Genomic DNA, 139953 nt, shown 5'->3' on the forward strand with positions numbered 1-139953 from the left:
TAAGCAGTAGTTTAGAGGTGAAAAATCATTGTTTAATTATTTGCTCTTCTCCCGTTTTGCTGTTATTCTCCTCTCCTCTCCTCTCCTCTCCTCTCCTCTCCTCTCCTCTCATCTGTTCTCTCGCTGGGAGGTGACAAAGTAAAGGAGTGAGTCCATCTGTCTGTCTGTTCTCTTCGCTGCGCCGCTGTTCGCACAGGAAGGGCAATGACAGAGGGCAGGTGTGTGTGTGTGTGTTTGTGTGTGTGTGTGCACAGATTCTGTATATGTGTGTGTCTGTGCTGGTATGACTCACGTCGCAGGGCCATAAATCTGTTTACGTAGTCCCGTCGCGGGGGCCTAAATTTCCCCCGCAAGACCCCGTAACGTAAATCTTTAAATTTTAAGGAGAGCTTGAGTTCACATTTAGGGTAAAGGCTTGGATTACTCAAGCAGTGATTATGGTTAGTCTCCGGGAAATTGATGTAAGTCAGTGTAATGTCTGAGCTGAGGGAAACACAATGTGTGAGTTATTGCAGGGACTGGACAGTTTTTACGCAACCGTGGACTCCAGGCTTCGTTTCAAATTCGATGAAACTTAGTGGTTCTCTATTGATTGAGAGGAAACCTGCCTATTTCTTTAATGGTCAGGGAGATTTTTTTTGTTTATAACTGTGTTTCATTCAGGAACAAGTCAGTGCTATTGAAAATGATGAAACTGAAATGCAGTCAGACATATACAGGGAAATCCTGCATATGTTGTGTGTTCAGCAAGTAGGTGTGACTCTGTTCTCCAACCTGTATTTACTTACTTTAATGCCGTCTACAGTGACGGCCTTTTTAAAGACGGGAAGGGAAGCGCATAACTTTTCAGCTGTATCATTCACGCGGTGTAAATAAAGGCGTGTGTACTCATCCAAACCTGGAACTAGTTTGAATTGTTTTAAAACCTGAGCACCACCACGAAGAGAAAGCAATTACACTCAGAATACAACGAAGACTGTAACCGCATCTTTAGAAATGTATTCCGTTAATGACATCAATCCCGACCTTTGCTGTTCCAGAGTCTGCTCTCAGAGGCGATGACAAAAATAGGGCGGCTGACAATTTAAATGTCATGATTTTCAAGGACTGGCCCTTGCCATGTTTTGTTTTTGTCTCTCAGCCTCCACCCATATATGTGTTTCTGTGATTGCCGTCTACCCGTAGCTGTCTCTGAGACAATCTAGCTGTTCGCGTGCCACACTGAGCCAGAGAGACAGATGGTTAATGGATAATATCGGCCGTGGTTTGATGCCAGGTGTGCTGACCTCCTCCTCACCCCGTTGGCACAACAGCCAGTTTTTATTTGTGTGTTTCTGAGCGTCTGTGCACAACATACACCCTATGTGTGGTGTGAGCCCCACGCCCCGTGCGTACTCTTTATTCGGCATAATCCGTTTTTATCTTATTGATTAAGCCCTCAGAACAAACTGCTCAGCCGGCGTGTGTATTTGTTTCCAATTTTTCCAAATATGTTCATCAACGTGAGTTCAAATTAGTTTTCCAGTGTTGGGCTACTAAACGCAAACACTTCCACAGTTTTTTTTTTTGAGCGCACAAACTCGACCATAATCGAGAACGTGGCGACTATAATAATGTCCTTGGCATAGTTAGAGCGCTCTCATGCTTGAGATGATTTATTTTGCCGGGCTTGTTTTGCTGTTTGTTCGAGATCAAATGATGGCCTCACATTCTGCCTCTGTTCCTTTTCCTATCTCTCTGTTTTATCTTTGTTTTTCTCTTGCTTTACATCCTGTCTCCTCCTCTTCCATTTCTTTATCTCCTTCTTCTTCTTTCACCCTCACCGTTTTCTACTGTGTACTGACTTTGCCCTGCCATTCTTTCTTCCTTATCCCAGCTACTCTTATACTCCTAGATCATGTGTCAGCTGATTACATGCCTTTGTGCGTCAGCTTTATCCACATCAGTTTGCCAACCTTCACCACTTCTTGCTTTCCTCTCCCCTCCCGCCAGTTGGTGGTGCGTTCGCACTCGGTAGTTACACCATACTCTTCCTAAAGCTGTACTCCTACAAGGATGTCAACTTGTGGTGCAGGCAGCTGAGCAGTGTGAAGGCCAAGAAGCTGGCCAGGTCGCTGTCATGTAAGTCACACGCATCCACACAGCACTTTAGATTAGATTAGAAGTTACATTCATATGTATAAAAAGGGTGTGAGATACAGTTGTTGAAATTGTATTCAGTGTCTGTGCAAGCAGAAAGTCATTTAATGCCAACCCATGCTGGTTGTGCTATCATAGTGACATCTACTGGCAAGCATTTGACACTGCAGCTCTTAGATAAGATGACAGAGCATACAGGGATTGTTAAAAACACAGTATGGTAAAATGATCATGTAACAATATCTGCATCTACCCTTATTTTATTTTTTCTATATTTGTATGCATCTTGGCTCATACTGCGATCGTTACGTGTCTTTGTATATGAACTGTGAACAGGTCCTTCAGCGCAGGATTTTAATGGAGTCGCCCAAAAGGTGTGTTATCCCGGCAACCTCACCATCAGAGGTACTTACATTCCACTGTTTGCTGAGCAGATCGTGCTTCTTGTCACGTACCACTCGTTTTCGTCTCGTATTCTTGACTAACTTCCGCGCTGACCTCTCCCCCCCCATCTCCGCAGATATGTATTACTTTGTCTTCGCTCCGACTCTGTGCTACGAGCTCAACTTCCCCCGCTCTCCTAAAATTCGAATGAGTTTCCTGCTGAGGAGGCTGTGTGAGATGGTGAGGAAACATCTCCTTACTGCAAACATCTGCTTTAGATGTACTGTGTGTGAACGGAAATGCTCTCACAGTTTTGCTAAAACCGCAGATATAAAACAAAAAGTACACTCACACAGCTGTAAATACTCATTATCTGCTTGGAATTCATTGTATTATGGTCTAGTCTTCTCCAGTTTTAAAAGCAACATACACAGATACTGTCAAACTGTTTTTTTTTTCCAGAAAGTCCAATAAAAAGTTCAAACCTTCTTCCTGTTATCTAATTCTCATCCCATTCTCTTTCTCTGTTGATCTGTAATAATGACAGTTTATTTATCTGACGTCACATCACTCACCGTGAATTGGTGTCTTTCTCCCCAGCTGTTCTTCATCCAGCTGTTAGTTGGTCTCACCCAACAGGTAAACAAAATCTGTATTAGTATCAAACAAAGAAACAGCATGTAAAACCTGAGCATTATATAGCATGTCTGAATGTGGCGTAACGTGTGTTTCTCCTTCTCTCCGTCTCTTCAGTGGATGATTCCCATCATTCAAAGCTCCATGAAACCGCTCAAAGTAAGGAAGACATGATGACAGTGAAGCTCACACTTCGAGTGCTGCTGTTTATTAGTTAATTCATGGGTCTGTCTCTTCTCCTCTCCACCAGGACATGGATCTATCCAGGATGACTGAGAGGCTCCTTCGATTAGCTGTGAGTAAAAACAAAACAGCTGACAACACGCAACTGTATCATCAACCTTTCCGCTTTCTGGGAATTGGTAAACATTACCCTATGCCATGAAACAGCATTTAAATCAATACCAATTACAAGTCATAGGGGTTTAAGCAAAGGCACTGAGTTTCTTATAACCAGTTCACAGAGCTGAGGATAGTGCTGGTGATCACACTGATTCAGAAGTTGAGGGAACTAAAAGGTTGAGCTGAGAGGGTGAGGTGTAGTATGAGCTGGCCGTCTGATGGATGGACAGCTGGTCAAGAGCAGGGTTAGCACATGAGGGAATTGAACACAGTTGGAGAGCAGAGGGGTCACTAAAACTACTACACTAGATCAGACGACTGTTTTGAGAATGTGGAAATCCGTGGAGTTTTCAGCAATTTTGCAATAGCACACAGCGATGAGCCAAAACCTTACGATGACGACAATCTCGCAGCAACGTCCAGGTCAGTAAAGTGAACAGTCAACTCGTCGTATGTGGAAATGGGCCAGCATCGTATCGGTGAGGGGTCGTCGGTGTGTATTTTATTTCTGTCCATGTGTCTCTCCAGGTTCCCAATCACTTGCTGTGGCTGATGTTTTTCTACTGGTTCTTCCACTCATCTCTGAACTTCACAGCTGAGCTGCTGCGTTTCGGGGACAGACAGTTCTACAAGGACTGGTGGTGAGTTAAAATGAAAATGTTTATGTCGGCACATTTGAAGGATAATTTCAGTCGTCCTGTTGGTGGTGACTTATTAAAGGGGTCAGTACGCTTTGTAGATGTATCAGTAAACCAACTCATTGTATTCTGGGATAATTATAATTTCCTCTTTTCCTGACTAGATTTGAAGAAGTTTTCATGGTCATTAATATCAATTAAACTGCATTAATTTCATTATTTAGCCTCCGTAAAGATTTAAGTCTCAATTCTCTGACTCTTCTTTCAGGAATTCTGAGACGGTGACATATTTCTGGCAGAACTGGAACATCCCGGTACACAAGTGGTGTCTACGGTGAATTACTCGCACACTCAAATATTAGAAGGAAGCCGTATAATTTATAGGACTGCACGCGGGTGGGTTTGACGCAGGGAAGCAGACTTACCGAGATGTGTCTGGGAAATGGATTCATTTGAATAAGTGTTAGTAGTAAACTCGGTGTCTGCGGGGAGTTCCACAGCAGCAGGAGCAAATACAGTGAGTCGTATTGAACAAGACAAAGTAAATGCGATGCTGTTTAAATAGTTGTGAGTCTGTTTGCAGGCAGAGAAGGAGAATTACATTACATAATAAAGACGATTCAACATACAGCAAACGTTTTTCTCAGGCTGTTTCTACAATCTGTATGGGTTTTGTCCTCTCATGCTATATGCTGTTCCATATATTTTATTCAGATTGATTGTTAACGTTTAAGCAGGGTTAGAAGCTATACTCAATTAAATAAAATATTTGTGACAATTTTTTCACCCAGTTCAACATTTATCCTTGTGTCCGCCTTGCAGCCACTTCTACAAACCGCTGCTCAGGAGGGGGTTCAGTAAAATGGTCAGCCAGTCAGCCGTCTTCTTCCTGTCAGCCTTCTTCCATGAGGTAAGAGCAGAGACCAGAACGGCGCTCCCCGCCCACGCTGACACTCCAGATAGAATAACTCGGTAAAATTGGTGCAGCTGGTCAGATGGCGTGTCACAGGGAACACGGCTGATGTAATGTTTTTTTTTCCCCGTCAGTATTTGGTGAGTGTTCCTCTCAGGATGTTCAGACTGTGGGCATTCATGGGCATGATGGCACAGGTAAGAGCCGACGCAGAATCATCACTGATAATGAGCTTAGGACACAAACCCTGCACTCTGCTGATATTTGAAATAGACTTATGCATTTGTATTGAAACTTGGGTGCTTTGTATGGTAGGAACAGAATGAATCCCTTCTTTATGTTAAAGAAGGTTTAAAAAAAGTGCGTGCAGACCAGGGGCGTGTTTTAACCATAGGCTGTATAAATATGTTTATTCTTTATACTGTCTATGGTTTTAACTGGCACAGAGAAAAAAATCAGAGCCATTTTCAAGTAAGCAAATTGAACTCAACAGCACTCAGATGACTGAAAAAAGTATAGTTACTTACTATAGATGGAGGTCGGCATGCTCCTTGTTTGAAGAAGCAGAGAGAAGTACTGGCACAGAAGGCAAAATGTGTTTTAGACACGTGACAGGAGAAGTAAATAACATTGACCATCTTGTGACAATTCAATGTTCTGCTGGGAAACTTTGGACCTGACATTCATGTGGATGTTACTTAGACATGTAGCACCCACCTAGACCAGACCAGGCACCCCCACCCCATAGCAAAGATACTCCTTGATGGCAGCAGCCATCCCTAGCAGGATGCAGCCTGACACAGGCACACACACAAAAGAAAACTGTTTAGGAACAACTAAAAAAAACATGAAAAACAGCACAAGGTGTTGACCTGACCTCCAAGCTCACTAGATCCCAAACTGATCTAGTATCTGTGGGATGCTCTGGAAGCACTGAAATTCATTAAAGTCTCACTCCCTATGTTTATTTAACTACATTTTTTTTATTATCCACTCCTCAGCTTCCATTAGCCTGGTTCGTTGGCCACTTCCTGCGTGGTAACTACGGCAACGCTGCCGTGTGGATGTCGATCATCATCGGTCAGCCAATCGCCGTCCTGATGTACGTCCACGACTACTACGTCCTGCACCACACACAGGAGGCCGCCTAACGCTCCCACGTACACGCATTTTTCTTACTTCGTCTCAACTTTTTCGCACAAATACATAAGTACGACCACTGTGCAGGTATCAGATATTATTGTCCTCTACACGAGAGGATGAGCTGCTTATAGCATGTTTACATTAGAGACCTTAACTAGGAAGGCTAAGAGGAAACAAACAGAAACAGTATGAAAACACTATTGTAACATATGGAGGAGGGTTTTATGTTAAGGCAGTTGGTACTCAGGTGATTTTTATTCCAGTGTCTTGTTAAAACATCCCATAGTTGGTTTGGGCTGACGTTATTGCATTAGCTACAGCAAGAACAACAGCATTCAGGATATTGTTAACTTTCTTGTCACAGTTTGACTTGTTTTTTCTGTGTTCATGGGCATTTAATGTGGAGATTTATTCTCTGCTTTGTTTCTTTTTCTATTTTTTATTTTTTTGTGAGCCAAAGAGGCCTTAACCTGTCTGGTCACTGTGAGGTGGAGGGTTGTCAAATGAGTGAATGTATGCTGGGAGGATTTAATGAATAAAAATGTTATTTTTTTTACTATGATTACTGTATCAGCTACGAAGAATATAATATAATTACTGTATGTCTACGTTTAGTTTTGTTTTTTCTTTTACCTGAAGTGCCGTGACTGTAATGCAGCACATGTCCAATTCTTCCAACACTTTCTGTGCATTGATCTCTTTTTTTAGATAACAAAAAAAGATCTTGTGTGAAGTTGCAGAGTTTGTGTTTTTTGCCACGTTAACTGGACTAGAGCCAAGGAATAAAATCCTAAACACAATGCATCTGAAAATAAATCGATATTGAATTTAAGTCATGTTATCAAGTATATGTGTGTGTTTTATTATTGACTAGTGTGTGTCTGACTTCTTTTCCACAGGAGGGAACACTGCCTTTCTGACTCTAATTTGATCAGAGTAAATCAAGATTAAACGCAAAAGATCAAACATAATGCACTTTAAACAAATGAGAAGCCACAGAGGCCCCTCCCCTCCTCTTTCACCCTTTATCAGATTAACTACCAAGACAGGAAATTAACAGTTACGAAAGACTTGTATTTTTATCTTTCACTGTACACTATGCAGTGACTCAGATCTTACTTCACTAAGAACTGTTAGTCATTTCCAGATTTGAGTAACAACACTCCTTTCACTGTTCTGTGTGCTGCAGTGTGTGTAGTCATGTTACAGATATTACCACCACCAGTGGCTTCTGTCATCAAATCCAAGACCTCCACAGAGTCTTACCCTCTTGACTCAGTTTTCTGTTCCTTTATTAACACTGGAGTGACCTTTGTGCCCCAGTCAAAACAACATAGAAACCCCCATCCTGTAACACTAGTTTAACCCTTTTTTTTTATTACCTCACTTCAACCCACTTTTAATAAATTATGAATCATATACAACATCCTGTGCTCTGCTGTTCCCAGGAAAAAACTTTCTCCTCTTCTTTATTCTGGAAATGTATAGTTTCTCATACGTCTGTCCTGGGGTCACATCAACACTGTCAATTTAGAGACAGTTTGGACATGAACCTTATCTAAAGGCAGGGACTGTAACCGTGTAATGTAAATGACATTTACCATGTGTCCGCGCCGTCTTCATACAAACTCACCGCTAAATACTCCAGCATCCAGACATTTACCACACATCCCGCCAGTTAACGTCAGCATGAGCCACTGATGTTCATCATGATTAGACATCTTACCAGGCTAAATATTAAACTCAAAACAAACTTTTAACACTTCGCTACTGCGCGTCGTATCCAAGGGCGCGGAACCGGGTCACATTCTTCGCGTTTGCTCGTAGATTTGTCATGCAGAGGTGTGAGGACGGGGCCGTGAACCTGTATTCTGTCAGGCTGACAGAGAATTAAACAGCAGGTCTGAGGAAAGTCGCAGAGTTACTGGAGGCATGTGTGTGCGTGCTCTGTGAATGTGACACTCGGTTAAACAGTTGTGACTGGGGATTAGTGCGTAGATGTGACGGGAGGTGGAAAATCAGCTCACGGTAGCAACAGACTTTAATTTATCCAAAGATTTATTTCTTTTTGAATCCCAAAAAAGGACTTGAGCTGTTGTTCCCGCAACATGTTTAAAGGTAGACTTAGTCAACATGTTGGCAAATTAAGAAGACAGTGGACACAAAAGTGTGACCTACTGACCTTTATTCTCATATTAGGTTTCTCTGGGGTCATTAAAGGGCGTTAATTTAGGAATACATCGAATAAATTGTACAAGCAATCGGTTCCTCACATCTTCTCTTATAATTCCCATCACGCTGAAGCAGTCAGCCACCGATGCCAAAAAATGAGCTTTAGCTGCATAATCCTGACAGACCATGTGAGGACAGGAAGACTGGAGCAAGAAGTCATCTCTCATCTATCAACAGTATTCTCACCGACATAAACAAAGGCTTTCTCTGAGCCACGGCATCTCCATACACACACACATGCTGCAGCCTCACAAACACGTGTCATGTAATTTTCTATCTGTCTCACACTTACTCATACAGACAAATATACTCACACTATCTTTGTCTTTCTATCTTTGCCTAAGTTTCTCTACTCCCCCTCCTCCTCCTCCTCCCTCATCCCTGGTCCTCTTTCCTCTCTGCTCCCATCCTGCACCTTCTCTCCATGCTCATCTTCAGTAACAGGTTGATCCATGAGCCTCCTCCTGACATCCGTTATTCCGGATCTTTCCGAGGAACGTTGACACGCTGTGAGTGATGATGATCCTCTAGACAGGAAGCCAGGAGACGCAAACCTGTCTCATTCTGCAAGATGGATGGAGGACTGGACCAGGAACTGTAGTTATAAAGAGACCCTCACATTTGAATACAACTTTTAGTCAGGCGTGTGTGTATCTAAATTCAAATATTTAGATTTTTCATTTGCAAGATCACACTTTTTCACACAATCTTTCTACATAGTGTATAGTTCCTTGAAAACGATATACGTGATATAATAGAGTCATTTATTCCAACATTTGACAAGACCCACATAATATGAACATTGCCTGCGGATATATATAAATTCAGTTTTGGAAAAGGTCACAGTAGGGTGGTAATATTGTATCCTATTTGATCACAAACCTTTTAATAAAATAAATGTCAATTTTGTGAACATGTAAGTATGTTTCCCATTGCTTTACATTGTCAGATGTAAAATAGGGACAAACAAGACGTCAGACCTTTGTAGATGAGCACTCTGGAGTCTGGAGGAGCAAAGTCTTACTGTCTTGCAGAAACAAAAATCAGAGCCGCTAAGAGGGTAAAATCTAATTTAATATTTTTGTCAGTTAGCGATTTTTCACTATTAAAGTGTTTTTTTTTTTTTGTTCGGAGGAGACTGAAACTGACTTAAGTTTCCACTGATTTTTTAAAACATCTGCCTAAGGTCAAACATTAATGAGACAAATTATTTGACAGAATACGAATGAAAAAGCGACCGACTAAAAAGAGGTTGTGTCTATATTTTAGGAGGGAACATGAACATGCTTCATCATTTGTGTTTTACAGTACCCCTTTTAGCCTTTATACATAATGGTTTGGAATAAGACTAAGGTGAAACTTCATACTATATCACATTGTTAATGTATGAAATGTTGCCTGTGTATTTGTGCATGCATGCTCTGACACTGGCGTGTGTGTGTGTGTGTGTGTGCGCGCGCGTAGCGTACATGGGCACACATGTGCATGTGCAGAATGTAAACACATGCAAAGACTTCCTGTCTGAGCAGAGAGAAGATTTAGAGTGTGAGGGAGGGAAGCAGACAGGCAGAGTCATTGAATGGAGTCAAAGATTAAAATGATGCTAAAAGGATGAGAAAGAAAAGGAAGGGGAGAAGGACACACTGAAACGACCTGGGAATGCCTGAAAAATCTGGAGAGAAAACTCTACGCTGAGAGAAGACAGGCGGGACAACGTCACAGAAATTCTCTGGATATCTCTTGAAGCACAGAAGATTTGATTACTACAGACTACTGCCGTGACTGGAGATCCTGAGAGGAGAAACATGACTGACCCTCTGAAAAGTTGAAGGAAAGTCTGCTTAAAAAGCTGAACTACACAAAACAAAGACGTGACTGAGTGACACAAGGCTGCAAAGGTCACTGAAAACTGAAGCTTCCTCTACACCGATGAAGGATTTTTGGATGAGGACACTCCAACATGAGGACGCTTCAACAGATTTGATGAGTCCAGATTTATTTGTTTGACAAGTCTTCTTTGTCTCTACAGGTAAGACTTCATCAGTAAACTTAATATAATAAATTGTTACATCACAGTGCAACTTATCACATATTATTGAGGCATGCACCTTTTTACATGAAATAAACTTAATAAGGATGCAAAAATGATCAACTGATTTTTTTTCTAAAGTTACTGTCCTACAAAGTGAAGTGTTTATAAAGTTCCACACTCAATCAGTGTACATGGAAAGCCCCCCGCAAGCTTTTATTGCAAGTACAAATCTCTAAATTAGCGTTACAGCGGCAACAAAATGCTCTGCTCGCCTCGAGGGGTCCGCTGTAAAGCTATAATTTGATGCAGGACAGCGTGAGATCTGTATACCGCTCTCCCACCCTGTCTCTCTTCCTTTCTATGTATTTCTATCTCTCAGACAGCCAGTGTACGCGCTCACGCACACACACACACACACACTCACACACACACAAGTCTCCCACGCCGCTGGAATTTATTTGGACAGTGTTATTTGTGATCTGCCTCTGGGCCCTCTGTTCTCCTCTCAGTATCACTTTGCAGTCATTACATCACCGCTGGCTTTGATGTTGGAAGAATAAGAGCAACAGTAGGATGCAAGCAGGATGCATTAGGCTGGTATCATATTATTTGGGTTCACCCAATTTGGATGCACAGCTATATACAAAATAGGTTTCTAGCATTTTATGGACAGGAATGATTCAGACTGCTTTACTTTTTTTGCACACTGTGGTGTATCTATATTTGATTTTAAGTGATTTTATTGCCACATACGTTCACACATATGAGGAATTTGTTGTGGTGGTGAGTACAATAAACATACACATACACATATACGCATAAGTGCGAAATCAATATATAAAGGATAAGCTGTACTATACATATTGTGCATTATTGTAACACATTAGGCTTAAACAGTCTGTGTGTGTGTGTTTTCCCCATGAATCTACAGCCCATAACCAATAATGAAAGGATTTGCTGAGTTTGTTAAACATTCCCTTAAATCAGTACTTTAAAGAAGACCTTTTGGAAGCCTTTCGACTATTCACTTTCAGTTATTCTAAGGAAACCAAGTCGACATTCGGTTGTTTTTTGGTGTCGGGCCTAGGGACTGTGGCCCTAGTTTTAGTCTGGCCCCTGCCACTGGCTTTAGCTTGGGGAACCTGTGAATGGGAAGAAAAACGTAAGCGATGAAAGTAAACAAAAGTTTGGAGGGAAGACAGAAGGCTTTTCTCATTTTATGTCGTTATCTTCTCTGAACATTCAAATTCTCAGATATTCACACAACAACACGACCACCTGGAATGAATAAAATGTAGAACTGATCAGCATGATTCGGGAGAGGCCAGCTCTGTACGACGGTTTCCAGTTCTTACTTGTGTTACATCTTTAAGAATGAACCGTCACTCTTGGTGCACATATTTCTTTTCTGTGGAAAACATTAAACAGTAGCGTATACACTTGGATTCACTCGTCGCGTACTGACTACTTCTTCACGCTCAACTAGCGTAGGCCAAGTACAATGAACCAAACAAATACCTTGAAGTACAGGCATCAACTACAGGATAAACATGTTACTCTTCATACGTTATTCAATCCTCTTGCTCCTGAATTCAGCAACATCAGATATGAAATCGCTTTCCTTTAAAGTCATAATCAAACTACTCCTTTAACCCATAGACCGACGGATAATGCATAAACTCCATGTATATAACAATCATGAAAACAACTACTCAGTATATTCACATCACTCCAGTATGACAATCGTATGAACACGTCTACTTATTCTTTTTAATCAACGTTCTAAACCAACCTTAAAATTACATAATACATCATGGGATACTTAAATGTAAGTGGTTGAGCGAATAGCAACGGTATTAGCATGCTAGCAGAGTTAACGTGGCCATATCACCACATATACTTATTAGTCGAGCTAGCTACACTCAGCTACTTCATGTTGCTAAACCATCGCAACTTCCACAGTACATTTCGACCCTTATGTCTCAACGAAATACATCCCTGGAAATTTATCTCACTCATGCTAATTTTATAAAGGCAGTTAGCCTACTATCTTTTACCAAACGTATTTCTATCGTAGCCTGCCATCTTATTTACTTAGCATGGGGCAACCTTTAAAATAATTTTCTTTCATTCCGGATGTGATGTGTTCAAGTGTAACTTTTGGGCTCAGACCCAGGCGATGTAATGTGATGTCACAGTCAGTCTTTGTTGCACACTTGAAGTTTATCCCAGCCATCAGTCCCAGAGCCCCTCCAGTGTCATCCAGGCTCTTTGCTCAGGTTCACTGTTTTGCTGTTGCTCCGTCTTTGGCTGCATTTATCTTTCCTTAACCGTCTCACACCTGAAAGCACCTTCATAACATGATGCTGCCACCGCCGTGCCCCACAGTAGTGACAGGATTAGCAGTGTCTAACAGTGTCTAGTTTTAGCCAGTTATTGTGCTTGGAGTTCTGTCCAAAGAGTTGTCCCAGAGTGGATTACATAATGGTCTAATTAGATAGATAGATAGATAGATAGATAGATACTTTATTAATCCCAAGGGAAATTCAAGCATCCAGTAGCAGTTACAAACATTGAACATAAAATAGCAGTTACAAACATTGAACATAAAATACAAAAGCTATATAAAAAATAGAAAGTGACTAGAAATAAAATGTTTATACAACTATAAACTATGTTAAAAATATAAAATGACCTGTTAGAAATATAAATATAAAGTGACCAGTAGAAGTAGAAGGTTTTTTTTTTTTTTTTTTTTTTATAAATATGAGAGCTGCAAATGGGAAAAAATGAATGAAAATCACAGTCACCAGATGTAGCAGAGGTAGACAGACATGGTAAATGAGAGTGTCCGGTAAGTAGGTGCAAAAGGTTTGTCCATTGTCTATTGTGTCTCCTGCCATCACTGAGAGCTGTTGTACAGCCTGATGGCCAGGGGGACGAAAGAGTTCTTCAGTCTGTTGGTGGAGCAGGACTGAGACAGCAGCCTGCCACTGAACACACTCCTCTGCCTGATGAAGGTGATCGAGTTGATCGAGTGCTACTGATATGCTCGTCCCTCTTGCAGGTTTTCCATTGATGCAGAAACCTTCCGTTGTGTTCTTGGTCACCTCCATGATTAAATCGCTTTTTGCGCAGTTGCTGAGTATGACTGGACAGCTGAATCTATGAAGAGTCCCGCTGGTTCCAAACTTCTCAAACTTCACGAGTACTGAGGCCATTGTGTTCCTGAGAACACACCAACCTTTAAAAATGGGGTTTATACCTTTTTCCTGACATAATGCCTTGCCACAGTTATATCATAGAGGTCTGCTGAAAGTTACTTGGACTTTATGGCTCATCTTTCAAAACTGTGTCCAATCAATTCAGTTTTCCACATCTGGATTCTAAAGAGGCTCTAGACACGTGTCAAGGATTTATTATTAAAATTCATCCTGAGGGGGTCATGAACATCTGTACAATACATCTAATACTTGTCAAGACATGATTTCACAGAAAACCTGAAAAACATCAAATGCATGATGGCACTCTGTGGATTAGCAGACAATAGTGTCAATTCAGCAGGCGGATAATGAATGAATCCATCTTATACCCGTGCAGAAGAGATATTCCTTTCTGGACCGAACAAGAGGCACCTACAGACCATCACCGCCTATCCTAGAACCAGAGGTCCACGCTGTCCACACTGAAAATCACTGAAATGTATTACAGTCAAAAGCCAGAATGTCGCTGCCGTTTGTTTCTTAACACGAAGTAAGTAGATTAACACACAATTTCCCCCGAGCGACGCTCATCAGACTCGTTAGCGGTGTTAATGATGATGAACTAGCTCCAATAAGCTGAAAAGTATCAGGGGATGTTACTGTGAAAACACCCATTTATTTTCTTCAGTGGTCTTAATGTTCTGTGGCTGGACTGGTCTTGTTCATGTAGATGAATCACATTATTCATGCCTCATCCTCAGCTGAGCACCGCATTCTCATTAGCCCGCACAGACAACATTTTTCGGCTGGATGATTATTTTGCTGAGAGATTAGTTGTGAGCAACAAGCGCGCACACAACACAATACGGCGGGTTTCTGAAAGTTTTCCAGTCTGGGACTCACACGAGCAATTAAACTGCATTTGTCATGGAAGGATGAGGTAGCAGGTTGGCCTCCAACCAATTATGGGGTCGCGCTCACTGAGGGGCTACAAGGAGCAGAAAATGTGGTGTTTAGGCTCATGCGACTTGGAAGTTTTTTGTGTTAGCTGAGGTTCAACCAACGAGTTTGATTCAGTCACTAAGCTTTTTGATCTCCTTCACAGTCTCCCAGTGTAAATCCTCAAATCAGCTCAGTCAGACCAATGAATTTATTCAAATCAATCAATGTGCCTATGCTCTGGTGTCTGTACACTCCATTATTATCCATTGCTGTGTTATAGAGTATATTATGCTATCACTCACTGCCCTCTGCTGTCTAATATTCACACCAGGTAGATTATTTACATATTTCCCTCCACACGGTTGAATGCGTAGGGTTACGTCGCAAGTTTACATTGACAAGTGTCAAATTTGATGAAGTCTCTGAACAGCAAGCTTTTGTTTGTGCACTCCAAGACGTTATCGTCAAACTGTGAGACACAAGTGTGACAAATGAAAAATACTCTGCGGATGACATTGTCTGTTCCTTGTTGCTTCAAGGTGATCAGCACTGTCATTTATCTGCACTTGTAAGTGGTGCACATGCTGCGGTGTTTGTCTCACTTCCATCTATTATCAGATATTTTGGGATGATCGCAAAAGGTTTCATCTTGTGGAATGCCTTGAAAAATATGCAGATGCTGCAGGGTAATAAGTCAATATGATGTGCTAAATGGCTGGTACAGTACATACGGTATGTTATTGAGGTTGTAAAGGTCTCAACGTCTGACCCAGTGAATGGAAGTATCCAAGTGATGCAACGCGGAAACTGAGACCCACAATATCCTATCCACACAAACAGATTGTATCCAGTTTTCCCAATTCCACTCTGTTTATTCCAATTATAAGAAGAATTCACCATCTTTCTTAGATAAATAAACATGCACAGTCCACAGCTCTGGAATAATGGGTGATTTATGCAGACACACATCACTCTCTCAATAGAGACTAGAGCTGTTTATATGAGGAAAAACCTCTTTTTTGTTTTTCCCATCGTGATTTCGTGAGAAGCTCACACAATGGCCGAATAAAGTAGATGTGTCATGTCATTGCTGACTGTGCCGGTACGACTAAAAATCTTCATTTTCAATTTTTAATAACAGCTAGAACCAGATATACCCACCGCCCCCTAGAGATTATTGCTGTAGCAATAAATAAATACAGTAACGTTATAAACAACTTGACTAAATAAATCAGTTTAAGGGGCTTAGGCAGTGCGACTGTGCCAACAACAACAATCGCTCTGAGGTCAGAGCAGAGGAGTGAAATATGTGGCAGATGCTGAATGCATTCATTCATTCATTCATCTTCTATACCCGCTTATTCCTGTTAAGGGTCGCGGGGGTCTGCTGGAGCCTATCCCAGCTGTCATTGGGCGAGAGGCAGGGGAACACCCTGGACAGGTCGCGAGTGCATCGCAGGGCTAACACAGAGAGACAGACAACCATGCTGAATGCAAATGTTGTTAAAACCTTATTACCCAGATAAGTCAAAACTGTAACCATGTAGCCTGGATATCCAGCCTGACATCCCCTGCCCACAACATTGTTGAAAGTTGGTCTGGTTGGTCCATAATGAAATCCAAACTCGCGTGGCTACTCCAGCCTAGTAACCATGAGTTTGTTGTATAGTATGACTTGGGTAAAAATGGTGAACAATGACTGCACGCATTGAAGCAACCATTTGTTGAACTCTTACAACATTTTAAATAAAGACGTTGTGTTATTGTGTCTGACAGATTCAACACTGACTCGCCATCCTCCCGATCCTAATCACCGCCATTAAGGAGGGTCATCACCATCACTTCACCATCATGATGAACCTCAACAGTACTGATTCCTGGCTTTTCATCAACACTTCATTTCCCATTCTGCCTGTAATAGCCAGTCCAACTAACAAAAGTGGCATGGAAGCATATCTCCAAAGACTGGCGCATTTAGACGAGGGACTCTACAATGACTTCTACGGCCTCTGGATTGCACTGATGGTCATAAACTCTCTCATTTTCCTGGTAGGCCATTTTTACAGAGCCCTTTGACTCTTAAGCATTTCAACAAAGCTTATGTTACTTCCTTTTCCTCTAAATCCTATCCTTCTGTTTTTTTTTCAGGTGGGCATGGTGCTCAACATGGTTGCACTTTATGTTTTCTGTTTCCGCACCAAACAAAAGACCACCTCAGTGATCTACACCATCAACCTGGCAGTGACTGACCTCTTGGTGAATCTCTCTCTGCCAACTCGCATTCTGCTCTACTACAGTGGAGGAGGTTGTCTCACCTGCTCCTACCTGCACATCTTCAGCTACTTTGTCAACATGTACTGCAGTATCTTGTTCCTAACCTGCATATGCGTGGACCGTTACCTCGCCATAGTGCAGGTGAGTTTTGTCTGTAGTTTGGTAACACAACTGGTAAAACTGTCACACAATTATCTTGGTTTCAAAAACAGAAACGGTCTTGTTTTGTTGCAGGTTGAAGCCTCCCGTCGTTGGAGGAACTCCAGCGTGGCCAAGTGCGTGTGCATCTCTGTCTGGCTGTTTGCCATCGTGGTCACCTACTCCTTTCTCTCCTCTGCTTTCCAGCACACAGGCTGCTGCCTGTCAAAGCTCCTTTTTCTTACCATCACAGAATTCTTTCTGCCCCTCGTCATCATTGTGGTCTTCACGTTGCGCATTATGTGGGCCCTGGCCGACCGTCGCCTGATGCAGCAGAGCAGGTATGACCAATGTTACACTGATTAACATCCTATTTCTAGTTGTTTGCTTGTATCATCTTTGGAAATCATTTGTGTTTTACATAGTCAAGCTTTTGGACAGAGAAAAAAAATGACTTACCTCTGCTGAATTAAAAACTTTGGAAGCCCACAGCTGCCCCCATGTCACAGTTGTTTTAACTGTGTTTCCTCAGGGACAGAAGAAAGAGGGCTGTTCACCTGTTGACCACTGTGCTCATCATCTTCACCGTCTGCTTCACACCCTTCCACATCAGACAGGTGAGCGAGCGACAAGGACAACACATAGTTCTACGAATGCAGTCCTCATGTTTTGTTGCCCTCCAATGCTCAGTTGGTTCCAAGGTAACTCAAGTGGTCAAAAGAAAGTTAAAGAAATGCTCCGGGCTTTATCCCACCCAATGACAGCTGCGATAATCTCCAGCGACCCAAAAAAAGATAATCCTTTAATTTATCCCACAGTGGATAGGTGGATGTACTGTTTAGCAGAGGTCTTCAACAGGGGATCCTAGAGGGGGTTGTGACATCTTTGACTGATTTATACAATTTTTCATATGAAAAATTGACCTCTGGTAGACAGTATGAGAAGTCCTGTTAGTCCAGTACTTCATCACATCACTGCAGTCTGTCTGGATCACCCAGAGGAAAGCTTTTCACAGACAAATAGACGTGTCAACTAATGTATGTGCACAGAATATTATTACAAATATTCACATTTTGGTTCCTCCATCGTATAAGATGTCACCGACTATTTTTTAAACTATGTTTTTTTCCCCCCTTCACAAAACAATCCAATCTTTCAATGAAACTAAAAACCACACTTTAATTAAGTCTCTCATAACTCATGTCCACGTTCAGGTGATAATCTGTCACGAGCATTGCTTCGTTTTAGCAGGCTTGGGAACTTTTGGATCAGATAAGATGAGTAGATGATAAAGCAAGACATGATGCTGATTTCCCATATTTATTAATATGAACATTTTGTTCAGTGTAATGATGAAGGTTAAACTGTGTGATTACATGGAAGCTTTTTTTTTTTTGTCTTGTAGGTGGTTGTATATTTCTACCCTGATATGCCTCATCATGTGATAGTCTACCACTTAACCGTCACTCTCAGCAGTTTGAATAGCTGCATGGATCCCGTCGTCTACTGCTTTGTTACAAATAATTTCCAGGTAAGTCACCTTTCTTTGCACACTTATGCAGCCTCCCTCATCCCATGCACCCTGATATCCTTCCTAACTGCCACCTATCCATCCTTCCCTCTAGCCATAATTTGTCCATCCCTCACTCATTCATTTTCTGAATAATTTACTGCCCCTTCTGCCCCCAGGCCACTATGAGACATCTTTTCCGACGTGCAGAGCCAGAGCATACCAGCGGTGACATCGTCAGTATGCAGCACAGCTCCAAGGCCTCAGGAGGGAACGCCAACACTAATAATGTGATCATGATGACCAGGATTCCCGCTGCATTGCAGAGAAACAATCTGGGGAATAACAACACACAGTAAAAACCCTTCTTTGCAAGGACGGCATAGAAGTAACGTTACAGGGACGTCACAGTCACAGAGATATTTCTGGACCCTGTAACATGATGACCAGTGACAGAAGCATCTTTGTGTAATGTCACAGTGCTAATAACTTCCATTAATTTTTAGTATTGAACAACAGTTCACAGAATGGCTCTGGATCCTAAACACTTACACTAAGTACTTGAATAAACTATAACTTTGACAAGAGACATGTTTTGTTTGCAGCTATACTTCATCATCACGCCAAGAAACATTCTCATTATTTTGGACCGGTGACTTTTCATCTGTGTATACAACAGACTAAACCTTTTGGGTCTTTTTGCTAGCAGCAGGAATCGCACAAGAAAATGTTTATTTGAAAATTGTCTTTTCACATGATGAAACCTAAAATGTGTGATCCACAACTCAAACATATATGTTTCATTTTAACGTGTATTTGCTCAACTAAATGTTCTTCAGTAAGTCAGGCAGAGCAGTCTCAGCACAATGTAAAAGCTCCTTCCATACTGTATGAATAAATAAATTCTTGTGCTGAGTGTGATCACCGTTGCCGTGGCGAAAGAAGCAGTGACTGCTATGAGCTAGGTATTGCAGAAGATCTGTCAAAGAGGTACAAAACTAAAGCGCTGCAAATGTCAAAGACGAGGATGGGTCTTCTCTAGTCTAGATACCTGCTCGGATCCACTGCATCTTTTTTGTAGAAGATATACTGTCACTTGGATTGGCTTCTTACAGTAAAATGTAACCAGGTACAACAATATGCACCTGCAACAGTTTCCAACATGGAAGGAGATTGGTGTGCTTTTGGCTGCAGATATAAGCTAAAATGGGAGAGAATGGTCACTTTTGTGCAGCAGGGGGCAACATTTCCTGTCATTTCAAGATAGGAAAAGTTATATCACTCATATGAAGCTGCTTGAATGACTGGAAGCAGGAGGCAGGGCAGCCTCCACTAGGGGGCAGTGTCCCTCCACTTCATTAACTGTGCCTAAAGCGTGACACTGATTTCTCTGTCATCCTCATCAAGGGATGACTGAGGTGTGCGTAAATTCTTCACCTCCACTCACAGACTGCTGCTCTCCTAAAATTAATTTTCTCCTGAAGTTTTTGTAAAACTTAAACGCACCACTGGTGCCACTTTTCTATTTAACATAGACATTGTGATTGTGTACCTGTTGCCATAATTATTTGGTGTGCTATACTGATATGATGTGTGATTTTTGCTCTATAACAACCAGAAAATAATGTCCTGTCATAAGTTACACTGGCGTAGTAGTGTGTCGGGCAACTGTCCAGATCTGTCCAGACTCACAGCTCTGGAAATCACCGCGTTAATTACGACAGGATCTTGAGGAGATGGCTCCTGGAGGCCTCTGATATGTTATAACACTGACACACATTTCCTCCTCTGAACATTCTGTCTTGAATATGTCCCAGAAAGGTTCTGTGTGTCTCCACACACCAAAGTCTGGACCGGCAGCTGTTACCTTGGTTACTCATTTAGTAGTGGGTAACGTGCAAATAACACATTGACAGTTTCATTATAAAGCTGATTTACATACTCATATCCGTGTTCACTGCCACTCAGCAAAGAAAAACAGTTTGTTTTTGTTTTTCATTTCTGTAACAACATTGAGGTCTTCAGGTGAAACATTGAGAAGTAAGACATGAAAAAGAGTTGAGAATATTTTGGATATAAATGTGATTTCTGGCAAATATCTGATATTTGAAGAACTAAAAAAACTAAGAGGCAGAAACTTCAGTTGGATTGGATCAAATGATCTGGTGGATAAAGTCTGTGGTTGGTGAATTGAATTCTTCCTGATATGCTCCTCCTGTGTAATATATAAAGTACATAAAACTGTAGATGTTGTGTCTTCATGCAGGCACAAATCCTTCATCTGAAGGTTTGCAGCTCAGTCATTAATAGTTATTTTGGCTCTTCTGTTTTGTTCAACAAGGAGTCATCTGGCAGAGTCTGGCTGTGGAGAACAGCGACGAGAGTGTCTGTCTGCTTTTTCTCATGCAATATTTTATTTTTTATATGTATTAATCAATTATAGTGGAAATATTCATCCATGACACCAATAAACCCTTTTAACTGCAGCCATTTGACTTGTTGGGTAAACACAGGCTTGATCGATGACATTAATCATGGCCCTGTTGCATTTAGTTACGTCAGGTCCATGTGACTGTGTATGCTGCCTCCCCCTGGAGCAGTTGTGACACACCAAATAGAACGAGATCATGACTCATGTTGTCGCTGACACCTGGCTGAGATGGGTTTACTCAACAGATCATATGAAAATGTTGTCGGTGCAATGGTCCTCCTCTTGATATTAGAGATAAAACACCCGTGTTGTGCTTTCATACAAAATATACACCTGTCCATCCAAAAGCTGGATCTCCAGCATCCCCAGCAGTAGTAGTTTTTTGAGTTCCCCTGTGTTCAACATGGAGACATCTGGCAGTGTTTCTTCGTGGAGTCTACGGCTGCTTTTAAAATGAGTTTTTTTTCCCCCGAGAATATTCATGAGTGCTTTGATTTGTGTCTGTTGTTCGTCTGCGCCACCTGTTGTATTGTGTAAATCACACAGATCCAGAGCAGGATTGTAATTACATCAAGCTCTTGATGCAATCTGGCTGTAATGAACACATGACATCCTCGTCAAACATCTGGCAGCATGAACAGTTGAATAAATAAGAACAAGAATAAGAAGTTTTATTGTTGTTGTCTGGTGAAAAACAACGAAATACAGTTTGGCAGCTCTTTGGTTTGGGAGCAATAAAAATAGAAACTATAGCAGCATAAAACGTACTACAGAAACATATAGATGCACTTATAGACTCTTTAATGTCATACTGTCCTTTAGAGTAACTACACATGGCCCATGAGGTGGACATAAAATGAAGTCAGAGCCCTCTCGTCTTTTTGTAGGTTTAATTCAGCATCTACGCATCAGAATGAGCAATAAGTGTCTTATCTTATCTGCCAATTAGTTTAGTCCCAAGCAACAGTAATGAACTATGAATTAATATTTAATAATCAGTATACATATTAAACATCAACCTATATCACTATTTATATCTATCTATCTATATGTATATAGATAGATAGATAGATAGATACATGAATGAACTGATGAGTCGATATTTATTGTAATTCCTGTCGTAGGTGAGTAGTTAGCTGACGTCACGAGCGTTATCTTCTGACCACGCCCCGCTTTGTTACTGTGGAAACCAATGAAATTGATGAGCGTGGTAAAGCAGATGGTACCTCAGTTAGCTGGCGAAGTTTAGCTGTGTTGCTAACTCAAATCAAGACTTTTCTGTCGACACCGCGGCCAACTGTTGCACGGCGCGGAAGTGGCTGTGCTTTACCACAGCGGTGTAACACCTCAGGTATGTCCCGTCTTTCTGCCGTTAATACAATATAAGCTGCGCCCCCCTCCGTCTTAACTCGCTAACGTTAGCTGCCTTAATGTATTAGCCAACCTAGCTCGCTAAGGTAACGTTAGCCTCACAAGTAAAAAAAAAGTCTGTAAAAGTAAGATACGCATTAAATGTGCGCCGAGTCAGGTGTTTTTAATCTGTACGGAGGAAAAGTCTCATATATGTCTCCGTCCTCACACGCTTATTGACCGATAATATCTCGTTATTGTAGTGTAGACAAGTAAGGTAGCTCAGGTAAGTCCGCTCGCAGAACAAAACATGTCCTAACTCGCTCCACAGCCTCCTGGACACACGCGTTTTACATTCCTAAGAAACGAAAAATCTTCTCTACTTAAAGGACCTTCATATTTTAGTTTAGTTTACTGTGCCACGGCGGTTACACATCCACTGTAGAGGTAGTTACAGAGAGGGGATGTGCCTTCCTTGACTGTTGAAGCTTACGCAAGAGCTGCTGTGTTGTAATAAAGGTTTCTTAGTGTGGCTTTTGTTCACGCCTCTCATGTCAGTTTTGTGGCTGAAGGTTGTGGTTATGTGTGAAGTCAAAGCAGTCGCAAGTAGTTTAAACAATGACAGAATAACCTTTTTCCTTTGTGCCTTTCTTCTGTCATTTGATGTCGATCCCCCCTCTATGAATAGTTTGTTCTGTGTGATAGAGCTGGTTATGTATTATGTTTAAACTTGTCGGTGGACTTCACAGGAGTTTTTGTCAAGCCAAAAGAGTTTTTGTTTCCTATCATGAGAGCCAAGTGCAGTGGAGATATTTTTTTACACGTGGGAACTTTCTAGTATTTGACCTTTTCCACCATCCTTACTAAAAAAAGGATAATTATAAATAGACTTAAATCAGTATGTTATCTGTAGAGAATGAAAACAGACTGAAGAGTTGTGATAGGTTGCTATTTTTAAAAAAAATATGTATACTTTTGTTCAGCTCACTGTCTAACTGATGTGTGTTTTTCTGCAGGTTGCCACATGACAGCAACTGTGTGTCTTAGCCAAAGAATTTCCAGATGTTTTATCCCGAATCGACCTGAAGTGCACTTCAGGCGTACAACCGCAAACCTCCTTTGACTCAGGATCTAATCTTGTGCAATCCTAACTGCACGGACACGACCTCCAACACACAGACGCACTTCTATTCACACATCATTTGCTGGTGCACACGCTTAAAATTATCCTCACCTCTTCTGCTCATCCCCCTGCAGCTCCACAAAAGTTACCAGCTCTTTTTGAATTTGGAACGTGTACGCCGGCGGCTGTGAGGAGCACCGCCCCCCTATCCTGCTGATCTCCAGAACTGTCATATATTAGCGCGATGGCTCCACCACTTCACTTTTCTGGACATTCTTGTTTTATTATAATGCATTCTTCTCAGTTACTGCGAGTTATTCTTGCCATGAACACTGGAATTGCTGTTTAGTCTTCCCGGGAAACTTGGGCTCTTTTCACACAGTGAGCGATCAAGATGAAAAGCATGGACCTGTCCTATTAGCTTATTATAATATAGTTGTCATTGAATTTATTTGTAAACAGCGGCAATAAGTCATAATCGCTGATATATATATACTGCTGAAGTCAAACCAGTCTGAAATGGAAGGGGAAGGACACGAGGGTGATACTTCTAGTCTAGGGATCAGAAAACCCAAGGAGGAAGTAGACAGAGAGAAGGATATGGAGGAGGAGGAGGAGGAGGTCAAAGGAGTGCGGATTCCACTGTATCGCTGGGTAATGCATGGAGCAGTGATGTTTGGACGGGAATTTTGTTACGCCATGGAAACGGCCCTGGTGACGCCAGTGCTCTTGCAGATAGGTAAGGAGATGCAACACAGTCACACGTACACAGAGGCAGACTAATTCTTGCTCGCCGCGTGCTTAAAGACATGAAAAGAAAATGCTGACTGTCACTATGAATAGGTTTGTAACTGTTGCATGTGATACAGACATTATCGGGAGAGCAACTTGTGCATAAAAAAAAATGAGCACACAAACCAGTGTAAATATGCACTGCCCTGCTACTTAGAGGTGGAGTTATTAGACCTCTCCCATGTAAGGTGCCCAATGGTTTGGCAATAGTTCCCAAAGATGTTTTCACACTGATGTCGACACAAACTGTAACCTGTAACCCATTCTGTTTCCTCTGTCAGGTAGTGACATATTTGTGGCATTGTTCCGCTGCTTAGTGTCAAGAAACTGGAAGTGTGCTGCTCAAATTGAGCCACGCTAGTGTTGTTATAGTAATAGTTATTGACAGGGGATTCCCACAAGTCTGCAACTGCATCAGCAGTCGGGTTGACATTGGCAACATTGTGGAATTGGATTGTCATTGCGTTAGCCAGGCTGAATCCATGGTTTTTCCTGGTTGCACCTCTATGTCATGATGTAGTAGGGCTTTGACTTTTGCCCAAAAATCATATTCGAAGTTCGTTTGTTTATTAATATTAAAATTCGAATATATTCGAATATTTATTAATTATATTTTGACCATTAAATGTCTTCAGTAAGACTGATACTGGTATCAAACTTAAGTTCTATATGTTCTGTCCACCAGAGGGCAGTGTATCAGTCAATGTTAATAGACTACGTGCACGAAAGGCTGAGTATTTATGCGTGTTAAAATTTTTATTATTAAGCAAACAAGATATGCAGTGTCGGAATGAAGATGTAACGAGCAGAATATAACAGAAGATGCTGTTACGACAGTTAACGCTCCATCGGAAATACACAAGCTTACAGGAACCTAGCATGCTAACGTTACCTACAGGAGCCCAGATGACCAACAATAGCCTCGCTAATGAGCTCGCGATTTTACTTCACCAGGCGTGGAAAAAAAAACTCGGAATCTGAGTCGAAAACAACGTTTACAAGCAAACACATTTACAAAAAATAATTCCCATACAGGTCCGAATATTAAGAGATCCCTAAACTTCGTTCAATTTTTTAAATATTCGAATAATGAAGTTCGAAGTCAAAGCCCTATGATGTAGCCCCCAGCAGTAGCCAACTGGGGACTATGCAGTTACATGTCAAGCTTGCCACCATAGCAGAAATGAAACAAAGGCAGGTTCCCCAGGCCAGGTATGACAGGAATGCCTAACCTGGCACATTTTTGTCACACTGTGTTCCTCCCTGTTAACAATATCCTAAGAAAGATTGTTTGGGAAACTGAACACCATTCAGTTTGTTTTTGAAGGACTATGTGAGCATGAGAGTTTACTTTGTTACCATATCAATAGTTTCAGCTCTTTAAATTTGTGGTTTAATTTAAGGATTGCGGTTTATGTCCTTTTTTAAAAAAATTTTTTTAATTTACCCAGAGTCCACGGCCAGGCCTACATAGGGTTGGGTGGTATGAGCAAAATCTTACATCACGGTATGAGTAATTTCATATCACGGTAACGGTATATATCGCGGTATGGTTTTTTCCCCCCTGTAAAATGGCTTAAAATAACCATACTGTCGCATTTGATCATTTTCCTCTTTTATTTTTATTTGCTCACAGCAGAATAACATTATTTTAAAGAAAATATAATAATATAATACCGCTTCGCATGTTTTAACTTTAAGTGGTGGAAGAGGTTACTGGTGTTTCCACCTCCAGCAGCGACAGTCGCGTGACACTCTTTGCAGAGTGTCACTTTTTTGTTCGTTGTCGGATTTTCTAAATCCGAAAAAGTTCCACACAACAGACGTAGCGCGACTTTTCTGAACGAGGGTGGGTCGGGCTGCCTCCGTTTCCTCGTGACGTTCGCTCTCCGCCTCCGCCATAGATGATTGTTACCACTGATTTATTCAGAGACATTTTAAATTCCTCTTCCCATGACTAGAGTCTGAGTCAACATCTGTTTGTGTCCAGACATCGTTACCCTACACATGACAAGTAAGGTCCCAAATACACTTTTAACAACAGCTGACTTTGGATGTAGCCTTATTGGTCTGAAACAGTTGAACTAAACCTGTCAACCCACTTGCTTGAGGTGATTCATTCTAAATGGATTACCTATAACACGTGCTGGACAGCAACAAAAAAAAAGAAATCCACTTGTTGTTTCTTTGCTTCTCGATGTTGTTAACGTTTGTGGAAAACTCAGCTTTAGAAACATTAACATGCTAAATCTGAATGAAGTTAGTTATCTAATTTGAGCAGTTGACATATTAACTATGTGTTTTTTTTGCAGTCTGCTGACTTTGCTGTAGCCAACTCTTTTAAAATGCATACACAGTAGATGCAGTACACTTCATTTGTGTGTCAGGACAGGGTTGCAGTGTTAATGTTGCCCAGTAAATCTGTCTCTACTTTGGTGAATTTTCCAGAGCTCTTCCAGCTTGACATTGTCGTGCATTAATTATAGCAATCCCTATAAAATGTGTGTCTTTCCTTTGCTTGCTGACTCAAAACATAATGAATATATTTGCTTACTTGTTGCACATACTCCAGACATATCACACTCTTGAAATCTGAGTCACCAAGAAATTAAAGCCATCACGCACATTTAAGCCTTGCTGTGAGTTCGCTGACGAATGAATAATGGGAAGGACAGACGGAAAACAAATGTATTTTTCCTGCTATGAGAGAGTAATCATCTGTTTTGTTGACTTAAGGGAGCAGAAAGGCAGGAGGCAGAGCAAGGGAGTTATACTTTGTTCCCGTGAGAACCAGTCAGCTCACCCACCAGCTGACAGAAATCTTTAAAATTAAAATCAGAATTTGACTTCTTCATGAGGATTAGACGATCAGATATTACCTTCTGGCTCAGAGAGTTGTTTTTTTAACAGACAGCTGATCGATCTTTTATTAATCTTACGTATTTGTTCGCTGTTCAGATCCTGAAAAGGATTAAAGAGGAGTGTTTCCTCATTTCGATGCATGCCGAAGCATAGTTCTGTCTTGTGACGGCCAGCTAGAAGAGATTTCAACACTTTCCTGTCTGTTTGGTCCATATTTCTGTCTGCGTTGTTCTAGCTGCCTACTATATCATCTGAAACGTTCCTGTCGCCCTACAAGGCATCAGAAGTAGAAGAAGAGCATTAGTGGTTCTTGCCATGATACGCTACAGCTGCCATGTGCGACGCTTTCATAAACAATAGAGAAAATTTACAGCTTCTCTGCCCAGACTTACGCCGGGGAAGTTATTCTGACATGTTCCTGCACGATAAATGGTTGAATAGGCTGGCGTAATTTATTCTCAACAGAGCCTGGTAGATAAGTAATTCATGACGGAAAATATCAAAACTCATTGTGTTCTGAAGTGGTTTTACATGATTTACACAAACGTTTCTTTCTACTCAAATCTACCAAGTCTGTTTCACTGAATAATCACTGTTTTCTCATTTGCCTTGATGTTCTTTGGCAGTTTATACAACAGCAAACAAAAGAAACCAATAAAAATGCAGGCAATGAGGAGTACTGGATCTCGCTGTAATCATGTAATTATTTAAAAGTGTGGTCAAAAGAAAACTGAGGCACACGAGAGGAAAAACGTGGCCCATCTGGTCCAACAACAATATAGAGTCTTGCCTCTAATATGATTACATGTATTTATGTGAATGTACTGTGTGTGTTTCCTAGGTCTTCCTGAGAAGTACTACAGTTTAACCTGGTTCCTCAGTCCCATCCTGGGTCTCCTCTTCACGCCTGTGCTTGGCTCAGCCAGCGACCGCTGCACTCTGAGATGGGGCAGGAGGAGACCGTTCGTTCTGGCTCTTTGTGTTGGTGTGCTACTGGGAGTGGCACTGTTTTTAAATGGGTCATTAATAGGTGCGTGGAAATTTTTCCAAAGTTAATCGCATACACATTGTGATCATGACAGTTTACTCCAGTTTGTGTGCATTTTGTTTGAATTTTCAGGCCTTTCCATCGGTGACAGCCCCAACAGTCAGCCACTTGGCATCGTCCTTACTGTAGTAGGTGTGGTGGTGCTGGACTTTTCTGCTGATGCTTCTGAGGGACCAATCAGAGCGTACCTCCTTGATGTCGCTGATACTGAGGAGCAAGATATGGCCCTGAATATCCATGCATTTTCTGCTGGTAGGACATTTATATGCAATCACCCACCAACTGAGAATGTTTAAGTTGTGCACATATTGTAAGTATGTACTGAGATTAGTATATGTGTGAAGAAATCTGACTTTAAATACTAATCTAACTAACAAACCTCAATTGTTCTTCACAATTAATTTTGCATTTGACCTTTGCAACTTTCCTGCTGTACTTAAAATCTGCAAATGTCTGTCGTGATCTGTCTGTCTCAGGTTTTGTTTTTGGTCTTTAGCTCACACTCACACAGCCAGGTTGCGCACCTATCACCTTGTGACCTCCCTCAGTAGCTACGCAACTTATGTACTGGCAGGAATGTTGCAAAAGTCACATTCAATTGAAAGGCACATTTTATTTGGAAATAGAGATCTATTTGTGAAGCTATTTATTCACTTACATTTTGGCGAGTCTTTTGTGTGCATATATTTGCATATTCTTTCTATATTCTTTCTACACAGTTGTAGAATTGTGTACACACACTTCTCAATACATTTGAAAATCTGTATGTATAGCTACAGCTCAACAACTCTCCACACACACACACACGCCACACATTCATTTACAGGTGATATTGCTTCAATAATGCTCTTATTCTTGTCTCTGTAGGGCTCGGTGGAGCAGTGGGATACATGTTAGGAGGTCTAGACTGGACTGGCACAGCTCTGGGCCAAGCTTTTAAATCCCAGGAGCAGGTCCTCTTCCTGTTTGCAGGCATCATCTTCATTATCTCTGTCACACTGCACATGTTCAGTATCCCTGAGCGACCTTTCGCTCCCTGCAACCTGCTTAAGGACACTGGAAGCGCGGACTCTTCCAGCCAGTTGTCTTATAGGCCCATTGGCCACCCTGCGCTTTTACTAGATGTGATTGCAGAGGAGGATACTTCTGCTCAAGCCCCATCCCGAGAGGACAGGGAATCCGATCTTGAGGAGGGAGAAATGGACTTCCTTGCTGTGGAGCGAGTGAGGAGTAAAAGTGATTCGGTCTTAGCCATGCCTGATGCTACGATTGAGTTGGATTCTGACCTTGACCCAGACACACAAACTTTCTTGCCAGATGAACACTTTTTTCCAGAAATGAACGAAGAGCTAGAAGATGCTTTCAAGCCTTCCGATAACAGTTTTGGGTCCTCGTCTCCTCCTGGTGGACCACACCCTCGTGCTGACGGGATGCCTATAAATCCAGTTTTTCCCGAACAGAAGGACCCAACAAATGGTCGTCCTTCACTCCTTCAAATCAGTTCTGGCTCAGACGGCTCAAATCAGAGACAGGTGAAACCAACTGTTACAGCAGCACATTTTATTTGTGTGCCACTTTGAGACTGTACTGATGTTGATGTAGATACTTTTTTATATTTCAATGAAAAATACTCTTCAGAGACAAAAAAAATATGAGTCCCATCGCATCATTTTCCAGTTGGGTCTTTAATCTGTCCCTCTGTGCCTCTTTCATGTCTCAGCAGATCAAGGCTGCCAACGGAGTCAGGTCTAGTTTGCCCTCTTCTGACCTCCCTAATGCAGTCAAAGGCCACTCATCTACCAAGCCAGGGAACCGCACTTCTAGTATTTCAGCTTCATCGCGGCCCACCTTCTACAGACAAGTACAGTTTCATTTATTCTTTTTTCTTGTATTCTCTGCTCATGTTGTACATATTTGATTGTCGCAGCAGTTCATTTTGCATTTTTACCCTCCAGCCCTCCTTTACATTTTCATACTATGGTCGAGTGGGATCACAACGATTTCGACCGCGCCGTGTAGGGCTTTTCAGCCCTCGCCCAATCACAACCTCCCGCAGTCTGAACGACCTGAGTGACATCCAGCAGCACCCAGACAGACGACGGTTGCAGCTGTCAGTCGGTAGTCTGTCATCGGAAGGCTCCAGTAGTGAAGAAGGACAAGACGAGGGTACAACCGTCCGACTGCTTTGGCTGTCCATGTTGAAGGTAAATTGGAAATTGATGTTCTTCTGTTGCACCGGGTCACATTGATAATATGTAAGGGACATGGCCACCGTCTTTTATGTTCACCTGAGTTTTGACTCCATCTTTATTTCCCTCCACCATAGATGCCGAGGCAGCTCTGGAGATTATGCATTTGCCACCTCCTCACATGGTTCGCCTATATAGCTGAAGCTGTGTTTTACACCGATTTCATGGGGCAAGTCATTTTCGAGGGAGATCCCACGGTACATGCACACGCACACTCCTGCCCTTTGTGTCTTATTGTGAGAAGACTGTCATCATTTGACATTTTGTATACCGTGGAAACCACACAGTAGAGGAACACAGAAGCATAAACACAGCATGCTACACACTATAATAAATGGATGTAAATGTCTATTAATCAATTCGTTTGCCAAGTTTACAACAGCTTTTGTTTTTTTTAGGCAGCAGCTAATTCCACAGACCTACAAAATTATCACAGAGGAGTGCAGATGGGCTGCTGGGGACTGGTGGTCTATGCTGCCACTTCAGCCGTCTGCTCTGGTAAAACGCTGTTTCAAGACTCAAAACAACTCCCCTTTCGTTTTTTAATGTCTCCTAACTGATCATTTGTCTCCACCTAGCCATCCTTCAGAAGTATCTGGATAATTTTGATCTGAGCATTAAGGTCATCTACATCATTGGAACTCTGGGATTCTCAATAGGTGAGTTAATGTATCTGCTGGTAACCATGGGGCACAGTGATGTAGATTTGGGAGCAGTTGCACGAGGTCTTAGCATTTAAGTGAAGGAAAACGTACTTTACATTAAAGTACTTTTGGCTTTTTTGTTTTTTGTTTTATCTTAGGAACTGCAGTCATGGCGATCTTTCCTAATGTTTATGTCGCTATGGTGATGATCAGTGGCATGGGCATTATCTCCATGAGTATCTCCTACTGTCCCTACGCATTACTCGGGCAGTACCATGAAATCAAAGAGGTATGATCACGCACATATCAGTGATACACAATGAAAGAGAAGAGAATGCACAATTCAAACACACAAACAAAAACATATTGGATATTTTCTCATTTCCTTTTGTCTCTTTGTCCCATGTTTCCCTGTCTGTTTTGTCTCCTGAAATGTTTTCTGATGTTGTAACATGAATCAGTGTCAAATATTGTGTCAATTGTCAATTTTAATACTTGGAATATACTATAGTATTTGAGAAACATCTCAGCTTATTTAATATTAGAAGCAAATAGATGTATTAAGAAGAAAACATTATAATGGAAGTCACAATTTTCCTCTCGCTCCTTTCCTCAGTACATTTACCACAGTCCAGCCAACACTCGAAGAGGTTTCGGTATCGACTGTGCCATCTTAACCTGCCAGGTGACGGTTCACTCTCTTATCACTCTTTAGGACCAAACTTAACTGACCCAGTTGTATCTATGCACGTGACGTTCAGCAGTTAAAAGGAGTTACACCAAATGTTATCTTTGAAGAAATCTACAGTGGTTACAGTGTTTTGTGTCATTTCCAGGTGTATATCAGCCAGATCTTGGTCGCTTCGGCCCTTGGATCTGTGGTAGAGGCAGTTGACACTGTTCGTGTAATTCCAATGGTGGCCTCTGGGGCCTCCTTCCTTGGCTTCCTCACTGCTTGTTTCCTGGTCATTTATCCTGATATGGAGCCCAGCAGCTTGGAACAGGACCAGGACATGGTGGGTTTACCTGGAGAGGAGGAGCAGAATGGAGAAAGGACCAGTGACCAGAGACTATCGCTGTTGAAGCTCACAGACACTTTAAAGAAGACAGAAAATCACTCTGTTGCCTGAACATAAACATGCAAAGAATTGTTTAAGCTTATTGTCAGCAGCTAAGGATTATACCAAATGCATCTTACAAATTTCAAGGTCTGTGCCTTTCTTAAGGACTAAGATTATGAAAGAGGGAAAACGTGATAGAAAGTTGACCAAAATCTGGGTGCAGTGGATTTGAGTAGATTATTTTTGAAGAATAGAGGACTGAAAACAAGAAACCGTGTCAGTTTTGGGCTTTTCTGCACGACCTGTTCTTACCTCAAATCTAATACAAATGAATGTTTAGCTGTTCAGATGTGTACAAATAAGCCATTAAAAGACAAATATCCACATGACCAGGATTTGGTCAGACTATTGAAAATAATTTAGTTGAAACTACTGAAGCGATCCCTTTATTGCAAAAACAGAAATGGGAAACACACAGAGCACTTTCTGTCTCACCTCTGAACAGTTCTGTGACACCGACTCTGCACAATGGTGTACTGTTATGTGTGACGTTTTACTTCACGGAAGCTGCTCCTTAACTGCTTAATGGACAGTCATAATGCTGTAAAAGTGTTACTTTATCTAAACCTGCATTACCTGTGGGCTGAATACAGATGAAGATATTTGTTTCAGGTTCTTGATGGAATGCCTTAATATTATATGTTGATTTTTTTTTAAATGCCAGAAAGTGGCAAGAAGGACAAGTAAAGCCTTCTGCATTCGTTGTAAATAAATACTAAACAGCTTTTATTCCCATTTGTGAGGTTGAAGCTGGTTGCACAGAAAGCTAAGTTATTTTTGCCTCTACAAAACCACTACCATTCTGAATGCTATACTCAAACGCCAAACTATTTTCATCACAGACCCATGAATTCACACTATAAATGATAGTTTATTATGGCCTCTCAAACCACAGGGGGGGGATTGGATTTGCTGATGATTGTATTGCTTTAAAAAATTGTTTTAAAATTTTAAATTTTTTTAAGAAATGGTGTTTGCCCTGGTGTAAAGATACTTTAGTGTCCCATTGAGTTGAGCTGAGCACGCACATTATATGAATTATTGCATTCAGTGTGGAGTATTAATGTCACATTGTATATAAACTGTTCCAAAAACCTGTCATACGTAATGCTGAAAGGTAGTGTGGACCACGTCTATGCAAGGCCAACAGCTGATCTATGCAAACTTAAAATCCTTTCATTGTCAAATTAAGTGTTAAAAAACAGGAGCTTCTCGGTCTGCTTTCTTCCTTCAAGTGGTGTTCAAGTCAGAGGAGAAAGTGCCATAAATGAAAACATTGTGAAAAGTTTGCACAGATTCCTTGTTTCAAAGCATGAAAGAGGTTTTATCAGTGCACTCTTTAGAGAGGGAGCGTTACCAGCAGCATCTGATGGTCTAGATATTTCTCAGATATTTCCACGTCGCCAAGAACTTCTTTCTTTAGAGCCAAACTACTGTGCTGGATAAAAATGTACCTTGGTATTGAAACAGTTTGGATTTTATACAATTGTTAAGACTTTTATGATGACATTATATGTCGTGGTTTGACTGATGTGTTTGTTTTAAGAGTGATTTTGGTTCTTTCTGCTGCTGTACAGATGTTTGTAAACTGAACACAGGGTGTTTTTATTCTGTTTATTTGAGGAAAAAAAAAAACAATTCACTTTCAGTTGATTCTTTTTGACAATCCCACATTACACATACTGTTGCCTGCATTTATTATGAACTTGTTTCCATTGTTTTACAAAAAGCTAGGAGGTATTAACTAAAAATATCAAATACAAAAATATCTATATCGCTCCTAAGTTCCCAAATATACAGTTCGGCCAGTCCTTAATATTCTATATTTGTTTATAATTAAACTATTCAATTACACCATGAAAATGTTACTCTCTCCAAAAATAGTTTAATAGTTGAAACAAAATACTGTGCATTGTTTTTAGTTATTGTTAATGTGACAAACTGATAACTGAGCTGTTCTCTTCACAAGGAGTCTGCTTGGCTGAGTGAGTGTTCATTATGCTGAATTAGTTAACCACCGCCATCTGCAGGCCAGGATGAGTTACTGCACCAGGATCAGACAAATCAGATCAGCTCGTTAAAACATATCGAGTGTAACCATTTAATCTTTTTTAAATAATTTAAAAAATTATATAATAAAGATAATAAATTAAATAAATTAGTATGAATAATAAAGTTACAATAATACGTTTATTTTAAGTTCTATTTAAATGAAATAAAATAAATGATAAAACAATAGTAATGAATAATCATGACTTCACGAGTATTTAAAATAATAAAGTGCATACATGCAGTTATTCAAATAAAAATACAGCAAATAATACAAATACAAATATTTTGTTAAACGTTATTTATACACTTTAACTTGAAAGCATTCTGCTCATGCAAGACATCGTGGAACCCAATCAAGGAGCAAGTCATAATGCAGTATCCTGGAGGCTCTTATTCTATGACTGCCTGCATTGTGCTCCCTCAAAGCGCCAGTGCGCATGTTTGAACCTCCACAAAGAGAAACAGGAAGCCGCGGGCTGACAGTGAACATGGTAACTGTCTGGGATCAATCTATCTCCTCCAGCGGTGCAGGGGTTTGTGCGCACTTGGCGGGCGCTGAGCTCGGGACCGCTGCCTTGAACGCGAAGGGGCTGAAACAAGGAGGCGCGCGCAAGTGTGTGAGCAGGTTAGTAACCCCTAAAGACGACTCGAACAAACGTTTACCCACGAGTTATTTATTTGTTTCTAACTTAAGAGTCGCGTTTGAGGATTACCTGTGCAGCTTGTGACTCAGGATCACGTGTCACAATAAACAGCAATAATACAGCTTTTGATAAAACAATAAGACAATATAATCCTTTTATTTATCCAAAGGTGGGGAAATGTGCCAAGTTACAGCCGCATATAGTAGGGACATAATGATATTTTGTGTCAGCTTATAATAGCTAATGATAATACTATTGATAATAATGTTAAACATACTGTTTTTAATTTGAATTCCAGTGTCCTGTTTTTAACTTGCTTTTTAACAACTGTTGGTGAGAGTCAGGGTTATTTATGTTGAAAGAAGAAAGTGAAAACATGTTGCTTTGCCTAAATTATAAATGACTGAACAGTCAATGTGCCACACGAAATGAAAACCAGATTCACTGATTAATAAGACTGTGAAAGATATACATTTGAATGTAACTGATCGTGTTATGAAATGAACAGACGTGACACTAGTCTGAATATTGTCTGTAAAAGACGGTCGTTATTGTTTGATGCAATCTGGATTTTGCCCTGTTCTTCCATGGTCATATGACTGTAGGTATACAGCATAATAAGGATCATGTCATATCCTTGTTCCCAGTATTTCTGGGACAGAAGGGACATTATGTGGCGTGCTGCTATTCAGCTATATTGGATATTTCAATTTAAACTATTCCAACCCTTAAATCCTGTGATTTAAGTTTTTTTTAATAAAGTATGCCAGCCTTGTAGTGATGTTGCGTAGCTCTGATTCTAAGAAAGTCTGAAATGCTGTCTATATTTATTTGATGTTTATTCCGTCCTACTTCTGAGTAGTTTTCTCTGTGTTTTTTATTTATTTATTTTTTTTTCTGTGCTTGTGTCCTTCCTTCTCTGCACACATGAGCCCAATTTTCCAAGAACAGACTCGGCTCTCTGGCACATCAGGGGAATGTGATTAAAAATTATTTGCTTCTCACTGCGATGACTAAGCTGTAAGGAAAGAGCTGCAGATTATAGTGGGAATAAACCTGTGGTGTCTGGTAACAGAATGTTGTTAGTGGGGGTCTTTGGGTCCTAAGGGTTGAGGGGAGGGACCTCTGTGGATCATCCCATAGATACTTGATCAGTTTGGGATCTAGTGAATTTAGAGGCCAGGTCAACACCTTGTGCTGTTCTTCATGTTTTTTTTAGTTGTTCCTAAATCGTTTTTGTGTGTGTGTCTGTGTCAGGCTGCATCCTGCTGGGGATGGCTGCTGCAATCAAGGAGTGTCATTGCTATGGGGTGGGGGGTGCCTGGTCTGGTCTAGATTGGTGGTACATGTCTAAGTGACATTCACATGAATGCCAGGTCCAAATGTTTCCCAGCAGAACATTGAATTGTCACAAGATGGTCAATGTTATTCACTTTTCCTGTTAGCGGTCATAATGTTATGCCTGATCGGTGTATACCTGAATACTGAGACGGCCTAAAATGGACAGGAATCTGAGTTTCTATCATGATTAAACTGAGCACCAGAAAAAGTCAATTCAAGGGTCAATTTTAACAAGAGACATTTTTTAAGTGTGTTTTCAAGCTCTCATTTATATTGAGAGAACAACAGCTAGGCTTAAAGGGTGTTTGTCTATTGATCTGTGAGTAACAAGGGATCCTTTTCTCTTATTCTCTACTGACAAGTTGTGCTGTGAAGTTTCATTTTTTTACCTTTTAATTATTTATCAAGTTAGATTTTTTTAGTTATCATAGATAAACTTTAGCCACAGAGAGTAAAAACAGCCCCTGAAAGTAGTACATAAACAATTGCTCTGTGTATTTCTAATTACTGTACATGGTGTTTTGCAGCAGCTGTGAGAACAAATAATACGTGCACCATAATCTCTGACGTACTATGATGGACATCTGGCAACCGTAATAATTCTTTGGAGGCAGTTTCTATCTTCAGTCTTATGGTGACCAAAAATAAATGTCTGATTGGGCTTTGAGAAGTTTTCATCAGCGTCTCTGTCCTCATGTTGTTGACAAAAACAGCGGCTCCGATAATGAGCTGGAACAGCCTCTCTGTCATGTGTTGTGGCTCCACTTAGCTGACAGAAGTTTCCACGTAGAAAGAGTTAAACATCTGTCTGCCTTATTGACACACAAATCAAACCCAGTATCCGTTCCTCTCAAAGTGCATCTTTAAACCTCTTTCTCATTTTATTCTTTTCTCCAGCTAACCTCGATGTTTCCTCAGTGTAGCTCTCAGTGATGGCTGACTGTCTGCTCCCTGCCCTGGTGGAAGCCTGCGTGGTGATCGGGGCATCTAGTGAAAAACTCCAGGAAGTCTTGAGGACGGTAATTGCCTCCATATTCCATAAAACATGGAGCCATCATGAAAGATTGGATATGATGTTTGCAGTCCCTTTCCATTTTTTGTGGACCGTCTGTCCACTAAAGATCCAACATAACAGACATTTTGATGTTTGAAGTTTAGTGTGGTTTGTATTGTCATGATTTCTGATGTTGTTTAATTCCTGTGAACTTATCTTTGTTTAAGCGTGAGTTGAAATTAGCCAACAATACATCAAAATGGCCAAAAGACAGACCCACATTAATGTTTGAATCAAAAACAGTTAACCAAATTGGCATCCTGGTTGTCTATTAGTTAAAAGTTAAATGTATAAGTGGATTTTCCCCCGTTACATTTCAGTCCATCATGTACCATTGGTGCATGTCTAATCTGACTGTACCTTAACTATCAGTATCTATTAAAAACTAAGTGCACTCTTTCAGTGTCCCCAGAAAGGTATGTGGAATATATGACATTTCCATAGACTAAACCTGTGTCTCACTCAGGACGTTAACGGCAATGGATCTCAAGGACACCTCCTGTTGGAGCCGGAGGTGCTTCATGTCCTGGCGCCTCCCTTCGTCAGCTGCCCAGAGGCTGTCGGTGAACCTCCGAGGTCATGTGGGAAGCGGCAGTTACACAGTAAGAAGAGGGAACAACACCTTGGCTGAAGCTACGCCCAGCCGAGGTGTTGACACATACAAACCTGTTCATGTCAACACTGTACAAATAGTCACAGAGCTACAAGCACGTTGCATTCTTAATGTTACCCGTCCTGAAATGAATCTGCACTCATCCTAACCATCTACTGTTGGTGAAGGTGGAGTTGCAGCAGTGGGAAGAGGAGAAACTGAGCATGTCAGCGTACCTGAAGACATCGACCTCAACGCTTTGCCTCAGCTCTGCTTCCCCGGTAGTTGGATTTCCATAGCATGTGCACACATATTTACACAAAGACACACTAATAAGACACGTAACGGCTGCTTGAATGGGAACGTAGCATTGAGGTTGTTAATACTAGCATGAACACTGAAGCCAGTGTGAAAGTGACTGAAGGAGCAATGCCACTGATGGCTGCTAGATGTTGGCTCCAGAAAATCTCTGACTACAACTCAGTAATAATAAATCAACTTGTGTTGTTTAGATACCTTTAGACACTATGCCTCAAAGAGAGCTTTGGGGCTTGGTTCGATCAACAGGTCTGGTCTTGTCTGGAGTGATTGGGTTCTCTGCCAATCTCTCCTCCCAAGCTCCTCCCACTTGTCCAAATATATAATTTATGTGCAGTGCATGATGCAAATATTACACGAGTATTGTGTCATATTTTATTTTTATTGTTCAACCAGGTGGTCTGCAGATAACCAGTGAAGAGACAGACGAACGTTTCCACTTCCTGGTTTTCACCAACACCTTTGGAAAGAAGACGCACGGAGTAGTAATGCAGTGTTGCCGTCCGATACTGGTATATAGCGCTACATGTGCACTTGACATAAACCCCAGTGTGCTCTTTAACTCGCCAGACCCAATAACAAGATGTTTTCGATGCACTGAACATGTGCCAATGAATAGCATTTCTATATTTTACTGTGACATTTATCCAACAAGACGTTAATCACTTTTTTGGTTGTCTGTGTTTCTGCAGGAGGCATCTTCTTCATCCTGTCAGAATGGAGTTGTGTCCTCTAAGATTTCCAAACTCTTCTGTGCTTATAGCTTCTGCGTCATATCCAAGTATCCTTATTTCACTGCGCTCAAAGACTGCCTGTCATGGTGAGACAAACATAACCACGTGACATTCGTTTGTAGCGGTTTATGTGTCATGCGTGTTTGTGTCACAATGTGTCATAACTTGTCCAGCCGTTAAACGATGGCTTAGCTTGTGAATAGCGTGCGCTGGTCCTGTATTACGAGTTTATTGTTCTTGTGCCATTTATCGCATCTCATCCTCTTTGTCTCTGTCTTTTTAAGTCTTTTAATTCAGCTGAGAACTTGTCCATTGTCAGACATGGAGGAGAGAGTGAAGGAATTTGCAGCCAGACTGACTCTTGTTCCTATTCCACCTCCTGGACAACTACATTTGGTGTGTGTGTGTGTGTGTGAGAGAGAGAGCATGCAGAGTTATAACATGAAGACTTTCACAGCTGTTTTAGACCATTTATTGTATTGAACTGAAGATCCAGATAAACAATAAGCAGCAATAATTCTAATTTGTCTTTTCTATATTTTCCAGATGTTTACATTACCTCCTCTGACAATCATATTACCCTCTGGAGAAGACAAGGACCACCCAGCTATAGATTTAGACCTCCACCTTCCTTTCCTTTTCTTCAGACCTCAGGAGCTACTGCAGGTACTACACACACATTTTGTGTAAGCCACACTCTCCTTAACTCTCACGCCTCTGTCTCTGTCTGTCCTTGTCTCTGTAGACGCTGTCTTGTCTCATGCAGGAACAGCGGGTTGTGTTATTTTCCGATGACTGGGCCAGACTCACACTGGTGGCAGAGTGCTTGTTGCTTTTTCTGCAGGTCTGTAAAATGTTTTTTTTTTTTTCTTTTTCTTCATCTTTATTGAATGTAATCAGAATTATTTCTCTTAGTTTTCATCGGTTAGTCAGTGAAGATGTCAAATTGCATAAATGAAATTGAAAACATCCTGCACATGGAAGTGTAATGTATTTTGATGGCATGTGTTGACCCTTCCATAATCCTTGTTTTAAGCTTTTGATTTTCTTGATTCATTTAATCATTAATAAATCATTAATCGTCTTTTTATAACATCCTGATCTGTCTTCCAGCCTCTATCATGGAACCATCCGTATGTCCCTGTCCTGGCCAGAGGCATGCTGGACTTCCTGATGGTTCCGACTGCCTTTCTTATGGGCTGCCATCTCAGCCATTATGAAGAGGTTGCTGCTGTAAGTACATATCCTTGCACATTAAAAGTTCCAGTACAGGAAACAGGAATAACATCTTTGGCCACCCTTCCTCCTTTCGATGGTCAAATTCAGTTATCAGTTCTGTTTTATTCTGGTTGTCAGTTCAACTTAATAAACACAGATGCTTTAAGCGAATAGTGATTAATTTTAATCTTTTTTTCCCCAGGAAACGGATGATCTGATCTTAATTAATATTGATAATGGAAGTGTCTCCACCTCTTCCTCTGATACTGTTGACCTTCCTAAAATTCCTCCAGCTGCTGCAGAATGCTTCACACAGAGGTAGTGCCAAGAATAATATACACCGATCAGCCACAACATTAAAACCACTGACAGAGGAAGTGAATAACATTGAATTGTAACCATCTTGTGACAATGCAATGTTCTACTGGGACCTGGCATTCATGTGGATGTTACTTAGACATGTACCACCCACCTAGACCAGACCAGGCACGACCACCCCATAGCAATGACACTCCTTGTTGGCAGCAGCCATCCCCAGCAGGATGCAGCCTGACACAGACACACACACAAAAACGGTTTAGGAACAACTCAAAAAACATGTAAAACAGCACAAGGTGTTGACCTGGCCTCCAAATTCAATAGATCCCAAACTGATCAAGTATCTGTGGGATGATTCACAGAGGCCCCTCCCCTCAACCCATAGGACCCAAAGGCCCCCACTAACAACATTCTGTTACCAGACACCACAGGACACCTTCAGAAGGACCATGGCCATTCTCTGATGAGTCACAATAGTTTGGGAAGCACAAGGGAGACCTACACAAAATTAGGAAAGTGGTCATAATATTATGCCTGATCGGTGTATATAAAACACACAAAAACAATAAGAATTTAAATTACCGTAGACTTGAACTGTAGATGTACAACTTTATAGATGGTGCGCCTCTCTCAAAATAAGAGAGCAATGGAGATGGATCAGTTTGTGTATTTCATGCATGTTTTGCAGGTGTCAGTCACTTCAGGTCCATTTTGACTTGGATCAGTGCCGCCATGCAAGCTGCTCTGACATCAATGAACAACGGGCACAGAGGAGAGCGTGGCAACGCAACCTCAACCACGACATCCAGCGGATTACACTGGAACTAATTGTCAACATTTTCAGGTTCTGCGCGTCCTGACATTCACTTTAACGATTGTCCCAAACACGCATTCACATTTTGTTAATTTTCCATGCGCGCGCGTGTGTGTTTTACAGGGACGTTTGCAGCCACCTGAACTACGAGCATCGAGTGTTTCACAGTGAAGAGTTCCTGAAAACCAGAGAGCCGGCTGAGCAGCACTTTTACAAGAATGTAAACACTACAACGTGCCGCAACACGTTTTTTCACGTCGGGATGATAAATTCGCTGGCACGGGGTGCGCTGTTATTCTTTACATATTTTCACGGCTGGGTTGCAGGTGTTGGACACGCACATCTTCCATTTCTTCCTCAAGGATCGTCTCAACAGGAAAATGGATAACTTCGCCCGAATGGAGCTCAGCACTCGTTCCGAGATACAGAAGTATGTTGTTAAATCTGTCTAATGAGCTACAATGCATCACATCTGTGTATAAATGAGTACAGTTCAACTCATATGAACAGAAATGCTTGTCGGATCACACACACTAATATGTTTAAGGAAAACAATGAACAACCTTTTTGAAGTGTATAGCAGCCCACTGTATCTGTCACGTGTCCTGTAGATTGAAGGCGATGGTTGAAGTCCCACACAGACCCACCATGCAGGAGATTCAAGCCAGGAGAAGGAGCTCAATCACAGAGGCCAGGCTGAGTGTGAGACTCAGGATGAGCCTCCCTAACTTGGGGGACAACCACACTATCAGCATCAAAAGAAACAACACTCTCACCAGGATCGTCACGTCTGACGCTGGTGAGACTCGAGACAAATGTAACCGCTGACTTATTCATGGACTCTTCTTTCCAAAATATTCTGATCTCTCTCCCCCTCTAGTTCCTCTCCCAGCACTCAGAGCGTCTCCGAGGCCTGTGACGGTGTTCAAACTCCCAGACTTCCCAGCATCTCTGTCCTCCCACTCTGTCCAACATTTTTACAGTGAGATCATCCAGCAGCTCACTAAAGCTATTTTCTCTGTCCAAAAAGACAACTCTACACTTCTGGCCAGGTATTCTGTTTTTATGCTCCTCTTCCAACCTTTAGTATCGACTCATCTGTGCTTTACTCCTTACTTGACACTGTTTATATTGTACATCTACCCTCAAACTTGTCAGATTGCTGATCTAACTCCAGAGACTTGAATAAAACCATCGCCCCTTTGCAGATACTACTACTTGCGTGGTTTCATCAACATGCTCTGTTCTCTGCGTCTGGAAGCTTTGAGCGATTTCCAGAACCTCTGTAAGACCGACATGGCAATCTTCCCCACACACTTGGTGACGTGGCTTGTGGACTCACTGCACCGAGATGAGACACATCAAGCCCACAGACATCCTGAACTCAGGAGACTCATCCTCAAGGTCTGTCAGCTCTTGTAGAAGTGCCAACTGGACATGAGTGCATATATTTTAGTACCTTTTTTTATTGTTCCCTCATTAGGTAAAGACAGATAACGAGAAGCCTCTGGTGCAGCCTAATGACCACGTCAAGAAGTTTAAACTTCCCCGTGAAAATCTGCGTCAGGATGACTTTGTGCGCTGCGTTCAAGAGAGCGGGATTGTTAAAGATGTGGCAACCATACACCGCTTATTTGACGCTCTCACTGACGGTAAGTCTGTCCCTCAAACTGACTGTGTACACCGATCAGCCACAACATTATGACCACTGACAGGTGAATAAATAAAATGACTGGGAAACTTTTGGACCTGGCATTCATGCAGATGTCACTTAGACACGTACCACCCATCTAGACCAGAACAGGTACCCCCACCACATAGCAATGACACTCCTTGATGGCAGCAGCCATCCCCAGCAGGATGCAGCCTGACACAGACACACACACAAAAACGGTTTAGGAACAACTAAACAAAAAACATGAAAAACAGCACAAGGTGTTGACCTGGCCTCCAAATTCACTAGATACACTAGATGGTATGTTAAATGAAAATGGACTTGGTCAAGATCAGATATTAGACCAATGAGCCACGTTACACAAAGTTTATGAACTCTCCTATGAACAACTGCTTTTATCTGATGTTAAAGGCAGTCACAGCACTGAACATTAAAATGAATGCTTTGTAATTACAATCCCTGGTTGATCTTTGTGAACTTATTGAGCGTGTGACAAATGAACAACAATGCATGCTATTCTGAGATATCTGGAACTAACTTTGGTTCTTGGAGTTTTTTTTTTTTGTTTGTTTTCGCAGTTTCTCAGCTCTTACTTGCACGTTTTTTCCCCTCAATGTCTTTTTTTGTCTGTTTTTCTGTTTGCTCCTTCTTGCATATGCTCACAGGCCAGCCAAATCATGTGAATCCTAAACTCTTCAGAGACTTCTACGCCTTCTGGAAGGTCAGGGAGGCCGAAGCACAAGGCGTGGACCTGCCCTCTGAAGTCATTGACTATCTTGACAATAGTGAAAGTGTCTACAAGTTGTCGTCATGTGTGAAGACCTCCCGCGGTGTCGGTAAAATCGCCATGACGCAGAAACGTCTGTTCTTGCTCACTGAGGGTCGACCGGGCCTCGTGGAAATCGCAAAGTTCAGAGACATACAGGTCGAGTGTCATTACTGCTTTTCTCTTAATCATGTTTTCTGCACTTGTTTATCCTGATGAATAACTCCCCCTTCTCTTTGCAGGAGGTAAAGATTGCCTTAGCTGCTTTTCTACTTGTTCGCATTCCTTCCCTTCGTATCCAGACCTCCAAAAGGCCTGAGGCCTTCGAGGCCTACTTGAAGACAGAGACTGAGCTCTGGAACCTCGTGGTCAGAGAGATGTGGGCTGGACGGAAACTGGCGGATCAACATAAGGTACAACTTAATCTGCTGAGGGGTATCAAAACACTCAACAGACCTGGGCCTCTTATATATTGTAGTGTACATGTACAAGGGTAATAACGGCACACGACTAGAATAATAATCACTATTAACACAAAGCTTTTGGTAAACTGTGGTTTATTCTCAGTGCTGAATTTATCAGTCCCACAGCACAACATTAAGATAGCCTGGCGTAACCGTGACAACACTATTACTTCTTTACTGGGCTTGGCTGCTGCTGTATCTATTCTATATCTAATTTTATACTGTATATAATTTACTGTGTATAATGTATTATTTGTAGCTGTGTTCATGATTCAGTAACGGTTTCTATGTCTCTGTAGGACCCTCAGTACATGACTCAGGCTCTGACCAATGTCCTCTTAATGGATGCCGTCATGGGCTGCCAACAGACTCCCAGGTCCATCACTGCTGCGTCAAAGCTGGCTTACTTTGATAAGATCAAACATGAAGGTCTGGCCTCACTCCTGTCTCCAATAAAGAAATAGCATCATGTTAGCACTTTTAGAATGAAAAAATCCCATTAGCATTTGTAGAACAGTAACTAATTGAACTAATGATTCACTAAGATTCTTTCTATTACGTATAGAAAAATACTGTTGTGATGTGAATCAACTTTTGTGATGACTGTATTGATGATTTCAACTTCAGAATGACAGACGACTGTCCGGAAAATGTGCATTGTAGCTTTTATGAACCCAAATTTGCTGTTGTGCAGCAGCAGTCCAAAGATGATAATCAGTTTAATCATGTAAAGACATGAAGACACATAAAAATGACAAGCTGGACCTACAGAATACTTGGCATTTTTAAACTTAATATATGACTTAATTGACTAAGTTTCTGTTAGCAAACACACACTCTCACACTTGTCTCTCTCCCTCCCATCTCTCTTGTGTTTCTCTTGATACCCGTCTCCACCTTTAATATTAAAGCATTTATTCCCTTTATTTCTGACCAGTGCCTATGATCGTTCCCAAAACTACCTCGGAGGCTCTAAAACACAAGATCAACCCGTCACTGGACCTGGCTGAACCTCAGGCTGTGCACTTGCTGCTATACACGCCAGGTATTAGTTGGATCCGCTTTGGAGAGTTTTTATTTGTAAATGTGTATTTTAGGCTGGAAATACTCTAATTTGTGGATGATGAACAATTTTGTATGTTGATCAGAGCCAGTGTGTCTCTTCATACTTCTCGTTATGCATATATGACCATGAGTTTCACGCAGGATATTTGAGATTTAAGTGTTTTTCATGGTTTCTAAAGCATCAAAAATGTAGAGGTAATCCATTTATGTGCTTAATTTTAATGACTGTTAACAAACTGTATTGTTGTCTGAGGAGAGATTGTCATGTGACTCAAAGTTGCTTTACTCTCCCTTTGTATTCACTTTGTTTGCGTGGCAGTAGATGTTCCAGTGAATCTTAGCCTCACGGTCTGATTAGTCTTGTTGTTCAGTGTTTTGACAGGCAGGATAACAGTGCTCTTATTTCTTCACAGTGTGACAGAAAACAAATGCTTCTTCAAGCTGCTGATCAGGTTTAAAGAGAACTGAGGTCAAAGAATTAAATAGAGCCCATAAACAACATTGAAACAAGGCATAAAGTTGGGAGTGACGCACCGAAATGAAGGCTGAAGTACAGTTTACTGTGAGATGAATAAAACAACGGCTGACTGGACTTGTTTGGGTTTTCTTAAAGACGTTTCATCACTCATCCAAGTGGCTTCTTCCGTTCTTTTCAATGTCCTCACTGAATGGTGTGTTTCTACTGCACGTACAGTTCAACTGTCCTTTTGTTCATGTCTCTTCCATGTCAGGTCAGTTGACTTGCAATGACTCGAAGGGTGAGATGACGCCAAAGCTGTGGGTGGCTCTCAGTGGCGGGAAGGTGGTTGTGTTTGATGCTGCCAGCTGGTCCATGCTGCAGGACTGCATTCAGGTTGGAGAGTCGCAACTGGTGAGAGCAGACGTGCTGCATTCAATTGCTTAATTTTACACATCCGTTCATAGGTCTTGTAGAGGAGTATTCCTGCATATGTGAAACTAATTGTTAACGCCAAGGTTTTACAGACACAATAATTTGTGGAAAATATATCTGTTTTGATATTTTTTTGTTTTAAACAGACTATCATGAGTCCAGTCTTTTATCAGCATAATCTATACAAACTATTGGATCGTTTACTTTGTTCTGAAAGGAAATTAAAAAGTCTTTCAGCTCGTCGGGTGAAATCTGCCACTTTGTTTGTGTCGATGTTAGGTTCTACACATTCATACTCTTGAGTTGTTTTGACAAAACTCATATTTCTATTCATTCATATTGCTTCACATTCATAAACTCTGCAGGTGGTCGACACAGTTATACTGTTTAATCCCTGCAGCATCCATTAAGAAGTGTGCAAAGTGTGCATCTCAATATATATATATATATATATATATATATATATGCCATATATATCAAATATGACGTTTTTTTCACCTTCCTGAAATTAGTATTTGAATGTAGACTACATTTTGTGGTCCCACAGCTGCCTGGGGCTGTCAGCTCTAGGTTGTTTATTTACAGATGTACAATAAATTGTACTGATCTGTCCAGGGTGTACCCCGCCTCTTGCCCATTGACAGCTGGGATAAGCTCCAGCCACCCCGCGACCCTCCAGAGGACAAGCGGTTACAGAAAATGAATGAATGAATGAATAAACTGTACAGTTACAGTCTATGTGAGTGTTACAGTTTTGTGAGACTGAGATCATAACATCTTCTGCGTAGAACTGCATGATGGGATCAATCCAGGGTCAAGTGTGGATCGGCTCTCAGGACTCTGTCATCTACATCATCGACACTTGCAGCATGTCCTGCAACAAACAGCTGACTGAACACAGACATGAAGTGACAGGCCTCTCAGTGGACACCAGAGATCAACACCGGTAGAGACACGATGACCGCTGGTTCACACTAGCTGTAAGATTAAAGTGTCGAGATGTCTTATGACGTTGAAGTGAACAGCACTTTTCTCTCTTTCCCAGTCAGCAGACGTACTCCTGCAGCTGTGACGGGACGATCCTGCAATGGGACTCGTCTAGTCTTAAAGTCAAGCAACAGTTCCACCTTAACTGTGACCGTCTGTGCTCCATACAGATTCATGACGGCACTCTATGGTGCTGTAAGTACACACTGACCCTTTTTGATTTCTAATCATAAACTGTCTCTGGCTCATTTATGTCATGTATGTTTATCAGCGTAGATCAGTAAAGTAAATCAAGTTGTTCTCACGCTCAAGTTACAATCCTCAGAAGTATATTTTTTGCTCCGCTGAATATTTCCACCTGACTTGGATTTTCTGGCAACACTGTAATATGGCTTTTCGTTCCACCTTTACAGTTGCGGTCACGGTGTCATGTGAAGTGTATGACGACTGGCTTTAATGAAACCAACCGTGTCTGCACTTCTGAATGTGCCTGCCCAACAACAACAACAACAAAACAATCGGGATGATTACTTTGTCTAACAGAAGTTTCCATGTTTCTGCAGGTTGTGGTGACAGCATCATGGAAGTAAAAAAGACGACGCCACAGAGAAGGATAGCACTTCCTGTGGACCTACGGGACATGCCCAGCCTCTTCAGCTGCTTCATCGTCATCCCAGAGGTAACTTTACACTTGTTCAGTAAGTCAGTCTGTGAATGGGACCGTCACAATGTGCCTGCAACAAGTCACCACTGTAACCACGCAATCACTTTGTGTGTTTGTTGCAGCGAGGGCAGTTGTGGACAGGCTGTGCAGAATCAGCAGAGTTGTATCTGTGGTACACAGACAACCTCAGACATCCCTCCAAAAGGATCTCGCTGCCAGGCAGTTCAGGAATCACCTGTATGATCCGGGTCAAAGACCAGGTGAGCTATGACACCACGTCAAAATGATCATTAATAGTTTCTGTTTGTCCTTGATGGTTTGTCCTTGATGGTCACAGCATGTCTTATGGAAAATGTATACACTATACATTCACTGGTCTTTTTTGTGATTAACTCCGATCAGCCACAACATTAAGACCAACGTCAAGAGAAGTAAATGACATTGACCATCTTGTGACAATGCAATGTTCTGTTGGACCTGGCATTCATGTGGATGTCACTTAGACATGTACCACCCACCTAGACCAGACCAGGCACCCCCACCCCATAGCACTGACACTCCTTGACGAGAGCAGCCATCTCCAGCAGGATGCAGCCTGACACAGGCACACACACACACAAAAACTTGAAAAACATGAAAAACAGCACAAGGTGTTGACCTGGCCTTCAAATTCACTAGACCCCAAACTGATCAAGTATCTGTGGGATGCACTGGAACAAGCCCCTCCCCTCTACCCATAGGTCCCAAACTCCACCACTAACAACATTCTGTTACCAGACACCACAGGACACCCTCAGACCGCCCATGTCCATTCTCTGATGAGTCACAACTGTTTTGGAGGCACAAGGGAGACACAATATTAGGCAGGTGGTCATAATGTTATGCCTGATCAGTGTATATTACTATAAACAGGAGAATGGAGAAATGTGCTGTATACTCCTGTTTTTCTGCTCCTCGTGAATGTTCCTCAATGGCCTCTGATCATCTCAGATCTGGGTGGGCTGCCGTGGATGGAGCAGCGTTGGCGGTCAGTGTGATGGTCAGCTGAGAAGCCAGGTGGTGGTGGTGGACTTAAAGAGACACAGGGTGGCAAAGGAACTGCAGGCCCACACAGACAGCATCCAGACACTCTGCTCTGCCGAGGATCGCTACGTCATGAGTGGCTCGGCACGACGTGATGGCAAGATTGCCATCTGGAAGGTCCAGCAGGATGCAGAGACAGAGGAAGCAGGAGAATGACAAGAGGTGAAGCCAGAGAGGAGCACAAGGACAGAAGAAGAAAAAAAGGCACTTGTGAGTACAAAGACAAGGTTTTCCATTTGGGAGTTTGTTTGATTGTGACAGAAATGTAAGTCTGTCAAGTATTCAGGGTGACAAGAAGAGGTCAAAATGGATGTAGGTGCATAGACATTTTCATATTTGTAACTGTATTTCAGCGGTAACTGAGATTTTTCTTTCAGGAGCTAAAATCAAACAGCCCTTCAAACGTTCTGTGAACAGCAGTGCAAGATCAAAATACCGTAATAGAGATATAAAGTCATTTTTATTGATGAAAAGTAATAAATCCCATTTTCTGGTGTTTTCATGTTTATTCTCTGTGTGAGCCTTGTACGTTTTCTTACTTGTTGTTGCTAAAAATATGCTTCATTTTGCACATTGTATATTTTCCATCTTTTTTCTGGTGATGAGTTTAGCCACTGTTGTTCAGCTAAAAATAACTCAGCTGAGACGTTTGCTTCATATAATAATGCAGTTGTTGACCTTTTGTGACACTGAATTAAGTTCCACATCTGCATGTGCAGAGTGTTATTTATTCTTCTGAAGCAATCAAATGACTCTGTGAAAAGTCATTTTTTTTGCACACTTTGCGTATTTGTGTGATAAATAAACTGAGAAATGCTGGACCCTCTACCTGTTAAACCTTCATCTGGACTGAATCACATGTTCAACAACACACAACCTTTAAAACAATAATAATTTGCGGCTACTGACGGTCATAAAAATCTTTATTATTTTGAGCACAATTCAGCCTCAGTCAAAAAACTGACACAACAGATCTGAGTGAATCATTAAATTAGGACTTTCATAGTTGATTACCTTTACACACTGCTGAAATGATTTAGTCTTGCATATGAATACAACACTAACATCAAACGACAGTTTAAATACATGGATCACAAAGACACACAGATGAAAGGTGAGGTGGGTAAAATCCTTTGGTTTTGCAGCAGTCTGCTTGCGAGTGACGTGTTCATGCATGTGGATGGATGAGTGAATGGAAGAGGCTCTCTGGTCTCAGTAGTATAATTCCTGATCCCACCAGCCTGAGAGATTACAAGCGACAGATTAATGAAGACTGAAGTGATGTACAGATGTTAATGATGATGATTTAAAGAATAGATGTTAAAAGTTTAGAAAGAAAGGGAAATAATTTATGGTCGACTTACTTCCTGGATATCTTCTCACTCCTAACTTCCTGATCTCGTCATAGACAAAGATTAAAATACCGTATGGAACGGGAACAAACCACCACTGGACTCTGAAAGGAAAACACAATATGCATATGATTAGACTGTGAGTTATAGCGTTTTACTCTTTCCTTCGAATCCAATCTCTTTGGTTTCCAGATGCTGACCGTGTGAATGAGACTGTGTGCTTTTACCTGATAGGCATGAAATTGAAGATATTAGGCATCCCAGGGCAGTAACAAAGCAGATTACCTAGACAGAGCTGGAAGACTATAGCAGTCACCAGGACACGGTTCCTACACACAAAAAACAAATGAACAGATATAAGTAAACAAAAACCTGCTTAAATGCAGTTACCATTAAAAGCAGATTAGAACAGTTTGAAGTGTTTCCATATAAAATGAATGGGCCAACAAAAACCACTGCCCTCGTTTGAAAATGCATGGTTTAGATTCAATTGTTCCCACAGAGATTAAAAAAAAAAAATACAATAAAAACATACACACACCTGAGGCGATTCTCTTCTATACAAATTGACAGTTTATACAGGATACCCTGTTTAAACTGCTGCTTCTTCTGCAGCCTTTGGCCTTTATTTATTTGATTCCTTTGCTGTGCTTCTGTATTCAAATTCAAATGTTTGATTAAAATAGTAACTGTGTTTTTTGATAGAAGATAAGGCTTTTATGAAAACAGTGAATAAAAATGTGCTTACCAACACACAAACCATTCATAATTGCTAAATTAGGTTAGAATAGAAGGCTCCGAGTCATACTAAATGAAGAGTCATTTGGGAGCTGTAAGAGTCGGTTCTTCTAAGGGAGCCGATCCAAAAGAGCTGAGTCTTTGAAAAGAGCCGGACCTCCCGTCACAGCTTTAAAAGTTTGAATGTGTCTGACATAATAAATGTGTCCCTTGTCACTGATGCCTGTTTTGTACCTTAGTGGGGTGTTTCTCAGCCTTAGGTTTTCCCAGAACAGAACCTAAAACGTATTGCTGATGGAAATTGTTGAGTCCGGAAAGAGGTTATATTCACTTTTCCATTTCCCTTGCTTTGGTGTGAATGCTCAAGTTGGAACAATGATAGACGGAATTACCATGTAAATGTCACTACTATATTTTTAACTCATTAAAGACACTACGCTGAGCTGTTGAGGGAAAGCGTCTTTGCTGACCTGAAGAAGCCTTGCTGGAACACCGAGAGACGTCGAGTTTTCCTGATCAGCACATCTGAGATCTGACAGATCTCTATACTGACGAAAAACACAGTGTAGCACGTATATTCTTGGTACAACCTCTGACTGAAGGTCTGCAAGCAGAGGAGAGGAAACAAGAAGTTATTCGGTTTCTATTATGGCAAAATATTCTTTCTGCAGTTTCAACTCGAGAGGCTAAATTGGAAACCGTTGTGTCCACAGACTAACCCATTCTTGTCCATAACTATCTTGTAAGTCTTGAAGGTGAACGTTCTCCCACTGAGACCGCAGGCCGACGCACAAGAGCGGAAACCAGCCCTCCTGCGCCATGGCTGTGAAGTAATCTGTAAAACCTGCAAAAGACTGAATGGCCCCTAAAAACAGAGACAGGAAAGTGGGTCAGATGCTAAATTTAAAAGTTACAATCTAGCTCATCGACTGTCTTCATAGAATATTTAGGGCAGTAGCTCAGCCTCCTCTATGTTCTGAATGCAGAGCAGTGATGTCTGTGGGATTGCACGGTAATGAAGAACTGAGGCTAATACAGTAAGCGTACGTAATTCTCACCTATCTGGAAGTATGAGTACGCAGCCAGGGGTTCGTTCACCAGCCGATCACGTCGTGGGTTCCTGGGCTTCAGGTGCATGATGTCACTCTCTGCCTTCTCATAAGCCAGAGAGACGGAGGGGAACTACAGCAGAGACAGGAATAAATAACATATCACTGAACAGCAGATGTTAGAGTGAGGAGCATATTGATGCCGCTAATTAACCATTAATATCACCAAATCATCTGCTTTAAAGGATAAGGCCCTTCTGTGAGCGTCTCAAGCAAATATGAGACACAATTATCGCCCGTTGTGATAACAAATTACTAGTATAATGACCGTAATTAAGTTATTTGCTTCCTCTGGGGACAATTACCGATGAGATAATTACTCACAATGTCAGTGGCCAGTTCGATGAAGAGGATGGTAATGCAGCCCAGAGGAAGAGGCACGCTGACGGTGATGTAGATCAAATATGGAGTCAGCTCGGGAATGTTTTTGGTTAGCGTGTAGGCAATGGACTTCTTCAGGTTGTCAAAGATAAGACGGCCTACGGACACACAGACACAGAACCCTTAATATACAAACTTCATTGCTCTGAACACATAGCATATAGCAAAAGCAGCAGGGATTATAATTTTCCCTATACACTGTATGACCACCTTTTGTCAGGTGACTGCAGATCATTTAGATAGTTTTGTCTGAACATCCTCCTCCATAACTCTCACCCTGCTCCACTCCAGTGACAATAGAAGCAAAGTTGTCGTCCAGCAGGATCATGTCTGCAGCGTTCTTGGCCGCATCTGAACCGGCAATCCCCATGGCGATGCCAATGTCGGCCTTCTTAAGAGCAGGAGAGTCGTTCACACCGTCACCTGTTACAGCCACGATGGAGCCCTGGGGCGACGGAAGATAAGAAAAGCATCTCTCACAAGTCTGCATATATGAATACATGCATACCAATCTCCTCCTCTGCTGCTTCCTCTTTCACAAACCTTACAGGGGACCACACCAGAATAAGATATTGTGTCTATCCTTAAAATGATCATGATTTAGATGCACATCATTTTTAAAGTTGAGAAGTCTATGTGTGTATTTACCAAACGTTGACAACTCTCAACAATAATGAGTTTCTGCTGAGGGGACGTTCTTGCAAACACCATCTCCGGGTGGTTCCGCAGCGTGTCGTCTAATTCTTCGCTCGTCATGTCTTTGAGCTGACCGCCGCTGATCACACAAGCCCGGGCTTCCCTGTACAAAGACAAGAGTTTCACAGCAATGGACAAAATGCGTGAATGCATGTAACAGACGGACATTAGACTCAAATCAAAAGACAGTTAATGTGCAATGGGAGCGAACGCTGTTTAAAGCGGGGACCTCACCTCTTGTTGACTTGTTCAACAGGAATGCGTTTCCTCTGGGCTATGTCCTCCACTGTTTCGCTGCCTTCTGTGATGATGCCAACATTAGCTGCAATGGCTCTTGCTGTGATTGGATGATCGCCGGTCACCATGACAACCTGAAATTCCAAAGTGAGATACACAACAAATAAGTTCTGCAATAAAAAAAAAAAAAAAACCTACCTGTATAATTAAAACCAGCTCAAACAAAGTGTTCACAGTATGGGAAGCAATGTGAACACACCCTGATACCAGCAGTGCGGCACTTCATCACTGCGTCGGGTACAGTGGCTCTTGGAGGGTCAATCATTGCGATGAGACCAGCGAAGCACAATCCTGACGTGGTGAAATTCATCTCATCGGCGTCAAACTGAAAGCCACGTGGATACTCTTTCTCATTGAGGTAGAGGTGGCAGAAACCTGGGAGGCAGGAGGTGGGAAAGGGTTGTTAGAAATACACAACTCATGTGATATAGTGCTCCACGTCAGATATCATATTATGTAATTAGCTAAAGAACTACATGGCTTAAACAAAACTGATTACTGCTGAAACTGTCCGTTCTTCTTTGTTTAAGTATGGAGGAAAAAAAATCTCAATTTTAGCAACATAAGGCTACATCAATGTTCTCTAACCCAGTACTCTCTCTCCCAGTCCTCCCAGGTCCATGTAAGCCGTCTGAAAAGACTCTTTCCACTGCTCATCCAGAGGCAGCTCCTGGCCTTTTATCAAAATGGTGGAGCAGCGTTCTAAGATTCGCTCCGGGGCTCCCTTCATCACCAGCAGGTAGCGCAGGTCCAATGGATCCTCCAGTTCATGGATGGACAGCTGAAGAGAGAGAGAGAGGTTATTGACCGAGCCGTTCACCTGAGGATGAGTGTAGTGTATGACAGAGAGCTTCCTGTCACCTGGAACTTGTTGGTAGAGTTGAAGGGCACTTCCGTCACTTTCTTGAAGCGATTACGGTAGTCTATGATGTTCCCTACAGTGAGCTCAGTGAACTTCAGTAGAGCTGTCTCAGATGCATCCCCCACCACGAGCCGCTGTGTGAGGTGTTAACAGTGATGCATTCCTTTTAATACAGTAATTTAAAAAGACTATAAAACATGAATTAGACTGAAAGTTAATGGTAAAGCTTGAGCCGGGTGTAAGGCTCCGAGTTGTATTACGTGTATGTGTAATGAGAATGTACCTTAGGAATGGGTACTCCTTCCTGATCGGGTCTGAATACAGCTCTGTTGCACAGGGATGCTACTCTGGCCAGAGAGCGCCACGTCTCTGACGACTGGTCAAAGCTCTGACCTGAGAACCACAGATTGAATTAAATCAAAGAGTGGCTCAATAACACCAATCCAACATTTAAAAACATATAACTGAAATAGTAACTGTCCAGTTTGCTTTTTATAACAACTGTTATACCAACACTACTAATTGATTTAAAAAGGAAATGCTTTCATGAAAGTGCATACCTGACTGATCTTCAGTGGTATCAGCGGCATGAATCTTGTTGTCAAACCAAAGGTGAGCTACAGTCATCCTGTTCTGGGTCAGTGTGCCCGTCTTATCCGAACAGATCACCGACGTGGAGCCTAAACACACGCAGGTTAGGGGTTAAACTTACGCTATACATGCTGTACATAAAGGCTGGAGACCTTTGGTTGCAGTTGTATATGTGAAAATGCATGACCCAAATGCTGTCTTTGGAAGCCAAAACCGATTAGGGAGTTAAATAAATATAAATGTCCAATTTCCCCAGATAATTTAATAAGCTGTCCCTGAACAGGAACAGGATGTGTCTGGTGTACAAGCATACTAACCTAAAGTCTCCACGGCCTCCAGGTTCTTCACAACACAGTTCTTCCTGGCAAGTCGTTTAGCAGTCAGAGACAAACACACCTGTTGAGAGAGAAACAGGCTGTTACATGTCACTACAAAGGAAAAGTTACATTTCTCCAACACAATGAACTACGTTCACGTTCACATCATTGGATTTTCATCTTTATAGAGGTAGAAATCTCACATGTAACTTACAGTAACTGTAGCGAGTAGTCCTTCTGGCACATAAGCCACCACAATAGCCATGAAGAAGATCATGGCTTCCAGGAATGCATATCCGATAAACATGGCAACCACGAAGAATGTGAACCCGAAAAAGATCGCAAGGCCAGCGATGATGTCCACAAAGTGCTCAATTTCTATGGCAATGGGCGTCTTCTCGTTGCCGACGCCGCTCGCCAAGCTGGCAATGCGACCGATGATGGTGCGGTCGCCTGTGTTAATGATTATACCAGTGGCCACACCTGGTGAGGAGAGGAGTTTATTTATTACATCCACCCCTCCTGTGACAATTACTGTCACGATTCACACCAGTTGTTTATGCATTGAGCCTTGATTTTACTCTTGGTTTTAAACACAAAATAAGGAATAAACAGTACAAAGACAACAATTCAGGCTAGACTTTGGTAACTGTACCTTCCAGACAGGTTGTAGAGAAGAATGCAATGTTTCTGGTCTCCAGTGGGTTTTCATGAGTACATTCGGGGCTCCTGGTTTGTGGTTCAGACTCTCCAGTCAGGGATGAGTTATCAACCTGCACACAATATATTGACAAATGATTTACTAGATATTTAAACCGATCAGGCATAACATTATGACCTTTCTAATATTGTATAGGTATCCCCTGTGCCTCAATCCTTGACCTTTGGGTCCTATGGGTTGAGGGAAGGGGCCTCTGTGGATCAGGCTTGTTCAAGTGCATTGTATAGATACAGTTTGGCATCTAGTGAACTGGAGGCCAGCTCAACACCTTGTGCTGTGTGAGCCTGTGTCAGGCTGCATCCTGCTGGGGATGGCTGCTGCCATCAAGGAGTGTCATTGCTATGGGGTGGGGGTGCCTGGTCTGCTCTAGGTGGGTGCTACATGTCTAATGCCAGGTCCGAAAGTTTCCCAGCAGAACACTGATGGTCAATGTTATTCATTTCTCCTGTCAGTGGTTTTATTGTTGTGGCTGTTCAGTGTACGATTTGATAGTGGGCTCCTGTGTGGACTCAGAAGTTAAAAATTGACAATGTTTTAGGTTGACTGACATTACACGTGCAGGATGTGTGTATTTTACCTTGCAGCTCTGAGCGGTGATGATGCGAATGTCAGCAGGGACTCTGTCTCCTCCTTTGATTTCCACCAAATCCCCCACCACGAGCTGGTAGGCATTGATCTGGTTCTTCTGGCCATCACGGATTACCATGGCTTGCTGATGAGAGACAGAGAGAAGCAAGAGAACCTCCATTGTCAGACATCTGATGCCAGAAAAGCCATTGATATGACACGGCGTTGCTCTTGGTTCACTGCTTGTGTGCAACTTACTTGTGGCACCAGATTCTTGAAGCTGGCAATGATGTTGGTGCTTTTGAATTCTTGGTAGTAACCAAAGCAACCAGTTACCACGACAACAGCAATTAGGGTGATGGCCAAGTACAGCTGTAGTAAAAGAGAAAACGTTTCCATAAAACAAGTAGCTAGTCGGGACCATTTAAGCATGCTCGTCTTCTATCTCTCCTGATCCTTCCTGCTCAAAATCCAAGCAACTGGAATCCGACTTACATCATCAAAGCTGGTAAGGTTCCCTCTTGCAAGTTCAATTCCAAAGGCGATGAAACAGATGGCGGCTGCGACCCACATCAGACACTGCAGGCCTCCAGCCAGCTGCCTGGCAAACTTCACGTATTCTGGAGTTCCTTTTGGAGGCTTCAGCTCATTAGGACCATCTCTCTCCAAGACCTGACCAGCAAATGTGGAGGTCAGGCCCTGTGGATTAAGGAAAACAGATGAAATTAGTTACTAGAGCAACAGTAACTAAAAAGCAATTAGCAAGGAGCCATTGTTGTCTTGCAATGTAAATACAGGTGTAAATACATAGGTGGAGCAAACAAAATATAGTTATAATAATAAATGTCTTACCTTGTTGACATTTGTGGTATACCTCATTTCTAACTCTTGAATTGTAATCTCATGGTCATCCTGCGGGAGGGCAGATAAGAGAACCAAGGTGATTTATTCATAGGTGATCAATGGAAAATAAGTTTAAACTTAACAGTAGCTAGAATCAGGCTTCTGTATATATAAAGTAAGTAAAGTCAGTTCTGGTTTAGAACATACAAAAAAGTTAATTACAAACAAGGCATAACAGTACAGTTACTACAGTTCTTGCCTTCTGCCTTAAAAAAAATCAAAAATCAAAATCAACTCTTTACTCACTATATCCATTTCTTTCTTCATGCCCTCCAGTTTCTCCTTCTTTTTGATCTTTTTCTTCTTCTTGTCCATCTCTCCATTCATCTCGAACATGTCGTACGTATCCTAAAAGTAGTCAGAAAAGGGTGATTTTGACGTGCATACGATTTATACAGGACACCGACCTGTCCGAATGATTTAAATGCCAAAAAATATATTTTTGTCATCCACCTATTGCGCTATATATGAACCAAACCAAAGATTTAATACTACAAACATTTGGTTTGAATTAGAAGAATAACGTGGAGTAGGGAACTTCGTAGGATTCCTTATCTTATAAAACCTCAAGGCACATGGCGGCATTATGTACACCATCACAAAGTAAATTCTAGTTAACTAAAGCATATATTTATAATTCGTAAGGCCAGACAATCCCTTAATGTTTTTAGTCAAAACCCTGAATTGTTTACTGAACCCTTTTCATTGATAGACTAATATCCATAAAGTCCATAACTTAAAGCTATAAATTTGTTTAAATATATTTAACCTGAAGTTAAAAAAAAAATACATTTGTGTAGTTTCTCCTACAGCAAATGATAAACAAAGTTTCTGGTCATCACCTAACCTACTGTGTCCCCTACCTTTTTACTCATGGTTGCAGGTGTGATAGGGGACTGCTCTCCTAAATCAATGGAGGTCCAGACCACTCGATCCTTCTTCGCCCCTGAAATTTTGGCAGTCAGCGTCCAGCCCCGAATGCACACCTTGAATCTCACTCACACGCACACAATGTCAGAAACAAGCCAAAGTTTCAGGAAAAGGCTTTTATACCTGAAACTCCCCTTTTCATATGCACATGCGCACACTCATCTCTGGACACACGCATGCACATTTTAATTCGGCAGGCTGCGTAGAATGTTAACTCAAGTAGCAACAATGTCACCCCTAGCCAGGTCACACGCACATATAAATACAGTTTCACACTCATATCATAAGCCATGCGTAGACTGGTGTATCTCTTATCTCCACCCAGCACGTTTCTTTTCTTGATAAACTGATTTGAATTAAGAGCAAAGAACAGTGAAGGTTAAAACAGACCAATGTCATTCCTACCAGTCTGTTTCACGTTCGCACCATATGTCGTACTTAACATTTGCATTGTTGGCTACTGAGTTGTTTTACAGATGAAAATGGGACAGACTGACTTAGCATAGTAAACGCTTACTGAGAATTAATGGCTGGAGGGGGAAATTAGAAGTGGATTGAGAAAGAACAGAGGAAAGGAAACAGACAGACAGACGGGGACGTCCCACGGCAGCACCGGGCCAAATACAAAGGGAGAGGACGTCAGAGAGAAAGCTGCCTGCAGCTGGAGTTAATCAACTTTCACACCTGCTGCCAGTCCTAGCTCACTGGCAGCACAGCAGCAGGTAACCTCCATCACAGAGAAAGGTTAATGGTGTCAGCATGGCCACTGAAGCTTCTTGGCTCCTGCTGCAGGCTAAATGGCACAGAGACAGACTCAGGTGACCACATGCTCATTCTATCCACATCTCTTACCACAATACCTAAAATAAGCTGCTACCTACTAAAACTTACTAAAAAGAGTCTTTATACTTGCACAAAAACACCTTCCAACTGTGAACACAACCTGTGAACCTTGAATCATGCCTATTGATTTGATATGTTGTATACACCGATCAGGCATAACATTATGACCACCTTCCTAATATTGTGTAGGTCTCCCTTGTGCCTCCAAAACAGTTGTGACTCATCAGAGAGTGGACATGGTCCTTCTGAGGGTGTCCTTTGGGTCCTATGGGTTGAGGGGAGGGGCCTCTGTGGATCATCCCACAGATACTTGATCAGTTTGGGATCCCGTGAATTTGGAGGCCAGGTCAACACCTTGTGCTGTTTTTCATGTTTTTTGAGTTGCTCCTAAATAATTTTTGTCTGTGTTCTGTGTTTAATGTTGTGCCTGATCGCTGTACATGTGCATTTGCAGTGCTTTACCAAACAGGTTGAGAACCCTCTGAAACACACTATAGGCTAATGCAGGACCTGTACTCCACAGAAAACTAGTGAGGGCTGTAATACATGACTGAAAGCTGCTGTAAACATACACAGCTCCTTCCACTTTTATCTGAACCTGAGGCACTGCATCTACCGGTTTAGAAAACACAGGAAAACACATTTCATCACAGAAAACTGTATTAAAAGACATTAAAGACTCCAACTTAGTAATTTAAATTTTGCTTATGGGATTTTGGATGACAGTGTTATATGAATGAGCCGTTCATCAGTTGTTCAGTTCTCTATTAAGAATAATGACCACAAATCAAAAAGACTATTTCAGTTTCAGCCTACCGCACTAACCCATGCAATAGGCTGTTTAAAGGACATGCGTTACCATGGTTTTCTGACAATGACCTTGTTTAAAAGGTATGCCATTATGGGTACAGGAGCAGACACAGAGAGATTAATATAAATAATCAGTGATATTCCTTATTCAAACAAATATCTCACCCAAACACAGGTATAAACTACTATTTCTAAGTCTCTAAAACCATTTTGTTGAGTACTGCTTTCACTAAAATACGGAGTTAAGGTCACCCTGTCCCTTAACTGTTCCTACCCAGAACTTGTTGCATGCTGGGTAAATAACAGCCAGGTATGATAAGTTGCATTTGAGAGTGTAAATATTGTACTGTTTAATGTGGAATGACAGTGGCTGCGTAATCAGAGTTATCGGCCTGATTTTATCAGCTCCATTTATACACTGTAGAGGGGACAGGTGAGGAGGAAGTAAAGCAAGAGGATTAGCTAACAATGAGACAGTGGGAATTTATAGAGCGCCACAAACCTAAACAACTTCCAGCCCGTGGATTATTTCCTGGATTATCACCCTGTCCTGCTTTTTTATTGCCTCCACACCGGCCAATGCTGGAGGGATTATCTTTTTTGCATGCCTGTACATCTGTCCTTTTATTGTGAACACAACATCTTAGCAACACCTTTGGGGAAAATGACACAATGGCACAAATGTTCATTTGAAGTCATGGATTAAAGGTCAAAGGTCAAGGTCACTGTGACCTAAGAAAACAGTTTTTATCCTTCACGCAACATGACATGTGCCAACTATGGCAAAACTTTGTCATACATGAATGTCTAATAAAATACAAAGATGTCATTTTATATGAAGAAGGTCAAAGGTCAACCTCAGTGTGTCAAAACCAATTTTATAACTGTTGCATAAACATTTGCTTAGCTAAACCTATTCATTAATTAACTTAGCTCCTTTAAAATCGTCACTACACTCTGGGCAATCTGGGCAAATTCAATGATCTGAATAGCAAAATTTGTTTAATTAGATGAGTGCTGCATTATTGATCCATTTTAAAACTTTAACAACTATCTGGGGTTGCTGTCTTACAAAGCAGTCACCAGCCTAAAACTGTAGCGTACCTCCATATTTCATACAACTCATCCATCCTCCACTCGACACGAAAAACATTTATCGCAGTTTAATTCTTTGAAACGAGTCGAGCCCGTGGACCATGTCTAGCCAATTACAGCTGCGTCCGCGGATCACGTGATCGCACTCAGGCGGCGTCATCTCCGTGCGACGATCCCTCACAGACATCCCCCATGTGAACACCCTTCTGCACAAGTTATTCTAAATTAAAGGTAAGCCGTTTTCTGGTAATATGATAGCCGGCGGCATGGTGTGCCCTCTCAGTGTGCTGGCTTCATAAATAAAGTTAAGTTATATGAAAAGAGGCGGAGCGAAGCGTTTACCGGTTCAGTCCGTCTATTCCTTTCCGCGACAAGGTCAGGATTAAACGTTACATGACAGGAACAACACCTCTAGTTACCAAATTTCCTGTACAAAAAGAGAGGTATTTTTTCAATCGGAGTTACAACAGCACATATATGCAGGGCTCGATCAAGATCCAGTATTGATATTATGTTCCTGCTGTTGGTTACACAATGCGTATTTCCGCATTAACATTATATCTCTTTATCAGAAGAAGCGAGACATGGTTTTAGCATTAAGTTGGCATGAAGGTGACTTTTCTGACAGTCTGTAATTGTTGTTAAGTTACTGAAGGTTCAGCTCATTGATTTATTGCTTCTTGTAACTGGTCAACCTTTCCCCATAATGCTGAATACTCTGTTGATTACTTAGGTCAGATGTGGGATGGTGACATCGGCTGCTGTGAGACTGTGAGAAGCCTGTCCTCCCCTTCCTTATCCTCTGCCTTGTCACTCAGCACTCAGACCTGATGGCCAGCCGCCTCTTGTGTAGATGTGCCCGCCTGCTCTGCAGATCCTCCTCTCAGGCTCCAGCTGCTTGTGCTGCGTCCCGCCTACCTTCATCCGTGGCTGGACCTGCTGAGGTGCAGAGGGCTAAAGGTTGGCCATGGGTCACAGAGAGGTTGATGTGTGACCGAACAACAATTGCCGTGGAAGACGACCCTCCGTCGCTGCCTGTACGCACCCAATTGGATGAGTTGGTGGCAAAGGCAGCAGTACCAGAGGACATCCTGAAGGCCTGGGCAAAGTATGGAGGAAATGGTAATCAAGCTGCTAATGCCCTGATGAAGTGGACTCAGTTGGTGCTAAAGACCCAGGGGAAATTTAGGGAACAACCGCCAGAACTGATGACGGATTCAAGGCTACGGGATATGATGAATACCATATCTCGGCAGGTAAGGAAGCGAGATTAAGCTAGCACTGTTGTCACGTAAGTTAGAGAAATACTAATTTCTGTATGTTTTTTTTTTTCAGGTGTCAACAGTGTGGAACAGCTCTTTAGTATCCGTCTTGCGAACTCTCTGGATTATGAGTGTCCCCTTAAGTGATGCAGTACTCGCTTCTATCCAGACAGAGGTCCTTTGGAGAATCCGTAGGCTGTCCTACAAACAGCTGGGATACCTGGCAGACTGGGGTGCATCCAGGAAAGGACAACAGGATGTGGCCGTAGTGAACAGTGCTTTAAAACAACTAGAACTGCGCTGGACTGAAATCGCCGAATCCAAAACTGTCAGTACACTGATATCTAAAGGAGGACGCATGTCACCCACCTTGATGGACAGACTTGAAGACAAGGTACCAGAGTTAATGTCCCAGCTGAACTAGACCAAACAGATTGGAATCAGAAAACAAGCTGATGTCTTTAAAACACTTTCTTCCTCAGAAATAATTGACATAACATGAAATTGGTGAGCTTACCTTATGTCGCAGTAAAATATATGAGCAAATGTGCAGGCTAGAATAATTAAGGATTTATGCATCTGGGCTGGCAGTTCAGAGAGTAAAGGCAACTTAATAAACTGTGCATGTAAACAAAGTGTAAAGACTGTCTATAAGTAGATGTACTCTGCAGTGAGAGTTATAATAGAACAATTAAAGAAACAAGAATAATAAGTAAATGATTGGAAAAATTTGAGAGCGGCACAGTGGCGTGGTGGTTAGCGCTGATGCCTCACAGCAAGAAGGTTCCTCCCACCGTCCAAAGACATGCTTGTTAGGTTCATTGGTGATTCTAAATTGGCCGTAGGTGTGCATGTGAGTGTGAATGGTTGTCTGTCGCTCTGTGTTAGCCCTGTGATAGACTGGCGACCTGTCCAGGGAGTACCCCGCCTTTTGCCCGATGACAGCTGGGAAAGGCTCCAGCCCTCCCCGCGACAGTTCACAGGACATGCGGTTACAGAAGATGAATGAATGAATGAATAGTAAAACTTGTTGCTAATCCCACACCATATTGGTAATCTTCTGTCTCTCCTGCAGGCGTTGGAGCTCGCCGAGAGCTTTTCAGCTGAAGAGATTCGCAAAGTCTGCGTGTCTTTGGCAACTCAGAGTCGCAGAAGTGTCCCACTGCTCAGGGCTCTGTCCTACCACCTTCTACAGAAGCCGTCGTCAGAGTTCACCACTCCACTGATACTGGACATGGCCTTTGCATACGGTAATAGCACCCTGAACTATTTTGTAATATGAAGTCTTTACAGGTGCTAAATGTAGAGTCCAGATTTATAGAGGTTATTTCACTCTGTGCTCAGTAACGCACTGTATAATACTGACGGTAACGACTTTGTCTTTGGCTCTTTTGTAGGCAAATTGAATTTCCACCATTCTCAGGTATTCCAACGAATGGCCTCAGAGTTGTTACCCAGACTCCCTGAGCTCAGCTCACTTGAGGTCACACGCTGTGCTAAGTCTCTGGGCTTCCTCAAATGGCTCCATATCCCCCTGTTTGAGGCCTTTGTTGAGGTCAGTAATACACAAAACCGCCTCTGGTTTTGGTATTTTTACCAAATCATCTGCAACCTCTAATGTCATTTGTCATTTGAATAGTTTTTTTCTTACTCATTGTGTATCTTTTTTTTTTTCTCCAGCACTACATATCCAACAGTGAAAAGTATAGTATTTTACAGCTCTGCAATCTGATCATGACTTTTGCTAGACTGGGCTTCCAGTCCAGCAGAGGAGAAGACTTCTATAGCAAGGTACTAATGGCATATAGGACAGTCTGTCGACTATACATGATTGCTTCCACTTCCTACATTAAATGTATTCTTTGTGTGACATTTAAGGTACACCTTGTGCTGGAGGAGTCTCTCTCAGGCCTGGAACCTTTTTTGCAGACAGATGTGGTTTGGTCCTTGTGTGTGTTACAGCAGGCTAAGCCCCAATATCTCATCCCCCTCACACAACCGAATCATATTACCAAACTGTCAGGTAAGACACACAGCTGTGTACTTTTTGTTTTTGATAAATAGTGAATGAAGAAATATGCAGACTCACACTTTGGATCTGTGCAGTTAAGCTCACAGTATACACTGCATGGCAAAAAAAGTTGCCACCAAAAAAAAAAGGTCACACACTCTGATATTTCGCCTTTATCTTTGATTACAGCACACATTCACTGTGGCATTGTTTTCGATAAGCTTCTGTAGTGTCACAGGATTTATTTACATCAAGTGTTGCATTCATTTTTCACCAAGATCTTGTATTGATGATGGGAGAGTCTGACCACTGTGCAAAGCTTTCTCTAGCACATCCCACAGATTCTCAATGGGGTTAAGGTCTGGACTCTGTGGTGGCCAGTCCATGTGTTAAAGTGATGTCTCATGCTCCTTGAACCACTCTTTCATTTGAGCCCCATGAATCCTGGCATTGTCATCTTGGAATATGCCCGTGCCACCAGGGAAGAAAAAAATCCATTGATGTAATAACCTGGTCATTCAGTATATTCAGGTAGTCAGCTGACCTCATTGTTTGGACACATAATGTTGCTGAACCTAGACCCTTAACCCAATTATAGTAGTTTCTTCAATCTCCTTAGATGTTTTCTCTGCGTGATGCATGCCAATGATTTGACCCTTCTCAAACAGACTAACATCTTTTCCACCACCACAGGATGTGTCTTTAGACATGGTTGTTTAAGAAATGAGAAGCTACTCATTGCATCAGTTGGGGTTAAATAACTTGTTGCCAGCTGAAAGATAATCACCCACGCAGTAATTATCCAATTGGAGGCTCGTACCTATTTGCTTAGTTAACTCCAGGTGGTGACTTTTTTTTGGCCAGGCAGTGTATTAGTTCCCATTTAAGGGGGAACTTGGAGTAAAGCACTGGTTCCTCAAAACTGGAAGACGCTGGTGAAGGTGGTTCAGACATCTGGTTAGGATGACATATCATCTGTTAACATGTTTTGAGACAGAAAAACGGACCATGAGAACAGTCATGCCAGATAAACATTAGAAGAGGGCTGTTTAGAGTATCAACCTGTATATAAATTATCCAAGCGTGTAGCGTGTAGCTTGGTGTAAACAGTGTGTTAGAATATAGTTAAGAAAGAAAGAACTAGCCATTAACTTGATTGTAGAACAAACAGATTTTAATCATATTTAACACTTTTAATAATTCATTCTTAATGTATGTCCTTTAATCAACTAAAAATCATTAACCGGTGAGTCTATAAGCAACCATTAAAAAGATGAAGACAAATACACAAGGAGACTAAGTGAGCATCGTTCATTTACTAAAAATATTCCTTTCTGTGTGTTGGGAAATATGTCAGTGATTTGTGACTGAAGGTAAAAGGCAGACCCAGTAAGACCAGCAGCAGTTTGGACTGTTTAATTCTGAGTAAAATCCCGAAAAACAAACCGCAAAGATCTCTCCAGAAAGTATATACAGATACAACGAAATTCTCAGACCATTTGAAAGAGGAATATGGGTGCAGAGGGAGAGTGATACAGTGGAAACAAGTCATAGCTCAAGGACGAATAGGACGGCTAGGCTGTTTGCTCATGAGCCCAAATCCATCTTGGATCAGGTAGTTTATGTGGAAAGCACTGGCAGTAAAGCTCGACAATGGGAACTTAAGTTGGGGCTTGTCTGTCTAACATTGATGTAGCTGAACTTGCATGTACTTACTGGATAATTTAATGTAAACTTGTAAATATTTCATAGCATACCAAGTACAGTATGTAATTTTCTTATCCAATTAAAAGAATTTAGTACCTTTTAACAGTGTCTAAATACAGTTACTATCACTTCATGTTGAGACTAAGTGATAGTTTCAGCTCAAAAGGACTGATTGAAGAACACAAGTGACTGAGAAGAATTAAATAAACTAAAAGTACTAATAATGTCCATTGAAGTTAATAATTACTAGTTAAGTCTTCACTGATATTATAGCTTAAATCAGCATAGTTGAAGTATGCCCTGTTATAGTTAGGCCAAATGAACTACAATATGACTTGGGTACATCATTATTTTTTAACATGTTAAACTGTTGTGCTGTCCCTCTGGAGTCTGGTTTGACAGCTAAAATATTTTGACTCAGTAGATGGCAGTACAGCACTGATAGATTTCTGGTCAGACGAGCACATTAATGCTATTTTCTCACAGACACAAAACATTCCTTTGATTGCTAAAACATTCTTGGAATGATTTTGAAAAGCCCTGGTGTAGATAAGCTGCCAACATTCATTTTCTGTCTTTTTCTCTTGTCTTTACTGTCTTTAGGTGGCAGCCCCGGTCAAGAGGAAAACTATAAGCTGAAGCTCTTGCACATTGCTGCCACTCTGCACTTAGAGCACCCAGGTTCCTCAGAGGGTGAGTTCCCTCTGAGAGCCCTCTCGGTCCCGGCCAAAAGCTCCCCGCTCTCCCCCCTGCAGAGCACTTTAAGAGAGGCCTTACAGAGCTTGGTGGGCAGGAAGACGGAGGCTCTTCGCACTGGTGTTGACACGGTGTATGGATGGACTATTGGTAAGGGGGCCAAGGTAGCCCATGAATACACTGTCACATCACATGTACAGACACACAGGACTCTGAAAGCAATATTTAACAAAGTGTTTTACAAGTGACCTGCCCTTCTCAAACAGAGGGTGAGCTGGTTGTGGATTGTGACAACAAACCAGTTGACTTGACGATGCTAAAAGCCCCTCATCTACCAAGTGGAGGAGGAGATCAGGCTGAACCCGTAGGGGCGCGACGGTGAGTCACAGGGGAAGGACCATGTAAAACTTTTGTTTTAGTTTTGCCTTTGTGTCTTTGAGTCTTGCAGCAGTTTTTCTTTTGCTTTGTCTAAATTAGATTTTCATCTTCATTCATTTTATAGGTTAGCTTTCCTGGCTTGGGAGTTTCCCAACTTTGGCTCGAAGAGTAAAGACCTCCTGGGACGTTTTGACATGATGAAGCGACATCTACGGTTGGCCGGCTTCATCACAGTGGAGGTAGTGAGACGGGGGGAGATGGGATAGTCCAGTGCTCTTACAGGGGTTGTGATTAAGTTACACTTTTTTAAGAGGGGCTGTTGTGTTTGCTGCAATAATGAGCAATATTTCAGCGAACAGAGGCAGAGATGCGGTGCCGCTGTTGGTGTATCTGACAGGCTACAGGCATGCAAACAATGAACCTTATACTTTCGTAGAGCTGAGAGTCAGGTGGGCCCCGCTGCAGTGGTATAAATAGAGCTCCATCCGCAGTTCTGCCTCATGTAGGCCAATCCAAGCTCTGTCTCTCTCTCTCTCTGATCTAGGACAATCTTTTTAAATAATAGTAGCATCACTTGCCTCTCAGGTTTTCAGTGATGCTCTGTGTATTAAATGATCGACTACCTGGATATGTCTGACCAAAAGCCTCTTCTTCCTTTAAGATGTCAGATATTGGATAAGAAAGAAGTGTTTCTAAATCCATCCCTTTGGTTCTTTCAGGTGCCGTATTATGAGTGGCTGGAGCTGAAGACGGAGTGGCAGAAACTGGCCTACCTGAAAGATAAAATGGGGAAGGCCGTGGCTGAGGACATGGCCAAGTGAACTGTGCAACATTTGCAGCCTCAGCTAAATCAGAGCTTTCCCAATCAAACAGGACCACGGGGAATGTACACAAACACACACACACACACACTCGCACACACCTACGTTCACACTCAGAGCAGCATTGCAGAGGAAAGCAAAGCAGAAAAAAATAAAAAATAAATGACATATTTTCACTCTGGTTCCCGTGGCAACGTGTGGGGCTTTCCCTGTTTCCATGGTGATGAGGAGTAAGAGTTTTGATGCCAGAGAGAGAGACGAAAAAAATAAACACAACAGCGAGACCCTCTGTATAGATGATATGATCAAGGAGTAAGTCTTTACTTCTGAGTGTCAAAAGAGGAGCGCTGGCTTGTGTTTGGTCAGAGTGAACTTAATATCAGCATGTTAATATATTGGAGTAATTTAATTATCTCTGAATACGTGTGATGGAATAAATAGATATGTTGTCATTTTTGTTACCGGTTTTGTCTTTTAATTCCCATGTTATTGAGAATGTGGGTGACGGTGTGTGAAGGGCGTGTGCTGTCGTGCTGCTTTGTGTGATATTCAGACAGAGGATGCTTCATTTTACATCAAACGGCAAATTGTCACGTCTCTTAGCATACAGCTAGATGTGTGAGTGCGTCATTATTATTATTATTAGCAAACAGTTATTGGATCAACAAAGTGGGGTTGAGGAGGAATCTCGTCACCAAAAAAAAAAACAACTCTTAATTTATTTCACTTCATCAAATCAACTGTGTTTTGAAAAAGAATATGACCAAATAACAGCAGCGGACACATTTGTGTTTGGTTTTCTTTGAGTTAAACTTAAATGGATTGCAATAATTTCGTCTTTACACTGGCTTGTTTGTTAAAGGCCGACAGCAGTGTCATGAAACAGCCAAGGTAAGAGTCTGAGATAAACACTTTGCTGAAACTGCTTACACAACCTCATGGGCAGCAGCACTAAGCATCAGAGCGTGTTTGTGGCTCAAGGAATAAAACTACCGATGCAGACCTGGGAAGTGGAGAGAAAATGACTAAAACTAAGAGAGAGCCAAAGGATTACACGACACCAGAGTTGCAACAGGAAAATATTAAAATGAATTGTTCTCAAAAGCCTTCACATGATCCACTGGCACAGTGCCTACCTCACTCTTCTCTATAGTTGGGATTAATGGATCGATTGATGGACTGTTGACAGAGAGCCATGCTAGCACTTCCAGTATTGAACTCCTTACTCATAGGATCTCCTGTGATGGGTTAACAAGACTCCTCAACAGATGACGTTGACTATAGGGGAGTATTTGTAAAACCCTCTGGCCTCATCTGCTTCTGACTGAGAGGTGTGAGCTGGAAACTCAGAGACACCATTTTTCCAGTGAACCTATCAGCAGCTGTATCTGTTGAGGTCAACCGCATCTTGTGGAGGCTATTAGACGTTATCCAGGAAAGCAGTCACCGCTTCTGCTGAGCTGGCATGCTGGAAGTTTTGGGTTGCCATGGAAACTACCGTTGCTGATCATTTAGCTCAGTGTTGCTGCCCCCTCTATCTCTTTCTATTTACATCTCTTGCCTGTAACAGTAGAAACAGCGGCAGAGGTGCTGTTACAAACCTCCAATGTCGTCTTCAAAATTTCTTGGCAGCTAATCTCTTCCTCTAATCTCAACAGATTAGCATTTTAGGATGGGTTTGCAGAGATTACTTTGAATACAAAACTGCGCAGTTCTGTGATTTGAACCGCTGCGCGATTGCCCACACACTGGATTTGGTTAGTAGCAAGGGCGTTGATATTTCTAGCACCGTTGTCAGGGGTGTAGGCCTTTCTGATCATTTCTGTGTTTTCTGTAATCTCTTTTTCGGTCGTCTCCTTTAAACCAATCCAGAACAAACTGGTTTTCTGTGGAAGCTAAGTCTACATCGATGAGCTAAACTCAAATCCTTTCACTGACATCATCAACAGGAATAAAGTCTCATGCTTTGTTCATCACTGTACTTTGGGAAGCAGACTAATCCTGCAAGTCACCCTGTCAGTTTTTATCACTGAATGAGTGTCAACAGTTTCCATTATCACACTGAAAATATCGTGCTAGCCACAGATTCCTCCAGGTCAAACAACGAAGCAGTACATAGTACATTCAGTGACACCAATACTCTGGAGGATAGAGGATAGAGAGGACAACCAGCTGTTCTGACACCTCCTCGTCCTTGTTACTTGAAGTAATACACATTCACAGGCACAACCATAATCTCTCCTTTGTGAGAAATAAATTGAGAAATCTGTTTTGATCAATTTAACTTTTTGAATATACAGCATTTCAGCCCCAAGACTGAACGAGTGGTAAATAAGATTTGTCTGAATACTGATTTTTTTAGGGAGCTTGGTAGTGTGGCTTAGCGTAGCCTCCTTAGCATAAAATACTTCTTGGCAGCTGGGAAAAGAGGGAGAGGTAGGTAGATTATTTAATTCTGTCCTGAAAACTTATCAGATCAGAACACTACACCATGTGGAGCCCCACAGGGTTTCATTCTTCAATTTGTAATGCTGGTTAAATCATATCTGACACTAATAATGATAATAATAATCACAGCTACAAAGATGACACCTTTCACCAGGTAACCAGGTTCTACAGTCTCATTCTTTCTTGATCAAGTAAATAGCTGGATGCTATTAAATGTCCTCTTACTAACCCTTAGATGCATGAGTGACTGGACCCTACACTCTTCCGTAAGTGGGTCAAAAATGAAAATGCGTTTTTTGAAACATTTTTAAAACATCTTGAAAATTGGAAAAGAAAGTTACACAACACCAATAGAACAGTGTCAACAGCCATTTTGTGTGTGTGTAACTATCCAGAGAGTACCTCTTTCTTTTCTTACATTTTTGTCTCATCACTCACTGTAATCAGTTATGACAAACTACCTGTTTTTGGTTGTGATCATTGCACACAGGTACACTGCATTTTTCACACTGACTGTGGACTTTATATGATCTTTGTTAGGCAGATCTGACACCCACCATAACTTTCTCTTTGGTTGACACTGTCTGCTTCTTTTGGTTGGGTTGTGGCCTTTGCCACCCCACACATTCCCATTGCTTCAATGATAGGGGTTTGCAGTTGGGAGCAACCTTCCAGTCGACTATTCATATGCTCCTTTGAGAGCTCACGAGGAAGAGCCGCCATGCAAGTATGTTGTACCACAGCACCATGGGCCACCTCTGTGTTTGACGTTTGCAAATGACACAAGCTGTTCGACTACAGTTACACAATCACTGGATCACTGGAAAAAAGAATGAATTGCTGTCAGTAGGGGAGGTAGGCTGATTTGTTGACGTGATAATAACACACATTTCTGACTTAGAAAATGTAGATGATACTTACATGTATCAGATTGTGTGAAATAGTATTCTTAAGGGGTGACACTTATAATATAGTCTCTGCAGTCCACAAAATATATATTCCTGACAGTCACATTTGATAAGAATCAATGGTTCCCATGGAATTCTATAGGAAATGAAGGCAGGTCATTTTTGACCCACATATGGAAGCTTGGGGTAGTAATACAAAAACTGTAATTTTATAAAATATATAAAAGGTAAGTTAAAAATTTAAATGGCATGATATCAGTAATATGTTTTTTGAGGAACCCCTGGAATATGAAGCGATAACAACTTTTCATTATGAAGATAGAAACAGAGAAAACAACCTCACTGAGTCATTTTTTACCCACTTATGCATCTAATGGTTAAAGAAAGTCTAGGCTTAAATGCAGATTATCAGGCAAGCCTTTTTTTTTTTTTTTTAGAAATCCATCATGTCAAATAAATAGCAAGAGTTATATGTAGAACATTCACAGAAACTTTATTTATGCTTTCTTCTCCAGCTGGGACCTCAGAGCTTTTCCCGGCAGACAGTTTGATTTATCACAGTAGAGAAGTCACAGGTGTATTGATGATGGCCCGGTTGCATAAAGTGTCCCACTAGGCCCTGGCAGTGGACCAGTATGCACAAAAACAAGCAAGCAAAGGTCCGTAGTTATAGTCTGATGTCTCGTTTCCCCAAAAAGACTGATACACATTTTTCACACAATTCAGAGTGCGGCTGTTTGAACAGGAACCAAGACAACGGCGCACATTATTGCTGTCTGTAAATCTTGTCAGTGGCTTCCTGGAGAAGACTTAAAGTACTGCTGCTGGTTTGTAAATCACTCGGTTATCTTGGATCAAAATAAATGTCTGCTCTTTGATGCTCAGGAAGTAGCAAGCTGCCCAGAACAGGTTTTAGTAAATTTTAAACTCTGCCATGCTTCTGATTGCTTTCTTTATTATACAGTTATTTCTTCTGTTGCATTTGGGGGCAGTGTTTTAATTTCATTGTGTTCATTTTTAAAATCCCATTTATTCTATCATGTTTTTTTTTTTTTTTCCCCTTTTGTACCCAACCATGTAGTTACAACACCTTTCAATTATTTATGTAAAGCACTCCGCATTTCCTTTGTTTACAGAATTAACTATATCCTGTAAATAAAACTGCCTTGATAAGAGGTGTAAGTGGAGGACAGAAGCAGATGCTCTTGTCGCCCTCGAGGGAACTGTCTCCCCCTTGCAGTCCTCTGGGATGTAATCAGACCGGGAGGTGTAATTAGCAGTATATTTTTAGGTTTTACTTCTGTTCTTTTGACTCCCCTTCTCTTAGGTTTCTCTTTCCACTCTCTGTTTTGTTTTCCTTGAATCCCCCTAATTTCCTCTAGTTCTCCATCTTGTTTTTGCAGTACCGGTCCTCTCCTTCAAGGTTGGAGGCAGCACTGAGGGGACGGCAGAAATCTGCTGACATCATCTCCAAAGATCCAGTCATAGCTTGGCTGGGAGCAAAGAAGGAGGGTGGGGGGCAGAGAAGAGGGAGAGAGAGAGAGAGAGATACAGGGAGGATGAAATGGAGGGAGGGGAGGAGGGCGGAAATCAAGAGAGAATACTGCAGCTCCCCCTCAGATTCTACACACACACACACATATTCAGATGAAGCGGATCATGAGACTCTAGAACACACGCCCACAACGGCAGCATCACTGTGCTGCACCAGAACAGAAAGAACCAGCCTATACCCACATCTCTGACTCTCCTGCTTTCACTCTCTTGTCTGCCTCGTTCTATCTCATGCGCACACACACACACACAGACAGACACGTGCTGCAGGGGAGATCTGAGTGTTGGGTCGTTGAGCATTCAGATCCCCCTCCCCTTCTTCTTCGTCCTCCCTCTTCCTCTCGCTCTTGCTCTCGCTCTCTCCCCCTGTTCACCTTGTCTGTTCCGGCTGCATGGTTTATTATTGCATCAGAGCCAGCGAGAGCCAGCGAGCATCATGCCAGGGGAGAGCACGCACAGATCTGTCCCCGCCGACAAGCATCCAGATCAGGGAGCTGAGGAGACGGGGCTCCCTGGACCAGGTAAGACTACTAGGGTTGGGAGTTGGTAATTACGCTGACCAATTTAACTGAAGACGGAGAAAAGGGCATCACTGAGAAGAGAGCTTTACGGTTGTGGCAGTGTTTAACAGATAGGACATGAGAGAAGAACAGCGAGAATGAATTAGCAGGACAGAAGGGATAAAAGTGCCATGTGGAGAACACTCTGTTTAGCGCTCCATCATTTCTATCTGTCTGCTGACATGTGCAGCGTGAGTAGGCTGTGATTCAGCTACATGTTTGCCTCCTCACTAAACTCCATGTTGTCTGCCCTTTCAGCTCCCGGCTATTAGCAAGCCTTCCCAATGCCCCCACCCTTAGACGTCCACTCTCAGCTCTTTCCACTTCTCATCACAAAATCCAAAATGAACAATCTCACTTCAATCTCACTTGTGCCAACTGACTTCTAAAGCCTTTCTGTAATTGCCCTCTTTATCGGATCACCAGGCTCCTTCCTCCCCCACCCTAGACCTGGCCTACTCACAGACCCCCCCATTACCCCGTGCTCATGCCACATCCACATCCCTACATCAGTTTCTCTAGCCCTGAGAGCAGAGCAGCGTGGAGTGACTCCTCCCTTCCCCCAGCCTCAACAGGAACATGACACAGCAGCATCGTAGAGCCTTCTGTGATACAGGAACACAGCCTCACAAAAACACGAGCGCTTGTTTGTTTTGTAGGCAACTGTTTTAGAAGCTAATTGGTTTTTGACCTTGTGTCGCAGTGTGAATCATATAAAAGATTTTACAGTGGTTAGTTTTTTTTTAATGCACCCATCCTCAAACTTTGCCTTTGCCCTGATCTGTTCATAAACTTGAAATCGTTTTAAACCTGGTGTGAATTTCCTCTGGTTTCAAGTTGTGTGAAAAAGCTTCTAAAAGACGAAGAAGCATGCGGCATGTGTCTCTTTATCAACCTGAGCAGTAGCTGAAATAGAGGCTCCCCTTGGGGGTGGCAATCCAGCGCTGCAGCCTCTGTGACGCAGCTCAAGTCTGCTCGACTGCGGCCTGCTGCTGCTCATACGACAAGCCGGGTGCACAATTTTACTGCATTTTCCCCCAGTAGGACTCCAAGGCTGGGATGAAATAAAATGTAATTAGATTATTAAAACGCTTAGGAAAACAGTCGCTAATCTGTGTAGTTCTTTGTGTGCAATTTTAATGATTGGTCCGTGAGAGGAGTACAGTGTTTCTAAATGTGTTCAGTGTATGTCCTAATAATCAAATACAGTTAAAATATAAATAATTTTGTATGCTTGTGCACACCATTGAAACTTTGTGGCTTTTTTTTTTTCCTACCGGAGGAAACAATCACAATCAGATTGAAATTAAGTATTCTACCCATACTAGGCTATACTGTGCATGTCACTATAGAACAGGAGTTGGCATTTGTTCACGTTTTCCCATGCATCTCTCTAACTAGTGGCATGTTTTAGTCTCTGAGGCATGACTCAGCACGCACACAAATGCACCTTTAACTTAATATAGGGGCAGTGATAAGGCTGGACGGCTAAGTGCTGATGCTTGCATCTGCCCCCACCCCCTCCAGCCACAGGCAGGGCAGGACAGGACAGCAGTGAAGGAGGAGCAACAAAGAAGATGTACTGTAGAATCCACATAAAAAAGGACAGGACAAAGCACAACTAAAGAAAGGATTAGATAGGAAAAATGTTTAGTGATAATTTGAACGAGCGAAACAAAGAAGGAGCTGGAGCACAGAGAGGGAATGTGATGATCTAGGTTCCTGGCAGAGCAAAACACGTGTGTGTGAGGATGTGTGTGTGTGTGTGTGTGTTTGTGGCTGGCACAGGGCTGAGCCACTTGTGTGTTATAATGGCCAATCAGCATGTGGATTGAGGTCACCGTGGCAATGGCCCAGTTAACAGAGCAAATGAAGGTTCTGTTCTCTCTGAGGATGTCAAAGAGAAGGCGGCTTTAGCACATCTACTGGGGATAATTCAGTGAATGTATGTTTTTGTGTTACGGTAATCAATCAATATGAAAAAAATACATTCAAGATAATGAGTGGAACTGAAACAGATGATGAATACCATCTTTTCTTCAGCCTCTCCACTCACCCTTCCCTACCCCATTTATTTTCTTCATTCATTCTGCCATTCCATCTCAACAATTCTCGCTCTAGCTAATAGTGCAATATCATGTTAATACAAAAAGAGGAAGATGGAGAAAGGTATTGAGGTCAAGAGATATACAGTTATGTATATAGAGAAATTGTTGTTCACTTCCATGTCCAGAGTCCCTCCTTGTGGAGGAGCCTCTCTATATTTTCTGTCTTGGCTAAAAGCCATTTGCAGTGTCAGTGATCCCTTTATTAAAATTTGTTGTTATATATTGTTTCTGTTTCTTAGACATGACCAGACACCCATCTACAGACTCCACCCCGAGTGACAGTGGCTCCTCCCCTAGTGATAGTGGGTCCAGCCCTTCTCCCAGCACTCCACAGAAGCTACTCCCAGCATGCACTTCTCCATTTGGACCACGACTATTTCATGCAACACCTAGGTCTTCTGGTACCCCGAGACCTCAACCTGAAGGCTCTGACCATCGCAACAACAAACCCAGATTGTCTGGAAAATTAGGTGGTCATGGACCATGTGGCCGCCATATTCCTGTAAAGATGGAGAGAATCAAGGTTTGTGTTTAAGAAAGTGTTTGCAATTTTACAGAAGATATGCTACCAGATTCAGATTAGTGGTATATTGATGTATGTTTATTGTATTATTCCCAGGTGCTGACTGGTTCTGAGGTGGAGAGTGACTTTCAAGAGCCACAGACCATTGACACGAGGGTGGTGATGGGCCAAGAAACATTGCTCAAAACAACAGAGGTCCAGAAAGGGAGTCCCCTGGCTAAGCCAAGCGGCCAGGCTATCCCTTTGCCAGATGTCCCAAGGTTTTCAGATCCTCAGCCACAAGAAAAAGTGACTCAGCTAGGACCCAGCACAGAAGAAAGCCAGTCCCAAAATCCTCAAAAACAGGAAAACCCTGCACATCCCCCAATTGCACTCCCTTACCCTTGTCACAACCCCCTACTCCCTTCCTCTACTTCCCCAAAGCTTGTCACCACGGATGACAAATTGGTAGACAACAAGGAAGAGAGTCCAACCCTCTCTCAAGATGAAGTGCCTTCCCTCTCTTTATCTGAGCTGGCCTGTCCAGTTGCGTTGTCCTTTTCTGAACCAGCCTGTGCTGTTGACCCACTACGGGTGGGTGTGCCCTCATCTCTTGACCCTGACCTTTACTACACCGCCCCTTCCACCCCAATTAAGATGGCTTCGCGCTCTTCGCACCTTAAACATCATTCATATCCGGGCTCCCCAGCCAGCCCTCTCTCCCCCAGCACTCCCTCTGACAGTGAAGACCTCTGTTCCCCTCTTACTTCTCCTTCTGGCTCTTATATGACAGCAGAGGGAGGAAGCTGGGCCTCGTCTTACACATCCTCAACCTCCCCCTCCACTTCTCCCAACCTTCTCCTCATAGAAGAAACACAAGAGGCCCCTGCCTGCTTTGTCAGCTCTTTATCAGAGATTGGAGATGAAGTCGGTGAGGAAAAGGGACGAGTGGTTCCAGAACGGGAGGAGGAAAGGGCAGCAGACTCGGCCCTGTACCATCCTGAGGAATTTGTCATGAATTCTCATGTAGATGTCACAGACACAGTGATCGTAGAGGAAGAAGAATCTCTTAAAGGGGAAGAGATCAAAATTTCCAGAGAAAGTTGTCGTCCATGCTGGGTTACTGAGGATACATCCCCTCTAAGAAGTAGTAGCAGCAGTGACTCCCAGGAGGACGGGGGAGAGTCTGAAAGTTCACTCTGCCCTCTAGAGGAGGCCAGTGCAGGGACAGCAGAGTACTCGAGCCCCATGGAGACAGGCCTGAGACTGCAACTGGAGGCTTGTATATCAGAAGGATGTTATGGACTAATGGATGGGCACCTAGAACTTCCTTCCTCTGCCTTTACTCCTGATACAGAGAACATGACCATGGCGTCATCTAGCATTAGCCCTGACTCACCTGTCCTCCCCTTGGATGCCTTCTGTCCAGGAGCCTTTGATAGGCTTGGCCACAGTTCTTTCATACTCTCCCAGGCAGACTGTGCTGATGATACACCTGATGAGGAAATGATGATCCCTGCCTCTCTCATCTCCTTTCCCCTTCACACCAGCCTTATCTTTAAGGCTGATTCAATGGAAATCACCCTCTTCCCCACAGAAGAAGAGAATGAAACAGATGTTAATGACAGAAATGAAGAAAAGGATGTTGATGCTTATGCAGCGGGAGAGGAGGAGGCAGATGTAGAAGATGATGATGATGATGATGACGATGATGATGATGATGACGACGAGGATGATGAGGATGGTGATGAATATGATTTTGATGATTATGTTGGTGACAATTCTAATGGAGCTGCTAATGGTAATGAAGATGAGGAAAACAACAAAGATGATGCCAGTGATGACCATGACGAGGCAGGTGAGGAAGCTAAGGTAGAAGTGAAAGTTGTAGAAGAGGAAGAGAAGGAAGAAGAAGAGCATGAAGATGAGGAGGAGTGTAATAATAAAGCAATTGAGGATCCTACAGATGAGGACAGCTCCTTCCTTCATTCACTTTCAGAAACATCTATCAATGAGGGGTTGGATGAGTCCTTCTGTTTCCAAGATGATACAGATGACTCATTAGATTCTGCCTCTTACAATGGGGAAGAAGACGAACGTCTATATAGCACAGAGAGGCATGCACAATCACTAGAACCTGGACCAGTGGATGGACTTGATCTGACTGAAATCCAATCAGAACCAGAACAGGGGTCTACTCTTGGTACAGGTCAAACTGAACCTTTGCACACACAACTGCCCATGGAAAAACTACCGGATCACCCAACCACCTGTGTCTTTGGAGCCATAGCTGCCCACCAAGACAACAATATAGAAACCAAACCTTTGGATACTCCTACAAGTCCAGAACCCCAATTAGACACCGAAATGGAATCTACCAATGAAACAGGTCAGACGCTGCACATGCAAGTGAGCACAGACAAACCGCTGGATCACCAGGAACTGTCCTGTACTTCAGAAGCAGATTCTTGTCTACCAGACTCCAGCGTCTTGAGCCAAAGTGAGAATGTTAGTGAGCCTAAGGATAATGCTTGTTCTCCCACCCCTTTTGAGGAACCCATGGAAAGTCCTACCGGTCCTGTTGTCATTTGTGAAACACCTGCCTCTGCTGCTGAGTCTGGCACTTGTCCTCCTGCTGCAATTTCTGTGCAGGAAACAACAGACCTTAAACCTTCTGTTGTTCCAGAAGAATTGGCTGACGAAAACTGCCAGGTGAAGGATGTTGATTTGGTGCTGCCCAGTGATTCTGCAAAAGAACCAGAAAGAGACTCTTTCAAGTTGCTCATCAAGCCTCGTCATTGCCACCCTGAAAGCCAAATGACTGTAGGAGCAAGTAGACTTTCATTATCGAAGTCATTCTCCAGTAAATATGATGTGCCTGTAGGAGCAGAAGGCATGTGTAGGTCCAGTGTTTGTAGTGGTTCTACCAATGAGCTTGACCAGAAGAATGGGAATGCTTCAGCTGACTCTCTGAGTGCAGAGAGTAGAACCAACGATTCTGGACCCTCTCTGAACATGGCTACTGGTACCAATGACTTGAATAAGGGTGTACTTCTGCTGTCCTGCCCTAAAGATCCCTGCCCCAATCCCAGTAATATCCCTGTTTCTGGCTCTTCAGAAGTCATCTCAGAACTTGCTGACAATTTGGCCCTGACGCCTGAACACTGTCCTGGTGACTCTGCTCAGGAAAACCTAAGGGAAAACACCCTGAGTACCGATGACGTGGTGATGGGAGCAGTTGGATCCCCACATTCCCCTCTTGCCATTTCACCCAAAAGAGAAAATTCTGAAACAGACACAACCAAAGAGAGCGGTCCTGGAGCTGGGGCATGGTGTGATGCCAGGATGGAGCTGGGGTTTGGTCTAGGATTTGGATCTGGAACTGACTTTGGTGTTTGGGGAGCAGGAGAGTCTCTCTCCTTGTCTCTGGGGAAGAGATATGAGTTAGAGGCGGAGAGCCTGCTAATGTGTGATACAGAGGGCCAAAGCACACAGATGGCCATGGGTCCTAATATGACCAACGTTCTGGGTTCTATTCTGGATGAAGAAGATAACAACAGCTTGCATGAAAAGAAAGATCAAACAGTGAATGAAGAATTGATGGATGAGGGAGCATCTGAGTCTAACCTGGCCCATTGGAAGTCCATTGAGGAGATCTCAGAAGCAGGAGGAGGAGAGGATGGAAGCTCTAGATTCCCAGAGGATGATGTCAGAAATATAAATCCAGACAATGACGGAGACACACAAACACAGGATACTTGGAATAATTCTAACAATAACAGTGACTCTGCCTTTGACACATTGGAAGGAGGAATGTATGGAAATCTAAATGCTCTGTCAGAGGAAATGAGACCTCAGGGTGTGAGTGTCAGTGTGAGAGAGTCTAATATTCCACTTGTTGAGAGGACACCTGAAGGTTTGGACAGGATTCCTGATCAAGAGCAACAACCTACGGACAGCTCAATAAACCTGTCATCAGGCAAAACACAGACACCATACTCAAAGGAAGATGACTGTAGCATCACAGTACCAGTTGAAACTCACACAGATGCAGCTGCAATAAACAAACAGCTTGATTCACCAGATAAATCTGAGTCGGGATGTCATACTAGGCCAGAGTGTCAGAGAACCACTCCAGAGAGTAGTAGTTTTCCTCTTCTACAGGGATCTTTTGGATCCTTTACTCCTAAATGTAAATCCGATAATCTCAGACCAAGCAGAGCTTGTCAAGACAATGAAAAAAATACTGGTTCTCTGTCAGAATTAGGGGTAGTGGAGCCTCAAACTGAAGGCCAAAGACAAGGTGATGCCCGTCCTGTAAAAGATAGAATTACTGATGAACCAAAGACTAAAGATGCCTTTAGAGGACAACAGTGTGTTGTTTGTAACTCAGGGGAAGGCAATGAGGAAGAAAAAGTGGGAGAGACAGCAAAAGAAATAGGTGAAGAAAAACATGAGAACAAAAAGGAAAGCAAAGACTCTTCTGCACGAAATGACCCAGAGCACTTTACCAGTCACAGCCCCAAGGGGGAATTTTGCACAGACACACCAATTGCTGCTAAGAAAGGGAGGAAGGGGAAGAAGAGCAAAAACAGGCCATCCCAGACGGGCAGTCGTGCTGACTCTAGCCCTGAATCTGTTGATGATCCAAAGAAACCCTCAAAGGAGATTGCAGACGATTCTAAAACCGAGGCAGACCGCGATGCAAGCAACTTTATATCACCACCTTATCAGCAGAAGGCTTCTGACAGAGAACAAGTTGAATCTGGTTCACAGATGCAGGAGGATGACAGTTCCAGTCCTGAGGTCAAAAGTCCTAATCATGGACAGTGCAATTCTACCACACATACCCCAGACAACCTCAATATTGTCGTTGCGATGAACCAAGACTTACATCAGCAGGAAGTCCTTGATAACAGACCACTACCTAACAGTCAGAGAGGAATCACAGTGGACATTAATGACAACAACATAGATACTGACCACAGCCCACCTATCCATAATTCCATATCATGCTCCCTGGCTCCACTTTCCTCCACAACATCTGTTTCTTCCTCCTCCTCCTCCTCCTCCCTACCCTCTGCCTCAACTGAACCAGAGAACGATCTTCCCACACCCGTGCAGGAATCCCAACCTGTCCTTTCAGCCCAACAGCACTCTTCACTCTCCACGTGCCACACAGCCCATGCCCTTTTATCTAAATGCCCCACAACACAGCAAGTCCCCGATTCGAGATTTCTTCCTAACAACAACCTCCAAGAGGTCACTGATGCCCTTTCTACATCAGCCTCATCTGCCACAAGCGTCACTTCACCCTCATTCTCCACTGCCATTCCGATAAATCTTTTCCAGGCAGCCCAGGAGTCATCTTCATCCGTGTCAGGGACTCTAGACTCAGGATGTGTTCCAGACTGTATTTACCATCCCCAGTCTCAGTCATATACACAGTCTAAGGCTAATGTCAAAGTACAGCCTCACAAACAAACCAAGGAAGGTCTCACATGGGGCACTCAAGACAAGAGCAGAGGTGAGTACAGAAATTATTGAATAATTCCTTATACTTTTTGTCATAGCAAATGTTGGCAACAATAAACATTTTGGGATTGTTATCACACAAGAAATTTTGAGAAGGTGTTTAAAGAAAGTTATATATAAGCTTCCTGCCATAAAAATATTCAATGTGTGCTCTGTAAGGTCCTAGTTTGGCCGAAGAGGAGACAGACAGTGAGGATGATGGTGGACTGCCTCGACAAGGTCAGAGATCCAAGGCCAGGGGAGCTGCAGGAAACAGAAATGGATCGTCGCAGAACGCATCTGCGCCAGCCAATCAACAGGAAATCCAGCCTTTCTCTTCCCGACGTCTTACTGACAGACAGTTAGGCTGTCCAGTCAGCCACGGCCACAGCATTTCCGACGAGATTGACCTATCCTTCAAAAACAATTGTAAGTTGATTCCTAACTCCCGTGGGGTGGAAAAATCCCCAACATTTCTTTAGCTCTCTGTTATACGGTCCACCCTTCTCTCAGTCTGCCTTGCATCTCTTTTTGTTTATAAAACCAAGAATACCATTACTCTCTGTCACATTTATGAATTCAGCTGAATTTGATTTAATAATACTGAGCTGAATACCTTAAACTGACTGACAGATCGTGACTTGAATTATGGATTAAGAGTGCTCTCCTGTTGCCAGTGGTATATTGCATATGATGTTAAAATCACAAACCATGGTATAGATATAATCATATTTTCATCGGCTAATTTAATTCCCTGCAGCAAATTAGATGCGCTTTTGGAGTTTATAATAAGAATAAGAATAAGAATAAGAATAAGAATTATAGGAATCTTCATCAACACATCGACTCCCTAATGGCCTCATTACTTTTACTGTGGTTATAGTTTCTGTGGCGATGAGGATATGATGCAGTTCCCTTACACATTTTTTCCAATACGTCCTTGTGCAGGCTCCATATTGGCTTCATGTAATGAGTCTGAGAGCGAAGGGTCAGTGCCTGAGCTAGAAGAGCCAGAGCCACTGAGACCATCAGAGCCACAGGTGAGACTGCTTATTGGAGAGCATCTAGTCCTCTTTGAGTAACCCATATCCAAGTATGCCAAAGAACATGATTAAATATTATTGCATTTTAATATCTATAACGTGCTTTAGTGTAAAAGAAATTATACCAGAATCACACGATTTCACAGTCAGAGGTGTTGCTTACCCATCACTGAAAGTCCAACTGTATAAAGTATGTTATGAAGAGACCTTGAAATGATAAAGTAAATGGAAAGCTAACTGAAAAAAATAAAAAATAAATCACTCTCACATCAATTTTCATTTGCATGCGAGTAGCCAGGGTATTATGAGGATATTTTTTCTCTTTCCATTATTAACACATCATTCTACATGCATTCCATTTCCAGTTATTGAAACCTGAGTATCTTTGGTCTTTAGCAGTGGCGAGCAGTAGGCATAGAGCCAAAATACAAATTAGTAATTGTAATAACAAATTTGAGAGGAGTAATTTTTGGAGTTTTGTTACTAATATTTTTCCCTTTCCAGTCCATCACCTCTGCAGATGAAGGGCTGAACAGACCAAAACAGAGCCGCAGTGAGAAGAAGGCCCGCAAGGTACTGGCTATATAAGCCTGTATCTGAAAAATAAAAAACTACAATGGTCGACACTATTAAAAATTGATTATTAACGCCTGTAGAGGATATTGTTTGCATTACCACACCTTTATTTAACAAGTGTAATCCTGTCCTTGCGGCTGTGTGTGGTTGCAGGCCATGTCCAAACTGGGTCTGAAGCCAGTCCACGGTGTGACCAGAATCACCATTAGGAAGTCCAAGAGTATCTTGTTTGTCATCAGCAGACCAGATGTCTTCAAAAGTCCTGTGTCAGATATTTACATTGTATTTGGAGAGGCAAAGGTGAGTCTCCCTCGCCCTCTTGATTATTTAAGCCTCAGCACATGTTTAGTGTTGCCTCTTACGCTCCTCTCACTCCTTTCCTCTCTTCAGATTGAGGACCTATCTCAGCAGGCTCACAAAGCAGCTGCAGAGAAATTCAAGGTGCCTGTGACCTCTTCTCCCTTAGCCCCACCTGTCCTACCCAGCCTCACCATCAAGGAGGAGAGTGAAGAAGAGGAAGAAGAGGTGCGTATGGTTAGATGAACTGGTGTTTCATGTTGCACGAACAGGACTGTATCTTTAAAACTTTGCTGTGCGCTTTAAAATCTCTCTTTTGTCTCCTCTCCTGTGTCTGTCTTTCTGTATCAGGTGGACGAGGGAGGTCTCGAGCAGAGGGACATTGAGCTGGTCATGGCCCAGGCCAACGTGTCACGAGCCAAGGCCGTCCGCGCGCTGAAACACAACAAGAATGACATTGTGAACGCTATCATGGTGAGGAGGAAGGAGGGGGCCAGAGAGCAGGAGGGAGAGAGTAGAGGGAGGGCAGACGGTGAACAAAATAATGAGTCATAGCCAGTGAGGAGGGAGGGAAGGGGTGGGGAGGTTGGGGGAGAAAGAGCTTGGGACGAAATGACAAGTAGAATGTCTCCCTAGTAACTGAGTAACCTCTACAGTTCTGTAGGTCATCAGTGTAGCTTAATGCCCACTAGATGGCAGCAACAACCAACACTGAGATAAGGAGTTAGATGTTTTTTTTTCCAAAACATTATGCAGCAGATTTTAGGCCCATGTTGTAGTAAAGACTCTTGTTGTCTAGTTTAATTAAGGAAACCCTTTAGTAATTTTTTTTTCATCTTAATATTATTAGTTATATTGAATACTGAATTCCTTGTTCTGTTTCCCTCTTCCGTTTCTCTTCCCTGATTTCTCACAGGAGCTGACCATGTGAGTGGTGAGGACAATTTGAATTCCTGACTCCCTTATTCCAGCCTATAAAGCCTAAAAAAACCCACTGACTCTTCTGTATCGCTGCTACTGTATGTTGCATCCCCAGTACCTGCTAAATAAAGTCTGTTCCAGTGTGGACTCTGACTGCACCACGAGACTGATCTTTCTGCAAAGGCTGAAGATGGACACACTTTTTCAATATTTACAAATCCTAGATGTGATACTTTTTTTTTCCATAATCCATTATCAACAAAAGCTATTGTTTTTTAACAGACGCACACAAAGAAAAAAAACAGACAAAACTCTTCATATTCAGTCATATTAAATCTGTTATTTATATTGTCAAAAGATTGATTTGATGCAGAAGGCTTGCTAGTCCATCAGGCTGTTCATGCATGGCAGATGACACAGACTAAATGGAACGAGAGCAACTTATTTTCTGGTAATGGCTTTTTTCCCCCCATTAGAAACATTGCTAAAATTACCAATACATATTTTAGTTTTTATATTTTGGAGAAGCATGTCTTCAGTGTCATTAGCGCGTGTTTGTCACTTCTGTAGCAGTGTCACACAACAATGAATCAACAGCTGTGGCGGAAGCTAATGGGCAACCAGATAAATAAACAAGTGACACAAACATGCATGGACGGATGCCAAGCGCATCTTTATCAGTCGATCAACTTTATTGTACAAAATGGATTAGACATAGACATGGGACTGCTGGGCCTGCTTCGACAAGTAGTGACAATAATACAAATAGTGATACAAGCTTGTTGGGTCATCAGCGAAAAATGAAAAGAGATGACTACACGTTAATGTGACTGAATTACCTCTGACTCTGTTCTATTTCAGTGTGCAAAAATATAGAAGAGTATTGGTGTTAATGAAGGAAATACAATAAAATGCGACGGAAACAGCTATCAAAATCCTACAATCCCAGTGGTCAGTGGAAATGTTACCAATGTCTTTAATTTTAAATAAATCATCATACGAGCCCCTTTCAAATGACACGCCGAACTTAAGGCCTGAGTGCTTTTCAAGTCCTTGCAAGATTGTAGGATGGCTCTCTACCAGGCAAGAAGTGGTGCTCTCCTGAGTATTTTCCATAGCAGTGCGGGCAGACAACTTCTCTCCTGGAAAATGGAATAAATGCCTTGGGGCCTGGGGGCAGTCAAGGGATCAATACCTGTTTAGGAGTTGCTTTTAGCTGGGAGGACATTATTCTCAAAGTGTCCCTGGTTAGTGATGTTCCCAGCTGGGAAGTATCTGGCCACCACAAAGGAAGACCCATCTGACGCAGTGGCCTTACCGACACCCAGCTTTTTAGTGTTCTTCCACACCATTGCAGTGAAATGGCCTGTATGTGATGAACGAAAAGAGAAATATTAACTGAAGGGAATTAAAGTCAGAACAAGAGTGAGGAACATTCTGTCGGGACACAGCTGAAGCTGAGTGCAAGCGGTCAGTCAGTTCAGCTAAATATTTACAGACATAGGATTCTTACCCCCTCACTCATCACTCTTAAGCTCCTCCTTATGCCTTGTTCTGTCTAAGTTTTTCTGTTTGGGAACTTAATGTGAACCAGTGTGAATCACTATAATAACAGGCGAGAGTTCTGCTTCGTGTGCGATCAAATTACACCGACTCATATGCACTGGTATCCGCGGCTATGGGAAACCATCTGGAGAAATTAGGGCAGACAGGATGTGGCATGTGTTCATGGGAGTGATATACAGGACTGTAATTTCCCCTCAGTTTCTCCATGGCTGCATGGTCAGACACACACACACACACACACACACACACACACACACTGACTGAGGTGTGACATCAACACAAGTACAACCTTCCACATGAGTAAGTGTGACACTGAGAGGGAACTGTGAACAAGCAAGACAGAAAGCAATAGAAAATGACAAAGAAGTGGAGCAAGCAATTGATAGAGTGAGACCAAAAAGATGAGACAAGACAGGGAGTTGTGAGAAGGGAAACCGCAGACATGTGGCGCAGTGTTTGAATCTCACCAGTGCCGGAGGAGAATCCGGGGCGGTTGAAGTTGTACTGTTTCACCTCATCATACCAGCGATCGGCTACATCCTTCCCTGCATGAGGACAGGACACAACCGTGACGTGAACTTAAAGGACAGTCAAATCACTCATGTGCTGTTTATATACATCACAGAGATAGCAATGGAAGAAGAAATCACCCTTGAGCTACAAATCCCCCCTGGGCCCTCGCTGTTTATAGTCCTGTACCGTAGATGTTTTATGAATCGCGCTGGCCGGCAGTGACATATTTCTTCAGTGAGTCATGGTATCAGAAGTGGAGGGAAAATAGTCCCCAGCTGTTCACATGCAAGAGCTGGCAGTCAGCAGCACAGGCCATGTACCCAAGACTTTGCAGACTAAACTATTGCATATACATTCAGCTATCAAGGAAGGACCACAGAATTAAACTATAGCTCAGGCATTCATGCAGGCTCATTGTAAACTGAATTTTTTAGCATGCATGTCCAATACATACCTGTTTGGTCATATGAGGCCCATGCCAGGTTCTCTCCACAGCTCCCTCTACTGGACTCCACACTGTGTTTCAGGATTCGTGTACTGGCCAGACTTTCAGCGTAACTGTGGACAGATAGAAGTTGCACACAGTGTTGTTTAATTATTTTTATTTTTATTTATTTTTTCTCTCAGTGTTAAAGCTCACTTTTACGCTATGGTGTGATGTGCATCACTTCACCCCCTTATCAGATGCAGCTTTACCGGAAGCTCAGTTTTTAAAAGTTTGCAACAAATTTCTAATCTCCATCAAAACAAAAACACAGGAACAATCCTTAACTTAAAGATGTAATCAAGTATGTATCTGTAGAAACCATTTCCTCTACCAAGGATTTTTGGGTTAATGCTGGACTGATTAAACACTTTGTACCAGTGTATATTTACATACTGACTGAGTTTATGTTGTAAAGTATTGAAGTTCAGTATAATACTCTAATTACTAATTTGTACTAGGGACATAATTAAAGGCACAAGTTTTAACATCTTAGCTTAGTAACCTATTCATATAAGTTAGGTGATAGGTTGCCTTTTGACCTCAGTGACTCCGGTGTGGATTAATAGAACAGAATAGAACAACGAAATTGGAGATCCTGCTCCCCATGGTGCACAACAACATTTTACATAAAAAACACTCACTGCACACACTCACATCCACAAACAACATAACACTGAGTCCACAGTGCAATTCAATTCTGCAACCAGCAGCAGTAAAGTGCAACAAGAGTAATAAAATGATTATATGCATGAATTCAGAAGATTATTGAAAGTTCAGCGCATTAAACACAGAACACAAGTGAACTTGTCCAAGTACAAGAAAGTCTTACTCCTTCCACGTCTTCTTTGTTACTTTGTTACTTTTTTACTTTTGTTTACTCTATTTCAAAAGCCTTTACCTTCCTCCTGAACTGGGGCCAGACGGTGAGGATTACATGATTCTGGTGAAGGGCCTTTACCAGACACTCGGTTTACTCAAAGGGTGAGGCAGAAACATTCCAGCACATTCAAACAAACTCTGTTGCACTTAGCATAGGATGTTCATGTCCTCTAAACTCAAACATTTACCACCATAAATGTCAGCGGGATTTACAGAATTCAAAGAGGTATGGTTTATCATTAAGTTTTTACATGCATCAGTTTGATTTCACACCAGCTCCATCCTCTGATCTACAGTATGAGGGCTACACCTATCCTCATAGAACCTGGGGTTACAATACACAACAAAATGCTTCTTCTTTTTAAAAGAAACAGCTTTTACTGTGCTTCAAATAGTCCACATGTTTGTACCAGGTATGACATAATTAAAGATGGTTTTAAGCTCCATGTTGCTGTTGTTTGTACCGTTAAACATCATGAAGCAAATTAACAGAAAGACTGTTATGCAGGATTGTTGCCTGAGTCCTAAAGAGAATAAACTCTCTTCAGCATTAATTTGATAAGAATGATTTGAAAAATCAGGTGTAAATTAAGTCTAAAATGTTAATGCAGCTGCAAATAATGGCGACAGATTGTCATACGACTGTGAACACAAACCAAAGACCCCAGACATCATGTTACAATTAGTTGTTATTGCATTTGACAGGCCTGGCAGGAGCTGTCACAGTTACCCACAGCGGTTTGACAATAACTGGTATGCGTATAGTCCTTGTTAATTGGGTTTCTAATTCGATCTGTGTGTGCATTAACCCACCGAGCAGCGTCTCTGCTTAACTTGCTGCTCAGCTTCAGTGGAGGAGCCTGGTGCTTCTTCCTGTACTCATTGTGGCACTGGAGAACCTCGCCAGCAAACTGCTTTGAGGCTGAGAGGAGAGACAGAGGGGACAGAAACAGGAGGAGTGAGACAACCTCTGACAGCATCTGACAAAGGAGATGTGATGATGCAACATGAAGACTCATACCAGTACCAACTTGGTGACACATGATGAAGTAGAAAACGTCATCCTGATCATCCCCCCACCCTACCTCTGCCTGGTGCCTATCGCTCACTGGCCTTTTCACAAGTCTCACAGTCTCTCGAGTGCTCGCACAATAGGCACATTCAAACAGTCCCCCAGCGACAACAGAAGTGCAGACGCATCTACTAATTGTGTTGTGAGCTGAATATTTACTACGAATCAGTGCCATTAAAGAGGACAAGAAATTAGGAACAGTCAAAATAAGATGGAATAGTTCTACATGTGCTCTACACAAACAAAGCAAAAAACAAACAAAGAGGCACACGCTAAAATACACACGTATTTATAGGGGGCAAAGTTTTGCTGAGGCAACAATCAAACTGTCTCCAGTTAAAGTTACAGCCCTCAGGGTGCAGTATCCACTTACCTGATTTTCCCATCGTGCTGGCACAGGAAGCCCTCAGTAAGATCAGTACTGAGCTTAGCACAGACTGAAGGCTGCTTCTCCCCTGTCTTGTTTTCAGTCTCTACTCTCTCTCTGTTCTTGCTCCCTCTGCCTCTTTTCCTTTAGCGCCGTCTATCTGAAATTGGAGTAACAGAAGTTGTGCAAATTTCCCCTCTAGCTACATATCCGGATGCAGTGATCATTGCACAACATGATTCTTCTTCCGGCTTCGTTTCACTTTAATTTAATGTAACCTGCCTGTCTCTCTCACAGCCACATGACCAACTGTCTGCATGCCCTGCGTCTATCTTTATGGCCCAGATGAGCACACACCCAGGCTGTGTCTTTGCATGCCAGCAAATGAAAGGGGAGTCCCTGCAGTCACTGGTGACATCATCTTTGTGAGACACATGCCCTTATATGGGCTCTGAGGCTCTGAGTAAGATTAAGACTATTGTATTTTGTTACTTGGTATCCAGGGAAAATATAAGTCCTAGAAAGTTTGACCCAGACTGTGGCTTTTCTCATAAGCAGCATTGTGCCCGATAACGTGCCACAAAGGACAATAAACTCCTTTTCACTTTCACTACGGGAGACTTTCCACCTCAGTCATTCAGTTTCCTTAGTAACATATGGATCAATAGGTGTCCCTCAATCAACCCGACTTAAAAGGAATGATTCCTTAACCACAATGAAAATGCACTGATTGAGCAATTTGCCTTCTGTTAACACACACATATACACACACACACACACACACAGGATAAGGCAGATCCACTATTCATCACCCTGCAGGAGAAGTTTCTTCTCTTTGTTTTGTCTATACATGTTTTAATGGCATTTCAAAGCAGACCTATTTATCACTAGAAAAATGTAATAAATGACACTTGCTTTAACAAAGGCACGAGTCAGGACCTCGCAAAGGATTGCTTCATTTCGCTTTTGAAACTCTCTCTGCACCCTTTGTATAGGCTGCATCTTGCATAAGAGACGAATACTTAAGAGGAACTCTCTCGCAGCCCGGATCAATAGAACTTCATTGTGTCAGCAGCAAAGTGCTCTGATGAAACTGCTTAATGTGTGTCAGGAAATGCTGAATCTTGACTGGCTAATTTCCCTGCAGTGAGAGCGAGTTTATCCACGCTTTGTGAGGAATGACTACATTGAGCTTAGTAAAGACACAAAATACAATAGCTCATTGTGTTATTATCAGTTGCGGCAGATTGTGATTGTACACATACAGAAGGAACAAGGTGTTAGCAGCACGACTCACTTGGCTCAGACTGAAATATCTCAGTAAATACTTAATAGGCTGCCACAGAATGTTGGTCTCACTCTGGTGATCCGTTAACCTTTTTCCTCTCAGGCTATGATCCAATACTAATGACGCTGATAATATTTTCTGATCTGCAGAGCACCATGTTTTTCATCTGCTATCTTAGCCACACTAACCTTCCCTGTAGTTTACAGTTCTGCATTTCTAACTGTTATGTACAATCCTATAATTACCTTATATGTGACAGCCAATTTGCCTTTAATTTAACAATCATTACTGAGATAATGCAGTTAATTCTCATCATAAATATCTTGTATAAGAACAATGTATACCCATTAAACTGTTCTATAATTCATACTTGCTTTATACTTGACTCATTTTTGTTAACCATTATAAATTGCCCATGGATCATGCATCACTAGTATCATCACCTAGTACTCTTGTCATCAAGTCACTGAACCTTCTGGGAAACTGATCTGGTCAGGTAGCAAAGGGGCTTGTTAATCAGTTTCTGCTGCATTGGTACTAATGAAATGAACTACAGGTGCATTAGAGGGGCAACAATGAGACCACCCCCAAAACAGGAATGGTTTTACAAGTGGAGGCCGTTTTTTTCCCTCCTCATCTTTTCTGTCTTTCACTAGTTTTGCATTTGGCTAGGGTCAGTGTCACTACTGGTAGCATGAGCAGATACCTGGACCCTACAGAGGTTGCACACTCAGTCCAACCCCTCCAGGAGGAGATTCCAGGAGACAGGTAGTTACTCTTACTCAGCACTGTAGATATGATGCATGTATGCTTTATCTAGATGTATGAATTCATCTGACAGGTTCCGCTTCTCTAATTTAATCCTCTACTCCTCCTTTGTCAGAATAACTTCCATCTGCAGCTAAACTAGGTTGCTTAACATAGCACATATTAAGCGTAATTCGTCATTGTAATGAATGAATCTGCATGAGTTGTAATGGCGAGCATGTTGCTCTGCTTGCATTAACATTTGCTTTAACCTCTCAGAACAGATAGCATGTGTAAATTCCCGTTGAGTCTTTTCTCTTTTCCTTGGTGTTTTTTTTTAATTTTGCTTTCCTGGCACTGATGCAGCAGTTCGTACTGTGGATACAATAAATCTTAATCCCAAAGACAGCTCTATAAATGAGTCAGCTATTAAGATGACTGTCACTGTCAATTTTCAGTATAGACCTCGGGTGTCAGACCTAAAAGCAGATTCGGTATGACTAATTTGTGACTCATCATGTGAAACTATTTGATTTAATAATAGGTGAATGCAGGGGTTATAATTGTAACACACTGGGTCGGAAAGATAGTATAAGTAATTATTATTAAACTAATTATTTTAAATAGGGGTAAATGGGTTTAATATAAGGCCCGAGCTGATTATTTTTCCTTTATGATTAACTGTGTACTGCATTTAAACAATAATAAAAAAAAAAATAATAACTGACAAGTTGTATTTATTTGATCTGCCACAAGGTGGGACTGTTAGCAAAGACACTAAACTACTGGGAAGTGGTTGGCCTATTAGTCACACTAAGTGCAACTAATGGCATCTTGGTTTCATAATATGAGTGGACATGATGGGATTCGTGTGAAAAGTCGAGACACTTGATTTCTCATTAGCTGGATAGTGCTATCTTAACAAATTGATTTCCTCCTTGCCTCCTCCTTCCATCTGCATGGTGATGAGACCGGACAGCTGCACGGAGACATTTACATAGTGGTCTCGAGACGCTAGAACTTTCCAGCCATACATCATAATTCATGCTAATTGAGATAGTTGTGGAGTGCGCGCAAACGTGTGCGTCTGCGGTGTGAATGTGCGTATTTGCGTAGTGGGAGGGGCCGGTGATGTAATTTATAGAGAGCGCTCCTTTTAGAGGGACGGTGCAGACATTGATCCATGCAGATATTACATCATTTATCTCTGCACATTGGCTAAATCTGCTGTAGTTATTGCTTGGCTCCCTTGGCTCTGACGTCCCGTCTCCTCCCAATCACTTCCCCCATGTCTCTCATCTCCTTCCTCCATCCCTCCGATTTGTAATTTTCATTTTTTTCTCACCTGGAGCCCCCGATGAAAATCTTCCAGGAGATCCCGCATGAAAAGGAAAGAACACCAAATTCTTCTTCTGGGACAGAAATAATTTACCCACTCCTGTCATGACTGCGGTGAATGTGGATTTATGGCAACAGAAATGTGACATAGCTCTAACTAGGGTTGCAAGTGCACTTAGTTGCATATAATTCCTCTTTAGTGGTCCCAGGAGGAAGGTGAGGACTTTTTAATAACTCCTTCCATTCACCTCCATCCTCATTAAGAGGTCTAGTTGAGTGGAAATGGAGACATACTAAGGGGGTGTTGAGAGGATTGATCTCAGCTGAGAGAAAGAAAAAGTGAGGGGGCCGCACTCTTTCGAGGCAGTTGTTGGAAGCTCTCTCCAGAGCGCCGCTCCAGAGTTTGACACATCAAGGAGCCTTTTATGGTGTCATTAGTGCAACTGTTCCACCGAGGACAAATGATTCTGCGGGTTAAGAGGAGTTAATCACCTGCCAGTCAAACCTCATCAAGCTGCCTCTACGGATGAGGAGCTATACAAATCTCATCGTATTTACGGAACCTCAATTAAGCAGACACAGGCGAGGAGACACGAGAAGACAGAACGGAGTGACATGGCAAGGAATAAGCCGAGATAGAGGGAGACAGAGACAGTAAGCAGAGCTGGACGACTTCTGTTTGACACTAAGCAGCAGAAATGTAATGTCTTAAAAGGCCATCGCAGTCAATAAAGTTCCTAATGTGCTTAAAGCAATTACTGTGTCCGGAGAGGAACAGAGTGCATGCAGGATATTAACCTCGGTAACCCGCTCTATCTGGTCCATAATTAAATTATCCTCACATCCTCATTCTCATACAGCCACACATGCACACAAGCAGCCCACACACTCGTGTGCATTTATGCATGTTTACAGTGGAGTGTGCGTTGAACTGCTGATAACTCCCTTGTCAAGAGGGGAGAAAGAAAACACACACGCGCACAAAGTGAAAGGAAAAGGCTGAAGATGATGTGAAATCTGACCTTGACATTGACTGATGTGTTATGCTTTGATGGCTGTTACCATAAGAAGACGGTCTCTCAACATACTGTTGGCTTCCATGTGACGGTGTGCCTCTTTCTCTGTATAATAATGCTTCATTTTAAAAGTCCTGCAATTTCTTTTAATTTCCTTAAAAAGGACGAGCAGAAATATATCTGTGTGAAACCATGGACACAATCCTGGATAACAATATGCAATCTTAGAAAAACGGAATTGCCTGAACAGAGTCTCGTTCAGCTGTAAGTTATTTGACTAGTGTGCACTTTGTAATTCTCCCTGACATTTCTATCTGCTGCCTCTTTCTGTCCTTTCTCTCCTTGCATGATGTGTATTCAAATTTAAACCGTTGTGTCCAAGTTGTATAACTAATAAGGTCTTCAAGTTGATTTAATGCCTTTTAATAGTTGTCAAACAAAATGTTATTTGCAGAGCCGGGGAGAAGTCTTGACACTGTGGAGGCTAATGGTTGCCTCTGAAAATAGCTAACCACCCTCAAGCATTATGCATGGGCCCGCGATGGAGCTTTTCTCGGCATCTGGGACAGTTTTTTTTTTTTTTTTTTTTCGTGGCCGGGCTGGGCAGCATGCTAATTTTGTATTTTTAGACGGTGCGCGTTTGGTTTATTTTGATAAGGAAGGGTTTTTTTCACTTTTGCCTTGGGAATGCCAAAGTCCAGCTTCTGGTCAGCACATAAAAAAAAAGCTATCCGTGTTAAATGTAAGATTGTGCGTGTGAGTTTGTGTGTGTGTGTGTGTGTGTGTGCAGCGGCGTTGGTCGTATTTGTGTAGGTTTACATTTTTATTATGCTGAAGAGGTAGCCATTGCCTCGGCGAGACAATACAGGAGTATAGGCTGTCTGGAAAAAATGGTGTTTGCCCATCAGCAGACTGTCAGCTACAGACACATGCACGTGCATAACATACAATCATAGGCTAGTAAGAGATAGGAGATGTATTTCTGTTGCCAGTGGTCATTTCCATTCAGCTGCACCACCAGTATGCACTGCAAGGCTGCCCTATGCATAGAGATTCACCCCGTATGCAAGCCTTTCCATGAGAGAAAAATTTTTAAGCAACAGTTTGTTCCCCTACAGTGTCTAAGCTGTCATGATGAACAGAGAGTGTTATAAAGCGAGTTTGTGTATTGAATTTAATCAAGCCAACCTCTGCAAACCCAGCAGAAATTACATCTTAAACCGCATTACAGCCAGTAAGCACTTTTCTAAAATTCATACATACGTCCTTGAGGTATTGGAATATCACGTGTTAATGAATATTTAATGATAAAAATGGTAACCTCTGAGCAGACTCAATTTCCACACTCTCATCCCTGCACATTTAAGGAACGTTCTGACTCTGTTAAATGCTGGAAAATGGCTATATTAATCAGCACACGCGACACTGTTTCTGTGCTTCACTCTGCGGCTGCTGCTCAGCGCCGTAAACTCACTGCCTCCCTGACGGCACTGAGGTGAATTATGTTGGTAGAGAAAGTGAATGAAAAGCGCCGTTGCATTAACAACTTGATATCATTTACACGAGAATTGCAATCATATCTAGGAGGAGGTGATCTCTGACACTGCTGTTCCGCCTCTCAGCAAACACAAGGATTGCTGTCAGAGGGCTGCGAGTGCAGATTGGAGTTAATCATCACTTACCAAGCTCCTGCAAGTTGATTTGGTTTATTCTCGGGAAGGCTGTATTCCATAGAAATGATTTGCGTAAATGACACTTTCAAACTCAATGAATACTGTATAGATGGATAAATAAATCAGAACGCTGCCTATGACTTCATTATGTTCTCGAAACAGAAAGCAAGGACAAGATTTTGAAGTGTGCAGCTCCCAGTATGAAATCTAGTCTCTGTGCACGTTACAGTGCAAACATGAATCTCTAAATTATGTCTGTGCATGTGTGAAGATCTGCAGGGAAAACCCAATTATGCAGAAAGCACGTTAATATTACCTTGAAAAGTAAAGTGCTGGCTAGTTTGACAGTGTAAAATTAAGCAACCGGACGACTCAATACTGCATTTCTGTGCTGCTAATGCCCATTTTATTTGCTCCCACTGTTCATTCTCTCTCTCCTTGTGGTCATGGATCAGAGAAGGCCAAGAAGAGCAAACAAAAAAATTAATATGAAGTGAAAATGCATGACCATAGCCTCGAGGATCGGAAGGACAGCCGGGTAGGGACCATCTGTGTGTGTGTGTGTGTGTGTGTGTGTGTGGGTGAGAGACATAAAGAAAGGGGCCATTTCTCTCAAAGCAAAAATGAGGTTGGGGAATTGGATTGAACACTTTTGCCCCCCCACTCTCCACCCCCTCACCGCCCAATAAAAGCGGCCCTCTCATATTTGCCGAGAGACATGCGAGGTGTGAAGCAAAGCCATCGGATGACGACAGGGGCCTGGGCCTGCTACCGAAATGCTGTCAAAAAAATAAATAAAAAAAACCTGCAACTGAGTTGAGGGGGGCATCATTTGGAGAGATAGCTAGCAAAACCCGCGGACTGGCACCAGCGTAAACTTAAATTAAGAAACTCTTTTAGTCGCTCCAGTGTGTGTGAGAGTCAGCGTTTCAACCGCCCAAACAAAAGCCCACGGTTTCTGTCAAACGCTGCTGGGCTACGTGACATGCTCTAACACCGCAGCGCACAATATACAGTGTCCACCTTGCCTCACTCCATCACCGTGAATGTGCTGATACACTTAGGCTCGCCCGTGTACAGACATACCCGCAGTAGACACACACACACATACACTCGAGCCAAGGTGGTAGACAGTCAGTGTGGAGATAGATGGAGGAGGTAAATAGGGGTGTCATGGTAGTGTGATGGAATGAGGCAGAGAAGAATTCATCCTGTGTTTCCTCTAGCCTCTGTCCCCCTGCTGACAGCATCCTGAAATAGGGCCCACTGTGTCTGTATATACCTATGTGTGTGTGTGTTTGTGTGTGTGTGTGTGTGGAAGAGCACATTTCTCTTTATGGTCTTCCTCCCTTTCTCTGTGTGTATTTTCTGTTCTGTGTGTTGCTCTTTCTGTGTGTTGTATATATCTCCTCCGCTCTGGAAGCAGGATGAAAGCAGCCAATGTGAACAGAGATAAGAGTCAGGAACGTGCAAAAAAGGAAAAAATAAAAGAGGGGGAGAGAGAGAGAGAGAGAGAGAGAGAGAGAGAGAGAGAGAGAGAAACCCTGGGGAAAATGAAAAATCCGTCCTGTTTCGTTTTCATGTTCAGATCAGGTTTGAATTGAAATCCCAACGGGGCCAGTGGTCAGTAAAGTGCTATTAGATCCCATAGAGCATCTGTCTGTCTTCTGGGTTGCCAATACCTGGGGGTAATGATTTAAATGCGGCTGCCACTGAAGGCACCAGAGACGTAGGTATTTAGTGTGTGTGCACCAGTGGGACAGGTTTGGATCATTCAAAGGGTTAGGCTTTGTCAGGAAAACAAAGAGAGACAGAAAAAGACTAAGCAAACCTTTTTGTGTGGGGAAATGTTGCCACGGTGGTGATCCCAGCACATGAGTGCACGTCTGCCTTCTGCTACGTGACTATAAAATATGTATTTAACTGTGCTCGGTGTCATGTTTCATATTAAAAATAAGATTTTATAACTAGGCAGAACAAAATACTCTTCTTCCCACCTTTTTGAACCAAACCTGCAGAAGTGGGAGCTTAATTTGGCTTCAGGCAGTGCTTTATGAATAGATAAGAGATCATTTTGAGTATTTTATTACGCATATTATGTTTTTCAGAATTCTGGACAGTTGTTGCTGACGGTTTCCAGCTACAACATTTTGTTTGGCATCTTAAACCCAAACTGACCTGTTGGCATTTAAACGGCATGTTTGGGTTTTGTTTGTTGTACTCCGCAACATGAAATATACATTGAGTATGCTGGCGGAGCCCGTGTCATTTCTATGAATTTTTAAGCCAACCTTCGGTGGCGAGCGAGGTAGTTACGCTGCTTTCTTTTTCTGCCTCTGTCTGGCTTTGTCTCTTACGCTCACTTCTTCTTCTTCTTCTTCTTCCCAAGGGATAAAGACCCTCCCAGTGTGCGGCTCACTGAAGCTTGTGTGGAGTAATTAGAATTAAAGTATTAGAGCTTTTTAAAAAAAGGAGGATTTGAGTCTGATTATGATGAAGGAAAACTATAATCCAAACACCCCTCATGGGTTTCATAAATTTTCTGTGCAACACATTCCTTCAAATACACCAAGCTAAACAGCCAAACATGTTTTTTGCTATTGAGTGTGTGTGTGTGTGTGTGTAACTGTAAGTTTGTGTTGGTGTGAACGTACATGTACAGTGCATCGTTGTGTGTGTGTGTGTGCATGTGTGTGAGCGGCCGCGAGTGAATGGGCCTCATCCATCTGCCATTCTCTTTGCGGTGAAGCTGACTTTTCCTCTCGATTAAAAATGAATGTCCCCTCTTCTGCTCTCTGTCACTTTTCTTCTCCTCTGCTCCCTCTTTTCTCACTATTATCCCTCCTATACCCTCTCTATTTTCTTCCAGCCACCTCTATATATCACCCCTCTCTCTCACACACACACACACAGACCCCCAAAGCACCCCCCGCCCACCCCACCCTCGGCTCTCTCCTCCCATCTCATTCACTGCGACCCCCCTCTCTTTCAGAACATATTTCATCAAAGGCCTGCACACAGGTAACACTCACCCTGATCTAATTAACTGCTGCTAAGCGCAGACGACTTGAAAGAACACACTGTTTCAAACACACATGCGCGCTCACACGCAGACACCCACAGCTTGTGTTGCCCTAACAGCTGCATTGGACAAGAGAATCAAAAGACAGGAAGCTTCCAGAGGGCTCATGTATTATTCCGAAACTGAGGAGAGTTATAAAGATCTAATGATTTCAGGCTACGGCACAAGCGAGGAGATGGGACTTTATATTGGCTTTGTGTGGCTATGTGTGCTCATTGGAGTGTGTATACCACCCCCTTACTCAGTCTCTGTCCTGTTAGCAGCTGTATTAACCTGGGGTCTCTCTGCTCTCCCGATCAGTGTAACCCCATTAACTCCCATTAAGTCTCATTACCATCCTTGTGAGAATCGTTACTGCTTGCTTTACCTCATTTCCTAAACACCACAGTATGCATTCTGTGGTTTTATGTTTGCTCAGTGCAACATCATTTTTGTCAGTAATTTTAAGTCTTAATACATTTCATTGGTGGTGGGACCAGGTGTGAATGGGGGTTTGCCAGTCAACGGTTGACAGTAATTGAGCAATCTACTGCCTCCGTATGACAAAAAGGCAGCCCACACTGCCAGGGAAACAGTTTTTTTTTTTTTGCCCTGAAGGGCTACGTGGAAAAGCTACCACAGAGGGGGCACTGGAGTGACAGCTTGACACAGAGTCAACTATAATTATACATGACTGTCAGAGTGAAATATTCAACAGTGTGTGGTCAGGGGAATGAATTATATATTCACTACCGTGAGGACTTTTGTTCCAGAGTGGGATTTGATGTTGTACGCGCTAAGAAGAAATGGGATGAAATGGAGAGGAAAAACGGAGAAAAATGAGTGAGTGGTGTGATTAAGGACAAGAATGGAGGGTGCATTGGGTTAGACATGAACTAAGTGAAGTTTTACTCCATGGTTCACTGAGGTCTTCAATACCCCAGGTGCATGAAAGATGTATGCCGGGCACTGCTGACGTAGCCTTCCTAAGTTTTCTTTGTTTGTTTTGTTTTTCCATATTTTATTCACAAATTCTTATTTTTATTTAAAAGTTTTTGTCTTTCGGGTCATTTGGAGTCACTGAAGTGTGATTCATGCACATCCTTTGCAGAAAAGTGCTGAACGGTCTATAATGCTTCCAGTTTATTTAGTTTCAGTTCTTTTTTTCTGTATATACACCGATCAGCCACAACATTATGACCTCGACCATCTTGTGACGATACAAGGTCCTGCTGGGAAACCTTTGGACCTGGCGTTAATATGAACGTTACATGTAGCACCCACCTAGCATAGACCAGGCACCCCCATCCCATAGCAATGACACTCCTTGATGGCAGCAGCCATCCCCAGCAGGATGCAGCCTGACACAGGCATACACACAAAAACATTTTAGGAACAACTCAAAAAAACATGAAAAACAGCACAAGGTGTTGACCTGGCCTCCAACCACACTGATCAAGTATCTGTGGGATGCACTGGAACAAGCCTGATCCACAGAGGCCCCTCCTCTCAACCCTCAGGATCCAAGGGCCGCCACTGTGCCTCCAAAACAGTCACAACTGAAAGAGGTTGAAGGGATAGGATGAGAAAATATCCTCAGACTCGGTGGAACCCAAGGATCGAGACTCAGGGCATGGGGCGTGTCTAAGGAAGCTTTAGCTCCTTGTCCATCTGGTTCCTGCAATCAAAGATGGAAGAGGAAGCAAAAAAAAAACAGAAGTGGAATGGGTTGGGTGGAGGCTGGGTGTAATGCAAACTGAAATTTTCTTGGCAAGCACAGGAAATAGAATTAAATGAAGTGTGGTCTTGTTTGTGAACATCAGTTATAATAACTTCATAAATGGAGCCAAACCTACAAACTAATTCAGGCAGAATTTGGGCAGTTTGAACTGCTCTGCTACAGTCTCAGGACTACGCCTCTCGTCTGCCACTGCTGCTGCTTTTATGGCTCAGTTTGCAACTGGTGCTGCCACAGTTACTGCTGCTATATTTCACCATCGTCTGTTTCCTGACCCCCACACACACACACAGTAGGTCTCACATGATGGATATTCTTCTTGTGGGCTCGCAAGTGTCTAATAATCTACCAGTCATAGCCGACACAGAAAATCCCACTTAATACAGATAATGAGATGTCTGATATTTAGTAAGATCTTACCACTACAAACGGCCATTGGCGGCTTGATCAGATTTAATTGCGACTAACTTAAAAAAAACCAACAACTGTCAAAGGATACTGAAATCTCACATAACTTGAACTCATAAAATGCTGACACAGTTAATATATATTTTAAGGTCCTTTAAATTTATGTTGCGGGGGAGGGAAGAGGTCAGAATCTTGGCTCAGAAAAAACGACATGCAGCAAAAACAGTGATAAAGTAAACTTTCATTTAAAGATGAGTCACTTTTACGTTTTATATACACACTGCATAAATAAGCAAAGACAAATGTTAACACATTATTTTACTGTGAGGTAAATGTTTTGTTTAAACACTGCCCACTGCGCTGTTTTCAAGTTCTCTGACGGATCAGGCCTTTTTAAAGGTTAAACCATGGTGGTGTTATCACCTACAATATACACCAATCAGGCATAACATTATGACCACCTGCATAATATTGTGTAGGTCTCCCTTGTGCCTCCAAAACAGTTGTGACTCATCAGAAAATGGACATGGGTCTTCTGAGGGTGTCCTGTGGTGTCTGGCAACAGAATGTTGTTAGTGGGGGCCTTTGGGTCCTATGGGTTTAGGGGAGGGGCCTCTGTGGATCATGCCTCAGATACTTGATCAGTTTGGGATCTAGTGAATTTAGAGGCCAGGTCAACACCTTGTGCTGTTCTTTGTTTTTTTGGGTTGACTCATTTGATTCTATTTCCTGTGCATGCAAGAAAGTTTATTTCAGTTTGCAATACATCCAGCCTCCACCCATACCCTTTCTACTTCATTTATTTTTGCTTCCTCTTCTATCTTTGAATGCAGGAACCAGGTGCACAAGGAGCTAAAGCTTCCTTAGACATGCCCCACGCCCTGAGTCTCAATCCTTGGGTTCCACAGAGTCTGAAGACCCTTTCTCATCCTATCCCTTTAACCTCTTTCATCCACCCACTGATTATCCCTTGGGTTGTGTCATTTAGTAAACTTGCTTGTATCAACAGAGGCATGATCTTTGTTAGTGCAATGCCATTTCGGATTTTCTCTTTGTGTAACCTAAAATTTCTAAAATTGTGTAGGTCTCCCTTGTGCCTCCAAAACAGTTGTGACTCATCAGAGGATGGACATGGGCCTTCTGAGGGTGTCCTGTGGTGTCCGAAACAATGTTGTTAGTGGGGGGCCTTTGGGTCCTATGAGTTGAGGGGAGGGGCCTCTGTGGCTCATCCCACAGATTCTTGATCAGTTTGGGATCTAGCAAATTTGGAGGTTTTTTGAGTTGTTCCTAAACCATTTTTGTGTGTGTGTCTGTGAACATGAATGTCAGGTTTAGAAGTTTCCCAGCAGAACACTGCATTGTCACAAGACGGTCAATGTTATTTACTTCTCCTGTCAGTGGTTTTAAAGTTGTGGCTGATCGATGTATATTTGCTAACAACAATGTACGCACCAACACAGTACTGAGGTGAGGTTGCATATGTAAAACTGCTTCTACCTGTGAGTGGGCCTTTAAGGCTGTGACACCTCCACACGATTTTACTTCTTCTTTATGGGGACAAAATGTCAACTGTCCACATTAAGTGAATGTAATATCCAGAGTCTCAACCCTTCAGGGGCCTCCTAATACTGCATACATCCGTGTGAGCAGGACTATTGGTCACTTTTTCAGTCAGGTTTTATAACCACTGTGATTAGGACCCCGTATAAAGCTGAGACCATTTCCCGATGGTGTTCTGCATTGTGAGAGATAGAAAGAGGGATGGGAAGATATGTGTGCGGGAGAGAGAGGGTGTGTGTGTGTGTGGGGGTTGGTGAAGTGTGCTACAAGGAAAGATTGGATCTGACCCATTAACTTTACAGGCCACTCATTGGGTACCAGAGCAGTGGGGTCAGTGGACAGATTTCACTGTAAATCTCTACAACGATCACAATGATAGACCAGAGGGTTGAGGGAGAGGAAGAGAGAGAGTGTGGAGGAGAGTGGGAGAGAGAGAAAGAAGAAAGGCTTGCAACACAGTTCCTGACTCCATCCAAAATCCAAGATAAGTTTCACTGTGTATATAAACCGCTGCCAACCAGCCAGCAGGACATTATTTTCTTCTGTTACTCATGTAAATGCTTTACTAAAAAGGGTCGTGGACATATTGTTTCAGTTCAGTTCAATTTTATTTATGTCACCACAAATCATATTAGAAGTATCTCGGGGAACTTTACACTTGGTGACAACGAAGCCATTTTCTTAGCAAATGATAATAGTATTCCTAGGCTGTTTTTCAGCCCGACCCCTCTCATATTTCTGCCTCAAGAAAAGCTGTTTTTAGATGTGGCCTTTCTGGCTGTGTTGGATCATGGCCTGCAACCCAAAACATAACCTCAAAAAGATGGCTAAAGGCGCTCACATGAGGACACTCGGGGCCTGAAGGGAAACACAAACAGCAGATGTGTCGTTCAGGGGAGGTGAAGCGAGAAGAGGGAAAAGTCACTGTAGAAAACATCGGCCTCAGACCAGGACATTTCTGGCTCTGCCTTTTTTTTTTTCTTTTCACCCTGCAGCACAGCAACTCCTTGGCTTGGTCACACCTCAGATCAAACTGCCTCTACCCACCAAACCCCTGCAGTACTGAAGAAACCATTATCTAGAACTACTTCTAACACAGCTGCCTCCTCTCTGTACAGTCTTCCTTTCTTTTAGACATCAGATCTCACTCTGCAACAAATCTTTCTTCTGCTGTAGATCATTAATAATTTATCCTCCCTGACCATGCTCTCCACTGAATAACTGCTACAGTTATTTATGAATCTGATAATCCATTACCTGGGGACCATCTGCTCTGATAACCTCATCTCTGTAGAAAATCGCTTCTTCCTTCGTTCTCCTTTAAGTTGCGCCGTGGTCGCAGGCCTACATTTTTCAGAGCTGTTTTAAAGAAAACTCTCCACAAACACTGTGCAATGCATTCAGACCTTAAGAAGTGCAACGGAAAATCAATTGCTTTGATTATATAGTACAATGATATACAAAGCAGGATGTTTCTGTATCTGAGAGGCTCATTTCATGCACCAGAATTCATTAGCATAGACTTGTGGCTCTAATGCACCCTGCATTTTGCTTAGGCAATCAGATATTGTGCAGTGTAAAGCCAATCATGGTAATGGCTGTAGCCTGGGAATACTGGATGGCCCAATCATCACCCTTTCCTGAAAGTGCCTTTGCTTTTTTCCAGAGTTGACATTTGATATGTGATTGCTGCTTCCACACAGTTTTGTTTTGATTATCAGAAAGCCACCCACGCCGTTTTAGGCTAGATTGTTTGGTGCGTGGCTTGCGAGCGCTTGACTGCACCTCCTGTATTTGACCGAGGTCTGGGTGCTGTTCTGTTGTGCTTGGGCTTTTACTAGTTGATCCTCAAGCTTGGCTGCAGAGGACAAGGAACTCTGGGTTATAACTAAAAAAACAACACTCCACATAAATAACCCCTGACCTGCTAAGTTTACAGTCAACTTTAACACTTCTCCCGTTACACGCTTTTTTTGCTTTTGTTGTTATGTACTGATGCAAAAAGTCCAGACTTATATTTTTCTCATAAATTCTGCCCCCTCCTCGCGAGCACCAAGCTTCTTCGGACTTTAAGATCTTCTGGGAGGAAGAGTAAGTGAGTAAATGTTTACCAAGCAGGAGATTAATTGCAGTTAAGGTCTCGGGCTAATTACGGCCCAAGAAACCAGATCACCGACAAATTTCATTACATTATTTTATCTCTCTCTCCCCCTCTCCCAGTGTGAACGCGTGTGCACCAGTCACACGTAGACACGCATGCTCACGCGAACACACAGCAGCCACTTAGTGAAGCAGCAGAGCAGAGGGAGTAATTATAGTTTAGGACAGGTCACTGGGCCTGCGGTTCACCTCACCTCTGAGCAGCGGAGCTATTCCAGACCTCTGAGAAAATAAGTAGGGCTGCAGAGGCTAAGAACATTAATTACTCATAGGGGCAACACAAGAGTGCAGATTAGACTGTAATTGGTGGCTTTGCCTGCAAATTCCATGAATCAGTGAGCGTCTCTACCGACCACCATATCAGTGACTGATTATAAGGATTAGGTTCTTTCACTCCAAGTGCTCTGAAAATAACCTCCTCCTGCTAATAACAATGTGTGTTATTTGTTTTGCCCTCCTGTCAAAGTAATTATGCAGCTGGCATAGGGCATGTGAATTTTATGGTCATATAATGGACATTGTGCAGTGGAAGAGGGGAGGGGGTTGGGAGCATTCCAGCATACCGTGTTTGCATGGCGTCACCTAGAAATGATCCCAGCAGTGTATTTATGGAGAACTCTGTTGCTGCTCTACAGTTGTGGTCAGTAAATTGTCAGATAGCCCCATCCTTGGCTGAACTGTGAAAGTTTGACTCTGCATTTAACTTTTGTTTTCAGCTCTTTGGATACTTTCATACTGCTTAAATGCCTTCACCTGGTTTAATTTCAAGACACAAATTTCCTCCATGTCCAAATTAAACTAGACTTTCACGTACTGCACAACGTGGCTTTCCTAATTTGTGAATTTATGAGAGCGATGAGGTAAGAAAAAAAACAAACTGTCTACAAACATATTAGACTGGTGTTTTCCGGTGTTACGTAATCTGCCAGAGATGATCCACCGGTTTCCCAGAAGAAGGGAATTCTTGACACTGTGTACTAGTATTTCCAGGACATAGACAGACACAGAGTTTCACAAAGAAAACATAACTGCGCACAGACACTTGTGCCACACACACACCCCAGCTCCTCCCCCCCCCCCCCACCCCCACACACACGCCTCCCACGTTTTCCCTCGGAGTTTCCCAGTTTAAACAGACTGAACCCGTCCCGAAATGGGAGGGGATAGGCCAATACAAAAAGTAACTGAAGACTGGAAAATCTGTCGGTGCAGAGAGTGATCAGTTAAGAACAGTCACAGAGAGTTAAGCTGCAAACAACTGATCCTCTGACACTTTTTCAACAGGAGCTGCTAATTTGAAGAGCTATTTTTTTTAAGCACCTGTCCCGAATCTGGATGAATTATTCATTCACATTACAATGCAAGCTGTCTAGTGCTGACAAAGGACGTGGCAGAGTATTTAGTTCTTTCTAAACCACAGGAAATATCCTTGCGGTGTGTGTCAGACTGTTGACATGCCGGCTGATGGACTGAGCAGCGTGTCAAAGGAGGTGACTCCAGAGAGTGTGTCGCTGTGTCCTCTGAGCATGGCAGCTGCCCCTGAGCAGAAGCAACTGTGTATCTTCGGAACCGGGGACCTAGGGCGCTCTCTCGGCCAGCGTCTGCTCCAGTGTGGCTACAGGGTGGTGTACGGCAGCCGCAGACCTCACAGCTGTGGCCCCTTGCCTCCGGGGACTCAGGTACACTGCATGATGTTTTCTCAGAATATTTCTAAGCTGTATTTAATGATTGTTGCTGTTGTAATTGACAACGTTTTAGCATGTGCACTGCAAGAGCTTCCATAACACTGACTAACTGTGTTCTTAAAAGCCAAAGTAGGCTATGTTAGTGCTGAGGGGAAAAAAGAAGCACTTCTTATCAAGGTTTGACTAGGTAAACAAGGTCACCGATAAGTTCTGTATGATGCTGAGTTATTTGTGTTCCACATTCAGCAGTGTTTTTTTTTTTTCTTGAACACATTGAACATCGGTGAATGTGATGCCGCATGTGATGTGGCTGCATGACAATGGTTTTTTGTTGGTTTGTTGTGCAGGCGATGAGCCACGGGGCAGCCGCCCAGTCAGCCGCTCTGGTCTTTATTTGCATTCACAGAGAAAACTATGACTTCCTGGAGACACTCGCACCTCAGCTGAAGGGAAAGGTATCTTGCCGCACCATCACAGTCTTGTCTTTGTGTAACACGGCAGTTGGTTAATTTCTATTGAAATGAATTAATCTCATTGATTGGAAGGTGCTGGTGGACGTCAGCAACAACATCAGGAAGAATCTATACCCAGAGGCCAACGCAGAGTATCTGCAAAGGTAAGGCAATGATTAAATAACCTGGGACATAATGGATGATGTGCCTTGAATCCCAAACAACTGGCAGAACATGAAGCAAAAGTTTGTTGTTTGTTGTGCAGACTAATCCCTGGAGCTCATGTTGTGAAGGCTTTTAACACCTTGTCTGCCTGGGCCCTTCAGAATGGACCCTCTGATGCCAGTAGACAGGTAACGAACAAGTCTTTTAATATGTCTGTGATGTTAAAATCTCTTTGTTGGGAATGTTCTCGATACTTGCAGAAATTAGGAAAGAATTATTTGGGAATGCGCTGTGTTGACGTGCTTTAAATTAATTGTCAGATTCTTATTTCACCACAGAACCAGAAGCCACTGACAGTTCTCTGATGTGTTCACACACTGGGCTCTGACTAACAAGTTAAAAATAAGATAAAACAAGATAAGAAAATCCTTTATTTATCCCACAGGGAGAGAAACATTTCCGTCCAAAATTACAATATTACCTAATTTTGAAGTTCCAGTCAAACAAATCCAAGTAAAAGTAGCCAAAACTGAGGACTCAGGCTTATGTCTTTGCTGTGAATGCCATCTCTGATGTATCCTTGAATCAATTAACTCCACAGTCTCTCTTACATCTGAGCTTCCCATCACATGTTTTCTCTCTCTCTTGCTCTGTAGTGCAAAGCTGCAGCATATGTGGGGTTTTCTGTTTCATTTTGATCTGGTTTCCCAGCAGACAGTGAAAACTACACAGGAGAGTTCGTGTGTGTGTGTTACGGGGGTGCATGTTTATCCGTCGGGGTGCAGCTTCACATAGGTGTTGACTTAGTGCTGGTGTTAGTTAGCTAAATGTTTTATATAGGAAGCCTCTGTGCCTCCCTGTGCTTTTATGTTCGTCTCTCTAGAGTCAAAACCATCCTTTCATCATGTTTGTGCAAATGCATGAATATAAAATAATGAAGATGTACGGCGTACCTCCTACAAGGGTCATTTTTAGTGCTTTGAAAACCATGGCTGTTTTAATGCTCCAGGTGTACCTGTGTGGGAACAGTGCTGAGGCAAAGCAGGCAGTTGCAGATACGGCCACCAAACTGGGCTTCACTGTTCTGGATAGAGGGTCTCTGTCTGCAGCCAGAGAGCTGGAGGACTTCCCCCTGCAGCTGTTCCCAGAGTGGAGGGTGCCCTTACTCCTGGCCACTGGCCTCACCGCCTTCTTCTTCCTCTATCTGGTCATCAGAGACGTCGTCTATTCATACGTTGAAAAGGAGAAAGACGTCTCCTTCAGAATCATGGTGTCCCTGGCCAACAAGGTGGAGACCGTTTGCACGGTGTTAACGTATGCTCACTTGCCAAAACATTGGGTAGACAAGGGAAAATGAAGACACTCTAGTATATCAGTCCTGCAGTAATTCCCCGTCTATGGAAAGGTGGTAATTCAGCGGTAATGTCACTGACTAAAATGGGGTTGCCAAAATAATAGAAACATGTGTCAGCACAACGCAGCATACCATAATTTTCATGAAACTGTCATTTAGTGCAGGACTGTTATATTAGAATGCATTCATTTTCACAAGTGTACCTAATATTTAGGCAAGTATGTGTATTAGCACATTTTCCTTTAGTTGTGCTCTATAGATTTTTTTTTTTTTTTTTTTTTACTTGAATCTTGTGCATGTTCTTTTTTAGGTGTTCCCCACTGTGTCCCTCATTATGCTGACTCTGTGTTACCTGCCCGGGGTCATAGCAGCCATCCTCCAGCTCTACAGAGGAACCAAATACAAGTCAGACATCAAAACAGGATACACTGATATAGCGCACAGAGGCGTACGCTTCCCAGCACATTTTAAGTGGTTTGTCGTCCTAATCAAAACGGATGTTTGTTTCAGGCGTTTCCCCGACTGGCTGGATCGCTGGATGCTCTGCAGGAAACAAATGGGATTGGTAGCACTTGCCTTGGCGTCCCTGCATGTGCTGTACACGCTCATCATCCCTATAAGGTGTGCACACCATCACCCCTCTTAGCACAACATGTCTGAAAGTCCTTCATATTATAATCATTATTGTCGATCACCTTGTTTACTGTTTGCCTTCCTCCAACTTTCTCTTTCTATGTCTTTCTCCTTTCTCGTAACAAAACAAAACTTCCATACAAACCCATTCACCTAAGAAAATGCAATAAAATGATAATATGATAATGCATCTCTTCTTCTGTACCTCCCGTTAATTACATAATCCTGCTTGTGCTAATGCTTCTTTTTCTTGTCTTGTCCTCTTGCTTTTCTTGCGCACACACAAACACAAAATAAATGGACAACCGAATGTTTGTGTGGAAGCAGCTGTTAAACAAAAATATTCCTAGAATTAATTTTGCCATCGTTTATGCAAATTTATGCTGCAGGTCCACTGCATTATGGCTCACTGTATTACTTTTAGTTAAATGTATCAAATAACCTGACAACTGTGACATTTATCACTACTCTACACGACTACATTTATATGCATATCTGAATTTCCAAATGACTTTTCTCTAACTGGTTCAACCTTTTTTTTTTTTTGTCCTCAGATATTATGTGAGATTCAGGCTTTCTGAAATGACAATCTCTCAGGTAAGACAAACAGAAAACATTTGAAAGGTTTTGGATAATAGCTGTCTGTTCCCGTAAGTGCATAAATGTTAATAAAGATCCCTCTGCATTGTTTACTGTCACTTTAAGATCAGGGAGAACAAAACGTCAAAGTTTGACACAACCATGGCCTGGCGCACTGACTCCTACTACTCGATGGGTGTTCTGGGATTTGGCCTGTATCTTCTGTTGGGAATATCATCTCTCCCCTCCGTCAGCAACGCTCTCAGCTGGAGAGAGTTCAGCTTCATACAGGTGGATACTGTCATGTGTGTCTGATTCATTTGAATCAGTTTCTGAATCTTGTTTCCACGATGAAAACCCATAAACCGTGCTTGGAGGAGTGAAACAGTGCAGTTTTCCAGAGGCGCTGGCACGATGGTGTCCAAAACAATCTGCGGAACACATTTTCCCTTGTGTAGATTTTAGGATCTGGACTTGTTTCCAAATCACCAAATCATATTGTAATTTTGGCATTTCAAACTGTTTTCCGAAAAAATACTGAATTTCGTTTCCACGAGTGTTTAAAAATCAGATAGATGATTCAGTTTACAATGTGACAATAAATAGACATAGCTGGTGTCCACTGACATCCGCACCAGTTTATGCTGGACGCTGCCAAGCTCGGGTTGGTGTGGATATTCCCAGGGTTTACTGTCCCTTTAAGGAATGTGGATACTGACAGAAAACAATTTGCCCCGATCCTCACATCATATCTATTAGGCAAGATTCAAGCTGGGACTGATGAGGACATTGCTGTGCTTCAGTCCAGACGGGAAATAGTTGTGTGGGCCTGATAGCTTTTTTTCCCCCCCTTTTCACTTTGGAAGTAATCTGTGTTTGTGATATCTCCCTCCTTCCATTACTAACTCCTCCATGATTGTTTTTACTTGCGCAGGCACAAATGTTTACCTTTTCCCCCACTTTGACCAATATAAGATGAAATCAGCTGCACTACGGGGAACAAACTCATTCATAAATGTAACTGGGTCATGTCAAGCTCATTTTCTCATTCCACCCCTCCCCTTTTACTCCAGCCCAAATTAGAGCAGAGCTTTAAATGTTAAGTTATTCATCAAATGTAATTTGGAGGAATACATTATCCTCGGTCACAAGCTTTAGGTTTTGTTCGTGTGCATGGGAAGGACCTGTAAATGTGCAGTAGTTGAACTACCTATATATACAGTGCATCTGTGTACACAAAGTAGATGAGTGTGTTGGAGTGTGGGAAAGTGTGCAGGTCAAAAGCTGTCGCCACTGTTCTTAACTGTGGTCATGGGAAGGCTATTACGTAATATGAAGTAGAATAATGCAGAGCATGCTGCAGACTAATAAGAGCACTTTAAAGCCCACTTCTGATCGGTTCACACATAGATGACGGACTTTGTTATAGATAACTGAATAATGAATGAGCTTAAATGAAATACTAATTGTATTTAAGCATAATCTAATTAAATGGTATTAGCTTGCATTTGGAATTTGATCAATTTGGGGCTTTAGAAGGTTTAGAACCACGAATCTGTCACATTACCAGCTAACAGAGTCTAACGTATGTGCACATGCTCAGTGGGTGCAAAGTGTCTTACCTTGTTTTTCTGTCTTCCTAGTCCAAGCTAGGCTACCTGACGCTGTTCTTCTGCACCTTTCACACCTACCTGTACGGCTGGGACATGTTCCTCTCCCCCTCGTACTACAAGTGGTACACTCCTCCGTCCTACATGTTCTCTCTGGTGCTGCCGTCCGCCGTGCTGGTGCTCAAGCTGCTGCTCCTCCTGCCGTGCGTGGACCGCAGCCTCATCCGCATTCGACAGGGCTGGGAGAGGACTGATCCAGAGGACGGCAGCAAGAAATCCCTGCTGACATAGGACTCTCAATGACACTAATGAAAGCTGTGAAGTGAAATGTGTTAGTCCCATACAGTTGCTCCATATGCTAGAAAGTTTCGATCACCTTTGCCAGATATGCAAATCCTCCTGCACAGCATGGGACTATCACATTTTCAGGTAGAACTGCAAAAGGATTCACAGAAAACAGACACAAGGACATAGTAGTGCCTTATCTTACAAAGGCTTATACCACAAAAGTAGTAGTAGCATACTTCTCTTTATGCGATAAAACTGAAATTGTACCATTTTATAAGCATATGGCATATACATTATATAACATGATAAAAAAGCTGTACTAAGCATCTTGCACTTCACTATTCATCGGCTGTTACAGAATAGTTGACCTTGGCAACTGTTTGACTGACTCTTTTGTTTATATATATATATATGTGTGTTAGATTTATTGATGTTTTTATTTTTTTTCTTATGGATTCAGTTATTTGCTTTTATTTTATACTTCCTTATTAAAATCCCTATTTGCTCATTGCAACCGCAGTGAAACGCTCTTCAAAATAGACTTCAGTAAGACTCTGAACAGCATTGTCTCGCCTCTCCTTCTCTCGCACACATTTCATTTTATACGGAAGCTCAGTCGAACTTAGGGAGGCTATCTCAGTTGAATTGAGTGTGCTCTGTCGAGTCGTCTCAGTCTGATCCCTCTCCAGGGTTCATCCCTCTGGCTGATCTGATTCCGTTCTCCTGGAAACATTTGCACTGAGCACCAGGCTTCTCCCCAGTCTGACTACTGGATCTCATTACATCAGTGTGTGACACTCCTCCATCATGGCCCTCCGCAGAGGGTATATAATATTTGATTGTGACCGTACGGAAAGGTTCTTGATGTGGAGGTTATGGTGCAAGTCATAATGAGAATAAGGGAGGAAACATGCAACTCATATAGCACATATGCAGCATGGTGCCCCATGCATGAATGCATTCAACAGACACACACCTGTAGGAAGTGGGAAAGGAAAGAAATAGATTGAAGAAAAACAGTCTGAAAAATATAACAAACATAATCAATAATCTGAAACACATAAAGGAAAGCATGACTTTATAATTTGTTTTTTTCCGAGCCAAGAAATTGCACTGATGGAAAATCAGCTTTCACAATCGTAATTGTGAAATCTTAAAATATAGAAAAACATGTAAAACAGCAAAATCTTTTCTGCTGAAGTCAAGTTTTGGGTAAGAAATGACTCATCTGGAGGATGGCCTTAAATTGTAATTATGCACCGAGTAATGACACCTTTGACAACAACTTTGCGATCTAAGCCCTACAGACGCCATGTGGTAGAAAAATTCTCCACAAACCTGTGCAATAAGATTTTGTGCTTGTCGACAGAGTCCGATAATTCAGTAGGCCTTTAAGTTAAAGAACATCGTGACATTTAAGTTTGGGCACAGCCGGCTCAATAGAAACCACTATGTTGAAAACAAAATCCCAGAAACAACATTAAGAGTACAGAAATAACTCACTCAAAGTGTCAGAAATGAGCAAGTGTATGGAAAACTTGTGCTCTTATTTCCTGTTACCAGACACAGTTCAAGTTTAGATCAAGACATTTTGTGAAAATGTATTACTATTATTATTATTATTAATTAGATACAACTTTTTACATTGCCCTGGTGTAAGACATTTGACTAATTTAAGAACATGGAACAAATTAGCCTTTTCTGTATAATAACAGACTGTATAATGACAACTGGACAACACGCTCTTGTCATTACCTTGTCATTTTTCACAGAAATGACCAGAAGAGTAATTATGGACAGAGATGTTATTGTGATTAACATTTAATAACACCATTATTTATGATTTTACTACAGCTAAAGAAGGCTTTTTTATAGATTAGGCATACTCTATGTTTGGTTAAGCGCTGCTGAACACATAAACTTGCAAAACAAAAATGGAGCAGATAAAACCAGAATCCAAGCTGAAATCTATGAGATATTAAAAATGGGTTTTTGTTAACAATACTATTTCTCTTTGTATGGGATGTGTGTTCACAGCAGTGAGCTTCTTCAAAGCTTCAGAGTTTTTTTTCTTCTTCATAAATCATGAAGGACAGGTCTGCCACATGGGAAGCAGTGCTTCCATGTATGCCATTCAGATTTCAAGAAACTGCAGTTCATCTTCTTTTCTGTATTTGCCTCTACCATAACAAAAATATGTTCCCAAAACTGTTTTCTATATTTCATCTTCATCTATTCTATAATTTACAAAGTATTTGATATCAAATTTCTCATTCTTGAATAAGTCAGGTAGAACGTTTACCTCCTTACAACAAACCAGCACAGCTAATAAACCATCGTACTCCTCAGTGTCTCATGCAACACGTGTGATATTGTATTTACTTTTCATTAGACCTCACCAGAGGCCACAGAACATGGCCACTGCTGCCACGACTTCCTTATCATCAGCACCATTTTTGTCCGCGAAAGAGAGCTCGCGCTGAAGTGTTCTAAATGGGGCTCATCTGCGGTTTGACCGGCAATCTTTCATGAGGAAATACATCATATATCTGGCTCAAACACCAGAGGACCCACTGTAATTATCTAAAGCCAGACTTTACTTGTCATTTAGATTTACATCAAAATGAAATTTCGTGCAATGGCTCAGAGCACAGCAGGAATACTGACAGAAACAATATATGCAAAAATTGAATAAATATATATATAAAAACTTAAAAATTTAAGATAAATATATTGCACAGTTTAATTACATGGTAATATTTCATGGCAATACGGCACAGAGGTCCTTAGTAGCAAGTAGGGCAATCCTGTGTAGGTGTGTATGGGTGAGGAGGGTCGAAATATTATAATGCGTATAATGCGTTAAGCAGTCTTAAGGCATGTTAAGGCTGTTCTGCTCTGTAGGCTGCAGAACCTCCTTCCAGAGGCCAGCAGCGAGAACAGTCCATGGTGGGGGTGGGAGGGGTCTGAGGTGATGTTTTGAGCCCCCGTCAGACAGCGTTTCTTTGCAATGTTCTGGATGGGAGGAAGTGAAGTCCTGATGATTTTCTCTGCTGTCCTCACTACCCTCTGTAGGGACTTCCAGTCGGAGGCGCTACAGGCCCCTGACCAGACAGAAATGCAGCTGGTCTATAGTACCTCTGTAGAAAGTGGTGAGAATGGGAGCGGGTAGGTGTACTCTCCTCATCCGGCACAGAAAGTGCATACGCTGCTGGGCCCTCTTTACAAGGGTTCCAGTGTGATTAAGGGTTCCACGTACATATTTACAGACAACCCTTATTTAGATATTCTAAAATATCGCTGTTCCATGGTGAAGGACTGTGCAGTCTTTCATTGGCATGATCCCTGATGTCCCCATGGAACTCCGCTGTGAAGTCCACAGCCATGTTTATGGTCTAAAGTTCAATCCAAGGAATGTGTTGAACCAGACGGTGTGGGATTTCCAGATTAAAGACAGACTGCTCCAAGAGGATAAACAAAGAACCAGCCAGTAAAACTTCTGAGACAGACCTTTCAATGCCGTGTATGCAGACGTTAGAGTATTTTTTTTGTGTAATATTTGTGTCAACATTTAACTTAATTACTGATTTTTTTTCTTTTTTATTTGAAACATGAAACAACACAAAATATATTTGCTACAAGGATGTGTATTTTCAACGCATGTATGGTTAGACATATTACACACTGAACTTTCTCTTCACCAGCAGTTTCACACCAAAACAAGCGGAGTGTAAATAAATATATATATATTAAAAAGTGACAAAAACAACATGTCATATTCATTTTATGTTGCATTTTGTTTAGAAGTCACTTGTTGGTGTTTGGAGGGCCTCATGAGAGTGTTAAGAGCCCGCTGTTAACATTTGGAATTCAGAACAAAGACTATTTAGACATGAGAAGTACTGCTCTGTAAATTGTGTTCCTTCACCAAGATAAAGCGATGTGCAGTGGAAAGTGTTTATATTGCAGATATCTGAAGCAACAACGGAGAAAAAGAAGGAAGGAAACGCGGGCAAAAATGGGGAAGGAGAGAATCTACCCAAGCCACAGTCCTTTTCACAGCTCCACACGCACTCCTGGTACAGATCGAGGTAATATCAAGACTTTAAATCTCGAATATGTATGATTTCAAAATAAGCAATATTTAATGCTTATAGTGTTTTTCATGATGCTGTTTTATCTTTGCATTAGATGAAGTTGCTGTTCGTACTGGTGACACTGCCGGCGTTTGCTGCAGGTCTTCAAGGTAAACCTTTAATGAACATTTTTCACTTAAACAGAACAAAACAATTCAGCATTGGAAAAAAAAATAAAAATGGTTGCTTCAAGATAATTAAATGGAATGAGTTGTCTTTGTGAATCAACACTTGTAGTGGAAATGGGTTTTTCTGTGCGTTTAATCCGGCATCTGCAGATGGGCTCATGGCACAGACAAAGCATCAAGCATTGAGAGCGGCTAATGAGCAAAGAGTACACAGTGTAGATCTGGTTTATTCTCCTTATCTACTGGAGGTCACACTGTTCACTCCTTTCAGCTGTCCGTCTGGTTCCCAGGCACAGGCCCTGAAAGAACACAGCAATACTGCAGAACATGTGACGTATACCTCAGTAGACTTCTAGGTTAAAGCATCATTTAAACCATGTCTATTGATTGTGTGAAAGACTTGTGTTACATATATACTTATACAATACAATAATATCATGAGTCTCTTGTTACAAAGCTAATGTGCAGATCTGCTCATGTAATGGAAAGTAAAATTCATTTAAAGCTTGGCTGTGATTTTGGTCGTATTACAACTCAATATGAATTTGGTGATTGAATAATTCACACGTGGTGCTTATTCTACTTGCAACCAAGAATTAATGCCACAATGCTCGTGTAATAAATACAGATAAAAAGATACTGAACAAAGAAACAATTTAACCATCTGTGAATCAAAAGGCACCAAAAAGAATTTCTCTCTTTGTGCAAGAATTACAATTTGCATCATAGCAAGTGTTTCCTTCCTCATACTGCAGCTTTGACCGGTGATCGCATGAGGAGAAGTGCTTACACATGGTTTTTGGAGTTCCTGATTTCCTGTGATGACTTTTGTCAAAGATGCACAATAAATTCTTTATGTGGGAAGGCAGTTATCACAATTTATGTGTATTACTAATAAAAATATGCTAAAAACCTCATTAAAACGAAAGGATGTTTCTCCTTCTCTTTCAGATCTGTCAGGTAAAATGTTCACCTTCCCATTGCAAACCAACAAAGCTCACGTGAGGCTGAACACATCGAGGCAAGATTTCGGCGCAGTAACAGTCTGTCACAGGTATCGGTGGATGCGTAAAATACGTTAAAGACACCACAGTATCTCGAACTGTGAGATATACCCTTCATGATGTGTTTGTTGTGCCAACAGATCCTTTACAGACCTCAAGAGAGACCACATCCTGTTCTCTTTGGCCACACCCTCTAGTGCCAATGACTTCTTGATATTCTGGGATGAAACGAACAAGGAGATCGAGCCCCACATCCGGAATAACAAGATAGAACTTAGAGGACGAGACTACAAGCCAAACATGTGGCACTCTGTTTGTACCACATGGGACTCAGAGTCTGGAATTGTGCAGCTGTGGTTTGATGGACAACCTTCTGTCAGGAAATTTATCAGCTCTGGCACCAACATCCGAGGGCCCACCATAATTATTTTAGGACAGGTACAGTTTTATCGATATCACCTTTCAAATTCTACACAATAGAGGTTTAATTTACTGTGTTTCTAACCACATTCCCTACAGGAGCAGGATTCCCATGGTGGGGGCTTTGACCTTAAGCAGTCCTTCGTTGGAATGATGACTGATGTCCACATGTGGGACTACATCCTCTCCTCCTGTGAGATCATGAACTACATGGATGAATGGAACTTCACTCCAGGGAATGTGTTGAACTGGAAGGCGTTGGATTTCCAGATTATAGACAAAGTTCTGGTAGAAAATAAAATGATGTCATGTTCTAAGGTTTTTAAAGCTCAGTGTCAAAAACCAATGTGAAGGAGAAGAGCAAATGTACAAGAAGAAGGAGCAACTGAGTTAATAAGATTGAGTTAATTCTGACCATTCACCATCTTTTTCATTAGAGAGCCAGCATGCAGAATAATACAAGCTAGGTTTGCAGAGTCATGAAACAGAATATTATGAATTAGCTGATGTCTTGTTGCTGAATTTTTCATTAATAAGATAAAAAAAAAAAATCAATCATACCCTTTAATCATTGCCATAAATGCAGATCTTTAAAGATGTTATTCTTGGTGATGTATGCCTTTGGTAATAATGTAATTTCAAAATAAAAGAAGACAAGAATAAGCAAATCCCAGGATTACAGCATGTGATTTACTGACAGAGACTGTTGACTGTGTGACTGTGGTCCGTAACATTCTTTCCTGATTGTGAAAGCTAAACTGTCCCTCTACATCTCTGCCAACACATTTACTATACCCCACTGATTTGGTTTTGTCCAAAGCACATTTTTTTATGATTCAGTCTTACTGCCTGGACTCTTTTCTAACACTTAAGACGTGTTTCGTGTTTAGGTATCAATTCAGCGTCGGTTGGCCATGTGAATTAAATGCATGTTAAATCTTCTGGGACTTTTCACCATTGTAGCTAAGATGATGGCGCAGAAACGTTTCCTTGCAAGGTGTGCTTAGGATCTCTTTTAACCCAAACCATGATCATTTTCCAAACCTAACAAGTAGCTTACTTCCTAAAACATGAACCTACTGTAATTATAACATGAAAGTAAATAACTCAACTATTTGAAAAAATAATGGTCCGACTTGGAACATGAAGCACTTCTTAAAACAATAGTGACATAATCTAAGGGTGTCCTGTGGCGTCTGACAACAGAATGGTGTTAGTGGGGGCCTTTGGGTCCTATGGGTTGAGGGGAGGTGCCTCTGTGGATCATCCCACAGATACTTGATCAGTTTGGGATCTGGTGAATTTGGAGGCCAGGTCAACACCTTGCGCTGTTCTTCATGTTTTCTGAGTTGTTCCTAAACCATTTTTTTGTGTGTTCCTGTGTCAGGCTGCATCTTGCTGGGGATGGCTGCTGCCATCAAGGAGGGTCATTGCTATGGGGTGGGGGTAAATGGTCTGGTCTAGGTAGGTGCTACATGTCTAAGTGACATCCACACGAATGCCAGGTCCAAAAGTTTCCCAGCAGAACATTATATTGTCACAAGATGGTCAGTGTTATTTATTTCTCCTGTCAGTGCTGATTGGTGTATAAAGCAATTCACTTGTCGTCCATTTCTAACAGTTGGTAGCTAGTCGATCTTCTGGCCTCTGGTTCCCTAATTAACACTCTTGGATATTTCCCACCCCACATGTTTCCAAAGGAGACAAGCAGAACATACAATTATTACTCGTGTGTGGACGAAGCTAGCTCTTCTCGCCATCACCTCTCTCTATTTGAAAAGTCAGCATCGTGCAGCTCCATCTGCATCCACCTGACTCTTTGAGCCCTCTATCAATCTGGTGAATTTAATGAAAGGAATCATCAAGTACCTTGAAGTGAATATTTTGGGAACTCTGTGTTTGCATCATATGTCAGTCAATCAGTCGGTCACGTTGGTCCTCACCTCAAAGCAGAGATTAGTTCAACTTAGTTCCAGACCACTTTGCTTCACCCAGGGGTTTTTGCACTTATCATCGTTACAACTGGCTGAATATCATGAACATCTCTGCAAACAATCCTCCTGTATATATTGTTTTGGGAGTTACTGGCAAACAGCCTGGTTTGTCATTTATATATGAGCACATGTTGGTTGAACGGGGGATATGTAGCTGTTTTCTAACATATTAGCCATACCAGCGTTGTGGTGCAATATTATCAGGCATGTGGATCCATCAGATCCTTTTGGATGTCAGCCCCCACAGGCCAAAACTACTTAATTCAGCTTTAACCTTGTTTTAGCATTTACTACATTTATACCACAAAATCTTTTGACCTGCTTTTTTTTTTAGACACTCTCATAGACAATACAGCCAATTCTTTCAATAGAGCGGTATTGCTTTGTAGTTACACCCCCACACATGAATAGGACTATACTTAGAATATTGGTTTAAGGTTAGATTAGGTTACTCCCTGTTTCATCACTTTTCCAAGAGCTTTGATAATAAATCCAACGCACTCCCACACGGACTTATGTCCTTCTTTGACTGACACCACCTGTCTCTCCCATGGATCCACACTTCATAATGAGAGCGATTACATTGCCTTACCTGCATGAAAAAAATAAGAGGGTCAAATCAATATAATCACTTGGACAATTTATCCTTTATGTTTACCAGTCATTCACCTATTAGGACTCTTCCTTCCTCTCCAGCTGTATGCTTAGCAACAAATGGTAAGTCCCGATAAGTAAACAAGTCCAAGGGGCAAACGCAAGGACACGCCAATTCTCCGATAACAAATGGACACACACACGTGGACTTTGGTTTGTTGAGGAAGGCGTCTCTAAGACTAGATTTAACAAAGACGTGTCTCTCGTGCATGTTAGCAGAATCATGTCAATTTCCTCTTTGAAGCTCTAGCAGTATGGAGCCTTTTGAAAATGTGATGCTCACAAGAAGACACTTCCCCGCAGAGAACCCGCGTTTTTATTTTTTGTTTTTACATCATCACTTAAATTACTCTTCCTTGGATTTCGGAGAGGTCTGAGTGCGTGCCTCCGGTGCTCTGCCAAATTACAACCCCTCTGCAGAATCTGACCCCTGTTCATTATTTGTCCTTGCAAAACATAGCAACTGTGGACTGTGAGTTTGCATTCTCTGCAATGTTTGCGGGCAAATGACTTTGTCCTGTGCTCACAGACAGCAGGTTCAACCTATATATTTTTTTATAAACCAAGGAGGGGATTTCAGACCTATTCTTATTTGGCGTGAGACAGAATGACAAAATCGTGAAAATTGGCAAACCTGTAATAATGCATCTGCCCCCCGTGTGTATGCGAACTGTGTTTTGTGTTACACTAGGTGCCTTTAACATTACTTTTGAGCATGTATGAGGTTTGTATGATTAAACTGTGGTGCATTAGGCAAGTAATAGCCCATGTTAGTTAAACATATACATCTCACAACCTATTGGTCTTGGAGAGGGCGAGACCCGCCAGATTTTCTCTGTGCCCACCCACACTGTGATTTCTGCCTACGCTACTGAGTCACACAGTAAGAAACTCCTCATGCACTGCTGCAAACAACAACCCAACACAGCATTCAAGGTAGGCCATGACAAATACTGCAAACTGGAAGAAATTAGGAAATCCAAACATCTTTTTGAACATTTTCAAATGTGTTGTACTGTACTGCTTAAATGACAGCAAATTACCTTGTTACCTAATGGTGTTACACGTACTATATTTGATATGTATGTTGTGTGATTGTCTTTGTGTTAGATGCTGCTGTTGCTTCTGGTGATGCTGACATCGTGCGCTGCCGTTCCTCAAAGTAAAAATCTAAATGTTTTGCATTTGTATATGCAGAAAGAATACTACAGTGTAATACAATCAACATGCATTCAAGTGTATGGATACTGAGATTTAAATTTGTTTTACTTTGACGCTTGTTATCATAATGGCTGCTCTTTCAGATTCTTGTATTCTCTGCTTTGTTCAATAAAGAACAAAAGATTTATTGTAAAAAAAAACACAAGTTTGGCAACTATTGAGCAACTATCGGTCAAATAATAAATAATCTCACAATCAGGGTAAATAAAGTCCATGGTGTGAAGGCGCGGGTAAAGTCCTGAACACGCTGGAGATGATGAAACTATGTCAAACAACTAAACACAGTGAGCTGTGTGGAGTTTCCAGATCTAGTTCTTTTTCTGTGAGAATTGGTGACTCTCCTGTGTGGAGCATGATGGGGCAGACACTAGATATGGATAGGAGAACGATTCAAAATTTATTAGAATGGCTTATGTCGGGGTTGTTTATTTGACTTATGTTTTGGGCAACTGAATGACATTTTGTCTTTTATTTTTAGATCTGGCGAATAAAATGTTTACTTTCCCACAAGAAACCAACACAGCTCATGTGAGGCTAACTACACAGACACAAAATCTGGGTGCTGTAACTGTCTGTTTCAGGTAGAGTTGAACGTGCAAAATGAATGAAGACAGCCTGCTGTATCGCTAAAGATTAAGCGCATCATGCACAGAAATGTCTTTGTAACGCATACAGGTCCTTTACAGACCTCAGAAGAGAACACGCATTCTTCTCTTTGGCGACACCCTCTGCTTCCAACGACATCCTGATCATCAAGAAGCCTCAGAGTGATTTGTTTGAACTACTGTTCAGACACAAGGGTTCAGGATTTTCAGGGCAAGACTACAAGCTGAACACGTGGCAGTCTATTTGTTCCACGTGGGATTCTACGTCTGGACTGGGACAGCTGTGGCTAGATGGAATGCCCTCGAGTAGGAAATTCATCAGCTCTGGGACCGACATCAATGGACCCAGTATAATTGTTTTAGGACAGGTACAGTATTCAAGCGACACACAGCGCTACATCATGTTTGATGAGATCAGTACTAGCCTTTTAGCTTATGACAAAGAAACTAGCTTGGCTCCATCTGCAGGTCTCCCGCTATCTGACATATAACCAAACAGCACATCTAAATCTCACTTTATGTCTGTCTCTGTCTCTTGTCTCTGTTTTGTTTCCTCTTTCATCTCTGAATGAATCTTAAAAATATTCCAAATTTACTGTAGACTGTATAATTTCTTGCATGTCCACATATCAAGATGGCGCTGACTCAATTGTCTACAACTTTCCAGGATCAGGATTCCCATGGTGGGAGGTTTGATGCTAAGCAGTCTTTTGTTGGAATGATGTCTGATGTGCACATGTGGGACTACATCCTTTCCCCCTGTGAGATCATGAACTACGTGGACGATCAAAACTTGAGTCCAGGGAATGTGCTGGACTGGAATGCTCTGGACTTCCAGATTATAGGACGAGTGCTGATAGAAGACAAATAGAAGCTGTGCATCTAAACTTCTGAAATAAGACTTTCTATGTCTTGGATGTTTAAACTTGTGAAACAGTCACAAAAAATCATTTTTGCATTCTTGAGTTGTTCTTGGCACAGAGCAAGACTTCGAAAGTAATATATTTGAATAGACAGTAACTTTTGTGCCTGCACAGTGTCACTGAAAGTGTTTACTTTAACTAAAACCGTCTTTTCAAAGATATAACACGAAATTGAACAAAATGAAATAAAATAATCGACCCACACTGGACTCGAACACCAATCTTTTGAGGGACACTCTTATGATTACTAAAGCCACCACCACGATTCTAACCCCGTGTATTTCATCTCTAAAAAGCTTTGAATATTGTCACAAAAAAATAACTTTTATTTCCATATATACAAATCTAATGATGAAAGTTCACTTTTTATTAATCCCTCATAGGGGAAAAACACTCACACAGAAATACTGCACATCACCAAACATCACACGATACCAAACACCAGTAAAACCAGAAGTGTACTGTACATGTGCTAGGACACATTTTGTACATGCTCATGTGTAACGGGCAGGGAATGTATGTATTATAATTGACTTTCCATTGGCATTGTTTCCGTGGTGCAAGCACGCACTTTTAACAGATCCAATTTCGTGTTGCAGTCTGAAGAGGCTGTGGTCATTTCACAAATGTTAGTGGCATCAACTATAATATCAGTGTGCTGCAATGTACGGGAAGTAGGTTTGAACCCCAGTAACTGAAAAGCAAAAATTATGATTATTTTTTTAAACTCTACTTTACTTACGAATATTTCTCACTGAAACAACTGTGCCAATATGAAACACTGAAGTTAGATGGGATTGATGCTGTAAGTGATCTGTAGTGGAAATTTACTTTACTGTTCACTCCTCCCTAGCCCTTCTGCTAGGCCACCCCTTACAGAGATAACATGTACAAGGGTAATCTAAATGTCAATGGCAACTCAACTTACTTATCACCTATGGAGTATTTCAAACAAGTGACGTGACAGGTCTACACTTTTAACACAGAAAAACACATTCCAAATCATGTGTATATGCAGGGTGTAAGGTACTGTGTGATACAGAATTTACAGAAAATACAGATCTTACCAAAGACTGTGTTTCTTTTACAAGCCTTAAACGTTTAGTGTGATTTGTTCTTAAGCTCATGTCTCTGTCCCGTCGTGTCTTCTCTCTGGGACTGTGCTGTATGTGTTTGTATTCCATATTTCTGTCATGTGCTGGTTGAGTCATTTGTGCCGTCTGTGATGACCCCTGGTGTCATCTTTGTGAGTAACCCCTGTTTCTCTCTCCTGCAGGTAGATGATTGTGTGATCTGGAGCACCTGTGGCGCCCAGTGTGCCCAGGTTACAAAAAGTTCTACCTGTCTAATCAGTCTCTCTCTGCTCTTCTTCCCAGGCACTTCACATCTCATATGTTTATTCTTAACTTGGCACATTCATTTGATTTAATACAGTGAATTAATAAAGTATTGTTTAAAGGGGAATTACCATTTTTTACAACCTGGACCACTCATATAACTTTGGTGTCATTTGGAGTCGTTCAGACGATATTTAGATCCAGCGGAGCGTCGCGTATATCCATATAGTGGGAGTGACTGGGGCACCGAAGCGCAGCCTCTAAATAATGCATTATCTGCCGCGAAACTTGTTCATTTCACCAATATTCTGTGTCCGTTGTGTCCGGAGTTACCTGTTATCTATTCGTGGACGTGCAGAGGTTTGTTGTTCTTTGGCCAGCTGTTCCTCTCTTTGCCTCCGCATCCTTCGTTCAATGAGCTTCTCATCCGTATACTCTGGCTCAAAACGGTAAGGACATCCATCATAAACAAAGCTGTCGTCCACAACCTCAGAACTGGAAAAATATTCAGCCATGTTGCAAAAAAACTAGCCGACTGTCGCGGGTGCGCACGGCACGTAGAGATGACATCATCCACGTCAGAGGTTAGTAGGTCAATCTACAGACCCCGGATGATGATAACAGGTAACTCTGGACACGTCTATGTAAACAATAATGTAAACCACATAACATACTCTTTTAACTTGGATGAGTAACTTTAGTGTGAGTATTCACATATCAACACACACATTCATCTACTCTCACCCAACTCGTGCTACACTTCATCCTTAACTTGGTACCCATTGTAATTTAAATACAGTCACTCCCATAAAATTAAATGAAAATAAAAGCCACACAGAAACGATAGAAAATATCGTCAGACCGCCATTATCTATTGTTGTTCTCTACGAGAAAGTGAAACTTCCTCATAGCAGGCTGTTAGCTGTCTGAGGAACGTCAGCCTGATGCGTATCACTTGCGGGGATACTCCTCCTTGTGGTGTAGAGTTAGAGACGTACCTTCTGCTACAATCCATAGAAAACACATTAAATCTCTCTTTTTTTTTTTCATACAAAAAACACATTAAATACAATCACTCAAAAAATTTGTGACCATACATATTTGTAGATGTCACACACTCCCCAACAAAAAATACAATTGCTCCTGACATTTTCCTTCTTTTTCCCTTTAACTCATTTACTAAATATCACTCATCACAGTCAAGAACTTAAAGTACTGCTCTTTAACAACCTATTAGGAAGTCTAGATAGGCGTGTTATAAAATCCTGGTATGGCATTATATGGCAGTGACAGGTACGGTACTGGAATACAGTGTGCTATTGGAACAGTGTATGGTGTCGGGGGGTATGGCTGCATACCCCAAAGTGTCATGTGTGGTGCCTCATAAACTTCTGCACTACTGACTGATGGTTGTGCCTGGAGCGAAGGCTGACCTAGAGTGTTGTAAGTGAAAAGTGCTGCAGGTCATCTATCTCTAGTCGATCTTCTGAGAGTCTGCTCATCTGATTGAGGGGCCAGGCCGGGTCCAGCACCAGTCTCCTGTGGGACAGGCTGCACGGTTTCACTTTCACTCCCCGTACCAGGTGCCTGAATGACCCCGGACTCTGCATCACTCACATTTTCCTCCTCTTCAGCACCACTGATAGGTTTGATGTTTTGTTCACCGCACTGCTCTTGTTCGGTTTCTCTTTCTACTCTCACTGATTGTTTTCCAGAACCGACTGTCCGACCTGTTTGAGCAGGAACTGAATTCCTCTGGGAAACACAGGTTGGTTCACAGGTAGGTATGTCACTCTTTCTGTTTCCAGTAAGTGGAATCATCATCATCAGAACTTGTTTTACTGCCCTGTCTGTAGTTCTTGTCCTCGTTCAGCAGGTTTTTTACTGTTTTTCCAGCTTAATGATGTTTTCAGTTTCTCTTTTGTTACAGGCAGATCGACAGGTAAGTCATTGACGAGGTGTAATAAGTTACGATGCAAGACTTGTGACTTGTTCCTGTCCATCTCTGAGACCACCTTGTAGACTGGACCGTCTCTGACTTTTTCTGTCACAACATACACAGCATTTTCCCAAAATGCCCTCAATTTACCAGGACCACCTCTTTCACTCAGATTTCATACTAGCATCCGGTCTCCAGGTCATAGCACCACCCCTTTGTCATGTCAGTTCTTGCTGTTCTCTGAAGCTATCTGGTATGCCTCTGTCATATGCTCCGCCCACTTCTCAACATAGCTCCTTGCTGTCTGAGGCTCCTGGTCCGTGGTCAACCTGAACAACAGGTCTATGGGCAAACGTGGGTGTCAGCCAAAAAGCAAAAAGAAAGGCGAATACCCATTAGCTTCATGGCGTAAGCTATTGTATGCATGAACAATCTGGGGAAGGTACTCCTTTTCCTTCTCTCCCAGGGTCCACAGCACTTGCAATACAGTGCAGTTAAACCGCTTGGCCGGGTTACCCAGGGGGTGATGAGGGGTTGTGAATGAATGTCCCACAGCGCTCATTTGTTGCAGTGTTCGAAAAAGCAAATTTTCAAATCTGCGCCCCTGATCATGGTGGAGCATTGGGGGATAGCCGAATCTGGGAATATAGTCTGTCCTCTGGGCCTTTTGGAGTTCAGCAGGGTCAGCAAGGAGTTCTCTGCTGCTTAACCATGCGTCAGTGACCGTCTCCCTAGGCAGCTCTTCTGTACACTCTGAAACAAAGTGTCACACCAAGGTGAATTTGTTTTCGTTAAGTTTCGCCTCGTCTCAACGCACATCCTAGCCTGAGATTACCAAGCCACAGCTAAGTTTGTTTTTTCAAGATTCCTTATCTAGTTTTTGCCTCCTAGGGAGTGATTTTTTGTTCGAAAGTTTTTTTTTTTGGAAATTAATAAAGGCTGTTTTTTTGGGGGGGGGGGTTTTTGTAACTGCCTTCTGCGACTGAGTCCTCATTTGTGCCCAGGCGTGTCAGTACACACTAGCCAGTATGGACCCAGCAGAGGCAGATTCCATGACGGCTCTTCGAGCACAGGAAGCCTGTATTTCTCGACAGGAGGAATTTCAGACAGCCATGGCTACTCAATTGGGTCTTCTCTCATCTAGAGTACAGGATCTGCTTGACCATTTCGCCAAAAAGACCGTTCCACCCACAGCACCTGAACCACCCACAGCACCTGAACCTTTGGCAGCAGCTGCTGTTCCTGCCCAGACTGTGCCTTTTGTTGGTGCTTGCATTAAATTAGCCTCTCCTGAGTGTTACTCAGGAGAGTTGGGACTATGTAAACCTTTTTTGATAGACTGTTCAATTCATTTTGAACATTCACCTCACGCCTTCCCCACAGACCGATCAAAAATCGCATTTATAATTTCCCACCTATCAGGTAGAGCTCGAGCTTGGGCCAGGGCTGAATGGCCTCGTAACTCGCCACTATGCAGATCCCTTTCAGAATTCACAGACACACTACAGCAAGTATTCGACCCGGTTTCTACCGACTGAGAATAGGCTAGGGAGCTAAACGGGCTGAGGCAGGGCCACAACTCAGTTTGTGACTACGCCATCCGCTTCCGCACCTTGGCCGCGGAGAGCGGGTGGAATTCCACGGCTCTTTACGATGTCTTCCTCAAGGGGCTGGCTACACCTATCCAATGGTCTTTAGTACCTTTAAAACTGCCTCCTGATTTAGACTCCCTCATCGCTCTCGCCATCCGCACCGACAACAGAATCCGCAAACTCAATTTACACAGCAGCAGTGAAACCACAATGAAACTCCAGTTTTCCTGAATAGAGCCTATAGTTCTTTTCATCTGGTGTGAGGGTTCTCGAGCCGTTTTCAATTACACAGAGTTTACCTCCCTGGCTCTGGTAAAGGATGGCTCCCAGCTCTTTACTGGAAGCATCAGTGTGGAGCATGAATGGCAGCTCCAAATCTGGACAGGCGAGATAAGGGGGGTTAGCCAGAGACTGCTCTTGGTTCCTCTTTGGCTGCGAGACTTCATAGATGGGATTTGCCAGTCTGGAGAAATGAGCGATAGTAGCTCAAAAAACCAACAATCCTCCTCACATCTCCAACAGTAGCAGATTTTTCCTTCTTCAAGGCATACACTGCCTCCAATTCCTTAGGATCAATGCGCACATCCTTGGCCGAGACCAAATGACCTACGTATCTGACCTCTCATCTGAAAAGGTCTCATTTCTTGGACCTGAGTTTGATCTCATGACTCTGTAAGGCTCTCAGAACCTTTCTTAGCCTTTCCACAAGTATGGGATGCAACACTCATCTCGCAGGGGGGAAAGCATCTCTTCCATGCTGCATTGAAATGCAGCGGGTGCATTTGTCAACCTGAAGGGGATGCGTACCCACACGTAAAGACCCCAGGGGGTAATGAACGCGGTCAGGTGGCGTGACCCCTTGGCTATGAACCCCTGGTGGTAGGCCTTCCCTTGATCTAGAATGGAAAACCAACTGTACCCACCAATATCATAATCAATACATAATCTGAGTGTTCTGTCTTTCCTACGCACACACATGACAGGTGTTGAGTGAGGGGATTTAGATTTCACAATCCACCCTTTTGCCAATAGGTCCTCAATATACTCCTTTACCTCCCTATAAAGGGGCTTTGGGATGGAGGCATATGATTTCTGAATGGGAGTGTTGTCGCTGAGTGTAATGAACATTTCCAAGCTTGTTATGCACCCCATATCATTGTCGTCTCGCGTGAATGCCCCTGACTCCTCTCGTACCATCTCCTTCACAATCTCCTGCTGGTCCTCACTTAGGTGGCTAATGTCAACTGGTGGGTCCCATTTTTCCACAACACTACCCCTCTCACTACTCCCGGCCTGCTGAGTTTCAAGGGACTCTTCACCATCAGCTACCTGAGTAACACTTGGTGTAGCTGGGTTTACCTCATCAGTCTGCACTATTTTAACTACTGACTCAGTGCTCCCTAGCACAGTTCTACTGTACAGAGTTACATCATGTTTTGTATGGTTGCCGATGGGGACTTCCATATAAGGGGCTTTTTCATGGTGAATCTCTATTAGGCTGTCACCCACATCCAGCTGTTGAAACTGAGGGTTGTTTCCACTAGGTTCAAAGAGCACAAGTGACTTTGATGTGTTGAATGTGGATGGTGCTTTACCCTTAACAAGCTTAACCTGACCAGCTGAAATAACCACATCATATAGTTTTTATATATATTGTTAAGAATTCCATTGTACAGGGAAACATGTTTCTACACTGTGCAGATGACAATAAACTCTTTGAATCTTGAATAATTTTGCCCTGTACAGTTTTAACTTTTGTCCCCAAGAAGTTTCACCCCCATTCACACCATAGGACTGGAGTCTTTGACTAATAATGGGTCGTTAGAGGACCAACAACAACAGGGAGATATCTAGCTGTTAACAGACACTAATCATGTAAGTATTTAGCCGTTAACAGACACTCCTTGTGTAATTATCTAGCCATTAACAGACATTAGTCAAGCAGGTTTCTAATGGGTTACAGTCACAGATGTTCCTGTTTAAACCCAAACTCTGCACCAGTCCTTTAGAACTGAAGAAGCTGCTTTGATGAGTGACAAATGTCTTCAAGAAACTCTTCAAGTCCAATTGCCTTTATTTAATCTTTCTGGATAAATTTTGCCAAACGGCAACCTTGTATTATGTTTAAGCTTTGTTGCTAATAAACAGGATACTCTGTAATATTATTCTGATAGAGGGAATTACTGTGAGGCAACCATCAAACATCTTGTATGATTGAGACCATATGCAATGCTGTTTGTTTTTTTCCATTACTGTAGTTGCCAGAGTAAAACTGAAGATTAAGTTGATATTCTTGCAAGCATTTTAGTGAACTGTTAGAGGCAGTTAAAGGCAGAACCGGCTGACCAAATGTGTATCTGTGTTCTTGCCCACAATTTGAGCTGTTTATTCATGCTCATATACAGTCCATAAACAGGATTTCATGGCTTGACACACATAATCTCATTTCAATCTCTCAAGGTTGTCTATGTGCGTAAAATTAAACATGAGTGGTAATGATGAATGCAAGCTGGCTTGTTTTGTTAGGTCTCAGTTCTTTCCCTGGGCCATACTGGAATACTTTATCTCATTTATGCATCAATGCGGGCACACACAGACACACACAGACCAATGCACCCAGGAAATAGGCTAAAATCAACATAAGCTCTTTGGTAATGGGAGAATAATACAGTGCAAAAGGGTAAAAGAGATTGCAAATCGTGTGTGCAGATAATATTGTTAGATGCTAGATAACAGGATGTATCTGACTAAATGTTCTGCTTTGGGCGAAAAAGGCACATAGCACCAGAGTTTGTCACAACGACAGCTGCTCCATCCTCCTTTCTTTCCATCTCTGCAGCTCAATAATTAGATTCATTTCTGTGTTGTACATAGGCTACATTGTTCTCCTGGTGCTCTTTGCCTGTGATTCTTCACCTCTCCACTGATTGTCCCTAGTGAGTTGCAGACATTGCAGTTTGTAATTTCTTAGAAAACAAGTCCTTGCTTCTTCATGTTACTGTGCATCCCAGTGTAAACTCACACCAACACATTAAAATCTGTAATTATCTCATACATTGGAAATAATTCTCCAAACCATCAGATGACAAAGGTGAAACAGGAAAAGACAACTAGCTGGGTAGCTAGAAAGACCTACAAACAACACTAGGTCCCCTTTAAGTGAAAGGTCCCCCGTCTCGCGCCACCTGACAATACATCATATGCAAGAACCACTAATACAAAGTCCTTAGAAATTCTGTCCTTCAGCAATCTTCCAGTGCTTAGAAATGTTTGTAAACTGTTTAAACTGTTTTATGCAAGTTGCTGTCCAGTGTAAAATTCTGTTGTTCTGTACAACAACTCTTTCATAAGTCGGTTTTTATCATTTCACTTAATGTCACTCCATTTCCTTTTAATGTCTGTGACACAGCAAAAACTGTGGGTGGATATCCATGCTGTCAAGAACCTGCATAACAGGTTTACTTTAACAAAATTAACTTGGAACACTTAGAGGAAAAGGAAACTGAGGTTCTTAATAATAATGCGGAAATGTTCTTGGATGAGGCCTGCTGACATGCAGCCATCCAAAAATAATATCTGAATGCCGTAGACCCATCCAAGCCTGTTGCTCTTCTCTCTGCCGTGGTGGAAATAAATCCTATTTCTTCTTTTTTATTCTGTGGAAACCTGCTGAAATTGTAATTTGCAAATGGTATTTCCGTCATCCATCCATCATCATTATATAAAAAATGTTCATAGTGAAAATAAAAAATGCTAAATGCTCTTCAGACTACACTTTAGTGTGAGTCAAGAGAGATGCTCTATTTCTTTCTCATCCTGTCTGGGAGCTCAGTGAAACTCAGGGAGGTTTTCCCTGCTGAGTTTAGTGTGCTCTGTCTACTCGTGTCGGTTTGATCTCTCTCCAGGGCTCATCCCTGCGGCTGATCTGAAGCCATTCTCCGCGAAACATCACTGCAGCCCTCTGCAGACGTGCTATATTGTTCGCTTGTGACAGTACAGAAAGGGCCCTTGATGTTGTTCTTCGGCGAGTCATTTAGCCGATCAAGAGAGCAGAACATATCTAACAGCTGTCAGCTGATCGTGATGTGTAATCACAGAGGCAAAAAAAAAAAAACTATATTAATAAATAAAAATTTAAATCAAACACCAGGCTGCTGTCTGTACCATGCATGCATTGACTATTTTGATTTAATTAAATTCATTATTTAAAATGCACTGTCTGCAAAACTGTTTAAAAATGTTTGTTTTTTTCTATGTTAATGTCTTTAGTGCTGCAGATTTATCTGTATACTACGAATTATACTGGATAAATGAGACAAATGTTTTGTTTTTGTTTTTTGAATAAAGGACCATAGTGTCACTTGCAGGTTTCCTTCATGCCTCAGCAGCATAAAGAAACCATGCGTGCTGTCCTCTCTCATGTTTAGACCAATGTGCACTGATTGCCAGCTGTGATAGTGCAGCTTGTATTTTAATGTGTTGTGTTCATTGTTCTTGCTGTAGGTCTGTCCGTTGGTGGATAGCATCAAACCTGTACACCCTTTACAGGAGTTGGCAAAATAAAGGCAAAGCTGGAAGATGACTGTGACTGAAGTACTCACTCAGTACTCACAAGACGTATCTAGTGTATTTATTAACTTGTTTATATATATAAATTATTATATATATATTTAACATGTGTCAAATATTAACAATCATCTCCAACATGTGTGTGATGTAATATGACTGATAACACATTTTTTAGAGTCTACACGATACGCATCTGCTCTCATCAACAGTACTGCTCCGCAAAGAGAGATCTAAAATAAGAAAACTACATTTTACATTCACCGTGGTAAAGGGACACGAAGGAAGAGTTTTTGTTTTTTTTGTTTTTTTGGAAACCACTATCATTCCAACACTAAAGAATGAGGAAGCAGTGAGAGTATAAAACTCACGATCCCTGTTCGTTGTTGCCACAAGATCTGCACACAGACTTAAAGGTAAGATCAGGATTACCTGATGTCCAATACAAGAAATCAGTGTGGCTGTGCTTTTTTCTATCAATATTTTACTGTGTATCGGATCAAACCAGGGCCAAGCATTAATAGCAACACAGCAGCATTGGATTTATTGTATCAAAACTGAGTATTTTGATGATGGCTGTTTATCTTAGATGGCGCATTTGCTTCTCCTGATGATGGTGATGCTGCCGGCATGTGCTGCAAGTCCTCAAGGTGTGCATACCGCTTATTTATTTAACAGAGAGATTACAGGAGGAAATTTCGCAGTTAAGTTACAACATCAGATTTTGAGAACCAATATATGACTTTTGCTTTTATTCTTGCAGATCTATCTGGCAAAGTGTTTACCTTTCCACAAGAAACCAACACAGCTCATGTGAGGCTGAATACATCTTCAAAGAGTTTCAGTGCTGCGACTGTCTGTTTCAGGTAATGTTAAATGTGCAAAATGCATGAAGAAAGTATGTTATTGTAAAAGCAACATGTACTGTATGAGTTTTTATTTATTTTTTTTTTTTTAATGTATTATATATTTCTATAGGTCCATTACAGACCTCCACAGAAACCACAATCTTTTCTCTCTGGCCTCACCCTCTGTTGCCAACGCCTTCCTGATATTCAAGACAACTACAAGTGATGTCATTGATATCTATGTCAGGGACAAAGCTGCAGCATTTGGAAAGCAGGACTATGAGCTGAATGTGTGGCACTCTATCTGTTCCACATGGGAGGCTGCGTCTGGACTGGTGCAGCTGTGGGTTGATGGAAAACCATCAATTAAGAAATTCATCGGCGGATCAGTCATCAGTAATCCCATTGTTATCTTAGGACAGGTATGATTTTTTAGGTGTTTCAGAATATTCTGTAGCTTGAGAGGTTTTCATTGATTATTTTTCCCTTGATTTTACTCCGTGTAATTTCCACAGGAGCAGGATTCGTATGGTGGGGGCTTTGACGCTAGCCAGTCTTTCGTTGGCATGATGTCCGATGTCCACATGTGGAACTACATCCTTTCCCCCTGTGAGATTGAGCGCTACGAGGGGAATCTTTACTTCACTCCAGGGAATGTGCTGAACTGGAGGGCACTAGACTTTAAGATCACAGGAAGAGTGTTGATAGAAGACAAATACACGACCTGTCACTGAAGTCACACAAGACAGAGTCATTGTGCACTTAAAGTCTTTTCCATTGAGCACCTTAAAAGGGCTTGAAAGTCAGTTTTAAAATCTTGAATAGTCTTTGTGTAGCTTGATTTTTTTCAAGGAAAACATCATTTTACAAATTGTAATCCTAATCACCGTCAATAAAAACTCTGATATAATCTCTGTAATTCTTGCATGCCTGCAATATAAACTGCTCTGTTTCTTGTTCTTCTTGACAAACATTAAAAACAGCATATTTTACACTGTGGTCTCATGTCCAGTCTTTTATAGCTATTATACACCAATCAGGCATAACATTATGACCGCCTTCCAGTGCTGGGAACGTTACTTCAAAAAAGTAATTAGTTATAGTTACTCACTACTTGTTCCAAAAAGTAACTGAGTTAGTAACTGAATTACTCTATAATAAAAGGAACTCGTTACCAGAGAAAGTAACTATTTGCGTTACTGTTAAAAATAAAATAAAAATTGCTATATGTCAAAGAATTTGGATTTTTTTTTAGCAGTTTTCACAAGTCAGTTGAAATGAGTAGAACAGACAGGTGTTTGTACATAACTTTCGATATTTATATATATATTTTATAATTATATTTACATTATATTTATAGATATAATATTTATATTTCGATAGGGTTTAGACGGCGAGCTATCATCTGTGGTGGAGGTATCGGTGTTCTTGGCCACTAGCTTTGTAGATGCGTGTGTCGTCGTGAGATGCTTCATTAAATTAGAGTTGCTTACAACGGATGTCGAGAAAGTCTTCGCTCCTGGACATAATGTACACATTACATGCACGTTCCTCCCTTTGACCACAATGATTTTTTTTATTTATTGAAGTAGTGCTTATATCTCCACCTTGAAAATGGCAACTTTTCATCGGATTGCTCCTGACTCGCCATCTCTGCTGCTTCACCGAATCTCTGTTTATTGTGTGTGTGTGTGTGGCGCTGAGGGTGTCCTGTGGTGTCTGGGAACAGGATGTTGTTAGTGGGGGCCTTTGGGTCCTATGGGTTGAGGGAAGGAGCCTCTGTGCATCATCCCAAAGATACTTGATCAGTTTGGGATCTAGTGGATTTGGAGGCCAGGTCAACACTTTGTCCTGTTTTTCATATTTCCTTTTTGAGTTGTTCCTAAACCAATTGTGTGTGTATATGTCTGTGTCAGGCTGCATCCTGCAGGGGATGGCTGCTGTCATCAAGGAGTGTCATAGCTATGGGGTGGGGGTACCTGGTCTGGTCTAGGTGGGTGCTACATGTCTAAGTAACATCCACATGAATGCCAGGTCCAAAAGTTTCCCAGCAGAACATTATATTGTCACAAGATGGTCAGTGTTATTTACTTCTCCTGTCAGTGCCGATTGGCGTATAAAGCAGTTCACTTGTTGTCCATCTCTAGACTGTGACTGAAGTACTCACTCAGTAATCACAAGACATGTCTAGTGTATTCATTAACTTGTTTTTTTATAAATTGTGTTTCCTTTATTATTATTACGCTGTTGATATTTAACATGTGTTAAATATTAACAATGAGCTCCAACACGTGTGTGATGACTGATAACACATTTTTAAGAGTCTACATGATACGCATCTGCTCTCATTAACAATACCACTCCGTGAAGAGAAATCTAAAACAAGAAAACTATATTTTACATTCACCGTATTAAAGGGACAGGAAGGAAGAGTTTTTATTTTTCTGCACACAGACTTAAAGGCAAGATAACAATGGGAAAAGTCAGCATCGCCGCCGCCGCTCTATCTAGGTGGGTCCACCTGACTCTTTGAGCCCTCTATCAATCTGGTGAATTTAATGAAAGGAATCAAGTAGCTTGAAGTGAATATTTTGGGAACTCTGTGTTTGCATCATATGTCAGTCAATCAGTCTGACAAACCAGCAGATGACAAAGGTGAAACAGGAAAAGACAACTAGCTGGGTAGCTAGAAAGACCTGCAAATAACACTAGGTCTCCAATAAGTGAAAGGTCCCGCATCTTGGGCCGTCATATGCAAGAATCACCAATACAAACCAATTTATTTTAAGGTGGCGCATTCGAGTCCTTAGACTTTCTGTCCATCAGCAATCTTCCAGTACTTGTAAATGTTTGCAAATTGTTTAACTTCAGATTGTTTTATCCTACTCTGGAAGAATTCTTGCTGTCATAATAAGTAGCCTTATTAATATGGTGTTCACTATATCATTATCATCATGGCTTTTGAATTCACTGATGACGCTTTTTCAATTTTAAGACTTTTATTTATAACTCTGCAGTGACAAGACAAATTCTCTCTCTCTGATCGATGCCCGAGGCTCTTCATGCAAGTTGCTGTCCAGCGTAAAATTCTGTTGTTCTGTACAACTACTCTTTCTTAAATAGTTTTTTATGATTTCACTTAATGTCACTCCATTTCCGTTTGGTGGATAGCATCAAACCTGTACACCCTTTACAGGAGTTGGCAAAATGAGGGAAAAGCTGGAAGATGACTGTGACAGAAGTACTCACTCAGTCATCACAAGACGTATCTAGTGTATTTATTAACTTGTTTTTTCATAAATTGTGTTTCCTTTATTATCATGCTGTTAATATTTGACATGTGTCAAATATTACAATTTAACATGTGTCAAATATTAACAATGAGCTCCAACACGTGTGTGATGACTGATAACACATTTTTAAGAGTCTACACGATACGCATCTGCTCTCATTAACAATACCACTCCGTGAAGAGAGATCTAAAAAAGGGGAAAACTATATTTTACATTCACCGTATTAAAGGGACAGGAAGGAAGAGGTTTTTCTTTTTTCTGCACACAGACTTAAAGGTAAGATAACAATGGGAAAAGTCAGCATCGCCGCCGCCGCTCTATCTGGGTGGGTCCACCTGACTCTTTGAGCCCTCTATCAATCTGGTGAATTTAATGAAAGGAATCATCAAGTAGCTTGAAGTGAATATTTTGGGAACTCTGTGTTTGCATCATATGTCAGTCAATCAGTCGGTCACGTCAGTCCTCACCTCAAAGCTGAGATTAGCTTAGTTCCAGACCACTTTGCTTCACCCAGGGGTTTTGCACTTATCATCGTTACAACTGCCTGAATATCATGAACATCTCTGCAAACAATCCTCCTGTATATATTGTTTTGGGAGTTACTGGCAAACAGCCTGTTTGTCATTTATATATGAGCACATGTTGGTTGAATGGGGGATATGTAGCCGTTTTCTAACATATTAGCCATACCAGCGTTGTGGTGCAATATCATCAGGCATGTGGATCCATCAGATCCTTTTGGATGTCAGCCCCCACAGGCCAAAACTAATTCATTTAGCTGGTGCAGCTGTGGGTTGATGGAAAACCATCAATTAAGAAAGTCATCAGTGGATCAGTCATCAGTAATCCCATTGTTATCTTAGGACAGGTATGATTTTTTAGGTGTTTCAGAATATTCTGTAGTTTGAGAGGTTTTCATTGATTGCATGTTTCAGTTTCTTTTCCTCCTTACTCCCTGTCATTTTCACAGGAGCAGGATTCGTATGGTGGGAGCTTTGAAGCTAGCCAGTCTTTCGTTGGCATGATGTCCGATGTCCACATGTGGGACTACGTCCTTTCCCCCTGTGAGATTGAGCGCTACGTGAGGAATCTTAACTTCACTCCAGGGAATGTGCTGAACTGGAGGGCACTGGAGTTTAAAGCCGAAATTATGCTTCCGCGTTGACACAGCGCGTCCGTGCGTACAGACCTATTACGGACCTATTGCGTCCTTGCGGACCCCCGTGCGTCCTACGCAAGGGCCAGACGCGCACCTCCCAAAAATCCTCGACGCAACGCAGCGGCATTGGCTGTGATTGGTCCGCTAACTACATCCGCTGGAGACCGCTTTTCCGGTTTCCACTCATAAACATAATTGTCTCCTTTGTCGCACCCTAATTTGCAATAGAAGTATTTCTTCCTCTGCTTGAATAATTTGGAGCTCCAACGCCAGTCTCTCTGTCTCGGTATCCATCGTTCACTGTGACTACGGCAAAAGCCGGAAGGTAAATAACGAGGCGAGATAGTCACAAGAGTCTCGGTCGGTCGGTCACAAAAAACCATAGCGCCCTCTACCGGTGTGGCGTGCATTTCGACACGTAAACCCCACGCAGAACCATCACGGTCTCACGACTGCGTCCGAGCAACTGCGTGGCCATTGCGTGACCATTGCGTGATCACTACGCGGAAGCATAATCTAACCTTAAGATCACAGGAAGAGTGTTGATAGAAGACAAATACACGACCTGTCACTAAAGTCATACAAGACATAGTCATTGTGCACTTAAAGTCTTTTCCGTTGAGCACCTTAAAAGGGCTTGAAAGTCAGTTTTAAAATCTTTAATAGCTTTGCCTTTGTGAAGCTTGATTTTTTTCAAGGAAAGCATCATTTTACAAATTGTAATTCTAATCACCGTCAATAAAAACTATGATATAATCTCTGTAATTCTTGCATGTCTGCTATACAAACTGCTCTGTTTCTTGTTCTTCTTGACAAGTATTAAAAACAGCATATTTTACACTGTGGTCTCATGTCCAGTCTTTTATGGCTATTATACACCGATCAGGCATAACATTATGACCGCCTTCCTAATGTTGTGTAGGTCTCCCTTGTGCCACCAAAACAGTTGTGACTCTTCAGAGAATAGACATGGGCCTTCTGAGGGTGTCCTGTGGTGTCTGGCAACAGAATGTTGTTAGTGGGGGCCTTTGGGTCCTATGGGTTGAGGGGAGGGACCTCTGTGGATCATCCCAGAGATACTCGATCAGTTTGGGATCTAGTGAATTTGGAGGTCAGGTCAACACCTTGTCCTGTTTTTCATGTTTTATGAGTTGTTCCTAAACTTTTTTGTGTGTGTGTCTGTGTCAGGCTGCATCCTGCAGTGGAAGGCTGCTGTCATCAAGGAGTGTCATAGCTATGGGGTGGGGGTACCTGGTCTGGTCTAGGTGGGTGCTACATGTCTAAGTAACATCCACATGAATGTCAGGTCCAAAAGTTTCCCAGAAGAACATTGAATTGTCACAAGATGGTCAGTGTTATTTACTTCTCCTGTCAGTGCCGATTGGCGTATATAAAGCAGTTCACTTGTTGTCCATCTCTAGACTGTGACTGAAGTACTCACTCAGTAATCACAAGACATGTCTAGTGTATTTATTAACTTGTTTTTTTATAAATTGTGTTTCCTTTATTATTATTACGCTGTTAAACATGTGTCAAATATTAACAATGAGCTCCAACACGTGTGTGAGGACTGATAACACATTGTATAAAGTCTACACGATACGCATCTGCTCTCATTAACAATACCACTCCATGAAGAGAGATCTAAAACAATAAAACTACATTTTACATTCTCCGTGGTAAAAGGACGAGAAGGAAGAGTTTTTCTTTTTTCTGCACATAGAGTTAAAGGTAAGATCATAATTGCATGATGTCCAATACAAGAAATCAATGTGGCTGTGCTTTTTTCTATCAATATTTTACTGTGTATCGGATCAAACCAGGGCCAAGTATTAATAGCAACACAGCAGCATTGGATTTATTGTATCAAAACTGAGCATTTTGATGATGGCTGTTTGTCTTAGATGGCGCGTTTGCTTCTCCTGATGATGGTGATGCTGCCGGCATGTGCTGCAAGTCCTCAAGGTGTGCATACCGCTTATTTAAGGGAAATTTAACGGAAATGTTACAATTAAGTTACAACATCAGATTTTGAGAACCAGTATATGACTTTTGCTTTTATTCTTGCAGATCTATCTGGCAAAGTGTTTACCTTTCCACAAGAAACCAACACAGCTCATGTGAGGCTGAATACATCTTCACAGAGTTTCAGTGCTGCGACTGTCTGTTTCAGGTAATGTTAAATGTGCAAAATCCATGAAGAAAGTATGTTATTGTAAAAGCAACATGTTTTGAGTTTTGAGTTTTTTTTTTTTTTTTTTTTTTAATGTATCAAATATTTCTATAGGTCCATTACAGACCTCAGCAGAAACCACAATCTTTTCTCTCTGGCCTCACCCTCTGTTGCCAACGCCTTCCTGATATTCAAGACAGCTACAAGTGATGTCATTGATATCCATGTCAGGGACAAAGCTACAGCATTTGGAAAGCAGGACTATGAGCTGAATGTGTGGCACTCTATTTGTTCCACATGGGAGGCTTCGTCTGGACTGGTGCAGCTGTGGGTTGATGGAAAACCATCAATTAAGAAATTCATTGGCGGATCAGTCATCAGTAATCCCATTGTTATCTTAGGACAGGTATGATTTTTTAGGTGTTTCAGAATATTCTGTAGTTTGAGAGGTTTTCATTGATTGCATGTTTCAGTTTCTTTTCCTCCTTACTCCCTGTCATTTCCACAGGAGCAGGATTCGCATGGTGGGGGCTTTGACGCTAGCCAGTCTTTCGTTGGCATGATGTCCGATGTCCACATGTGGAACTACGTCCTTTCCCCCTGTGAGATTGAGCGCTATGTGGGGAATCTTAACTTCACTCCAGGGAATGTGCTGAACTGGAGGGCACTAGACTTCAAGATCACAGGAAGAGTGTTGATAGAAGACAAATACACGACCTGTCACTGAAGTCACACAAGACTTATTTATTGTGCACTTAAAGTCTTTCCCACTGAGCACCTTAAAAGGGCTTGAAAGTCAGTTTTAAAATCTTTAATAACTTTGTCTTTGTGTAGCTTGATTTTTTTCAAGGAAAGCATCATTTTACAAATTGTAATCCTAATCACCGTCAATAAAAACGATGATATAATCTCTGTAATTCTTGCATGTCTGCAATATAAACTGCTCTGTTTCTTGTTCTTCTTGACAAGTATGAGAA

The 139953-nt window shown here is 42.0% G+C and overlaps 13 protein-coding genes across 18 annotated transcripts in view; 11 read left to right on the forward strand and 2 right to left on the reverse strand.

The window, feature by feature from the left end:
• Positions 1-7031, forward strand: part of dgat1b (diacylglycerol O-acyltransferase 1b) — a 15791-nt gene extending 8760 nt beyond the window's left edge. The window contains exons 7-17 of the mRNA XM_084557953.1: positions 1993-2121; positions 2476-2544; positions 2660-2763; positions 3124-3162; positions 3277-3318; positions 3410-3454; positions 4030-4142; positions 4408-4473; positions 4962-5049; positions 5187-5249; positions 6054-7031. Of these exons, the coding sequence (XP_084414079.1) occupies positions 1993-2121; positions 2476-2544; positions 2660-2763; positions 3124-3162; positions 3277-3318; positions 3410-3454; positions 4030-4142; positions 4408-4473; positions 4962-5049; positions 5187-5249; positions 6054-6203 (908 nt within the window). The 3' untranslated portion in view covers positions 6204-7031. The remainder of the gene's footprint in view (positions 1-1992; positions 2122-2475; positions 2545-2659; positions 2764-3123; positions 3163-3276; positions 3319-3409; positions 3455-4029; positions 4143-4407; positions 4474-4961; positions 5050-5186; positions 5250-6053) is intronic.
• Positions 7032-15800: 8769 nt separating this feature from the next.
• On the forward strand, positions 15801-19184 carry gpr20 (G protein-coupled receptor 20). The gene is made up of 6 exons (XM_084557415.1): positions 15801-16653; positions 16753-17019; positions 17113-17357; positions 17549-17633; positions 18422-18547; positions 18706-19184. Exons 1-6 carry the CDS (start codon positions 16456-16458, stop codon positions 18883-18885), a joined length of 1101 nt encoding a protein of 366 aa, XP_084413541.1. The 5' UTR covers positions 15801-16455; the 3' UTR covers positions 18886-19184.
• A 2873-nt stretch (positions 19185-22057) lies between these two features.
• On the forward strand, positions 22058-33830 carry LOC311496669 (solute carrier family 45 member 4-like). The gene is made up of 13 exons (XM_084556587.1): positions 22058-22308; positions 23324-24169; positions 27926-28114; positions 28205-28384; positions 29000-29664; positions 29853-29993; positions 30088-30336; positions 30459-30578; positions 30780-30879; positions 30960-31040; positions 31184-31314; positions 31642-31710; positions 31862-33830. The coding sequence occupies exons 2-13, from the start codon at positions 23950-23952 to the stop codon at positions 32153-32155; spliced, it is 2439 nt and encodes an 812-aa protein (XP_084412713.1). The 5' UTR covers positions 22058-22308; positions 23324-23949; the 3' UTR covers positions 32156-33830.
• Positions 33831-34637: 807 nt separating this feature from the next.
• LOC311496929 (DENN domain-containing protein 3-like) lies at positions 34638-49653 on the forward strand. 2 transcript variants are annotated; one of them, XR_014699363.1, is made up of 29 exons: positions 34638-34823; positions 37081-37202; positions 37704-37839; positions 38018-38110; positions 38544-38659; positions 38840-38967; positions 39166-39277; positions 39428-39547; positions 39627-39725; positions 39995-40114; positions 40302-40417; positions 41106-41261; positions 41355-41451; positions 41558-41661; positions 41843-42030; positions 42112-42283; positions 42440-42635; positions 42715-42883; positions 43572-43831; positions 43915-44085; positions 44436-44565; positions 45074-45181; positions 45933-46072; positions 46882-47039; positions 47139-47275; positions 47644-47759; positions 47867-48004; positions 48735-49037; positions 49205-49653. XR_014699363.1 is itself a non-coding variant. In XM_084556968.1 (28 exons), the coding sequence occupies exons 2-28, from the start codon at positions 37116-37118 to the stop codon at positions 48981-48983; spliced, it is 3816 nt and encodes a 1271-aa protein (XP_084413094.1). In that variant the 5' UTR covers positions 34639-34823; positions 37081-37115; the 3' UTR covers positions 48984-49653. The 2 variants fall into 2 exon arrangements, 1 of the variants encoding a protein (XP_084413094.1); XM_084556968.1 differs by having other exon boundaries at positions 34639-34823; positions 48735-49653.
• Positions 49654-49795: 142 nt separating this feature from the next.
• Positions 49796-61106, reverse strand: LOC311496930 (potassium-transporting ATPase alpha chain 1). 2 transcript variants are annotated; one of them, XM_084556969.1, is made up of 24 exons: positions 61049-61106; positions 58225-59084; positions 57608-57709; positions 57311-57370; positions 56954-57157; positions 56717-56830; positions 56469-56603; positions 55826-55943; positions 55385-55653; positions 55171-55249; positions 54823-54942; positions 54546-54655; positions 54262-54396; positions 53989-54181; positions 53600-53775; positions 53338-53474; positions 53056-53206; positions 52684-52852; positions 52351-52505; positions 51976-52099; positions 51637-51782; positions 51388-51521; positions 50407-50508; positions 49796-50283 (listed from the first exon to the last, which is right to left on the reverse strand). In XM_084556969.1, exons 2-24 carry the CDS (start codon positions 58234-58236, stop codon positions 50148-50150), a joined length of 3081 nt encoding a protein of 1026 aa, XP_084413095.1. In that variant the 5' UTR covers positions 58237-59084; positions 61049-61106; the 3' UTR covers positions 49796-50147. The 2 variants fall into 2 exon arrangements, with proteins under 2 accessions (XP_084413095.1, XP_084413096.1); XM_084556970.1 differs by having other exon boundaries at positions 49796-50068; positions 50192-50283; positions 58225-61090.
• Positions 61107-61188: 82 nt separating this feature from the next.
• tbrg4 (transforming growth factor beta regulator 4) lies at positions 61189-71108 on the forward strand. 2 transcript variants are annotated; one of them, XM_084556971.1, is made up of 11 exons: positions 61189-61270; positions 61773-62295; positions 62375-62695; positions 63377-63551; positions 63699-63856; positions 63982-64092; positions 64180-64324; positions 66623-66865; positions 66982-67093; positions 67218-67332; positions 67813-71108. In XM_084556971.1, the coding sequence occupies exons 2-11, from the start codon at positions 61870-61872 to the stop codon at positions 67912-67914; spliced, it is 1908 nt and encodes a 635-aa protein (XP_084413097.1). In that variant the 5' UTR covers positions 61189-61270; positions 61773-61869; the 3' UTR covers positions 67915-71108. The 2 variants fall into 2 exon arrangements, with proteins under 2 accessions (XP_084413097.1, XP_084413098.1); XM_084556972.1 differs by having other exon boundaries at positions 61197-61270; positions 61858-62295.
• Positions 71109-73260: 2152 nt separating this feature from the next.
• On the forward strand, positions 73261-84355 carry nacad (NAC alpha domain containing; the record flags this gene model as incomplete). Its single annotated transcript, XM_084557867.1, has 11 exons — positions 73261-73345; positions 75732-76015; positions 76112-77707; positions 77915-81521; positions 81689-81937; positions 82457-82548; positions 83056-83124; positions 83281-83427; positions 83518-83652; positions 83776-83898; positions 84341-84355. The coding sequence occupies 11 exons, from the start codon at positions 73261-73263 to the stop codon at positions 84353-84355; spliced, it is 6402 nt and encodes a 2133-aa protein (XP_084413993.1).
• On the reverse strand, positions 83679-89672 carry glipr2l (GLI pathogenesis-related 2, like). 2 transcript variants are annotated; one of them, XM_084557617.1, is made up of 6 exons: positions 89236-89672; positions 88604-88712; positions 86879-86982; positions 86379-86456; positions 85541-85711; positions 83679-83859 (listed from the first exon to the last, which is right to left on the reverse strand). In XM_084557617.1, the coding sequence occupies exons 1-5, from the start codon at positions 89246-89248 to the stop codon at positions 85545-85547; spliced, it is 471 nt and encodes a 156-aa protein (XP_084413743.1). In that variant the 5' UTR covers positions 89249-89672; the 3' UTR covers positions 83679-83859; positions 85541-85544. The 2 variants fall into 2 exon arrangements, with proteins under 2 accessions (XP_084413743.1, XP_084413742.1); XM_084557616.1 differs by lacking the exon at positions 83679-83859 and having other exon boundaries at positions 84102-85711; positions 89236-89670.
• Positions 89673-105434: 15762 nt separating this feature from the next.
• On the forward strand, positions 105435-111543 carry steap4 (STEAP family member 4). 2 transcript variants are annotated; one of them, XM_084556353.1, is made up of 10 exons: positions 105435-105897; positions 106251-106358; positions 106449-106519; positions 106621-106708; positions 107530-107808; positions 108185-108279; positions 108385-108495; positions 109062-109104; positions 109213-109377; positions 110730-111543. In XM_084556353.1, the coding sequence occupies exons 1-10, from the start codon at positions 105673-105675 to the stop codon at positions 110985-110987; spliced, it is 1443 nt and encodes a 480-aa protein (XP_084412479.1). In that variant the 5' UTR covers positions 105435-105672; the 3' UTR covers positions 110988-111543. The 2 variants fall into 2 exon arrangements, with proteins under 2 accessions (XP_084412479.1, XP_084412478.1); XM_084556352.1 differs by having other exon boundaries at positions 108185-108495.
• Positions 111544-115029: 3486 nt separating this feature from the next.
• LOC311496618 (serum amyloid P-component-like) lies at positions 115030-117379 on the forward strand. The gene is made up of 5 exons (XM_084556512.1): positions 115030-115075; positions 115176-115230; positions 116200-116302; positions 116393-116690; positions 116772-117379. The coding sequence occupies exons 2-5, from the start codon at positions 115176-115178 to the stop codon at positions 117021-117023; spliced, it is 708 nt and encodes a 235-aa protein (XP_084412638.1). The 5' UTR covers positions 115030-115075; the 3' UTR covers positions 117024-117379.
• A 2838-nt stretch (positions 117380-120217) lies between these two features.
• LOC311497554 (C-reactive protein-like) lies at positions 120218-122129 on the forward strand (the record flags this gene model as incomplete). The annotated part of the gene is made up of 5 exons (XM_084557868.1): positions 120218-120256; positions 120431-120482; positions 121020-121122; positions 121217-121514; positions 121814-122129. 5 exons carry the CDS (start codon positions 120218-120220, stop codon positions 122015-122017), a joined length of 696 nt encoding a protein of 231 aa, XP_084413994.1. The 3' UTR covers positions 122018-122129.
• Positions 122130-131904: 9775 nt separating this feature from the next.
• On the forward strand, positions 131905-133326 carry LOC311497423 (serum amyloid P-component-like). The gene is made up of 5 exons (XM_084557728.1): positions 131905-131919; positions 132093-132153; positions 132267-132369; positions 132482-132773; positions 132867-133326. The coding sequence occupies exons 2-5, from the start codon at positions 132093-132095 to the stop codon at positions 133083-133085; spliced, it is 675 nt and encodes a 224-aa protein (XP_084413854.1). The 5' UTR covers positions 131905-131919; the 3' UTR covers positions 133086-133326.
• A 5381-nt stretch (positions 133327-138707) lies between these two features.
• LOC311497555 (serum amyloid P-component-like) lies at positions 138708-139703 on the forward strand (the record flags this gene model as incomplete). The annotated part of the gene is made up of 4 exons (XM_084557869.1): positions 138708-138768; positions 138874-138976; positions 139091-139382; positions 139485-139703. The coding sequence occupies 4 exons, from the start codon at positions 138708-138710 to the stop codon at positions 139701-139703; spliced, it is 675 nt and encodes a 224-aa protein (XP_084413995.1).
• Between the last annotated feature and the right edge of the window lie 250 nt (positions 139704-139953).

This window comes from Chelon labrosus, assembly GCF_963514085.1.
Source record: "Chelon labrosus genome assembly, chromosome: 12".
NCBI lineage: Eukaryota > Metazoa > Chordata > Actinopteri > Mugiliformes > Mugilidae > Chelon > Chelon labrosus.

What these genes read in the sequence shown, in the direction of transcription:
- steap4 (XM_084556352.1), top strand. Translation starts at nt 105,673, where the DNA reads ATGCCGGCTGATGGACTGAGCAGCGTGTCAAAGGAGGTGACTCCAGAG. An exon ending in CTGAAATGACAATCTCTCAG is followed by an intron (nt 109,105 to 109,212) that starts GTAAGACAAACA and finishes TGTCACTTTAAG; the next exon opens with ATCAGGGAGAACAAAACGTC. An exon ending in GAGAGTTCAGCTTCATACAG is followed by an intron (nt 109,378 to 110,729) that starts GTGGATACTGTC and finishes CTGTCTTCCTAG; the next exon opens with TCCAAGCTAGGCTACCTGAC.
- LOC311496929 (XM_084556968.1), top strand. Translation starts at nt 37,116, where the DNA reads ATGGCTGACTGTCTGCTCCCTGCCCTGGTGGAAGCCTGCGTGGTGATC. An exon ending in CTCAAAGACTGCCTGTCATG is followed by an intron (nt 38,968 to 39,165) that starts GTGAGACAAACA and finishes TGTCTTTTTAAG; the next exon opens with TCTTTTAATTCAGCTGAGAA. An exon ending in AGCAGCACTTTTACAAGAAT is followed by an intron (nt 41,452 to 41,557) that starts GTAAACACTACA and finishes GCTGGGTTGCAG; the next exon opens with GTGTTGGACACGCACATCTT.
- LOC311497423 (XM_084557728.1), top strand. Translation starts at nt 132,093, where the DNA reads ATGGCGCATTTGCTTCTCCTGATGATGGTGATGCTGCCGGCATGTGCT. An exon ending in GCTGCGACTGTCTGTTTCAG is followed by an intron (nt 132,370 to 132,481) that starts GTAATGTTAAAT and finishes ATATTTCTATAG; the next exon opens with GTCCATTACAGACCTCCACA. An exon ending in CCATTGTTATCTTAGGACAG is followed by an intron (nt 132,774 to 132,866) that starts GTATGATTTTTT and finishes TAATTTCCACAG; the next exon opens with GAGCAGGATTCGTATGGTGG.
- tbrg4 (XM_084556971.1), top strand. Translation starts at nt 61,870, where the DNA reads ATGGCCAGCCGCCTCTTGTGTAGATGTGCCCGCCTGCTCTGCAGATCC. An exon ending in GAGAAGACTTCTATAGCAAG is followed by an intron (nt 64,093 to 64,179) that starts GTACTAATGGCA and finishes GTGACATTTAAG; the next exon opens with GTACACCTTGTGCTGGAGGA. An exon ending in CCGGCTTCATCACAGTGGAG is followed by an intron (nt 67,333 to 67,812) that starts GTAGTGAGACGG and finishes TGGTTCTTTCAG; the next exon opens with GTGCCGTATTATGAGTGGCT.
- LOC311496930 (XM_084556969.1), bottom strand. An exon ending in GTTGAACAAGTCAACAAGAG is followed by an intron (nt 53,207 to 53,337) that starts GTGAGGTCCCCG and finishes GTCTTTGTACAG; the next exon opens with GGAAGCCCGGGCTTGTGTGA. An exon ending in GTACTCATACTTCCAGATAG is followed by an intron (nt 51,783 to 51,975) that starts GTGAGAATTACG and finishes CTCTGTTTTTAG; the next exon opens with GGGCCATTCAGTCTTTTGCA.
- LOC311496618 (XM_084556512.1), top strand. Translation starts at nt 115,176, where the DNA reads ATGAAGTTGCTGTTCGTACTGGTGACACTGCCGGCGTTTGCTGCAGGT. An exon ending in GTTTGCTGCAGGTCTTCAAG is followed by an intron (nt 115,231 to 116,199) that starts GTAAACCTTTAA and finishes CTTCTCTTTCAG; the next exon opens with ATCTGTCAGGTAAAATGTTC. An exon ending in CCATAATTATTTTAGGACAG is followed by an intron (nt 116,691 to 116,771) that starts GTACAGTTTTAT and finishes CATTCCCTACAG; the next exon opens with GAGCAGGATTCCCATGGTGG.
- LOC311496669 (XM_084556587.1), top strand. Translation starts at nt 23,950, where the DNA reads ATGGAAGGGGAAGGACACGAGGGTGATACTTCTAGTCTAGGGATCAGA. An exon ending in TTTGGCTGTCCATGTTGAAG is followed by an intron (nt 30,337 to 30,458) that starts GTAAATTGGAAA and finishes CCTCCACCATAG; the next exon opens with ATGCCGAGGCAGCTCTGGAG. An exon ending in CACTTCAGCCGTCTGCTCTG is followed by an intron (nt 30,880 to 30,959) that starts GTAAAACGCTGT and finishes GTCTCCACCTAG; the next exon opens with CCATCCTTCAGAAGTATCTG.
- glipr2l (XM_084557617.1), bottom strand. An exon ending in TTAAGCAGAGACGCTGCTCG is followed by an intron (nt 86,983 to 88,603) that starts GTGGGTTAATGC and finishes ATCTGTCCACAG; the next exon opens with TTACGCTGAAAGTCTGGCCA. An exon ending in GGCCTCATATGACCAAACAG is followed by an intron (nt 86,457 to 86,878) that starts GTATGTATTGGA and finishes GTCCTCATGCAG; the next exon opens with GGAAGGATGTAGCCGATCGC.
- gpr20 (XM_084557415.1), top strand. Translation starts at nt 16,456, where the DNA reads ATGATGAACCTCAACAGTACTGATTCCTGGCTTTTCATCAACACTTCA. An exon ending in TAAACTCTCTCATTTTCCTG is followed by an intron (nt 16,654 to 16,752) that starts GTAGGCCATTTT and finishes TTTTTTTTTCAG; the next exon opens with GTGGGCATGGTGCTCAACAT. An exon ending in GTTACCTCGCCATAGTGCAG is followed by an intron (nt 17,020 to 17,112) that starts GTGAGTTTTGTC and finishes GTTTTGTTGCAG; the next exon opens with GTTGAAGCCTCCCGTCGTTG.